Raw genomic sequence first — 140,000 nt, forward strand, 5'->3', positions numbered from 1 at the left:
CAGTGAGGAAAAAATTCTCTGCCGTACGAGAGAGAAAAATTTCTTCCAGATACCCATAATTCTCCTGGATTGTGTTATATTCTTCTGGTGCTCAGATCAGAATATTTTGTTTCCAAACAAAAACAAGCTGCTGTATTTCAAGCTCCTTGTTAGTTGTTGTACCAGTCCAGTCCGCCTTCCAGCTCAGACTGGCTCCTCTGAACTCATGCTGCTTCTTCCATCCTTCCCCATCATCTTGCCACTCTCAAGCCAGGCTTGTTTCTCTCGGGGCAGTTCTCTTCTTGTTCCTTCTGTGATGCCTGGTGTGTGTGTGTCCTCTGCAGCTCCACAGCCGTTTGCTGTTACACTTTGAGGTTTGCCCCATACTCTGCTATTCTGACTATATCTGGACCAAACACAGCTAATCGCTAATGTAATCGGTCGTGTAAAACCGTGTTTACTGCTTTAAAACATGCTTGTATTTACATCTCTGTCACGTGCTACAAGTTTTTTTTTTTTTTTTTTTTTTTAAGAGATCAAAAACTTTTTTTGCTGAACAAGACTTTTTCATTGTCCTTTTTGAATGCACATTGGAAACCAGATGGAAACCCGACTAGCTAGCTAGCTAGCACAGGCTAAAAGGTTAAAGATAAGAATCCTTATTCGAAGCATAAATAAATAACTAAAGTTCATTGCAAGTTCATGCTAATAGACTGTATCCCCTTCTCTGCTTAGCTGTAGTTACAGAGCTGTAGCTTGCTGGCATTATTATTATTATTATTATAATATGTAAAATTACATTAGATGCCACAGTCATAGCAGCCTTAGCAATGCCCAGATAAATACATCCCAGTCACATCAGTTTAAAGAGAACATTACAAATGACAAAAGAAAAGAAAAGAAATCAAGCTTTCCCTTGGTAGCAGGGCTGCAGACTGTATCAGCTTCAGTACATTGTTCAATAGAGAATCCCTCAGCAATAATGGCTTTCAGGCTGCCTTCGAATGAACAATACATACTGCTCTCTGCTGTGTGTTGAACAGGAGCTGACAGACAGTCATTTGGCACAGCTCAAAAGCCAGTTAGAAACTAGGCTAGTTTTTCTTCACACTGGTTTGGCCCCTTTTACTGTTCCCTACAACTCATCGCTTCTGTAGCAAATAGTTGCTCAGCATAAAGTAATTTTAAGGCAAACACTGATTCAACGTACTTGTTACGGCATTGTCTTCAGATATTTAACACATTGTAGTTTGTTCTAGATAATGTGCATGTAAGAGTTGCATAAAATATTACACTAAAGGTGAATATGCTGCTTGTTAGCTTAGTACAGACAGCAGAATACATTAGCATAGCTTTGCCTCGAGTAAACAAAATCTAACTCAATAAATGCATTTAGAAAAAACAATTAACAGTGACATTGTGTCACCTTTAACTAATTAGAGAGAATAGAGTCATATGTTCTTACCATGTATTTGAGGCAGCATCTCCATTCAACTTGGAAGTGAAGAGAGATTTGGCTCTAATATGAGAAAACCTACACAGCTCTAATGTCTGTTTAGAAATATTCACACCCTAACAATTACCTAAAATTGGTGGCTTTTGTCATGTACTGTATGTAGATAAAAACCGATCAAAAGAAATCTCTATGCTAGGCAGAAAGCTGTCATGGTTTGGAGTTTTTTGTGGTCTTTTGTTTTTATTTTCTGTTTTATTTTGTAGTTTTTCCTGTTTAGCTCCCTTGTATGTTGTATCATGTTCTGCTTCCTGTTCATCAGCTCAAAAAACCAGTAACACCTGCAAGCTCAGTGTGAATCTGAACTCATTTAGGTTGAACTGAAATTGACAAAGATCAAATGAATAAAAAGTTGATCAGATGCCCTGACCTCCAAAATTTAAAACAAGAACTATCTGACTTGTAATCAGCAACTGCGTCACATTTGACACGTTGAGACTTTGCATATTCAAAATTCATTGCATTTTTAACACCACAAAAATATTTTTCCAGATCTTGCTTTTTTTAAGAAAAAAATTCAACAGGTTTTATGACTTCATGCATTTGTAGCAGATAAATAAATAAATGTGTAGTAATTTAGACTTTTGTTTGTTGAATTTCCTGTATTGCTGTCATCAAAACTCATTAAATAAAGAAAAATTAAAAGAAAGAAGTCCCACTATTACCACTATCATGGTAATTAAGCCCCAGATTCCCACATGCTGACTACAACTGTTGTTAAAATCAAATTCATAAACAACCTTTTACTTTTCTGAACCTTTTAAACCAGCAAGCACATATACATTGTGATGAACTGAAGTAATATTACTTTCACCTCTAAAATAGAGCATCTCTTGATTTTTACTTCAACAAAAGTTGAGAGACAAGTTAATGATAGTAAATGGAGACTTGTAAATATGTGTGTAATGTGGTGGTGTTGGAAACATAAAAACCTGTGCAATTAGTAAAATTATCCCTGGTAAATGAGGGCTAATGGAGGCCAAGTTCCATCTCATAACCCTCTCATGTGGTCATAAAGATGCTCATATATCGTGCATGATTACACAGAAGCACAATAATACACTCCTACTGTTTTATCTTCAACCTTATAAAGCATTTCACCTTATTATTCACGAACTGCCTCCCACTCTTTGTACCAGGCCACTGAAGCAATTGTAAGTCGGTGCTGATTGTGGTTCATAGGGGAGCTGTGAAACCCAACTAAATGATGAGGAGGCAGATTGTGAGTAAATGAGTCCTGATCATTTCAAAGCAAAAGAAAGACGAGCGTCACAGCCACACTGCCCTGGCTCGCTCCCATCTGCCAACATATGCAAAATTATAAATTCTTATCTGCTTGTACATACACCCACCTACAAGCATGTCCTGACACATGAAACCGCCCACTGGCTGATTCTTCTCCGTCCACTTCGCGTTATTGCAGAGCTAACAGCTATGCAAGTGCATCGAAGCATCTGTCGCTGCTGCGATTGGGTCATCGTCAATCACAATAAATGTTGATTGCTAAGTGCTTACGAGGCTCTGGGACTGACTGTTATGTGCACAAACACACACTTATGCAATGTTACACTCATTGCTTCATCCATCTGCTCACACACTCACATGTAGCACAATCCAAATAAACAAGTGTTGATGCACGTTCTTGCACATAAACACTAAAAGACTTAAATGAAATGTGGACCGCCTCCATTACTTTACTCAGTTATTGATCAGTATTGAAAGGCAGTTGCTGATTAATCAGAAGGCAGAGTAAGACCCATGGAAGTGAACATTTTGCACACAGTACATGTATCCCTCCAGATCTGAGTGTAATTTGTAAAGAAAGAAATGGAAACATACTCAGCTTAGAGTAGTCTGCGCAGACATGGAACCTGAGACGGATGTCTTCACCAGAGCCACAATAAATGTTTCTTGTTTAACTTTGACCAGACTTTTTCAGCCTGGTCATAGATTAGATCAGGCTTGTGGTGCAGTTGCATAATTCTACCTTAAAACTGAAAAAGAGAAATTAACACTGTAGGTGTTAAAGCTTACTCTGAAACTATAACATGCAGTGGTATTTTTGCCAATCAAACACCCCCCAACCAAAAAAAAAACCAACAAAAAACAATGCTCTGTCATTCTGTATCCATACAAAAGGCATATATCTTTTATGCAATAACCTGTTTGCTCTATAAATCATTTATTACTCATGTCCCTCTCATTCACAGACAAAAATAAACACACAGAAAATGAAGGCAGAAACTAAACTACATACACGTGAAAAGCTCTCACTGACTGCCGCTGACTCCACCTGAAATCTGTGTGCATGTGCCTCATGCAGACTTTCACACAGTTCGATACAAGCTGGAGTGTTGCAGGGAGAACAGTCCCAAAGTGCAGATCATCAATTATCTTCTTTTTCTTTTCTCTCTGAGCTGTACTGACCTTTCCCTGTGATTCATAACACTCATCATAACTTCTCTCTCTCTCACACACACACACACACACACACACACACACACACACACATGTACAGCACACAGTTTAGTTCTTATGTTAAAAGAGAAGGAGTGTAATTAAAGGTATCCTTGCAGACACATGGAGTAAATAAAACTTGTAATCGTGTGAAGCAGAGGCTGGATTTGTGAAGAAAAAAAAAAAAAGAAAGAGTAGTTTGGAAAATGTGCATGGTTATATTTTGGCAAATGAGATTCAATTCCTTTCCCTTCTAATGATGTCCATCTATCACCGCCTGTACTTTTGTATTTTATGTAAATTTGCATTGTTATGCTAATGTAGCAGTTAGTCATCTCATTTCTGTAATGCTGACTGGCATCTGGTCAAGCCAGCAGTCGGTGTAAATTTCCATTAGCTTTCAAGAAATTCTTGATGTAATCGTGCTTCGCCTCCTCTTACTTTTTAAAGTTTGAAAACTGAAAGTATTATCGTTGGAGGGGAAAAGGTGGACCCGCTGTGACAGCATGAAGTAAAACTTCAGACCTCATTTGATGGATATTTGATCTCCAAAAAAGAAACTGAAAATAAGAAACTACATATTTTTCCCCCCAAAAATGTACCTTACCTTTAGATCCTTAACTTGTTCCCTTTTTCTGTTATGCACTTTAGATTTTATAACTACCCGTCAAAGTCCAACGAACTGCTTGTTTCTGTCAAACATCATCAATTAAACAGGGGCAATGACGCTATCAGCTAGAAAGAGCCTGATGAACTAGTTCACTCAGCAACCCAGATACAAAGGGGAGGGGAAGAAAGGGGGCCAGAGAGGGAAGTGGAAGTAGAAGTAAAACTGCAAAAAACAAAAAGAAAAAAAAAAGAAGGAAGGGAGTGATGTCTGATGGGGGAGTAATGAGTGAAGAAAAGAGAGAATGACAGACAGAAATGATAAATGGAGGAGAGAAAGGAAAGAAGCAGACACAAACGAGCTAAACGTAATGGATGCACATGGAAGGAAAATGAAAGCTGACAGAATAAAAGAAAAAAGTTCAGGTTTTTGTGGGGCTGTAATGACAGAGGGTGGGATTAGGCAATGAGGAAGATGAATCTACTAAAGCATGTTGATTCATTTGGGCTGAAATTGAATCCTGTTTGTACAGTGTTGTTCCTCTCCATCCAATTTCCGCTTCTCTGTCAAAACAGCTTAACCCTGTGAGGACGATGGGTGATTTACTGCTTCATGTGAAAGATAAAAAAAATCAACTAAATTCATTAAAAGAGCTATTGAAACTGTCATTTACACAAAACTGTGAAAATAAAACCACTTGCCTAAAACAAGCTATTGTTTTATCCTTGTCAGGATGTTGATCCATTTTCAACCCAGATTGGATCTAGACTTGCTAACGACACAAATCTTGCATTGTCCCTTTTGTAAACTGTCAATTGTTATGTCTTGCTGCTCTTAAGGCAGTTTTTCTCAATTCTGGTCCTCAGGACTCCTGCTTTGCATGTTTTATAGGCGACCCTACTTTAACAAACCTGAATGAAATAAAGGGCTTGTTAACAGGCTGCAAAGAACTTGATGAGGAAGTAATTTGACTCAGGTGCTTTGGAGGAGGAACATGTCTAAAATATGCAAGGCAAGCGGTCTGAGGACTGGAATTGAGAAATGTTGTCTTTAAAGAAGGATTTTTGTGTGAGATGCAAGAAGCCTAAAGATTAAATCCTGGACATGTCACCATTAATCTTTAAGACCCTGTTCAGTTGGAAAAGTGAAAAGAAAAAAAAACATTATACCACAGTGAAAGTGGTGAAACTGTTGATTTTTATCAAACAAATTAGTGCCAAATAACTGTAACTGTACTAAGCAGGTATTTTGTGCATTAATTAAAATATTTTTTAAAGAGTTAAATTAGGTTTAATCTATAGATCTATTCTTACACAGCTCAACTGAACCTCAGACTCCAATCAGGGATCTCAAGACTACAACTACAGTGATCATTGAGACAACTGTAGTCACTATACATACATACCACATAATTGCTGTTGAGTTAGTCTATTATGTTTACAGGGTTGTTTAGGAGAACTGTTCCTTATTTACTAATCATGAAGTATTCACATATTCTGCAGGATTACATGCAAGTTGTCGAGTAATATATGCAATCCAGGCAATATCTTTTTCAGATCTATCATTCTTCTTTCACAAAGTGAATGTTTTATTGGATGCTTAGGAGAAACCAATCTCCTTATCAGGCTGTAGTTTCTTCAACATATTCTTTTTTGTTTGTTTTTTGTATGTTTATTTTGCTTCTCCAGGCTTTGACCTGCCATGTCCCCTGTCTACTCTGCTCTCATCATTTGAAAATCCCACCAACTCCTACCGACCGCTTCAGAATATAAAGCAAGCCATACATTTGTTTGGAGATTTGTGTCCATGAACCTTATAAAATCGTGTTTCTGAAGCATACATGTTACGACCCGTTTATGAGGGTTGGCGCAACAAGGTACAGCAGACACCATGGATGCAAAAGGAAGGCATTTTATTTTATACCCCTGGGTAGCCAACACAATGTAGCTAAGCATGTAGCAACATGCTAGTTGGTTGTTGAACAGACAAAAAAAAAAAGGACTGCCAATGCACACTCTAGGTCTGATGAACCCAACCAGGGTAAGACCACAAGAAAACAAACAAAACAGAAGTCTGAATCCCAAATCAATTCACAAGGTTCACACACAGGAATGTCCTGTCATGAAAACCAAAACAATGTTCTTAAAGTTCACCCCAGACATAGGTCTCAAAGGAATCCCATAAAAGTAAACATCACGCAAAATGTCCAACACAAAACCCAAGTTGAGGGGGACAACCACCAGAAACAGACAGCTGCTTCCCCCTCCAGCCGAAGTGCAGCAGTGTCCTTTAATTTCCTGGTTTGCTCCCGGAATGGCACTCTGTGAACCAATAAAAAGAGGGGCCGTCGAAGGTGTGTCCACAGTAACCGCTCCTGGATCGGGGGGGGGGGGGGGGGGGCGGAGCTTGCACTTTCATCCAGAATGGAGATCAGGTGTGGTTCTTTCACAGGTGCTCGTAACAATACACATTGCACATTATGCCTGATAAACCGGGATTTGATTCCAAACTGGGCCACTTATCTGCAAAATAAAAATCTCAAAGTATGAAATGAAATCTAAAAGAAGAAGCTGAGTTGCAACTGAAACAAATTTTGTTCCAGATGGCATTGCAATTTAACAACTTTTGCTTCTTCATATGAACTGGCAAGCAACATTGAAACCTAACAAAATTTTTAAAAAAAAATCATGTCTGTAAAGGGACTGCCATTGGGGCAAAGCTGTATTCAGTCCAACCTGCATAGAGCAGGTCCCAGGAAGGAGAGGTAAGCGTGTGACATGTGCAACATAAAGAAGGTTTTAACAGCTGAATTTCAAATAGACTTTACAAACCAGTCATCCATTTATCCATTTTCTATGGGACCATGCTGCAGAGGAACGGCATGAGCAGAAAGCCTCAGCCCTCTCCCTAGCTATCTATTCACGTTTCTTCAGAGGGTCTCTGAGGTGTTAACAAGCCCGCCAAGAAATACAGTTTGTCCAGAAATTCCTAGGTCTCTCAAAAGGCCTCCTTCTGGTAGGACACATCACAAGCACCTTCCCTAATAGACATCAGAAAGGTGTTCTGCTCATGATGCCAGCACCATCTCCACTGGCTCTTTTCTATGCAGAAAAATAATAACTTTACTGAGAGCCCTTCCCAGATGACTGAGCTGCTGAAACTCTTCTCAGGGTGCACCCTGCCATCTTTCAGATGAAACTTGTTTCCACCACTCTTACTTGTGGCATCACTTTTTCAGAGACTTCCCATAGCTTTGGAAGAGAGGGTTGTAATCCAGACTGACTGGAGAATTTACTCCATGATGACTGGTTGGTACAATGTTCGCATCACTGCAGACACTGCTCGGATCCATCTGTCAGACATTGTGAAAAATAAAAACATGCTTAGGGCTAAAACTCCTCACTTTGAATGAGCAACTCACTCCCATTCTAGTGAGGACAGACCCCCTTTTCCTACAAATGCACAGGTCATGGAATCAAGTTACATGCACCACATCAGGGAGTTGAGAGTCTCATCCTGGAGTTAGGTCTGGTGGAGAGCTTTTTTAGCAGGAGCTTGCGGTTCACATCACCAGAATTATTTTTCACACAATTTAAATCAGTTATTCATCTTTATAGATAATGTAATTTTATTAAGACTGTGGTGAAACAGAAGTTAATGTGTATTTTTTTACTTTTGCAATTACATTTCATTTCACTGTGACAAAATGAGATATAAAGTCTGCCATCAGCAAATAAAACTTGTCAATATACAGTTGTGCTCATATGTATTCATACCCTTTCATTAAAGAAGGAAAAAAACAGCTGCCTGTAAAATAAGCTGAAATTGACTGAAGTAATTGTAAATAAAAAAAATTATGAAAACCATTACATTATTTTCTTATTCTGGTTCAATAGAAATATTTTTTTTAAAGCAAACAAATAAGATAATTTATTACATATTACATCACTCATAAACTAATATTTTGTTGAACAATCCTTTAATGTTTCCGCTACAGTCAGCTGTTTTCTGTTCCTCTCAGTCAGATTTCTGCACCTGTTGGCAGGTATTTTGTCCCACTATTCAACAGAAAAGTGCTTTAATTTGTCCAGGACCAATTTGTTTTTGTTTTTTTTAGTTTTTTTTTCTTTCTTCAACTCAATTAAATGAAAAAACACATTTAATAAGCACAATAACTTGTGCTCATTAAATGGTCTATTATTATGATGGTGAATGGTGAATTATTAACAACCTGTAACTGTGCACATCTATTGTGACATTAAAGATGAAGAATCTGAGAAGCCGGAGCCAATTAAAATGGCCCATTCAGAGTGGAAAGTTACATGTTCATCTTGTATCATTACACAACCTGATGACATGAACAAGCATGCACGTTAAGGATCAGTACACATGTGTCAGACAACAACAATAGCTCTGAGCAAACACACCAGCATCATTTAGAAACAGCCCAGTCAGAAATGATTATAATAAAGGGTTAAAAGAGGGTTAGATATGAGTGTTTAAGGTTTTAACTTTGACAGGATAAAGGATGGAAATAGTGGGAGTGACTGTGTGTGTGTGTGTGTGTGTCTAAGTAGAGGGTAATTACAGAGCTTCTTCTGCCTGTTAACCTTTCTCTTGCTGGGAAACTCAAATGTTTTGAAAGACACTCAGGCTTGTTACAGAAAAACTTCACATTTAATAGCTTGAGTGGTCTGACATTAAGCAAAATTCCTTGTTGAAGGTTTTTGTGTTCGTCTACTGGGCAAGGAGTAGTCCAACTTCATCTTGGTTTGTGTATTATCTCTATCGGCCATGGACCAAAGTCCAAAATTTCATTTGTTGGTTACACTCAAGGTGGCAAAATTTAGTGACAATTTTTGAAAAGGTACACGTCTATAGATTATATTTTGCTATGAAAACCCCAAGTGGTAGCTTTGTCACAGTCATCAGCACGTGAAGTTAACAACCCCATACAAGAAATTGGATTCTAGGCGCTGGTGCATTTTCTAATAAATGCTCATTTTCCATGTTTAGTAATATTTTAAATGGTAGTTCCATAGCTTTATTTAAGCCAGTTTTGCATCTGTCGAATGAATACAGAAGTTGCATGGACTCTTTAAACTGTCAACAACCGTCTCAATTTTTGCTTAAACTGTTGTTTTTGTTAAGGCTTTGTGAGGAGTAGGAACAACACTGACACAAATATCAAAAACCAAAACACTTACAGGACTGGAACAACTTAGAAAATGTATCATTTTCCCATATCATAATATTCTAAGGGAAAATTAATATTTGTTGATAATTTCCATGCAGCTTCTGTATACATTCAACAGATGCAAAATTGGTCTTCACCAGGTATGAAATTAAGTAAATACATCAAGGTTTTTATCACACTGGATTATTCATTTGCTAAAAAATAAGAGTAAATGCAGAAACAGGGTTGGAAAAACTGAGTACTCCTTTACATCAATTAGAAGAAACATAGTAATCATACAAAAATGATTGTTGCTGTCTATTAGTTTGAGAAAAGTTATAAGGCAGTTTGCAAACAACATGTGTCTGTAGCTCTGCAGTAACAAAGACAAAGACAAGTAGAAAAGACTGAAAACAGTTGCTAGTCTTCCTAGAGTGGACTTGCCAGTAAGTCACCCAAAGGTCAGAGAAACTTCAACACCAATCCAAGAGCCTCATCTCCGACTCCACAGGGGTCAGTTTCCATGTTAAAGGTTTAATAACAGTGCACTTTGAAAAAGACTGTCATTTTTTGGAAGGATTACCAGCAGACAACCATGCTTCAGCACAGCTTGAGTCAGGGGTGCCAAAAGTCGGTCCTCGAGGGCCACAATCCTGCATGTTTTCCATGTTTCCATTATTATTATTATTATTATTATTATTATTATTATTATTATTATTATTATTATTATTATTATTATTATTATTATTATTATTATTATTATTATAAGGCTTTATAATTTTTATATTATTATTATTATCATGGCTCCATTAATAGATCCAACAGCCAATGAAGTTCTGCACAATAAGTGATTAGTTTGGGTCAGGCGTGTTGGAGCAGGGATACGTTGATAATAGGGTTGTGACGATATGCTTTCGACCAACTCGATTTGATGTCAATTTTTGGGTGCCATTCGATTTAAATTTCAATTCTCAGGATTCTTCAATATTGCTGATTTTTGTTGGCTACACACTAAAAAACAATGTACAATGTTTGCTAGACATTTATCTTGATTTCAATTAGGAAAAACAACGCAGTAGCCAGACCATCATTATGCTGCTGTAATGCTCAAGAAGACAGGTAAAACAATAAATAAAAACAACAAAAATTACAAAAAACTGATAATGGGTTATTTTAATTTATTTGAAAAAAATTGACCATTGAACAAAATAATCTATTTTAAAATTATAAAGCAAAAATACAAATATTCAAATTTTTTTAAATTTGATTTCCCACCCCTAATTGATGACCTGCAGGATTATGGCCCAGAGCGGAGGACCCCTGACTTAAGTCAGCATAGTTTTATCTGAACAAACCACAAGACTTCTGCAGTAATCATGCTTTTACTGCGACAACAACACATCTGGTGACCACCAAAACATCACATCAGCATAAACAATTTCTATCAACTTTCAAACATGGTGGAGACAAGGAGATTATTTGGGTTTGCTTTGCAGTTGCAGGACCTGGACCCTGCAGTCATTAAATCCACCACGTAATTCTCTGTTGACCAATGCATTCTTGTGTTAAATGAAAGGGCATCTGTCTGACAGCTAAATCTTCCCAGAAACTGGATTATGCATCAGGAAAATGATCCCAAACACATTAGCAAAGCTACAACAGACATCAGGGTGTTGCAAAGACCTAAAGTCCAGCCTGACTTAAAAAATGCAGAGGGACATATAAGACATATGTGCATAAACAAAAGTCCACAAACCAAACAAAGCAACATTGTACAGCAGGGCCGAAATTCTGCTCAAGGTTTTCTTTCTGTTAAAGGGGAGTTTTTTCCTTCCCACTGTCGCCGCATGCATGCTCAGGATGGGAGATTGGATTGAAGTCATGACTCGATGCAATCAGTTGGTTTCTATTATAGGATATGTATGAATTGGCTTGAAATGATGAGTATGTTGATTTGTGTATGTAAAGTGCCCTGTGACAACATTGTTGTGAAGTGTCGCTGTACAAATAACACAGAAGTTGTAATTCCTCCACAGTATGGTGGGAGAGTGATCATAGTAACCCCCCTAATCTGAAGCTCAAACCAGTGACGTCTTTGCTCTGCATTGTTCAAATAATCAAATATCCAGGCTATTCTAGCTGGATACTCAGGAAAAAAGCAACATCAGCAGGACTTCTTACATCCTCACATGTTACTTTTAGAAGAGCCTGGTTAAAAGAGCAGCTAGCTGCATGTGGGTGGGGTGGAATAAATTAGAAAGCTCCCATATGTTAACCTTGTGATCACATAGAGACATAGTTACACAGTGAGGGAGTGGTCCGTATATAATGAGCATGTTCTTAGAGCAGTGATGAAAGAGCTTGAGTGAAATAAACGAGCCACAGAAGTGTATTCACACTGATGTAGGTTAGGTTTGTTCTTTCTGTGTTCCTGAGTCTCTTGCATTGGGTTCTGAGAAATTCTGCTTCTGTATTCAGCTCACTGTCACCTTTGTAGCTCTTCTGTTCTCAGACACATCTCAAATAGTATGGTCTGCCTTCACTTTTGATCCTTTATTTGTTGCTATTTTAGTTCTTTTGTCTGTCTCTCCCTCTCAAGATGTCTGGTACACTCTCACCGGATTTCAGATGTGCTTCTCATCTTTTTCAGGATTGGGAAATCAAGCCACCGTCTCCTCTCCTCTTGTTATTTTATTCTTTTTCATTTTTTTTTTTACCCACTTAAAGAAAATCTAAACTTGCTCGATACCTTCCTGAGCTCTGATCTGGTCTGTAGAGAGGGGGGAATATCTGAGCGAGGAGAGAGTGCAGCTGAGGCGGCAGCAGACAGTCAGTGTCCTGGCATTAAATTGAAAGGAACATTTCAAGAGAAGCTTAAAACCGCTGCTCTCGAGCAGCCACAAACTCATATAAACACGGATGCACTCACATACTGAGTAGTGGTTTGGAGACAGTGTGGGAGTGCATACGCCTCCGTTTCCCAAAATAACCTCCAGATGAGGGGCAGGGAGGCAGGGCGAGGTTGGTACAGAGAGATATAAATGGATGCTAATTGTATGGCTCTCTCAGATTGCCCTTAAATCCGGCGTACTTAAACATAAACACACACTCTGTGTTTCCATGTATGTGCATGAAAGATATCCAGCTCATACAAGAAAGTTTTAACTCGCACATTCATGGACAGCAGCTTTAAAGCAAACAAATGCATGCAGCTTAAAATGGATAATAATTTTATGGTTTTCAAACTGCACCCCAATCCAGCCAAAACTTTCATGTCGTTTCTGTGTAATCCCTCCAAAAATAGAGTTCCAAAAGCAGCAAAGGGAATTGTCATTGTAATGTTTTGCATTTACACAATGCTGCATACTTAAAACAGAGTATGAAAAGCTGACTGTGCAGACTTTGGCTGTTTGTTTACGCTCACAAACTCAAATTAGTTAGGTTTGGATGCAATGTATCAAAGGAAGCTGGATAAAATCACTTTGTATCTCACCACAGTCTCCACAAAAACTGTTTGCTCCTCCTGTTTAAGTACCTATCACCTACTAATTTTGTTTCTAAGCTCCCAAGAGGCCCTTGATGCAAAAGAGAAGAGGAGTGATGTAGAGAAGAAGAGGCAGTTCTAAATATAAACGAATGACGACATGGATGCTTTTCCATTAGCAATGACAGCAAAATGCGAGAGAATAACTAGAGATGTTTGGTGACAATTTAAAAGGCCCTGTATTCCCAATGTGCAGTTTTACTCCTTTGTGTTGATTTCATTGAAGCAATATGAAGGACAGTTAATCATATTTCTGTAATATGAGACGTTCAGAAAATGAGAGATTTCCTATAATTTCCTGTTTTTTTGTTTTTTTGTTTTTTTGGGGTGGGGGGGGGGGGGGGGGGTTGTTTGTTTGTTTTTTGTTTATCTATATGGTTTTAATTTTGCGACACACCCCACACCCTGTGACATGAGGCACAGGATGTGGGGAAATCAAGGCTCAGCTGATAGCTTAACAGCTCAGTTTGTCGTCTTTTGTCTCCACCTGCTGCTAATGCAACAAATGACAAGCACAGTTCAGAGAAATTGTTTGTCTTTTCATTCTTGTGTCCAAGGAAGCAAAAGAAGGAAAATATAAATATAACTTATTCAAACTTACCTGAAGACCTTACTGTAAGCTTACATGGTCATGTTCTGTAAGAGGCGAATAAATCAGAGTCTATTTATCATGAAGGTCTACTTCCTTGTACCACACCCTTGTTTTTATAATACCAATTTCCTGCTGCAAACAAGATTAGCATGACTGTTGTATGGCATGAAGTCTGTCTATTTCCTCTTTTTCAAGGTATCACACACACACACACACACACACACACACACACACACACATATATATATATATGTGTGTGTGTGTGTGTGTGTGTGTGTGTGTGTGTGTGTGTGTGTGTGTGTGTGTGTGTGTATATATATACACTGCAAGCAAAGCTCCTGCAGATAGGAAGAAATTGTCCTTGGGAAAACTGATAGTGACTTAATATGAGCAGGCCATCTAAAGGAGCCACTATAGTCAGTGTATATTAATTTATTTTTGTGTTAATCTTTTTTGTGAAGTGCATTTAAAGTTGATGGATGTCTTTGAACTGCTCAGTAAAAAACATCAATGTGGACATCACATATGTGAAAATTGTGCTTTGCTGTAACATCACTTGTCACCTTCCTGAAGTACTGTGGCTCCTGTCTATTTAAGATCCTCCTACCACTGGCCCAGTTCGCTTTGATTTGTTAGCTTAGGGGTCAGTGGGGATAGCATGTAAGACAGATGTTCTTTTATGTTTGTGCTGTGTCATAAAACTAGACAGGTATTGTGCAAATATGATAATATACTTGAGTAAAGAAAATGAAAGTCAACTCCACATGTGACATTCGAGGTGGCTCAGAGCAGTGTTGTGCAGCCTATAGAGCCCCCTTAGTTACATACATGGACGTGTGTGTGACTGCGGATGAGCGAGATCATGATGAGTGTGTATTAACCTGCTATGTTGTTTACTTTGGTTGCTTTAATTTAACAATAAAAATTGTTTTTATCAAGTAAAGCACTTTGTGTTGCCTTTGGCAGGAAAACCACTTTACAAATAAAGTTTGATTTGAATTTATTTTATACTTTAAGCTACTTCAGCTTAATAAGTTAGATGAACCTCACAATTTCTGCCATCAAAATCCAAAAGAGCTTCTCCTGCATAAAAAGTTATCATAGGCAGAGAAATAAACTGTTCATAAGCATTTTTTTTTAATCAATTTGTGTCACATTAAAAGTCATAGTACTGTCCAACATCTGTCAGTAAACACATCAATGAGGTGTTTTATGTGCAAAATAAATTATAGTCCATTATTGTCAAATGATATTACTAGAATCCAACTAAATACCTTGTGTATCTACCTGTTGTTGTATATATTTAGTTATGAACTGCATCTTCCTGTTTTTATTTCCATTACCTTTTTTTTCCTTCTTTTGCTATCTCATTTTTATACATTTCTTATTTATTTAATGTAGCTGCCTGCTGCAATAATCACATTTCCCTCAGCAGATTATGAAAAGATTGCTTTATGAATCAAACTGCCAAAAAAATCTATATTAGTTTTATGTAGGACTTCATAACTTTGCAGTATTTTTATACACACAAAAAGACATCTAAAAGAAAGTGAAAACTCTTTAAAATGACCCCTTTAAAGACCCCTGCAGATTATGTCATATTACTTTTAGTAATTTATGTGCATGTTGGTGCAGTTAGGTAATTGTTTACTAGCTTTACATAAAGTGAAACCAGCTTAATTTATAAGGGCATTTAAAAACTACATATGTTAACCAAAAAACTACAAATAGGACAGATAAAGTACAAATAAACAGGGATTAAACAACAACAATAATAAAATAAAATATATTTTTAAAAAAATAATAATAAAAAAAAAGTAAAAGCACATGCATGTAACAAATATACAGCAAGAAAATGCCTAAAATCAGTCTGGTTTAAAAGTTTATTATTATTATTAATAATAATAATAATAATAATAATAATAATAATAATAATAATAATAATAATAATAATAATAATAATAAATAATAAAGCTCTTTAAAAGGGTTTTTAAACAGTGCGCGGTAGCTGGGTTCTTCACATAAAGGATGAGGCTGTTCTACGGTTCTGCAACAGAAAAAGCTCTGAAAAAGCCTTCAAAGTCTTACTTTTTATTGAGTAACTGAGTAGTAAAAAGGCTGTGAATCGTATTGCGCATCTGCTCTGCACATTTCGGTAACCTGGTCGACAAACAAGTCCTAGCTCGCAACAGTGACGTAAGCGCGCTGCGAAGGTGCAGTGACGTGTCGCGATTGGGTGAGCGCGGAGCTGAAGTGTTTTGTGCAGTCAAAAAAAAAAAGAAGACACGGATAACAACAACAGCTCCGGTTGCATGGAATTAACTAAATACACATTGACACTTTTCGGACGCACTCTTTAGAGATTTCGGTAAGGAAACGTACTTGTAAGCATTCTTCCAGGCGCAGTTAGCCGGGATTGGCTGTAGCAGCTTCCGCCCTGTACGAAGTTTCTTTTGTCCTCTTCAGTCAACAACAACAACAAGCGAGGCAGTGTGCACACTGTAGTAGAGGGTTTTTTTGGTATGTTTGACAACAGTATCACAGCAAATAACTAATACTATTTAATAGTAACGAGTGTTGGGGGGGAATTAAGTCGGTTATTTAATTTGGTTGTTTGTATGAAATACCTTTGGACCGGTCAATATGAGGCACTATCGAGTTGAACTGATAGCTTGCTGGGTGTGTTACACAGGTGACGGTATAAACAATACGATGGATGATAATGTTTTATGAGTACTGAATGATTAAGTTATTTGTTTTTAAACAGCAAAATAATAGTAAATGAGTTTTGTCACCACTTTGCTTAGCATTCCTTTTTAAACATTCATCTTTCTGCAAATGTTCCTCACTATAATAAACACGCTATTTGTCTGCTTTGTGGTTCATCCTGCAGGTCAAATGCAGGGCAACATAAATATTAACTCAAGTTGATTGTAAACTTTGAATATTGCATAGTATATTCATTATTCAGTTGTATGTAGCATTTATTATATGCATATATAATGGATGGCCACATACCACTTGCATGTCGTTATAGTATTTTAGTTTGTAATGTTTCTTTTTTTTCCCCTATTTCTTCAGATGTCACGATGGCTGCAAATTTCACCATTTCAGACAGTGATTCAGAGCCATCGGAGGAGGTAGGGGAAGAAAACAACCAGCCATCAGAAGGACAAGAGAATGATGTCCGTCAGCGGCACACCCTAACACTACCCGAACTGAGACAAACAGGTAAGCAAGTATTATGGAAGATATGGGGTACACAACATAAGGAGGACTGTTCACTGGTAAAACCTGAAGTAGGACAAATTGCCATATAAGATATATCAGTGTATCAGTATATTATATCTAGCAAATCTTTGGTGGTGATCACAACTACATCATGCTCTAGATGAGAGTCACCATGCTCTACTTTGTTGTTACGGTTGTTACAGCCAGCATGTGTTTATCAAAATTCACTTCAAATGTTTATTCATACTTTTTAAAAAAATCCTAAATTAGGACAGTAAAGAAGAGTCTGTCTGTTAACCAGTTGTTGTTTCCATTAACATGAGTCATTACAATTTACATCCATGAAAGTAACATTTTACAGCTTGCCACAACTGTGATGCTGATATTACTCTTGCACATATTTGGTTTTACTATAATTCATTGCAATACATTAGCATGAAATTGCATTTTTATTCAGTTAAAGTATTAACCGTTTTATTTCACAATCATAAAAACTTAACTAAGAGCAGCAAGAAAATGAAGACATTGATTAAATTCTCTGTTGCCTTATTTACCTGCAGTATAACATCTCAAACCCCTCACACCTTTCCCTTTGCCCATGTAGGTAATGGTCGGATCAGACTGAATTCAGAGTCTCTTGCTTCCACATTGTCCAAAGATGAGGAGCTCTTGGCCAGGGGAGAGGAGGAGGCTGGAACCCCCACTGAGGGATTTCCATTTAGGGGTCGATCTAAGTCAGCTCCCCCTGCCCTTTGGGCTGCCAAGAAGTATGGCCGGCAGCTTCGAAGGATGAGCGATGAGTTTGAAAGCCTGCATGAAAAAGGGGTGAGTATGGGTAGAAAATACAGAAAGGGTCAAAGGGTTTAAGAAAAGACATATCAAGTAGCTATTAGCTCTGAATTAGTTGCAGATGGTAACAGATCTGTTTGTGTTGTGTCAGGATCACACTATGTTGTACTCTGTTGACGATCAAGGACAATTATAAAAGGTTTTCTAAGTATAACTGCTCTGTTAAGCTTTGTGCTTTGCATCTGTTTCATGCAGGACATGAGGAAGGTTAGGAGTGAGGGGACAACCAAACAGATGCACCACTCTAAAAGTTGGTGGAACTACCTCTTTAGTCATCAGGAGATGGAGGGTGAAAACAACCATCATGAAAGCCACACTCAGCGCACTGAGTAGGAAACAAGAGCAGTGCAAGGCTTTTTTGGGATGGAGAAATAAGTTGGAAAGACAGCAGCATGAAAGCCACAAGAACAATGCAACCTGAGATGGAGGAAGTGTTGGTTTGATCAAACATGAAGGTATGGCTCAATGGGACACTACAGCACATGCTCAGTGAGTCCCAACTTGGACATGTAATTTTTATGTCATTGTTAACTACTTTAAAAAAATAAAATAAAATAATGAATTTGTGTTTTGATTGTGATGTAAAAGAAAAGAGGGGAAAAAAAGCTGTTGAACAGCCCAGTGTCTAATAGAAAAAGTCAACGTCGCGTGAAGATAGATGTTGGCTGTTTGCAGTCCACGAAATGGGTAAAATGAGAAATAATCCATTTATTTTTTACATCAGAACAATGCAATACACAGTAGATGGAGAAATAAATATATTGGAATCAAAACACTTAGATATTTGAGGACCCATTGAGTGCTGTTGGGATTTCCTTTATGCCTTCTTCTGCCTGTGTGATAAACAAGGCAGGGTTTCCTCCAAATGTTTGTGTTTAACTTGCACAAGCTTGCGACGATCACTGTAACTGTGTGCCAAAATAATCTGAAGGCAATTTGAAAGACTGGAAAAAAAAAAAAAAAGGTAGGATTTTTAAAGCATTCAACTTCAGTCTTTTATCCATCTTATTCTGTTACTTGCAAGCCAGTAACATCCAAATCTACTGTACTCTACTATGGGTAAATGCTTTATCAGATTAGATTTATTGGAAGAACAATCTCGTACTTGGACAATCTCTGATGCAAAAATATCTTTTGTAAAACTTCAGGGTTAGATTATAGGCGATGACATTAAAAGTACATTTAAAAGCACAAACCAGTCTATCTTTATGAAGCCTTGGACAAGCAAGAAAATAAAAAAAAAAAGGTATTTCTATGTGTAAATATCTTGTGAATATTCTATCAAATGGGAGGGGTGGATGTTGTAAGGAAGGGGATTAAACCAGAATTTTATTTACGAGGTTACCACACTGCTAAGTTTGGCTAACCTAGCAATAGGCTGTGTACAATCCATGGCTGTCGTAAGAAATGTTACGTACATATTAAAGAAGGTTGGGGAGGAAGACTTAACTGCTGTACAGCACGCTAGCCTTCAGCCTCATTTCCTCATAGGATGAATTATTTTGAGTCCAGCCTCTTTTAAACACATTTTAAACATGATTTTTGTATCCAAGCTAGGAAATTTTTTCCGGTCCTGTTGGGCTTATAAAAAAAAAAAAAAACTTGTTTAATTGTGGGGTTTTCACTTTAATCTGTCAGCTGTGGGAATGCTGATCTTTTGCTATTCATGCGTCATATTCAGGCTTTTGAGGACCACTTGGCTCATACTTTAACCTAATAGAGATTATTATTATTATCAGTTAAGATCTGCATTTTTTTTTATACAGCTTGGGAAAATTAATGAGGCCTGTTTTGACTTAACTATCCATATGTGATTATTGAAAATGATAGGTTTGTTCTACGTGTGTCTTATTGTCTTCCTCTCGACTCGTAGGGTTGAGTTGTGAAGTGCTTTGGGTTTGCAGGCTAAAGGGCTGCGTTTGTATTGTCTGTACTAACATTTATTGCCCGGGTTAGGTTTGTTTTGTTTTTTGGTTTTTTTAAATAGTTTTTCCTAAACTTGTTTTTTAATCAGAAATCTCCAGACAGTCTGAATGGTTCTGCCCTTTTTTTTTTCTTCAAGTCAACCAATTTTAATGTTCAAAATGTGTCTGTTGCCCTCTAACTGTTTAGAAGTGAGTGCTACTGTCATAAGATTGCTTAAGTAAGAAATTGTGTTTATTCGGTGTTACTAATAGATGTACTTTTTCGTACAAGTAATACAAAGGTATCAGCTGGTGGAGAATATATGCATTGTATTGAGAGCATGGGGCCAGATTATGAGTTCTACTCCTGGACAAAGTTGAGTTAGAATTTCAGATTATAATCTAATGAATTGCCTTGAATATTCTGTAACCTGTGATATGACATCACACTGCCAGCCTTGTATGATTACAGAATCGCAGCCTTAATCTTTACTGCTCGCTGTCACATATTAACACTCGAGAAAGCACAAAGTTTATTCCTGTCTTTACAGTCATACATGAGAAGACAAACAGTTTCAGAACATGTCACATTTTTGTTTAGACTGTAAACATTGTGAACCATCTTTAGTATTACTTGAATCTGGAGAGGAGTATGGAGGAGATTATATTTAATATTTCTTTATTTGTTGTTGGATTCTTTTAAGGTTTTTTTTTTTAATGACTTTTGTAAACGTATTTTCTCTACTGCTGTGAAAACTCTTGATATACACTGTCCTGAATAAATGATTTTAAGAGTGATTTAAAATGGATTTCTTTCATTCTCTCAATTAAGAATGTGAAGATAAAGCTTGTTCACTGCAAACCTTCTGTAATAAATAGATCATTTAAAACAGGAGTGAGAACAAAATAATGAAAATGTTGTGAAGCGTGTCATTGTAAATATGGTGTCAGATTTATTACAGAAAAAAAGTTTGATAGGGAAAGCTTTCTTTTTTAATGGCACAAAAAAAAAAAATAGAAATGGCAACTTAATAGTTTAAGAAACACACACTATTTAAGGTCTCATTATGATACACTTGAAATTTCATGTTATTTCCCATTTTATCCGCAGTGGTTTCCCACTCAAGGCATCTTGGCTTCAGGCCACTTCTGATGAATCCCAGCAGTACCTGTGCTGACAATCCAAAGCTGAAAGTTTGATCATGTCTGTGTCACTAAGTGTGAAGTCAAAGATTTGAGCATTTTCCTGTATTCTGTCTGGATTTGATGATTTGGGGAGCACTGGGACGCCCTGCTGCACCGCCCACCTCAACAGAACCTGGAAGAAAGCAGAACTCCGGCTCAGTTTTCAGAATTTGCTCATTAAATAAATCAGTGATACATTGAGTACAAGAAGTAGGCCTGCCTGTGCCGGTGTTCGTTTGCAGTTCTTTGCCACCTCTAAAACCACAGGGTCAGTGATGAGTTCTCCTTTTCCTAAAGAGGAGTATGCCTGGAAGCACACTCCATACTCCTCACATACACTCCTCAGATCTGCCTGGCACAGCTGCGGGTGAAACTCTACCTGAAGAAACAAACATCCGCAAATAACCTTTTTCATCTGGCTTTTTATTCAAGATATTTCAGGCTAGATGTTATCGGTCCTCCAGTCACTCTCCTGCATCATACCTGTAGGACTGCAGGTGGGATTCTGCAGCTCTGCATAAGTTCTTTCATGTGCGCTGGTGTGTAGTTGGACACTCCTATGGCTCTCAGCTTCCCCTTGTCATGCAGCTCCTCCAGAGTGGCCCAACTCTGAGCTCGGTTCCCTGGGATCAAATATTAACCAGTCATGTTACGTAACTGCTGTCGCAATCTGATCCATGGTTTCAAGGAACATTCTGACATAATTTGCCTTTTACCTGGGTTGCGCCGGTCAGCCACTGGCAACCCTTGTGTACCAGGCCAGTGGATCAGGTAGAGATCAATATAACCTAAATCAAGCAGAGACAGACTGTGGAGGGCACCTTTCACGGCTCTCTCCCCCTGATCCTTAGGGCCCAACTTACTGCATTGAAATAGAGAAAGGAAGACTGCTGAATTTGTGATCGTCATAACACATGTGCTACTTTAACAGTTTCAAAGAATAATGACTGAATTAAATAAAAAATAACAATAACAAATAAAACAAAATTACCTGGTTATGAACACATCATCCCTGGTTAAACCATACTTAGGCAGAAGCTCCTGCAAGGCCCTGCCCAAATCTGCTTCATTCCGGTAGACAGCTGCACTGTCAAAGGCCCGGTATCCAGCTCCCAGAGCAGCATCCACAGCCTGGTTCACCTGTTCAGAGCCACACAACTTGTAGGTCCCCAAACCCAGGAGGGGCATTGGATGTCCTGTATTCAGGACAACAGAAGAAGAGGAAGAGGAGGGGTCCATCTGACCTAAAAGACTTTCTCTTCTGGTTGAAATGTCAGGTCTGTCCAGCTAGCTGTCAAAAAGAGCATTGAAAGATAAATATTTGGTTATCTTAATAACATTACTTCTGAAAACAAAAACATAAGACAACAGTTCTTAACGCAATATGGGAATCAAAAAGACAATTTCAACGCGTATCATATAAGTTATGAATATTGTTATAATGCTAAACTGTTTAGTGTTAGAGTTTAATTAAATAGTATTGTTGTGGCAGCTGAGAACCAGCAGATTCACAGCATTATTCAGACTAAACGCAACATAGCAAAACGCTATTAAATCAATGTTACCATTTTACATAGATGCTTTCATCTTAGATTTCGGGTGTCCTGTTTAATATAAGAGATAAATAAAATGACAACAAACAATACATGAAAATAATAACACCAGAAAATTAAAACGGATAAAAGTGATAAAGTTACCTTTATTTTCGCTTAGCCGCTCTTGCTACTACGTATGGTCAGCTGACGGTCATGTGACACATACGGTTGGGCGGTTTTTTGCCGTCACCATAGTGACACCTGCTCTTACGCCGCTGATTTGACAAAGGTCCGGCTAATCAAAGCAGCCCAAGAGACCGAAAGGTGGGACTAAAAAGTGGACAGCCAATCCTGAGACGAGTCCAACGTTTGATTGACGGGTCTACTTTTAACTGTTCAAGTCCAGCCGGAGGGAGGGAGGTAACACGAGCGGATGGCAACGAAAATTGATGTCCGCCATTTTCTTCAAGTATTACGGTAATTTTAGAGAAAAGTTATTCTTTCCATGATCAGAGATTTTGATGCTCTATAAACTCATCCGTGCTAGCTAAATATACAAAATAATATATATTTTTGTCATTGGTGTTGCTCTACATGCTCAACAATGTATACATTTGATCTATTGTCTGTCCCAAATTGCTGCAGGTCAGCCATGCCTCTGCAGACCTCTTCCTCTGCTTCTCCAGAAACACGCTTTTTTAAAGCGGGGAGTTTTATCTTTCGCTTCAAAATCCGAGGAGGAATAAGCTACAGGCAAGAAAGAATTAACTTTGCCTACAACTTCCAAAAAGTCATAATAGTTTATGAAAGTACTCTTATTTTTTTCTTTTTTTAATTGAGATTTTATTTATTTAATTTTTTTATTACTCCTTTATTATTATTATTATTATTATTATTATTATTATTATTATATACATATATATATATATATATATATATATATATATATATATATATATATATATATATATATATAATTTTAATTTTATTTTTTTAAATTTATTTATTTATTTTTATTTCATTTTATTTATTTTTTTAAACAAAAGCATAGATGCAGTCCTTGGACATCTAAACATCCTCTTTTCCTTCTTTACATCTCATGATTCTGTCCACGTTCATCACAAATAAACATACAACAGAACAAAACTAGTGAACAGGTCAGTCATCTGTAATTGTTGTATTAACTCCTCCAGCGTTATGTTGCTGTCTTTTTCTGCTAGATTATATTCTTATAAGAGGTATGAAATTTTCCCTAAGTCCCATACACGCATTGCCTCAGGCAGTATATGAAGAGGTGGCATGTTTCTTTTGCATCCATTTAAACTGCCTTCTTTTCAACTCGCTGCCTTAATCTCTTTCATATCCTGAAACATGTTCCTTAAGTTTAAGGATATATATCTTTTCATCTGCAAAGAAAAAAGATCTAAGGTCCCACAGGATGTGTCTGCCTGCTGTTAAAGACGACAGACTAGACTAAAATTGATCTCTATGAAATCCTTTCGTGCCAGTTTTCCTCCCTAGTCTAGGAGGCAGTTTTTTTTCCCCTAAAACATAACATTAGCTCTTAAAGACAAAGCAGCACTTCAGCTATTCACTCATTTCATATGTAAAAATAAAAGGTGTTTAACATATTTTGGAAAATGCATGCAATGACAGATGCACTGTAGAACTGTAAATGCTGGCTATATAAAACAAGAAGATAAAAATGTAATATGAACGATTTGATATATATATTTCATCAGCAGGGAGAAAACTACTGAAGATAATGGTTTCAATCAAGAAATGGAGGTAATTGCCAATGCAGTTTCTGCAATTGGAATTTTTTTTTAAGTGACACATTATCTTTTAAAGGTTAATTGTGTGTGTGTGTGTTTTCCCCTCACTGTCTCTTTTATTTTCAGGATATTGTCAGAACTGTCCTTGGTAATCTGGACAACCTACAGCCCTTCTGTACGAATCATTATATAATTTTTCCATGTATCCTTCATATTAGTTTGTCACTACCTGCTGTATCAGTCAGGAATCAGTCCGTCTTATTTCCTGCTTCTATTACTGACAAACCTAGTTTGTTTTTCCTCTGCGGTATAGTCAAGATTTGTGTTTCATGACTTATTATCAAGCCTTATTAGAAAATTATTGCAATGTCATGTAGTTTATGTTTGTAGCCCTCTGTATTACCACAAAGCATTTAAGTCAATGTAATTTCTTAATACATGTGGCGACCAGATAAGAAGCGCTGGGAAGTCGGTAAAACTAATCTTAAAGTTTACCCTTATACAATAATCCTCTATGTGGAGAAAAACAAAGGTGAGGATAAATGTAGCAACTTGAAGTATTATTTCTGAAAGTAATACATGTATTCAGTCATCCTGCTACAGCATCTAGTTTGATATAGAAATGCATGAATGATATGAAGAGATGATCATATATGAATATATTCATCTGTGTGCAGCACCATGTAAATGTATCAATAGGTGTCGTTAGATTGATGAGAGGTGGACATCACTAATTTGATCCACAAAACTCAGGAAAAAGTCTCATTCTGATTGGTGGAGCTTGTATATAAATACTAGCTTTTACTGTCTTTTCTTTGTTAAATAACAAACAAGGCTATCAGCCGAACTACTCCTGCTAGCTTGCTGTGATAACACACAGATGCTGTTGGTAGTTGATACAGTTGAATTCTGATAACTTTTCACATTACACTGACTTTATTTATTTTGTTTCAGAAAAGTCATCTGAGAAGGTGAGCGTTTCTCTTGTCGTATGTTAAAAAACAAAACATTACACAACACCAACACTGTGTACTGTAATGTAGTAAGAATGAACACAAGCTCACATTTTTAGGATAAAGCTTGTGAGATTGTGTATTTTTCCTTTGCTTGTTTTTTGTGTTCTTTGTGAAAAAAAACTTGCAATATTTGCAACACTTTTACAAAGTAGAGAATTACAACTGACAGTATTGTGAATCTTTCTCGAGAAAAAAGGAAACACAACATGCCTGCTATGTTTCTAATGAGCCTCGGGGAAAGCGCCGTCGGACAGACTCACCACTAGAGGAGGCCATACTCCAGGAGTTAATCAAGGACATGGAAGCGGGACCAAGTGTAACTGTGTGAGCATCTTTTACTTTGACTCATCTGCAACTTTTAGCAACACACATCCCCAAAAACTGCATAAAATAACTTTAAAGCAACCTAGAATCTCCATTCGAGTTTATTATGTGTCACCCTCTGGCTGTCTAGTCAGTTTCTGAGTTGTACAGTGTGGCACTGGTGTCACATTTACTTCAGTACATCCACCACATGTAAAATAAACAGGGTTATATGGAATAATATAGGCAAACCTCAGAAGTAGACCCTCTGCCATCGCTGAGGCAACATTTCTGTGCATGTTAGAGCAGAACAGATGGCATTCAGACTATTTTCTTTATGTTAAAAGAATCTGAAAAGACTTCTACATTTCTTGGCTTCTACAGCAGAAGTGGAAAACTTAATTGTCTTTTTTTTTTTTTTTTTTTTCCAAAGAAAAAAAAGCAAATGCAAGGAACACAGAGATTACGACTGTTGGTATGATACGGAGGGAGGCATTGGTTGACACTGTTTGTCCCCTGATGGCGGTGTGTTCACATCTAGGCAGAATATTGGACATACAGAGATCAGAGGAGAAATGACATGCTGTCATTGCAGAGGAAACTTGATTTTATTCCCAACAAAAAAACACGGTAAATTTTCGTAAACAATTTTTTAGACTCTAAATTATAAGTATCCATGTTGCTGCTCAGCTACACGTCACAATCGGCATCATTTTTATGCTGATTAATGCTAACAGACCACGAGACAACGGGCTCCGCTGGGGCTGAGCGTTAATAACTACAGAGATATTGTAAAATATAAGATTATTTCCGATTATCAGGGCAACATTGTGATGAAGAAAAGGAAAAATTTAGCCAGTAACTCAGACACATACACTTTGTCCTTCAGCCTAAACTAGTTATAACAAAACTACCAAATACGGAAAGAACATAAAATTTACAGCCTTTGCAAAAGTCCAAAACTATTTCAATACCAATGTTTTAAAACTTAATATAATGACATTTGTATTTCAATTGGAGGTTCAATGTTTAACAGCTGTTACTGACAGATGAATTATTGTTTACATTTAGGCACTGATGTCTAACTAATAAAAAGCAGAATAACTTTATTATATACAGATCAGATGTCAAGCTTATCAATAACTGCAGATCCCTGTCTAATGTTGGCGAATCACTATATTCATGCTGCTGTCCACGTCTGAAGATACGAAGTAGGACTTGCCACCTCAGTTATGATGCAAAGCGGCAGCCGGATTAGCCTTTAGTCTTGCATTGTATTTGTGATTCACTTTGTCCTTTAAACCTTTTGAAATTATATATTATAAATACATAAACTAACTTCCCAAACAGGGTAGGTTGATGTGCCACTTTCCATACAACGACATCAGACATTATTCCTGTGACAGCTGCTTGGAAGTATTTGGCTGAATTGTGAGCCGTCTTTCAGAACTATTGTTTCATTTTTAATTAAGTTAAACCAGAGCTATTTACAGGGTTAACATCAACAGGTTTTTCTTGGCTTCATCTATATCAAAATGCGATGTAATGTACTGGCAAAAGCCGGCGTGTATAAATTCATTTGTAAAGCTGCTAATATCTATTTTCTTTATTTCATACCATGTGAACAGGATGTTGTTGAAACAAGAAGATGCTTGTTCACGCTAATCATGTCATACACAATCTCAGGCACCTGCACTCACAATCACTCAAGCAACGTTTGTGTCAACCTCTTTGTTTCTTGCACACACAAACACGCTCCAGCAGTTCTTGCAGTTATGAAACAGACACGAGGCAAATGGGCGCCACCTCAATCACTCTGACAGATCAGTGGGGTGAAAAAGATCATTTCAGATTTGCTCACAACACTGAAACAAGGTCTTGTCATGCATCTAGATCGTATTTAACTTGTGTAAACAGAATGGTGTTGTTTTTTTGTTTTTTTTAACTTGAGCACACACTCAGATGCACAAACTATGTAAACATCCTGCAAACAGCACAGCCTGGAGCATCAGGGCTGTTTCACACTTCTGTTGAGCATTTCTCCTCCTGAACATTAGCTTAAAATGTGCAAATGTAGATGCCACACAAAAAATCTTGGGTTTGACTTCAGACATGAGCTATAGCTCATATACAGCAAAATCACATTTACCGTTTTGAATATATAAAAATATACATACTGGCAGTCAGTGCTGTATTTTCTGAGGCTTTCAACAAACAGCTTCATCACTTGGCATTTATATGTGTGTGTGTGTGTGTGTGTGTGTGTGTGTGTGTGTGTGTGTGTGTGTGTGTGTGTGTGTGTGAGCACATGCATGATGCCCAGAGCGACAGATAGTTTGTTTTTGTGTTAAACTTGCTGTAAAAAAGGGAACTGTAAAGAACGGGCTTCAGAGAACAAGTGTGGACATATTATTGTAAGAAAGAAAAAAAGTTTTTTTGATATTTCTATGCTCATTTATTGCTCTAAACAAAGATATTGATGATCAAGTGAAGATTGGGGCTGAAGTGGACCTTTTAATTATTCTTATCCTTTCTAGATTAGGACGATTAATCTCATTAGACATCCCAGAAAAGTCCTTGTCTGTCATTTATTTACCAAGAACTGGTACCTTTTTTATGGTTAAACCATGTAAACCAAAGTGAATTTAAAGTGTCTTTAATGTTACTGAGGAAATCATAGTTTGTTCTCAAGAACATGAAGTCATAGTACTTTCTTGGAAGATACTTTGACAGTTAATTGTCTTCACACTGATATGAAACTCATTCCTCTTCAAATGGTGAGACACAAGGACTTGAGGGAAATGTATGAAGATGAAGTACCAATGTGCAAATCCAACATTTCACAGACCTTCAGAAAGCCTGGAAAACTATTGATTGACCTTTTCAAAAGATCAGGGTGTCACACTGGAAGTAAAATACAAAGAAGGGACACAAAACTTTTGCACAGTACACCAACTAAAGGGAAGGTAAGAGATGTTTTGCAGGAGAATTTTTTTACTATGTTTCTTAAAATTCTCTTCAAAACTCAACTGCAGCCAGTCAATTAAATGCTATATTACAAAAATAAAAAAAATAAAAAATCAAACAGGTGTGAAATGGACAGGACTGAAAAAACACCATCAAATCACTTAAACTGGCTCGTTCTTAATGAATTAATAGTAAAATGTCTATTAAACTCAACTGCCATTTGTCCCTTACCCCTTTGTGCATTGGATGCACACTCAGAGGCTTGGAGGGCTTGTAAAGGCAACAGAGCTGGAGCTTGGCTAGTTACATTAGCTCCCATATCACAGCAGTTCTCAAATTTTCTGAGCAATGATCACAGTGATAACCTAAGTTGGTGTTTGCTACCCCCCACAACCCCTCCTCCTCGGTACCCACCCGCAACAACTGAGTGATTTCTTGTTATTTATGTGAGATATCAAACGGGTCATCCTCCTCTATATAAAATTATGTTGATTTGTCAGTTTCCTCATAACTAAAGAGGATAGTTACAGTATTTGCGGTGGATAATCTTCACAGTTGCGACGAAGCACCGACATCCTAAAAATCAGCTTCTCTCACCAAGATAAAGCCAAATTTCAGATTTTAATATGACGCAGGTCATAACTTTGTTGTATATGTATTAAAAAACTTAATGTGTTAATTCCACAGATTAATATTTATTGATTACCCCCTCACTGTGGGAATTGGGTCCCCCCAGTTTGGGAAAGACTGGTTTAACGTGACATTTAGTCCTTTCAAACCCCTCCTCCACCCACTAGTGTAGTTGCAGTTATAGAGTGAGTGGACGTGCATGAGTGTGGTTGATGAAAAAACAGAAAAGAACCTCAATAATAAAATTTGAAAATAAAATAATTCAATTATACAATCGATAAGACATTAATTAAGGGAAAAAATGAACAAACCTGATCTTCTAGGGGTGACTTGGGTTGCTGTGGGGGGGTACTGGGATGCCTGAAAGGGAAAAATCACAATGGAATAAAATTGAGCAGAATTGACGTAAATCATATTGTTGTCTTTATAGATGATAACGTTGAATTCAACATTTATACAATGTTTTACAGATTTCAAAACATCAAGACATATGTTGGGTATTCGATTAAGTTAAAAGGATAATTGTGATACGAATTATAAGCCATATCTCCCAGGCCTGGTGTTGTATATTTCCACTGTATCTCTGATCCATAGCATACCTGCAACTTTGTTTTTCACCCCCCCCCCCCGCCCAATTTTTCTGGTTTTTTTTTTTTACCTCCTATCATGTTTCCATTCCATGGAGAACTGGTCACATTTAGGCCAACGTGAACTAAAAACATCTGATTTCTTACCAATGAGGATGAAACACCAAAAAACCTGCAGTGGACAATATTTATTAGACATGAGTTTCACTTCATCACAAAACAGATCTTTACACTTTGTTTTTCACAGTACCAACAGCAGCATTGACACAACTGAGAGCAGCCCACCATCCGGAGCTCAAATAGTTCTACACATTTCAGAAACTACTTTTATGTGGCAGCACAATGCTATAAAAGCTAAGTAGTACAACATGGCATGTCTGGATACTTTAGGCAGCTTTTTAGATCCAATTTAGTTCTTTAGGCAAGAACATCAAACTGACTGTAAAGCACATGGTGGAAATGTCATGGTGTGGACTGCATTGCTTCTCATAGTCCTGGCAGCATGCAGGTATTGACTCAAATGAAGACACAAAGCAGGTTGTTTTTGGCTCCAAAGTGAAGCGTTCTATATCACTACCGTGTAATTAATGGTGTTGCGAGGTCATGCATCACGAGGCAATGTACAAAGAGATTTTCCTGTCATTAGATGCAAGATTGTCATATTATTTTTGAAAATTTCCCATTATACTTATGGTTATTATTATGCAGATAATGTATGTAAAATATGTAGAGTTCATGTCTATTATGGTTTGGTGATTGATGCCTAAACATAGCTTTTCTTTAAAGAAAAAAAAAAGTGTCATGCTTTATTTGAAACTGTTTATAAATCATACGTGTCCAACTTACAGCAAAGTGGACGCAGGCCATCAGTACGGGAAAGCAGAAGACGAGATTGATGAGGAACATGTGGTAGAGGTAAAACTTTTACCTGATATGTCAAACTCTTCTCTGTCAAATAACAAATGCAGTCATTTTATCACACAGTTACTTAGAATTAAGCCGTTTTAAGAATTCGTCTTCCAGTTTCCGTCTAATATCACTCTTTCACTTCCTTTATTACACATGCACACATACACACACACACAAACTTGCAGCATCTCTGTCTTTATTGAAGCCCCGGGCTAACATTAGTGCAGACAGGTAGGATAACAAGGGTGATTATTGTTAATAACAGCATTACATCAGACAGATTGTACAAGTAACTGTGCAATTGCATGTATGTGTGAGTGTGTGTTTGTGTGTGTGTTTTTTAGTGATGAGCTTCAGTTTGATTAGCAACAAAGTCCCCAAATTACCCTCTTTCACTCCCAGTCACGTCCACAGCCTTTAATCTAATATGATCCTGTATTCTTGTCCACTCTTTTTTTTCCACCTTTTCATGCTCTCGTCTTCGTATATTTTTCCTTGACATTCGTATTAAGAAAAAGATATTATTTAAACTCACTAAAAAAGGAATCGCTAATCTGCAAGCTGTAAAAGGAATTATGATGGAACTTCCTGGTCTGTTTAAAGTACGTCCTTCTTGTACACACAAGATTAATAGTTATATTTATTAATTAATTCCAAATTATAGTGAAAGTGAGAGCAGTTTTACCATCTGAGGTAATTATTAGGGATCTTTGATATTGGCTTCATTACCGATATCTGATATCCCTGTTTTGTCTCTTAATATCCCATACAGATTTCAACCGATAGATATAATTCAACCCATGTCCAGAAAAAAATAATTTCAGGAAACCGAGACACTTCAGACACTTAAAATAATTCCAAAACAGGTGGACAAGTCCACTTCCTGGCTCCTAATGCTGCAAGTGACCACGCAATTTGATGATGTCTTTATTGATGGCTTTATTGAAAGTTATGGCAGACAAACATGTCTGGAAAACTATACATGGCATCTCTTAGAATTTGTCATTTTGAGTTCGAGGAGATGTAGCTGAAGAGTTTGGTATATAAAATGTACAAGTTATATGAAGATAGTCGTTTTGAAAAGTAAAAACTAATACCACTCATTCTGATATATTTTTAAGTCGATATCGGCTAATATCAGTATGCTGATAATATCTCCAATAATTATTTTTACAAAGGCCTTTGGTTACAAATATATATATATATTTATCCTTTTTGTTTTTAGTTGACAAACATTAACTTTCTAGCTCCACATAAACTACAGATGCAAAGACCTAAATGTGTATTTTTTTATTATTCAAACTGAGAACACACAGGACACAGGGCAGCTGGAGGTCACCCCGATGTGGCCAGCTTTTCTCAAGAGGATGGCCAGGTTGGTGTGACAGCACAACAAACACACACAAATGCCATAACCAAGTGCCATTTTTACACACATTTCAGAAAAAAAGTTAAAAAAAAAAAAGTGAACATAACAGGGTAACACTCAGACCACAGGTACGTCTTATTTGTAAATTTGATTGACTTTCACACCCTCCGGAGAAGTGAGCTGATTGTATAGTGGATGTGCAAGACAGAAGTTGTCAGAGATTACAGAGTTTTGGGGAAATCCACCTATTATATGTACAGACATTTCAATATTTCTATGACATGCCTGTTGAAGCAGACGCCCGATGTCTTCAGGCACATTAAGGACTGACAGGACTGAGTTTGGCATGAGCATGCCGTTCGCGGTAGTAATGATATACAGTAGCAGCTTTATGGGATGAACCCACTGTGGTGGTAATGATGTCTTGTGATTTTTATTTACTTAAAACAAGTGGAAAAGTCCCCTTTTTTTCTTTCTTCGCAGGCAGTTCTTTCCATCCTTTTTCAAGAAACCTGAAAGTTCAAAATGAGCGGGAAATGGAACCAGCAACAAAGGCAAATATCTTTTCTTATTATTAACGTTTTAATATGTTTCTGCTTAAACAAGTTCACGAAGACAAGAAAGAAATTTATTGACACAGTTTAATCACAAAGTATACAGTGCATTCATTTACTTTTCATTTTACTGACATTTGCAACATTCTTTGGTTTCATCAAAAGATATTATTTACAAAATTTCTTTAAGTTCAGATTCATAAATATAAATTACTTTTGTACATTCTTTGGTCTCGTGTCTGTGATTAGCAGTTATTGCAAAGAATGGATCAACATTTACTTAGAGTTTGACATGTCCAGGAAAAAATGAATTAGCTGGATTGGCTATTATGCATTGTTTTAGTTTATCATCACAATCTGGAAATTATTGGAAATGAGTCTTTGAGCTTAAGTGAAAATACTGCTGAAATTTCTCAACTTACAGCTGAGTCAGTAAGAGTTATTCCAGGTTTTTATGCTAAAAATGTTTTTTCTAACTGCATACAACATGTTTACCAAGCCGGAAAGCAAAACTAAAAAGATTTTTTGTTTTTTTTCTAGAAGATCTCCTTTTCTACAGCCTGCAGAAACAAAGACATAAACTCTGAAGACGCATCTTTACGTAATGAAAATGATTAATTCCTGCTTATGTAAACTGAAACTAGACGTATATCTAAAGCTGACTATTTAATATTTCTGTATATTTTTGCCTGAGTTTAGCTGCAAGTATTTCAGTCGTGTAAACGTTGCTTTTAGTGATTGGTCAGCTTTCAGTTAGGTAAGATAAAGTTCAACAGGCAGAATGTGGGAAGAAAAGGAAAAGTTGTTCTATTTACTAGGAAGTTCTAACTTGGTTCTCGTCCTGTAAACGTTCCACGTCCGGCATTTGGTCATGATGTGTCAGTAGCGGGATTTGCGGCACATGTCGCAGCGGCAAGCCTTCGCCGTCAGAATCTCTATTTCATCATGGTGACGACCCCGAGGGCAGTCCAGGCGAACTTTGACCTGAAAGAGGAAGACAAATTGGAAGACTTAAAGAAAACTGTCATAAGTCATGGAGACATGGAGTTCCCTCCCGCCTCTCACCTTGGCGTCCTTGCTGATGGTGCAACATTGTGAAGCAGAGGTGATGTTGTGGGTGAAGTTGGAGGCCACCAGTACGGAGTATCTGGATGGGAAGGCGCTAGACTCACAGTAACCCACACAAGCGTAGACGAGATGGGTGCCTTTACAAGTGCCGCGGCGGTCGCTGCGGATGGTCACATTGAAGGCTGAAGGAGGAGAGAAAGTGAACTTGAATTTTTAGTTTGCAGAGGCATTTCTACTGGATGACATGTTTTGCTTTCCTGTGTTTTAAAAGTTGCATTTATTGTAGAAAGATGAGATTAAATGCATTTTATAAACATTTCCTCATTAATGCATTCAAGTCTTATTATTCCCTGAATGGAGGACTAATACTTTTTGATGCTAGACTCAAGGTTTGAGGATCTGGGTCGTTGCACTGACCCTCATATTAAACTAGATGGATGTTCAATGCACCCATAGAGGTTTCTAAGAGGCTGGCAAAAAAAAAAAAATCTATCATAATGTAGCAGCCAGCTGTTAAAGTTCAGTGACATCTGGGCGAATGTGTAAAACCCGACTTACTGCAAAAGCAGAAAATTCAACATATCTCAAAGAGATTGCACAACTAAAGGACTTTTTCTGTTTAGTCAGCTGAATAAAATGTACATTTCATCAAGCTTTAAAGATGCAAAGACACCAGAAGCTTGGATGGAACTGCTGTTTAGTCTGACCAACATAAACCAGTATGTCAATACCCTTAAAGGAAGCCGATTATTCCAAGATTTAGCTTTTTGGCTGCTAGTTTTATTGATTGAAGTCTTGGAATATTTGATGCTACCCAAAGTCGATGGGTTTTTTTTATAGGTTGGATTATCCTGAGCCATACCCCTCTCAGAAAGAGATAAAGACTTTTCCTTGTATCCAGATTACACCAGGAACAGTAGAGAGGCTAAACTAACATGGTTGTTATTAGCTATTAGACGACTACATAACAACTATGTACCAGCAAGTTATACTTTGCTGTCTTTTAACGGAAGACATTTATACTCTGACAACTTGAAAGGAAGGAAATTAAGTGCTTATTGCAATGTTGATCAATATTCTGTCGGCACAATCGCTGATTTATGCAAAAGATTGTGGGTTCGTTAAAGGGGTCCTATGATGGTATTTTAAGTTTTTTGAGCTTTCTACAGTGTTACAGTGTTGAATCCTCATCAGACATGTGAACGGCGCTGTTTTTTATCACCTAAATGTGTGTTTGAGTTTGAGTTCCAGCACTCTCTCCGTTCGGTTTCGAAAAATGCGTCGTTTTAGAGAGTTTTTTCTACTTGGAAATCCTTGTGACGTCCCGGGGGATAAGGTTCGGTGATTGGTTACCTTCTACTGGTTAACAAGGGCATGTACAAATACATCAGGCGGGTGGAAAACGTGGGATAAAGTTATTTCCAACGATGGCTGGTGAGTTTACCAAAGAGAGACATCCTGCTGCATTCGTTGCTGTGGGTTGCTGTTTTCCACTTCGTTTTCAGGGTCTGATTCAGGTTCCAACATGTAGGGCTGTATGCTGTGTGTTGACATTGTATTTTATTTTATTTATTTATTTATTTTATTTTTTTTTTAATTGAGTTTATATTAGCCTAATCCTTCTGTTTATGAGATGTTACAATGACGGCGTAAGCAGTTGCGGTGCGCACTCCCGATGTAGCACGGTGGCGGGAGGCGGGGCTTAATGCGGAAGAGTCTCAATCCACTCGTTTTGCCCACAGGCTGATCTGACAGCCTACGGAGAGGGTCGGTCTGAAGTGAATAAAGCGATTTGTGACAATAACTCGATCAATCCCAGCCCTTCTGGTCTCAGAAATAAAAATAAATTAGCCTGAAATGCACATAATAGTTCCACTTTAAGGAACACAGGAACATAAAAGCATCTTTATGATTACTTTTTATTGTCTCTAAAAAATACAAAAGTGAGATTTGATGAGGTTTCCAGAAACCTGGTGATGGGTTATCTCCATTCGACTGCTACGTCAACTGGTTTCAGAACCAGACCTCTCATAGATGTAGCGAAAAAAAGTTCTGATTCTTTTTTTTCTTTTTTTTTTTTTGCTTTTAAATATTTAAAAGTAAAACTCACGATAAAGGTGACATCCTGGGGTGAGGGCCTCATACGTCCAGCCAGTAGGAGAAAAGAAAAGCAGCAGTGAGATCAGTGGTAGAGCCAGCAGGCAGAGGTGTGAGGTCATGCACTGCGACATCTGCAATGAACAAAACTGTAAGAAGTTGCTGGAAGATCTGAGAAATATTGAAAAGGATATTTTATTAAAAAATCTTCAGACAAAAGAGTTGGACTTCTTTGATGTAGAGTAGACCTGATTTGACCTTTAACTGTTTTTAACACATCTATGTTTAGTTTTCTGGATTGAGAAAACCTTCTTTTCTCTCTGCTCCTCTGCTGAACTTTCCCCTCAACTGAAGGGGAAGTTCAGTTTGTGTGAAGAGGAGGGGGGGGCTCCCTCTTCACACAAGGTGATCCCCCCCCCCCCCACCCCCCCCCCCCCCCCCCCCCCGCAAGACTGCTGGTGTGTCACTCATTTTGCTTCCATCCAATGTGACTAAAAACAATCCTGTCTCTATCTTTTCAATCTGCCTCATTTAACAGCTACCTGCAGACACACGCTATATACACAACCTGAACAAGTACACGTGCAAAACGTACACTCAGCTGCATGACAGCACATATTCACCACACACACACTAGCACTGTTAAAACAGGGCTGCAAAATGAAGACATGATAAAGGATCCACTTCAACCCACATCAATATGCACAAGAGCATTTTACTTCATGCACTTGCCCACCACCTCACCCACACACATGTGCAAACAATAAAGTCATCTTTTCCCAGGAGTTTGGTGGTCCTGAACTCTGCCCTGTAATTAAACAGCTCTTTCCAGCTTTGCTTCCTCAGTGTTGGGAACCAGCACTGTGGCGGCAGCAGCAAGACCCCCGGGATGTCGTCAGTGCTGCCGGCATGACCAAAATTAGCAGGTCAGTACTGTGATTGTGGGTGTGTGTGAGTTTCAGTTGTTGAGGAAGAGGGACATGCCTGGCTTTTTCCTCTTATGTGGGGTTTCCATGCCTAATAGTTTGGTTAGCCTTTTAGAGAAAATAGTTTGTAATGTGTAACAGTGCACTGTGGCAGGTGATTACTCAGAAGGTCAGACTGCAGAGGAAATGTAAATGGACATGTTTTCAGTCAGAAATAAGGGGAACATATAAATACTGAGAAAGTGTCACCAGTTTAAGGGTTCATGTGGATACAATAGAAATGCTGTAAAGAACATGCCACATTTCCAGTATACTTCATATTTAACCATCAAATGTGTTGTTTTGAAACTAATATTTTCTGTAAAACCAATCCATCTGTTGTTAAAACAGAATACTAAGATTCTCAAAACAATTGTTATTAAAACTTAACAAAAGGATGAGTTCAAGGTGTAAAAGTGTAAATGAGGCATGGAATTAACTATTAAAATCTCAAATATTAATGACAACACATGCTAGCTTATGTAAACAGAACCAAAACCCTGCACATAGCAGCTATTGATATATTTACTCTTTGCACTATTTTAGCTTGAACTATTTAAATGGTTGTTTTTAAGGAAACAACTGTTGCAAAATACAACTCATAAAATGAACGGGACAGCAAGAAACAAGCCATATAAAACCCCATTTTAAATGTTTGTTTCATGTTTAACAAGGATGAAATAACACAAAAATTATTTTTAAGGTGTAAAATAAGCAAGTTCTTACCTGGAGAGTTGAGACTTCTCAGTTGCAGGTGTGTTGTCTGACAGGTGTGTGTGTGTGTGTGTGAGAGAGAGTGTCTACTGGGAGCCTCATGCAGGGATATAAGTAACAGGTAAGAGCTCTTGACACACCCACAATTAAAGAGATGAGTTTGTGTGATTTTTCTTTTCTATTTTTTTTTTCTACTGGTTCCTCTTTCTCCTTCTCTCTGCAGCTACTCTTTCTACCTGCACAGCCTAACACACGGCATTAAAAGGTATTCATATCATAGTAAACTTCTTTGTGAAAGGTTTCTCTGCTGGAGCGTGTCACCATCCTCAGGTCCCTCCTCCGGTTTCCCCGTTTTAAACCTTCAACGGGACCACTTGCTGCTGTGACACAGAGGAAAAGTAGATAGGTTTTCCATCAACGCACCACCACAACATTGAGATCACACACACACACACACACACACTTTACCTCACAGCATGCATGGAGACACATATGTTTACATTAAAATATACATGTATGCACAAAGAAAATCACAGGAAAAAAAACATTTTAGGCCTTTTCCAGTTGATAAACAGAAGTTTTTCATTCATAAGCTGCACTGAAAGCAGATTACACACACACACACACACACACACACACACACACTCAAAGCAAGGATGGGTTTTCCATTTGTCGTTGGAGCAGGAAGTACAGGGTCAGGTCAGAAGATATTGTGGGTTTGGGTCAGCTGCGCGTGCAGCACATGGTAGGTATATTCTGGGGAAATCTGGATCAGTCTCTCCTCTTTCTTAGTTTGAAAAGAAAGACATCTTAGCAACCACCCTCACCATAATCTGTTTATAGACTCTGAGATTATTAGATGGACTTTGAGCAGCAGTATCTGGATGCTTCACCAGCACAAAAGACACAGACTGCCAAATCAAACCACAGATGACTGTGATTCTTAAAAAAGGGAAGCCAACGACCGCAAAATGGGAGTCCGTTATACTGTTTTGGTGGGTCTCCACTAGAGATGACGTCTCAGGATGAATGAACAAATGCCCTTTTTACTGTGTCTTTCAACAGTTGGCAATGTCAGTGAAATTCTGAATGTCTTATAAATGAATTTATTTAAACAAGTCAATGTTGCTCTGGGTTGTTAGCGCCACAGAGAGGCTGCTGCATAATCCACTAGTATTTAGTACAGTCAAAGCAAATTCTCTACATCTGAACTCTAAAAGAGATTTCAAGGATTTGCTTAATATGTAGATATCTAAAGTTGTGTTAATAGAATAAGTTTAGTTGTATAGTTGACAATAAAAAGAATCCCAGAGCGGCTAAAAATGTTTATGTTTCTCAATGTGAAATTACAAGATGTCATTGTCTATTATTCCAACATAAACTCACTGAGATTTCAGAGAATCCCGAATGAAAAAAATAACAACAAACACAGTTTAATAACATAGACCGTATATGTTAAATACTGCATTCACAAATACAAGATGCAATTTTTTACAAGAAATCATCAAACCACCTTATTCATATCTAAGTTATGTGGATCACAGTAAAGCATCAAACAGTGTCTGTGAGAGCAGGATATCTGCAGCATTTCCATAATTAATCAATTCAAAAGTCAAGAAACTCATTATAAGTAATGAAAAATATGTGTGTACATCTTATTACACTTTAGTTTGGAAACAATCTACCGGTACTTTTTATTATTATTATTCTCCACAAGAAAGGAGCAATACTTTAATAGACAACTACAACTAATTAAAAAAGATTATCTGATATCCTCTCATGAAATGATCTCTTTTGGAAAACACAAAATCCACAGGAGAGTTTTTACTTCACCTCAGTTTACCTTAAATGTAGCCTATAGGGACTGGAAGTAGAACTGTTTGTACAAAAAAAAAAAAGTTCATTCATTTTTAACCTGTATGAGGTAAAATGAAGTCACTGAACCCTTTATCACAGATGTACAACAGACCAAGGACCCATCCTGAAGAAGAAACCTTAAGTAATGCAGAAATGGTGTCTTGCAGATGTTAAGCATTACTTAGCTGTTGTTTAACACCACTTTTCTGTCATTTAAGTTACTTTACATTTCTCTGTGGTTGTTTTGTGGCGACCTAAGCTGCCTTAGCTTCTTATCATTTTCATTGTATTATCCATAATATTTTCTCCTTTTTATTTTGCTCCTCTGAATGTTTCCCTCTTTTATTTCATGTAGTAATTTTAGCATTTATTCAGAATTATTTACATTTAATTTTCAATGTATTATCAGTTTTTCTTTTATGTTAAATTAAAATTGATCAAATCTGTGGAAAATAATGATGCAATGTAACCTAAATCAGATCCAGTATTAAGACATGTGCTAAACAAGCTCTGTTAGGATAAGTAGAAGCAAAGTAGAACATAATAGTATAAACCAGAAAATGCTAAATAAGGCACTAGTTTAACATATAAAATCAACCATAAACAGCTTGAAAATCCTGCAATAAATACACTAGATCATCCACTTAATATGTCATATTTTTCTGTGTCCATCTTTCTGGTTTTCTCGCTCCTCCGTGTGTTGAGTGTTGGCCTTCATACATGTGACCAGACATTTGATAATCCGTGTTTTTACCTTCAAATTAAACCCCTTTTTCTGAAACAAAACAGTTCAACTTCTAGGAACTTGTAATGAACCTATTTTCTCACTGATTCAGGATGCTTTGAGTGCTAACTTATACAAACACCATCGAAAGGAAACACAATTATCATCATGTGGCCCCTTCGAACCAAACATTCCCACTCCAGTTGTGTCAGTGGAAAAACGGAAAGTGTGACATCATCACCTGATAGTCTGTGCCCCCTGCACATGTAAACACACAAAGCTGTTAGTGTGTTAACAGTAAGTTGCATGGATAGGTGCAGCATGTTTCATCTGATGTCATGCAAACCAGAGAGAAAGAGAAGAAGAGAGCGAGAGAAAGAGAGAGAGACTATGGATGAGAATGGGCTGCACCTCATCAGCAGCTGAGACATGAATGAATAAAGTTTAAATGTTCACATTCTTACACACACACATGCAGTAAAACATTACTTCAACGATTCTGCGAGCTCAACAAAGTTTGTATAGCTCAGTGGCGCTGTCGCATTCAGTTGCCATGGCAACCATGGCACCTTGAATAACATTTTTTATGTGCCTGCTTCTACTTTGGCCCTGTTATTGCAATTTGTGTCTGTATGTGTGTGTGTGTGTGTGTGTGTGTGTGTGTGTGTGTGTGTGTGTGTGTGTGTGTGTGTGTGTGTGAAGGTGTGTTGGGTCTCAGGCTTGCATGGCAGAGTGTCATATGGATGTGTGTACGTTTGCATACAATGTGAATGAGCATCATCATGTCTGACATAAAATTATGTACATGTGTTATTTTAGGCACAGTGTAAGGAAAGGATTAAGCAACGTTTTCCGTTTTTTAGCACGCTGTTTCAGTCTGGCTGATCAGTTTGGCCCCATGCAAGAAAACATCTGCAATGTAACAAGATAACACAAGTCTTCACTTTTTATTTCATACTTGATCTTAAACTTGCTGTGTAAGCTGTAAGTTTGCAGATGTGTGTGTTCCTCAAAAGTTGTACAAAAACACTTGAAGCATACAAAAAGTACCTTTTACCAAATGGAATTGACAAGGACACAGTGGAGTTACTACTTACTCACTATAGCTAAGGATATGTATTCTGGTTTTCAGGGAAAAAATAAAATCCAAACCAAAGAAATTGAACTTTTGGGTTAAATAAATCCTCAGATTCAACTTAAATATGACTTTACTGCATTGTAAAGACAAATGGTCAAAAATTAAAACAGCCTATAAAAGAAACTTAGTGCACTAGTCTGACAGCGTGTTAATGTTGGCGTTAAAGAAGACTTTATGCAGAACCCTGTTAATTAATAATGTCTGTTTCAGTTGTGTTTGTATTTCATTATTGATTGTAATAGATACATTTGCATTTATCCACATACTGTGAGCCTCAGTACATACATACAGTGTGAAATACTGAATGCAAACAATGTTAATGTCTCTGTGTTTGGTTGCAAACAAAACTACTGGTTGCTTACATTTCTCTTATTCTTAATAACACCATTAATTGTTTTTATCTACAAGTTCTACATTCCCAGTTATTAAAGTCATAATAAAAGATTGTTATGTCACCTTTCCAAATTTTTCTTTTTAGTCAAATGTTACTGCCTTTATATCTCCTCTGTTCTTCTATATAATTTCATTTATTGCTCCCACAACTCCGCAAGATGACATTCATATCAGAAGACATGTTGGTTTCTTTAAGCAGAGGCCGATCTGTCAGAAGGTCTCACACTCTGTGTCCTGGGTGGAGCAGACGCTACAGTGGCAGTGCAGGGCCATGGGATAGTGGTAGAGAGGGGAGATGTTGGGCTGGCAGCCAGGCAGCCGAGCGGTCATGTGACGGACAAGACTGTACGTGCACACACGATGGTGTCGGTGGATGTAAGGTGGCTCTGGTATGGGCCTCTGGAAGTTCACAAAGACAAGCATTTAATTTACTAAATGAGTACTTGATATTAAGTAGGTGTGTTGCTGGATTATGGCGCATAAACAAAAGTGAAAGTGTGTGCTTCCTAAAAATCTAGAGTTGATATAATTAATTTGTAATCATTGTGTTGAACTCAGTGTTTGATAAAAAATTTTTTAAAAAAACACATTTTAATACGTCAGTTATGACGGTAATGAATTATTACTATTTTTATAACAGATTATAGTGCATTTACAGGCTTTTTTTAAAATGTTCTATTTTAATTGTCATAAAAACATTCACAAAACTCAACGTTTTGTGAATGTTTTTATGATGCATCATGTTTGTAGACAAAGAAGAGAAGAAGAGATCATTCCTATTTGGCAACTTGAGACAGTAAAATGCAGCTGAAAATGTTTAGAAGTCTCACTGTTACAGGGCTGGCTGTGAAAGCATGTAAAAAGAAAAGAAAAAATGTGTGTGTACGTGTGTTTGTATTGTAGGTACCTCCCAGGTGTGACAACGCCCCCAGCAGGCCTCTGTGGTGATGCGCAGACCCTTGCAGCCAGGTTTCTGAGCTACAAAGGAGTACTCGCGCACTGCGCAGCCTCTGAAACCGTGGAGTGGTGTTGTCACGGAGACACACAACACAGTTGCTCCGGCAACCAGGAGACAGAGGGAGAGGGGATGGAGCAGCATGCTGAGTATGGTGGAAATACAGACGGAGGGTTAAAGCTGACTTTTTGGGGAAAATAAACTATAAGTGAAGAAACAGATCTTGTTGAGAACAAGTCAACTTTCATCATGTGTTAGTATTGACCTTTTATTGATTGTTGATTATTAATTACCAATAAAGAAAATGACAACTGAAAAACCCTGAACATTAGATTGCAAACACTTATTGTTGAAGTTTAGGTGATTTATGTCCAAGGTTTTACCAGTAAAAAGGAATCAAACACATTGAGACGTTTAACATGACTCACAACTCCCTCTAGTGTATTGTCTGTCTACTGCAAACACCTTTAATTTACTATACATATTGAAGTATTACACTAACAAAATGTCTGACACTGGAGTAAAAAGAGCCTCTTGTGTTCTCATGCTGTTAAAGCTGCATTTCTCTTCTTGCTTGCTAAGTTTGCTTTATACTCCTGGGGACATTTTACTTCCTAACAAAGATCTTAAAAGAAAGATGGATTAAAAAACAAAAATAGTGAACATCACTGAAAAAAAAAAAAAAATTATTGTTATTTTTAAAATTATTGACATGGTACTTGTATTATTATATGATTAAATGTTTAAAAGAAGATAAAAATATCTCACCTTACAAGCCAGACTTGCAGGATCTTAGCTGCAGGACTCCAATGTCTTTCTGTCCAGACAGTCCAGTGAATGGAACCAATCTGCCCTAGTTGTTTTTAGAAGGCCATTAGGGAGGACGGACACTCTGACATCACAGTAATTACAATAAAATACCATTAGACCCCAAATCAGAAATAATGGAGAGTCCCTGTGCTTGTCTGTGCTTTTATAACCTCAGTCTGCATCTCTCCCTGAGTACATCTTTTTTCCAAGTCGTTTTTTGCTGTGCTCTGATGTGAGGAGAGGCAGCACCAAACCTAAATACATCTTCAAACCATTTAAAGCAGAGTCACATATGGTTTTTTGTTTGTTTTTTATTATATTTACTATTACTAGAAAAGAAATTCCTGATAAATTCAAGGTAAAGGAGTTTAGTGGATGTGTCCTGAAATTGACCATCATTTAATACCAGAGACAACCTATATTTTTTATTGAATCTCAGTTGTATCTACAGAAACTGATTAATTGTACTAACTTTACAATGTTATGTTCAAACCATGTAGGACGTTTTTGGTGTTAGTCCATCCTTCCATCCATCTTCTGCCGCTTATCCAGGATCGAGTTCCGGTGCAGAAGCTTAAGCAGGGAAGCCCAGACTTCCCTCTCCCCAGCCACATTTGCCAACTCTGCGGGGGCGATCCCAAGGTGTTCCCGGGCCAACCGAAAGATATAATCCCTCCAGCGTGTCCTGGTTCTTCCCTGGGGTCTCCTCCCACAGGGACGTGACTGGAGCACCTCACCAGGGAGGCGTCCAGGAGGCATCCTGACCAGATGCCCTACCCACCTCAACTGGCTCCTTTTGATGCGGAGGAACATCAAGAGGAGCTTTCTCTTAAAGAAAGCAAGGCCACCCTGTGGAGGAAACTCATTTCAGCCACCTGCATACAAGATCTCCTTTTTTCTGTAAAGACCCACAGCTCATGACCGTAGGTGAGGATAGGAACGTAGAACGACTGGTAAATCAAGAGCTTTGCCTTCTGGCTCAGCTCTCTCATATTCAAAAGAAACTTTTGGCCTTAGTTTCTTTTGAATATGAGATCTCAATGACTGATAATGAATCTGTCCTCCTTGTACAAGCAGGTAGATGACAAAAATGTACACACAACTTACACAAGTGCAGGGCTGAAGAATTATACATTTCATGAGAAATATGCCTAAAGATTTGCTCAGTGATGACATTTTTAACATCTTTTATGGATGATTATCTTGTTAGTTTAAGCAAAGCAATTTCATCATGTCTTTAGAGTTGTGTGTGCAACCAGACAAATATATACATATATACTGTATATGAAAGAGAGAGGGGAGAAAGCAGCAAATTAAGTGAAATGGTCGCTGTCTGGGCAGTTTATGGCAAAAGACAAATTAACAATGCTGCTGTTCCCTTTAGCTCAACCATAATTCATAATTTGACTTTCTGCTGTCCATTAAGAGTCATCCTGTGAGACAGTCTTGTGTTATTTCTGTCGGGGATGACCAACAGCCTGATGTCCTCCTTGTGTTGTTTAAGTGTTCCCTTTTTTGAGCAGTGTATGAATTAGCTAAAGAATTACCTTAAAATGTCTCCGTGGCTCTTCTTCCATTGTTTATGTCAACATAAGTGATGTGAACAAAGCAAACTTATTAAATTGTTCGACTCCAAGCGACCGCTGTGCAGCTGCCATGTATTTTAGAATTTTTTTTAACATTGAGGTAACCAATCAGAGCAGACGAACCTTTGCAGACAAGTCTTAAAGGAACAGGAAAGGTAATGAAGCATTTCAGCCAGAAGCTGACAAAAAGTGCTGAAGAAATATACAGTCACAAAAATAATTAGATTTTTTTCTTTTACACTGAAGTATATCGACCTGCTCTCCTCTAAACTACAATACAGTTGTAAATATGCATTTTTTTGGGTTCATTCAAATCAGGGGTGTCCAGCTCTGCTCCTTGAGGACCACAATCTCGCAGGTTTTCCATTTATCCAGCTCCAACACACCTGACTCAAAGGAATCAGTCATTGTGCAGAACTTCATTGTCTGCTGGATCCATTTCATGTTAGTCAGCTGTGTTGGAACAGGACATTGAACCCCCGAGGACCGACTGTGGGCCCCCCTGATCGAAATATTGGTTTTTAATTATGTACACCAATAACATGAACTGCAACTGAAGCTCAAGAGACACATGACACAAAAACAGCACAGACGCCAAGAGTGTTTTCTCAAAGTGAAGTTTCATTTTTAGCACATAGTTTTTTTGTTTTTCTTTGTTTTTTTTCTCCATTCTACATCCCTCTGTAATGTTACGTACAGTAGTAAGCCTCTACATTCAAACCCCCCCACCGCTGTGTCGGTCCCCAAAATATACATCTTTTTCTTTTGCAACCTCTTTAGCATCTTCTCTATGGTTATTTCAACACAACAAACACAGACCATTGGGCAGACAGTGCAAATCTAGAAATTCTGTGAAATTGCTACGTAATGCGGTTGTAGGTTTCAGTAACATATTCTCATTTTGTTGCTCTGACTTATTGCCATGCTTTCGTGTCTAACTCTTATTTCCTCCTCCTCTGGTTTTTACGATCTATTTTTTACTGAATACCGTCATATCAGCTCAGTTTTGGCCCAGTGAATGCGGCCATAGAGGAAACATGACAGTCAATAAAAACCAGCATCTGATGGCTGTCTGTGAGGTCATACTAGAGCTCTCTACAAACACTCTCTTCTCTCTCACTTCCCGTTTTGGACCAGATTTCGAATAGATGGAAAAAATTCTAAGATTGAGGAACGACATGTTAATCAAACTCGCGAGCAATAAGACTTGGGGTTTCATTTTTCCTTGAGTCAGTTTGACCAGCTGATAATAACATTTGAAAAAAGTGTAAGTGAGAAAGCCAAAACAAACCAAAAATAAACCAAGTTTTGTGCCAACAAAGTTGAGGTCTTTTGGGGCTCTTTTTGGTTGTGTTCTTGAGTCTTACTTGCCTGAATCAAAACAACGTTTGAAATCCAAACAAAAATGACTTTTTGCGGGTGTGTGTGCACAAGTCCAGCCAGATGACATCAACTAGTAAGGCTGCAAATTGAGTTAATACAAAAATAAAGCATGAAAATAAAAGAAAATGAGCAAAATTAATCCTAAAAGATGCATGTCAGATTAGACAGTGATTCTAAATGGATCCTCAGTTTAGAGTGATTCTACATGGTTGTTTGTTCCTTTGTTTGCTCTGTGATGCATTTATGATGTGTTCAGAGTAAAACTGACTTTTTCTCTTTTAGCACCTAGAAAAACGCTCCAACCGTTGAAGAAGATGGAGCAAGAATAGAAAATAGATGTTCTTCTGCTGGTTTGGATGTTTTAGCTACAGCACCTGATTTCATGTCACAAACTTACTTCTTTCACCTTCTAAAAATCCTACAATCAAAACTGTTGGTCTCTGTTAGGGATGTCACATTTTTTAGGTATGATTACTTATACAGATATCATCACAATTATTCTGCTTCAATTTTCCAACACATTAAAAATGTAAATTCCCACAAACACTCCTTTTAGGTCATGAAGTTTGAATTAGGGCTGACATAATTAATGCAAAGAGATTAATGTGTAGAAATATTGTGTTTCCTTTTCCTTTTGCATTGACTCATACACTTTAAAGCCATTACTCCTGTCATTAAAAATCCAAATTTAGCCTCAGTGGGAGAAGTTGGGTATGTAGGTACTAGAGGCGGCTGCAAGAGGAGGAAGAGCAGTCGTCTTCACCTGAAAAGTTGGGAGATTGATTCCACGCTTCCCCAGACTACATGCCGGAGTGTCCTTGGGCAAGACACTGAACCCCAAGTTGCCCCCCTTCCTCAATAGGCACATCAGGGTATGCAAGTCGCTTTGGATAAAAGCATCTGCTAAATTACTGTATTTATTTATTATTTACTTCATCACAGTAATGAACCAAATCCACCTAAATCCAATATTAAGCCTTGCATTTAGATGATCGCAGCAGGATGACACTTTTGACATATGAAATAACTTTTCCTACTGTGCACAAGTTGTGCTGACATGCCGTTATGGTTCCGACACAATCTTTTATGTAAAGTGATGATATTGAGAAATCTTTACGATTAAGCGCAGGATTAAAGATCGTGACGTCCTTATTCACTGAAGGGATCCTAATCCACACACCCATTTATAATGTTTTCTAGACCCTCACATATTCTGGCATGGTTTTCATTAGTTTATTTCTGTTTTCGATGCAATCAATAGGCCATAAATCCTGTACACTCCATACGAGAATCACGAGAGGCGCAATTAGGAAGCTTTATCAAATGTTGTGCGCAGACATAGCTGTTAAGTAGACCTCATGGTGAGCTTACACCAGTTTTAACAATGGATCATAAGTTTCAGTGTTAACTAAACTCAGTCTGACTGGCTTACTGCGTACACACGAAATGCTGCTATGCATGCTGGAAGCAAAAAATGCTTTAAAGCAGTAACTTCATCTCCATGATGCATGAGCAATTTACAACATGAGGCTATCAGTTGCATCAGAAAAACATGTAAACTCAGAGGGTATAGCTCAGTTTGAAATGATTGATTACTTGATTGAAGTTGAAAGTTTAATATCAAAACTAAAATGATATGGATTTCAAAGCACTGCTGATTCAGGCATGATCTGAGGCGGGTCAAAAAAACGGAAGGATTTTTGAATGTTTGGTTACGAATGAACCGTCAGGAAGTTGTACGTCTAAGCATTGGAAAAATAAAACAAAAAAAACCCAAAGCAATCCATTATGTTTTATGATACATTCGAATTCGAATCGTTTCCTTCAGGAAGGAGAGGAGAGAGAAAAAGAAGCAACGAGATCACCGTTTTCTCTCGTTCTCTGCACAAATCTCCTGCACATCGATTCACTCGCTTGAATGCACGCCAACACTCACACACGCACGCACACACACCCTGACCATCATTTTCAAAGGTTACATTTCCTGATCAAATAGAAAATAAATAGCATCAGAATTGGTTTTCCACAAAATGAACAAGATCATACAAAAACAAAGAAAATAAATAAACATAATTACAAAGCAAAGTCTTTTTTTTTTTTATCAAATGAATTCACACGGAAAAGTACCTTTAAGACAATGTGAACATCAAGGACGCAACAGGAGTAAAAACAAGAGTGGGCGGTAAACATTAGGGTGTGACACCCACTTCCTGTTTAACCCCCTAAAAACACAGATTATCCTGAAAGAATGAAAATATTGCTAAAATAATTTTTTTTTTTGTTGTTTTTCCCCCCTCTCTTCATCCCATCACTCTATCATAATGATTAGACAAGAATAAACAGATTTTGTTGGTTCACAATGAAAAAAGTTGTCATCGCCATGGTTACCATCAAGCAGCATTAAGGTCTGCTGAATCTACAGACGTTCCTGGGTGAGAAATCTAACTGGATTAAGGTGTTTTTCTTTTGGTTTGAAACAGCTGTGGCGTGTGCTTTAAACGCTTGTTTACTTTTTTGTTTACATGGAAAAGGGTTCTAAAGCACAAGTCTATGAGGGAAAACAAAGCAAGTTGCTGAGTTTGATAATTGTAAAATCAAAAAAATAAAAATTAAAGTTCTAAACAAGCAGCAACAATAAAGTTAAAAGTACCCTATGGAGTTTTTGACATGTTTTTATGTTCAGGGATTAGTTGAGGTTTTTTTTTTTAGTATGCTGAGGTGCATTTTTACTGATTAATAGCTGGTGGCAGTTGAGAAAATATCATCTGCAGTGAAAAAGACTACAAGCAAAGGTGGGTTTAAAAACTTTTAAACAAATCTGTGTTACAAATTCAGAAGGAGACACATTCAACACAGTTGCATTGTTTTAAAGCCTTCAGGTTGCAAGCAATGCATTTTAGTGAGTTACATTAGAAACTCTACAGGGCACCTTTAAACAAAGGAAATCTGACCTTTTATTATTAATTATGCGAAGACTTTAGTGGAAGACCCCATCAAAATATACTTGCCACACTCCACATGTCAAGCATTTCAAAGAAAAGAAAAACACCTGCTGTGAATCCAGCTCATTTCTCCCATGTTTTAGGTCTGTTAAAGGGGAGTTCTGCTGAATTTCAGCACTCACAATATGGCCGCATTTGTTGAGCATGTGATGTGAATTCAGTTTTCGAGTCGGCCTTCCCCTTTATGGTTTCTGCTACACTAGTGTTTCTCCCATAATACACTACAGAAATATCCAGAGACGTATGTATATATATATAAAAACATCATCATCAGTAGTACTTAGAGTAGAGTAGTAGTAGTAGAGTAACAAGTAAGAAGAAGGAACATTATTGTACTTTATATCAATGTCATCATCTTCATCAGCTGTAATTTCACTTTAAGGGACTTCAGGCTCATCCTGTGGTGAAACCCAGCAGATTGGGAGAGGAGTTAGCGCCACAACCAGACATGTGTATCTGTGCAAAAATGTGTGTGTTACAGAAATGTCAATCTGTTGCTTGACATTTGTTTGACCTGTATACAGCTTGTCTTCTGATATTTACAGGAAATACCACCACCTCTGTGTGTATTTACTTGTTTTTCCCACATCATGGGGATGAAAATCCAGCTACATGCCTTATAGGGATTTCCTTTGGATGTTGGGGTGGAATTAGTCTCCATTGGTACAAAGTAAATCTTTTATCCAAAGATTTGGATCTGTCTCAAGGACCCCAGTTGGTGACCCCCTGGTTATGCATTCGTTTGTGATGGTTAGGGTTAGGGTGAAGGGTAATATATTGGATCAATGGAGACTCTACAGTCAATTTAAACCTGTGTATTTATACATGTGTGCATAGGATCAATATTTTCTGTGTCTGGTCTGTGCAGCAAGAACTCTGGGACATGTGTGTGAAATTGCTTCTTGTTGTATGAATGCATTGTGCTATCCACATGTTGAATAAGCATCTCAGACCAAAAGATAAATATGAAGACACAGTGCAGACTATGACTAGAACTGTTGCACCAGAAGACATTTGATCTGTTTTGAGGCTGATTTGAAGCAAGCCAGCTACCACTTTTCAAAACAGGTTTTTGTAAAATGAGTCTGCGCCTGTGATGATATTCATCTTCTGATCTGCAATATGATGTGTGTACAGCAAGTTGAACCAGTTTCACACAACTCTGTCAGGAAAAAAGGTACAGTCCTGCATCACAGAAGTTGCAGCTTTTTTTTTTTTTTTTTTTTTTTTTTTTTTTTTTAAACAAAAAGCTGCAACCGCCATGGTCCAAGGTGAAAAAGAACTGTGAGCATTTGTGGTACCTTTTTCTGTCTCCCAATGTTTTCAAATCAACCTCAAGTCCCTGCCTTCTATCACCCATTCCCCCTTTCCTAATGTTATCCTATCTCTGTGGAGTAGCACCTAGGTGGCGCTTTCCCCGGCTCCAGAGGAAGCCCCACTGGGTTTAGGCTCAGGCTGGTCAGAATGAGCCATCTGTGGGGACGAAGGGCTCAGCGGGTCTCCTCTCTCGCCCCGCTCCTGGAGGTTGCGCTGGTTCCTGGCGGCCTCTGTTAGCATCTGCATCCGGCGCTCCTGGTGCTCCTCCAGGCCTCTCCAGAGCTCTGCACGCTCCCTTTCTCGCTTCAGCTCCCTAACAAGGCAGTAGAAAGGAAATGAAGGCAAAGAAGTGAAATGACAGAAAAAAGAAACAAGCTCGGAGGCAGGCTAATGATACACCCCGTGACTTGAAAGCACTTCTTTTGTATATCTTTCCCTTTTCAAGCAGAGGTTAATGTGGTTATAAAGGTACATAAAACCCAAAGCCGAAGACAAAGACATCAGAGAAAGAGATTGCTTAAGGCCAGAACACAGCAGCACCAAACGCTGCATGTCAGAACAGCTGACACTGTCATTTTCTATGATAATCCCGACATTGTTGTTGGATAACCAAGAACTGGCACTCCACAGCAGTGGTTTTAAGCCAGGGTGCCTGACTCTCTATGGGGGGGGGGGGGGGGGGGGGGGGGCAACGAGCACAGGGATCCACAAAGTTTTGACTCCACAGAGCCTGGGTGATAGAATGAAGTTGGGATGAACCTGGTGTTTTAGGGGTCTGGAAACACTTTTTTTTTTTTTCAACCAGACTCCAAAGTAAATAAATGGCAGCTTTTTGGTAGATCCAGGAAGGGGTCCTTAAATAAAACAGGCTGGAGCCACCTCTCTACTGCAGGTTTCTTGTCTTAGTGTCAGTTTAACTGAAAAACAAAAACATTTTAACTTCTATCACTTCCTGCTGGGAATGTACTCAGATAACAAGCTGTATACAGACTAAACACAATGTTTTTTTGCACTAAAGGTAACACATACAGTTTAAATTAAACACTGACAACAAGAGGTTCGACATAGACTCAATGATGGTGTATATATATATATATATATATATATATATATATATATATATATATATATATATATATATATATATATATATATATATATATATATGTATAAATGTTCCTGCGCTGATGGGTCTTTTGCCATTTTTCTAATGGCTCTATAATGTCCAAAGTTAGTTCCATTTAGGGGTGGGGAAATCGGAAATCGGGATTTTTTTCTTCACAATTTTAAAATAAAGTTTTTTACAAAATGATCGATTTTTTTTTTCAAATAAATAAAATAATTCCACTATAAAAAATTTTCTCATTTTTGTTGGTTTTATTGATCTTTTTACTTGTCTTCTGGGACATTATAGCAGCAGAATGATGATCTGGCTACTGTGTTGTTTTTTCCTAACTGAAATCAAGAAAAATTACTAGCAAAAAGAAGTTATATAAAATTTATTCTGTTTTTAATTTACAAAAATCATCAATATTGAAGAATTTTGAGTATCGCAATTTAAATCGAATCGGCACCCAAAAAATCTGCATCAAATCGAATCGGGACAAAAGCATATTGTCACAGCCCTAGTTCCATTCCTCATTTCTTTTATTTCACCTGCAGTATCTCATATTTAGCTTGAAACGCTGAAATATATCAATACTGTCTCATTCCAGTTTACCATATACAGTCATTTAGTCAAGATCTTAGTTCCAAACACACTGGGTACACATTTTCTGTCAACTTGCAACAAAGAAGTGACTGTTTTAAAGCTGCATATTATCATTTATCCTGCCGCAGAGATACAGTAAGTGCACCAGCTTCTTCTACGGGAAACGGGAAGACATCTTTCTATAAGACAGGTGCATCAAAAAGCAAAACACATCACTGAAATTTAATTTTATTTCCAATAAAACAAATCAGTGAAATACCACTTTAGTGAACTTTATGATAATTAACTTCAAAACAAATTTTTGATAATCAAATGTTTTATTCAGGCCCTGCGATGTACTGGCAGGCTGTCCAGGGTGTACCCGACCTTTCGCCCAAAGACTGCTGGGATTCCCTGTGACCCTTAATCGGACTAAGCGATTAGGTTAATGAATGAATGAATGAATGAAATATTTTATTCAGTCCTTCATCCTGAGCGTTCACTTTGAAATGAGTTACCAGTTCAGAAAGCCTTGCATGTCCAGAAATAAAGCTTCGGCGGCAAACTTCTGTCCTCAAAACTGACCAAGTCTCAGTATATGATGAGGTGGATAAGAGCGAGCTGCATGAATAACCGGAGGCATGATGTGATCAACAGATGACCTAAGTGAAGCATACCCAGAACGTGAAATATAATGTAATGGATAATGGAACAAACACCACATCAAACATGACTTAAGATTACTTGTATTTCTTCCTCTTGTTGTTGCTGTTTATCCAGTGACGCAAATACACACACACACACGAAGACGGTGAGTCATACTCACTTCTGTTTCTCCACTTTGTAGGAGGCAGTGAGGTCATCAAACAGTTTGCTGTTCATCTCCATGAAGGTCTTCAGCACATTGTAGATCAGAGACACGATGGTCCTGGATGGAGGGGCACAGTTAGTCTAAGGATGGAGCTGATCTCCTTTTCTGCAGGACACTCAGATCATTGCAGATAAAAGGAGAAGTTTTTAAAGGGTTTTACAGGAAATCTGACAGATTTAGTTACTGGGTATTTTGTAGACTTCATGTGACGAACACATCATGGATTAATTATAAACATTTTTGATAACATCTGTTGTAAAATTATTGCAGTAACTTTAACTGTAATGGTATATCTTGTGTTGTAGTTTGGCTTTTTGTAAAAAAGCAATGACACATCCATCAATGAAAGTATGTATGAACCACAATAAGGAAAGAGTAATGAGACATCCGGGTATTTCAAGGTTTTGGTCAATTATTATTGTGACCAGTCATGAAATTATTAAATGAAATATATAAGAGGATGTAAAAAGCTTCAAATTTTTTAGTTTGTAAGAAGTCTAAAACAGGCATGCCAAGTCTGGTCTTCGAGATCCCCTATCCTACAACGTTAAGATGCAACCCTTCTCCAACACACCTGAATCACATGAATGTCTTGTTACCAGGCTTCAGCAGAACTGGGCAACATGAGGAGGAGGGAATTTAGCCATTTGTTTCCAGTGGTTTGGAGAAGGGATGCATCTAAAAGTTGTAGGCCAGTAGATCTCAAAGACCAGACCTGGGCACCCCTGGTCTAAGGATGCAAGATATACTTTGTAGTTTCTTTGTGTTTTTCATTAAAAAAAAATATTAACATAAATACATTTTCATTGGAAAATAATAATAATCAATAATTGTCAATAATACAATCATCGTGCTTTATTAAAGATATTATTTACTTAAATGGGTATCTGTCTCTAACCCGATTAATGTATGCATTACCTTGAATTTTACTTCCACAGACAATGCAATGACACTTGTTTATTAGTGATATTTTGAGTTTATGTGATTTACTGATTTATTTGAATGTAATCTATATAATATTTATAAAAACAATATATAATAACAATTATGTAAAAAATTTTAAAAATATCGATGTATCATTTTCTTTTCCTATTTTAAGATAGGGAAAGTTGCATTATTACAATATATGGATTTATGTTCAGTTATATCATATATTGATTTATTCTTCAATGTATTGGATGACTCACTAACATCCAATGAAGTGGTTCATTTACAAATAAACCATCCTCATTCATGTGAAAGACAAAAAGCTTGTAAGTAGGTGTCCACTATGGTGACCACTCCACAGGACAGGACTAAAATCAGTCACACACACCTGTAAATGACAGATATTGTGTGTCACAGCAGGGATTCCCTGTACCGTTTTTCAAAAGTGCTGTCGAAGTCCTTTATGCCAAATGTCGCCGGATGGTCACAGTTCTTAGGTTTTTACGCACTCTGCGGTCACGAACTGAGAGCAAACAAGTTTTTTGTTTTTTTCAGTTGCTTTTTTTGTTGGTTTGTTTGTTTTTTTGGTTTCTGGATTTCTTAGATTTTTCTTTTATTCACCTTCTACTGTCTTCATACCATCTTTTTACTTCATTAACTGTTTGCATTGTTTTACCAACAGCATTAACTTCTGCTCCCATATGGCGTTTATTTGTGTGGCAGTCAGATTTATTTGCCTTCTCTCCAAATTCACCATGCTGCAAATCACATCACATGCAAAACCCTCATTTAAATAAGGACTCTGCAACAGACGGACGTTTGCACCTGCTGCCCATTTACACAATCGCTCTTAGTAAATCACCCGCAAACCGTTGCAGCCCAAAGTGCAAAATCCTAGATTGCACACACAAATTACTACTCGCAAACTGGGATCTTAGTAGATTTGATCCTTAGTCTTATATAAGTAGCACTGTGCCGACTTCAAACCACTGCATGCATGTGTTTCATGTCAGAAAAGCTCAAACTACACCTTCCTCACAGACGCTCAGTCTGCAGCCCAGCTGAGGACTGCTTGGATATCACCTCAGCTACTCCAGCTGTTGCTCCTCTAGATGATTTTTAGGCTTTTTTTTTACCATTGATGCTAATGCTGATATCTTTTCTAACAGGCTAAGTCTGAAAAAGGCTAACCATGAAAAAATCAACTTACACAACATCTGGGTTAAAACTAGTGAACTAACATGTCTTTGGTCTAACCACCTTGGAATTTCTAAATTAACTTTACTACAGACAATCAAAAGACATTCTGTGTGACACTGACTGGTTCCAGTGCTCCTTGGAGACTCTGTAGAGGGTGGCGAAAACCAGTGGCAGTATGACTTGACAGTTCTCCTCTATCAGACTCAGGATGTACTCGTTGTTCCAGAAGTAAAGAGCCCGCTCTGCTACCTAAAGCACACACACACACACACACACACACACACACACACACACAGAAGAGCTGAATTGTATTTGTAAAAGTGACAAAACCCTCTTCAATAGTTTGTCTTTGGTATCAAAACATTTTTACAATGTTTAAAACATTGTTTTTCCCATTTCAGTGTTCTCGTATCACCTGGAAGTGAGGGCTTGAGATACAGGCCGCGATCTGTTTAAAGAGCGGCTCCTGAATCCGTATGAACTGAGACGGCTCGATCACGTCCAGAATTTCCTCAATCTCCCCCAGGAACATCACCTAAAATGCACCCACACGCCAAAAGGCACATTTATATGGCATTAAAAACAAGAGAAGGAATCAAAAATTGAAAACGCTGATAAAGGAAAGAAAAATAAAATAGGGGGAAAAAAAGCAGCAAAGAAACATCAGCTGCTTTTTACTTCACCTCTTTCTGCGTGCAGGTTTTTGGCCAGTACTTCAGCAGTCCTCTGATGATCTGCAGAGCAAATGTGAGTGCACATTAACTAAAATAAAGAGTCATTATTATGAGCTTAGCAGGGTAGCTTTCTGTGCCTGCATCTCTGCATTATATCATACTCTTCCCCTGCTTTTGCATTTAGTTTACTTTTTTCTGAATGAAGTAGGAAGTTAGTCTTTAAAGTAATTAAACAGGATTATCATTTAAAGGTTAAAAAGTAAGCGCAGACCATCATTTGTGGGTACAAAGTAGCTGGAACGAATGTAAGATTATCATAAATACTGAACATTTTCCTGCAAGTTGAACAGAAACAGTTTGAAGCTGAAAGTCCAAAACAAGCAAAACAATGAGCCGGAGGTGGCATCCATACAACCGAGGCACATTTTACTCTGCATATTATTGTCTTGAACACCTTGTATATAGCACAGAACAGATATGGAGGCCTTTTCATAAAGAAAAACTCCTTTCATCATCATCACTAATGTTTCATGTAGAGGAATGAAAAATGAGTCTTACATATTCAGTCACGGTAGCATCTTTCTCCATAAACTGCACCACACAGTAGGCCAGCTGTAACAAGACAAAACACACGGTTAAACACACACACCAACTCTCACATACACTCCCTTGTGCTGTCAAAGAGACAAGGGGGGGGGGGGGGGGGGGGGGGGGGGGGCTCTTAGCGCTTATCCCTTGGGATTAAATGCTGCTAAAGTTCGGAGAGACAGGTTTTCCAAATGTGAGTGTGTACGGCTGCATTAGCACGTCTCCTCTCGTATAAGCACCAATCATTTCCTATTATTCACAGTATGTGAGTATGTGTGTGTGTGTCTGCATGAGTATGTTTTGCGGTTGCCCCCTCCACCCAGGCCGGTTGCCGTGGTGAGTGGGCACCGTGGCGACGGAGACTCTGTGTGCGTGTGTTTACTTCGGAAGAAGTGATGTCACGGATACGATGTCCCTCAAGGGCAATGTGAGATAGAGTTTAAACCTCTTGTCTCTTGCCTTTTGTCTCGTGTCTCGGTTATATCAAGTCATTTCATTGAAGATATTCCGCTTTATAATTATTAGAATGAATCTTCTTTAAAGCAGCATTTCAGATTATTCATTCTCTGCCTCCTTTTTGACCCTCAGCTCCAAATCATGTAGAGCTTTCAATTACATTACACGCCGTCAGAGTTGCAGATTTTCTGTCTATCCGTCACTTTGCCTAATTACAGGGCAGTTTATTTTTTTTCTTTGTTTTTCTTTTGCTTTACACTCAACTTCGCTGTCCATCACTCGAAGCACAACATTGTTCCAGCGTAACAGCCATGGAGTGAGCCGAGGCTAAAAGAGGTGCAGTTGAAAGCTGAGATGTTAAGATCGAACATAAAGAAAAGCAGGATAAAGAGAAGGATTAGCATATAGTAAGAGGTCAAACTATTAAAAAGCTTTAGAGAAGCATTAGAGAAATCACTTGGCAAAAATGTGTTAGGTTCGGTTGTCAGGTTGGGTTTTGTGGGCACAGGCCACTGTTTGGTTAAGGCTTGTACACAGTAGTCCCTTTAAAGCCCATGAGGTGAGGATTTTACCTGGATTTTTTTCATCAAGGTGAGAGGTCAAATTATGCTTTGGTTTTTAAGTTGAAGTCATTCTGGAAAGATCTCTTGTCTAGGTTCACTAAGGTTACACTGAAAGTGGAAACTCCTAAACTTACTAGTTACTGTTCTAATATGTGCTCAGTCATTTGCAGCTCCTGTACGTTCTGTGTTGTGATGCATGAATGGCATCATGCAGCACTCCTGTCACATCATCATAAGGTAAAATCACAGCTTCTAAACAAATCAATGTTATTCAATGTTCTTTACAAATGTCTGCAAAAAAAAAAAAACATTTTAAAACTCGGGCCAGCAATTAAAATAACAATGAAAGGAACAAATAAATATTTTATGCAGAGACTAATTTAATACTAGATTTTGCATTACAAACATTAAAATTAAATAAGAAAAAATATTAACTAAAAATACAAAGTAAATAAAAATTGCAAAAACATCTTTATTAATTTTAGAAAATGTATGAAAACTTATTTAAAAATATTTTACAAATAACTATGACAAAATGACCAAAGAATCATGAGCTTTGACATGAAAGCCTGAGTGAATAAATACATTTTTCATTTCTACTTAAAGATATTAATATTTAAAGACTCTTGAATATGTAGGAGATGTGAATAAAGAAGAGGCACATTTATGCATATTCTGTAAGAGTGTAAAACATTCACAATCACAGTTTTAAGTTTAAACAAAATGCTTGAGATAAAGATGGTCCCAAGCCCAGCGATACTGTTTATATGCTTCAGGATTGTGTTCAAAATGCTGGAAGAAAAAAATTTAGAATTCCTCAAACTGAAGCAATAAGTAAAAGTCAACTATAAACAGTTTATTTTTAAAATACTTGGTAAAAAAGAAAAATATTCCCAGAAAATGGGACCTCTTTATCAATATTATTCTGAAAGTTATGTATAAACGATATGAGGTGGCTAATTTTTAGCAAAAATGTGATTAAATATGAGAATATTTATAAATATATGTTACCATAATTACTCTAAGAGCCAGGATGTAACATAATTTCATTTGTACAGTTCTGATTCTGCAACCTTGATGACGTAGCTGAGTCGTGATGATTCTTTATGTATATTGTACCAGTTGTCATCCATTGAAGACTATAAAGATAACAATATTAATGAAAGATAATTTTGTTTAGCTTCTTTCACATTTTAAGGAAGGTTGTTTGAAGCGTGAAGCATGAAAAACTAAAATCTGCAGCCGTACTGTTTTATTGTTCTGCAGCTGAAAGAGAAGACTGCAGAGAGGAAGGGGCCTTCCTGGTTCACACACTGTTAGTATTTCAGAGAGTTTGTCTACAAATAGAAAATGAATAAAAGAACTTTTTAAAATAAGGATGAAAATAGAATTAGTAGAACAAGTGCTGTTATTTTGGCCCGATTCAGCACTTTTGTAGCAGAGGTTTGTATAAATTTTGGCTGATTAACGATAATTTAAACTAAAGCAGACTGAAGTGCATCACGTTAGCATAACCTGCTTGATGTAAAAGCATCCGTTGGTCTCTGTGTTGCTCGGACAGAAATGGTTTAATGAAGACATTTTTTAAAAAATATAAATCTGATTTCATCACATTCTGCACATAAGCCTTGAAATTAAAACATTCCCTTTGCCTTGTGGCTTTGATTCAGTTGTATACTTGTTTTTGGGTTAGTTCCTCCAATTCAGTCTTTAAGTCAACAATTAACCTGATTTTGGCTGCAAGACAGTTTGTGACATTCAGGCTTTTCTGCTAGAAATGCAATTTAAAAAATGAGCCTGTTAGCCCAAGCTAATTAGCAACTGCCAAAAATGTTTTCCCTAAAGTTGCACGGCTGCTTTAATCCATTACAAACCAAAGCTTTTGTTTTAAAAAGCCGCCTAAACCCCGAAGGTTTTCTGGGAAACTCTGATAAAACCTTTTATTTCTAAGTTGCTGAAGTAACTGGAAACAGCATGTGAGAGGTTAAATATTCAGCTTTTTACAGTAAATGAATGACTTTACACACTTTTATAAACTACCCGTAGCATTTCTTTAAATGGCTGGAAAGGTAAAATCGCACATTCCTGTAAAGTTATAACATGTTAAGAAATACAAAAACTAAGTTGGAGCTCTGCAATATCAAGACCATTATTAATGAACATAATGAATTGAATGCAATGAATGAAATTTAGTGGCATAGATTAGATTATTTAGACATAATTTACACTGCCAAGAGAACTCAGGGACTCCATATTTTGATATTTACATGCAGAACTGGGTCACTCCTGCTTTCGTCTCTCCTGTGACCCCGTCAAGCCGAGTTGTGAGTTTTGAGCGTGTGAATAATGCATGTGTGTGAACCATGGGGAGAGACATGGGGGAAAATGTAGGGCAGAGTGATGCTACACAAACGTGCAATTACACACAGTTTGTGAAGAACAAACTGTTCCCTCTGCATAAGCAAATAATGTGCTGCACAAATAAAATGCACAGGCATGCGGACACACAATAAACCGCCTGCCATCTGTGTCATCAAATACTTTAACCGAAACACACACTGAAACACAAAGGTACACACACAAAAGAAACCAAAGCATCCACACAGTCCAACTCAGGAGTGGTTGTTTCTCTCTCTGCAGTTATTCATGGCTCAACTCTGCCTCCTTGTGGTAAGTCTGACACACTGCAGACATCCCAAATTACCACTAACATTACTGCAGACATTCCTGCTATGAAAAATAAAAACCTGACCTGACTCTTCCTCCTTAGATTTCTCTTCGCATTGTCACAGAGGCACTTGCAGAGGCTACTGACTGCAGCATCAGGCTTTTAGCTGGACATTTGAGTGAAGCTGAAGGTTAGAATAATGTAAGAATAAAACACACGGACGGTGTTGTATAGAAGCATGCAGATGAGCTGCAAAGTTGTTTTTTTTGCTTCTGTTTGATAGGAAATTCATGCTTTTTTAGTGGTTTTTGCTACGACTTATATTGGGGGGGGGGGTCTATCGTCAAAACATTGAAATATTGGAAACTGAACAAGAAAAGATTACTGGTGCTTGTCTTCCAAGTTCTTTGATCACCTACTTGACAATATAAAATGTACACTAAAGTCAAAAACATGTTTTCAATCCCAACATCCATCCGTTTTTCTGTCCAATTAAGGGTCGTGGGGAAGCTGGAGCCTATCCCAGCTATCATTGGACGAGAAGGCCTGGACAGGTCACCAGTTCATCACAAGACCAACACAGAGAGACAAACAACCATTCATGTTCACATTCACTCCTAGGAACAATTTAGAGCCAACAATTAACCCAACATGCATGTCTTTGGACGGTGGGAGGAAGCCGGAGTACCGGAGTGCTCGGCTGGTTTGAACCTCCCCCCAGCCGAGACTCAAACCAGTGGCCTTTTTGTTGTGAAGCTAAAGTGATAACCACTCCACCCCCATGAAGTCTCAATCCCAACAGGGTTTTGTAAATCAGTGAGATATAGCCAAGGTACTGGTTTATGCAGGTTTGTCACTGACCTGTGCGTGGAAGATGGAGAGGGACTTGGCTGTGTGCAGCGGGATGAGGACCCGGACCAGGAACTGCTTGTGTTCGGCTTTCAGAGGCAGCGCAAAGCCGTTTATGATGCTGAAAGAGAGGGGATGATGAAATAAATCGTTATCTCTCTGTGATACAAACAACTTTTTCTTCCACCGTCTGCTGTCCTCATTACAAATAACATTCTGCTTTTCTGCTATTAAAATAAAAACCTTACTATTTACATAAAGATCATTAAATTAATTAAAATATCAAAGCTGATCAATGAATCTTGTCTCTAACAAAAAAGTCTTCCAAATTACAAAGCAGCTTGCAAACGGTTTTGTTTTTCAGCGTCTCTACAGGAGAGTTTTCTAAGAAATCAGCAGCTAAACTTTCTGTTAAATGTCACTTAATCTTCTGTACCCAAACGCAGATATCTCCCCCGCTGATGGCGTTATCTTAGACAAGGTTAATACACAGAAATAATTCATCTACCTGGCTAGACATCACTCTCTCATCTTTTTCACATCTTATCAGCCAGCGGCAGCCTGAGGTGAAAACTAAAAGGTTTCTTGTAATGAATGTGCTTCACTTTTCACTCATCCTGTTAGACTGGCCGTTTTTTCTCTGAATGTTTGTTTCAGACATGTTGGTCAATCAGCAAAGTTGCTCTCATGAAACTGGATGTTCATTATCAAACCTTCAGCATGTGTCAAGTTTTGCACATTCACTGCTATATTAGTTAGCTCATGCTTATATAAAAGCATCCTCGGCCCCTTACATGCCTGACAATTACATCTACTACTTACAACACTCATGTTGCTAAATAAATTTCACTTAATTTTCCCTAAAAATATAGTGTTTAATTGGCCTTATCATCTTACTGATATTTCTCAACAGGTTATGTATACCTGTCTTGCTTTATTGTGCATATTAGTAGTTGTTAACAAGTATTGTTATGATTACATGCAAGTATTGGGTGTGCAAATATTTACAAGACCAGCAATCTCCCTTAATTATTTCCCTTTTATTCCCAAGTAATTAATTGAAGTAATCATAGTAATCTGGTGTGTATTTTCTGGAGTCATTTGCAGTAGGTTTCATGATGATAACAAATCATTAACAAGGTCCATTTTTGTAAAGCTGCAAATGAAACATTGTTTGGGATTATGTGCTGAGGAATAGAAACAGATCAAGTTGTGACTTCAGGAGCTGCTGCTTCAGTTTCAGCATAGAAACAATGTCCTAAAGTTAGAATTCAGAGTCTGTGCATACAAAAGAGACGGCCTCAGAGAAAGCCGGGATTCAATACAGGATCCGGATAAGCTGTAACATGACGTCAACTTAACATTCTCCATCTTACCATAAGTACACACAGCTCATGATAAGATCTCTTTTTAATGGATATGAGAAACTGAGACCTTGCGACTTTATTATCTATTCAGAGAAAAAAACATTGTTTTCTCAGAAACTTTCCCTGATGAATGCAAGCATCCATGTTGCTGTGTATTCCTGCGTTGTGACTGGATGAATGTGTGTTTCTGACTGGCACAGCTTCAGGCTGGACAGTATGAGCTGCAAAAGACTGGGACCTGAACTCCAAGGTGTTGCTTTTACTTATCGGAGTTGTTTGTCAGTTTGTCTGAGTCCACCTGTCTGTCTGTCTGCCTGCCCTAGTTTCTAGCTTTGGAGAACATTCCTTCGGTAATATTTCCCCCTACTGCTCCTCTAATCTGTTTTCTGCTTTTCTCAACCTTTTTCTGAATACCTCTCTGTCTTCTTCCTCTCCTTCTCTGTTGTTCTGCATCCTCTCTCACCCCTCCATCCCTCCCCCTCTCCCTGTGTGGGAGGAGCTATAAATACCTCTGTTACCAGCAACATGAATACAAACCTCTCTCTCCTCTGCTGCTCTTCATCCTTCCTCCACCTCTGACTCACTCCTCACTCACTCATCACCCTCTCCATGTATCCATCTACTTATCCTTCTCCTCTCACCTTGGACTCATCCTCTCCCTCATCTTCCTCTTCTCCATAGTAACCTAAGAAGTCACCATGAATTTTTGAGTTAACCTTCTGATCGCTGACAGCTCAAATAGAGGTTGCGGGTTGGAAGAACATTTTTTCGCTCTTCATAAAATCACATCAGTTGTTGGGGAAAACTGCAAAGCTTAAAACTTAACAAGCATTCATACAGCTATTCCCAGCAACTAATAAACCTAAAAGATAAAGGTCTTTTGAGATTTTTATAAGTCTTAACTTGAGTTTTACCTTTCATTTCCACTGGCTTTGCAAGACCACTAATATATATATATATATGGCTCAAAAGTAGCTTTGAATTGCTGCTCAACTAGTAAAAAAATGACTTGCTTTTATATTTTCCTGATGTTTTTAGCTATGACCCGGTTGGAAAATGTCATGATGTTAAGGAAAGATGGTAAGAGTTGGAAAGGACAGAAGTATAGCCACAGTTCTGTGAGAAATCGATCACACTATTGACCTATTTCCACTCATATCTACTCAGTTTAACTCAGCTTGGCTTGACTCGTTTTTAGGCTTTTCTTTTAGGTGGTCGAATCTGGTACCAGGGACTTTTTTTTAACACTTATTCAGCCAAAGTTTCAAGTAAACTGACCTGTCGTAACTAATGTGGCGTCACTGAATGAGTCATAACCTGTCAAACTCTGCTGTACTTTTCCAGAATTTCGTCTTCTCGCCCACAACTTTCCGCAGCTCTTTTACATTTTACCTTGAGTCTGCTGCATAGACTGAGCAGCAGGTACGTCATTGCCTCAATTTTTGTGTCATATTAGAGTTGCATTGCAATGACGGCGCTTTCTCATGATGACCCCATCCACACTGAGGTGGTACTCAGTCGTAATGGAAAACAATCTAAAACAAATGGTCTAGTTAAGTTGAGTAAAGTCTGGTGAAAACAGGCATGACACTAAGCAGAGTGTGTCTGCAGCACTGAAACTACAGATACTCAGTGAAAAGTGCTTCATGTCATTTTTCAACAGCAAATCAGCTCCTGTGCACCAAGAGTTGAACAGTTTGAGTGAAAATGATGTGAATTACACACTAGAGTCTTTGCAGTCACCAGATCCCAACACATTTAAACATGTATGAGAGATTTTGCACTAATGTGCTGAAGAACACAGCCATTAAAACATTAAACATTATAAAAACATCCCCCCCCACACAGCAGAGGCAGAAGGCTGCCTGTCCTTGAGCCGGTTCTGCCGGAGGTTTCCTTCCTGTTAAAAGGGAGTTTTTTCCTTCCCACTGTCGCCAGTGTGTTTGCTCAGGATGGGAGATTGAGTTGGATCCTCCAACTCAATCTGTTGGTTTCCTTATATAGACTATTATGAATTGGCTTTCATCCTGTTTTTGAGTATTAAGTGCTCTTTATAGTCTTAAGGTGCAACACCAAACCAGTGCACTGATTGTTTTATTATTTCTTGCCTGTCTTTAATTTCTTCAGTCACTTCCAGTTTGCTTTGAACTTACTACACCGGTGCACAGTTCTGAGTCATTCGAGCCAACAGAAGCTAGATAATTGCCAACACCAGCATTTCGTTTTGATGTCGCACTTTCATCTGTCTAGTTGTGATAGAAGCTGGGAACAGGTCTGTTAGAAAAGGGGACTACTGGAGCTTCTGTTGTGAGCCACTTCAAGTACTCATTGCTGTTTTTTTAAATAAAAACACAAGCAAATAAAAGACAGAAAAAGACAAAAATCTTTCCAACTTTACGGGACCCTAGAGTAATAATCAAAGCTTAAGAAGTGAAGATATTGAAGTTTATCAAAACCCAGCCCTCCTTTCACGTAGCTTTAAGTTATTTATGCATAAACAAAGACAGTGGAAAATCAACTTCCTTGTGCATTTGAAGTAATGTGCAGAATGCTGCACTTTAATGGCAGCTAAAGAAAAGTAACTTCTTTATTTATACTGATTGATAAAAGAAAGATAAAGACAAATATGACTAAAACTATAAGCACCTAAAAGGTCAGAATGGACTATAGACTGCAAGCATGAGTTCACAAATCAGCTGATAGTTGTGTGTAATTGTTTATTTGCTTTGGTTTGCAGTTCTTTTTAACTACAAGCAGCTGAGGAGCACTGCCAACGCTAGTTCTTCACCTCGATGCAGAGATTTAACTTCACTCCTAACTAATTAAGATGGTTAGAAAAAAAAAGCTAAAAATGATTAAATAAACTGAACAAAAAACATTTTTTTTAGGACAAGCTGAGCGTACCACAAGCCCCACACATAAGAGAGAGATTAGATCTTTTTATATCTCAGTAAAGATATTAAAATGTCGTTTTAATTTTGTCTGCAGACAGAAATGTGGTGAAAAAACACTAAACATGAATGTTTTTATTCTTCACTGTGGCTTCATTTTTTTTCATTTAACCACTGCAATCTCTCCTCATCTTTCCTTCTAATCGATTTGCGTGTGAGGATACACAAGGAAATTTGTTTATTTATCACTTCCCTTCTTGTTCGCACTTAATCTCTGTCTTGCTCCTATTTTTCCTCTGAGACAAAGCAAGGAATTACGCAAACATATGACTCATATTTTGTTCTGGTTTTTAACCCCTCCCCCTTGTTTCTGTCTCTCCCATCTCCATCATATCCCTGCTTTCCCTACATTCATTTTCTCAAGCCAGCTGTCTTGACGTTATAAGGCAGATTAACTGAAATGTGTTATGTACTGAACAGTTCCAGTTGTGCATTTGTGTGTTTGGTAACAGATATTTTAATTGTTTTATTCACCAAGTTACCAGCTGTCTCACAAATGGGAACATCTGGCTGTGAATAGACGGTGTGTTCCTACATTTGTCTCTCCGTTTCACCAGTTTTATGTTGAAAGCATGCGTCAAGCCTTTATGCACCAAAACAGGAAATTAAGGTCAAAACCAGGTGTGCATGTGCATACTAACCTGCCAAGGATTTCCAGCAGCTCTGCCACTCCGTTAAAGTGCTCAGTTTCATAAATGAACCTAAAATGTCAGAAGGAGCAAACACACAATGAAAATGACATCAGCTTCTGCTTTGTTAGACAGGCAGATAGGTTTAACCGCTACGGCTTTTCACCTGCAAAGGAAAACGTAAAAAAAAGCTTTTATTTCCTGGACTGACCACATTACAGCTTTGCTGGCATTCATCGCTGCTGAGAAACAAAATGCTCTTTTCAGTCACTGGTCAGCAGTTTTGTTTTTTTTTTTTAATTACATAACCGTTTTATGTCAATTCAGCTCACTAGAAATCTAAATTCAGATAATAATTGCAAGGATCTCTGTGGTTTCACAAGACAGGAAGTCTAAGGAAAACAACAACAATTTCTGCAGGAACCAAAAGTTCTTGAATCCTTTTTTGCAATCAAATTGTACTGGCAATATAAAGAGTTACAGTTGTGCTCATATGTATTCATCCCCTTTCATTAAAGAAAAGGCTGAATTTACAACAGTCAGTCAAATAAGTCACTCAGTTAAGAAAAGCATAAAAAGAACAATATTAAAGACTTATGAAGAGTTAGAGGCATAATGTGAACCTTGAATAATTACGATGGTGTTACATTTTGAATATCTGTAAATGCTTTCAAAACTATTAAAAAAGAAAGGAATGTAATGGGTAATTAATGCTAATTTTGGAACAACTTGATGTTGTATGTGAATATTGTAAAATGTATAATAAGAACGGACAGAGGATGATTATGAAATTAAGAGGCAGATATAAGATTGCTCTTCTTTCTGCTTTTTTTCTTTCTTTTCATTCAAGCCATATTTAACTGGCAGTCTTATTTTGTATTTATTTTTATGTTGTTTTGAATTAAATAAAAAATAAAATGAAATGATATAAAAGAAAATAACTAGACACTTAAAAAAGGAACAATAACTAAAAATTTGCAAAAATATATTTTAGTAATTTAAGACACTGTTTTTTTCATTTAATTGAGTTGAAGAAAGAAAAAAAAAACAAAAAAACAAATTGGTCCTGGACAAATTAGAGCACTTTTCTGTTGAACAGTGGGACAAAATACCTGTCAACAGGTGCAGAAGTCTGACTGAGAGGAACAGAAAAACACCTGACTGTAGCGGAAACATTAAAGGATTGTTCAACTAAATATTACTTTATGAGTGATTGTTATGGCTGCCTGTTTTCTTGGTCTTCAGCTGCCTACTAATTCTGATAACCTTCACCTGGGATCACTGCTCAAACAAAACTCTGATTGCTGCCTCCTGGCTGGGATTGGTCCTACCCGTCACATGCTCATCTCCTCCCTGCTCATTGGATAATTGGAGCTCCAATCTCAGCTGCTTCCACTAATGGCCGGGACTTAAAAGACACTCAATGGCAACCACTGGCTGAGTAGTGGTCTGCCCTCAGCTTGCGTTGCCGTTGGGACTTTGAACTGTTGTATTTCCAGAGGACTTTGATAGAGCTGCATTTGTTTTCTCTTGTTTAGTTCTTTTTCGTAGTTCCTAAATCTTGTTGTTTGTGGACGTGAAACCGGTAGTGTTACATCTGTATGTTTTTGTTAAGGTTAAACCAGTGCTGTTTTGTTAGGGGAAAATGCCTTATATGCCAGTTTTCCTTTTGGTTTGGTTATTTTGAGGCCATTTCTGGTCTGTTTTTGCCTCGTCTTCCCCATTGGACAATAAATCTATATTGGTCCATGTGAACACCTTGCCACAAGTCCTTCTTTTGTTCGGCTCAGTTGCCCTAGCAGAGTTTGGGTCGCAACAGTGATGTAATATGTAATTAACTTGTTTGCTTTTTAAAACAAATATTTCTATTGAACCAGAATTGGAAAACAATGTAATGATTTTCATAAAATTTTTATTACTTCAGTCAACTTCAGCTTATTTTACAGTCAGCTGTTATTTTTCCTTCTTTAATGAAAGGATATGGATATGAGCACAACTGTAGTTAAATGACGTGCTGAAGACAAGCAGCTGTAAGTCTTAAGTCCATTGGTCTAATTAAAATGAGATTTCTTAGCAGCACAAAAATACTCCAAAAAGTTACATTCTCATCTTGCCAAGGAATGAAACACCCAGATTTTATGTGAAGCTCAATCCTGAAAGTTACAGCATCACTGAGGGTGTTTTTCCTCCTGCTGATGGCCTTCGTTTCCTAGATCATCTTCGATTTATTGATGCCTGAATGCTATAAATAGTTCCTTTAAGCTCTGTGCATTGGCTTGTTTGACTGCAGCCCATACCTGAGGAAGATGTTGTTGATCTGTTTGCGGATGTAAGCTCGAAGGCCCAGTAGTTTTCCATAGACACGGTGCAGGATGGTCTTCAGGTATTCCCTCTCTCGGGGGTCTTCGCTGTCAAACAGCTCCAGGAGCTTTAAACACATATCCCATCATTACAAACGCAGACATGTAGCTGTGCATTTAGGAGTATTTCATGATGACTCAATCCCCAACCTCTTTCCTCCCGTTACCCAGCTCCTCCTTAAACTAAAATGATGTGTTTTCAGCCGATATTTCCTAGGAGTATTCTTTGAAATCACAATTACTTTATAAATTAACTGCTAAACATAGAAAATACAAGTTTTACTGTATTTAAAGGACACACTAAGTTGTGTTATGTATCAGATCTCATGGTTCTGGAAAGGATTAAGAGGAAAGGGAAATTACCTGCAGGACAAACTTTTGGTCGATGTAGCGTTTGGCCATGGAAGGCTGAAAGTCTGGGCTCTCCAGGAAACGCAGAAAGAACTCGTACACCAGCTGAGAGAAGCACAAACAAAGGAATGTTTGACATTTTGGTAAAATATAGAAAGTCAGGTGAAAACCCAGAGAATTACCTTAGTGTAAGATTAAAGACTGCTCCTCAAGAACATGAATGGAAGAGTGAGAAAAAGGAGGAAAAACACAAGAATAGCAATTTTTTACGGGTTTTCCATTGTTACCATGATGGAGTCATCCCGATATTCCCAATGCTTACTTGTGCAATGAAGCACATAATGGGAATCTAACAATGTATTCTTAAGCTCTGTATATGTTTGCAGTGACATATGAGAACACTTTAATGGGACCAAAGCTGAATAAAAGCTAAAATAAAAAACAAACAAACATTTATTTAGATGTGTTTATAAGCTAAAAGTTGCTCTTATACTTAAAGCTGGGGTGGGTAATCTTGCTCAGACATTTTTTTTACTCTGGGTGAACTGGTTCCTCGTCCTGATAGTAGTCTATACATTTTGTAATCATGAACAATAAGAAATATAGTTAGACCCCTCAGTTTACTGTAAATCTGTAAAAACTCTGACCAGTCAAAACGTTCGGGCTGAATTGAAGTTGTTCATTTCTTGTATTTCCTAAGCTTCTTCATGGCTGAGAGAATGCAGGAAGGATTTTCCCAACCCAGTTCGGTTTATCTGCCTCCCCCCGCTAAACAGCAGAGAAAGAGAAAATCGTTGGTGGAAAAAGCTGCGAACTAGAAAAGCACTCGGAAAGCGCAAACCTCCACGATGACCTTTAAAAAATTCCTGGATCCAAACCAGTTCTTCCTTTTCAAGTTTCCAACAACTCCTGATAATTTAATTAAAACCCGTCCAGAACTTTTTGATTTATCTTAAACACAAACAAATAAACGCAGGTAAAAACATAACCTCCTTGGCGGAGGTCAGAAAAAAGCCTTGGATCACGCAAGAAGCAAAACTACAGGGGGAGGAGCCAAGACAGGGCGCTACTTTCACATCTTGCTAGCTCCCCATCATTACCTACCCCAGCTTTAAACAGGTCAGAATTGAATCTGACCACAACAGATTTGATATCTGTCAAAGAAATATTAAAGATACATCTTTAAAAAAATTTAATTGTTTTTTTTTATTATTCGTTTTGAATAAAAGTTGCAGAAAATAACAGCAAATTTCTCTTTTGTTATTGTAAAGGGATTATTGAGAAATTTGATGGGTGATGCTGATTCTCCCACTAGAACTGCAGGCGAGGGATGTACAACGAGACTAAAAGCTCAAAGGAGGGAAACAGTTTGCAGATAAATAAGCATGATGGAAAGCCTGGCTTAGAGAGAGAAGAGTGGAAACGGAGACGTTCAAACAGCTGCTGGCACAGTTATACACTTTTAGATAAGCTTCGCCAACAGCTGTGTGCATTCATATGTCAAATAATTTCTCTTTCTTTTATAAACTAAAGCACAGCAAGAATTCAGATTTGCTTTATAAGAATATTTTTCAGAGCATTTCCAGGTTTGTTCATTTTTGGGGTTTTTTCAACACATATAAAGGAATCGTATAAAAACGCCCCTTTAAATTCCATCTTCTGCAACCTTTAACCCTTTAGACCAGGTTAGCTTTTTCTTCCTGCCTCCATCTTTAATACATAAGTCTGCAGCGTCATACTGACCATACAGTGACATCAACGCACCATTCAAACTCTTAGCAACACAACACACTTGCTGTCATCACTGCAGAGTGATGAGTCTTCAAAATGGCATGAGAGCGCTTTACTTTCTCACTGCATGGCAGGATTTTTTTTTACCACAACACAATCTGGACTTCACACTCCACACACACATTCTGACAAATCTATTCCTGAACAGAAAGAAGTGATGAGACACCAAGCCATAAAAGTCCCCAAACTTTAATCAGACTAGCAGAAGATTTCTTGTGTCAAAGCAGTTTAACTAGCACAAAGCAGGGGCATCCCAGCTCCGGTCCTGGGGGGCCACAATCCTGCAGGTTTTCCATGTATCCCTGCTCCAACAAACCTGACTCAAACTAATTACTTATTGTGCAGAACTTCATTCGCTGTTGGATCCATTTAATAGAAGCCAGAGGTGTTGGAACAGGGATACATGGAAAACCTGCAAGACAGTGGCCCTCGAGGACTGACTTTGGGCACCCCTGGTATACAGGAAGCACTAAACTCTACAAAAGTTTAAAAAAAAAAAAATGCAAAGATTGTCCATGAACTGCATCATGTTTCACATAAACACTGCAAAAACTCAGCCTTAAAAAACAAGAAAAAATTTTACAAAAATTAGGTAAATTTTGCGTAAAATTAGATAAATGATCTGCCAACAGAACAAGAAAAATTTGGCTTGTCAAGACTTCCAAAAACAAGTAAAAAATACTCTTAAAACAAGAGAAATTCTCTGGCATAAAAACTAAGAATTATCTTACCTTTAAAAAAATATGCATGTGTGTACTCAATTTAAGATTTTTAATCTTAGATTTGAGTTTCTGCAGTGAAAACACTGCAGCTTTCCTGGTAGATAAATTGACTTGAACTTTGACAGCTCTCATGATTGAGCTTACAAACAAAACACTGTATGAATTTACACATGAGGTATCTGCGTGTTACCTGCAGATGTGGCCAGGAAGCTTCAAGTGTCGGCTCATCTTCTTCTGGGTCAAACTCTGGATTCTCGCTGGGAGGAAGCGTGCGGAAGATATTTACCGAGATCTGAAAAACCATGAACACGGAGGTGTGAGGGAAGTGGAGAGGGGGGGTTGTGGGGGGAAGGAAATAAGTGAAGATGAGTGTGGAAAAAAAGAGATAAGTGAGGAATAAACAGCTAACTGCAGTCTTGTTGATTGTATATTCTGGACAGTGTTTCATCAGGTGAATTAATCCTTCGTCCAATTTTCACTGCAAGAATCATGAAAATGGATGTTTAAACATTAAGATGCTTAATTATTAATTAAAATATCCATCCATCCATTTCCCATACCCACTCAGTCTAATTCAGGGCCACAGTGGGGTCTGCATCCTTTTCCCTGTAGCTGTCAGGCGAGAGATGGTGCACACCCTGCAAGGCTTGCAGCTCCCTTACAGGGCTTAATTAAAATGAGAATTAATTTAATTTCCAAAGAAATCTAAGGATTGAATCAATCTTTTTTTTTTTCTTTTTTTTTTTTTTATAAAATCAGATCAGTTCATTGTGAGTCAAATATTAAACCTGTGGTTAAAAATATACACAGGGTAAGACTGGAAGTATGTTTTCAGGCTTGGAAGATGGTGAAATCCTGTTTCGTTTTGTTTTTTAAAACAGCCTTAAAAACATCAAAATTCTAAAAGGCCATCGCCTCTAGGTAGAAAGTCTAACTAGTAGATGTTACCATAAAATATCCCTCATGGAAATGTGATATTAAGGGGCAGATTTACTAAACGGTGCAAATGAGCATGTGGTTTAAACCACAAGCCATGCTGATGGATGGGTAATATGCCACAATAAGTATGTTCTTATAATGTTTTTTTTCCATGTAAATTTACATGAATTCAAGAATCTTTAAGTTAACACACACCATCACCTGCTAAGCCTCCTCTTTGCAACAACAAAACAGTCATATCAGATGTAAAATGAATGGGTTGATTTAGCAGTAAAAAGTTGAGGAGATCAGCAGTGAACCATGTTTTGCTCATTTTAGTAAACCACAGTAGATGACTTGTTTGAAAAAGGAAACTCCAATATGTACCCATGCAACAGGGCCAAAAAGAGCTCAGTATTTCACCTTGATAATAAATACTGACTGGATTTTATTACCTCAAAAACAGGCTTCTTTCATATGCAAAGCAATAATAAATATGACTCTGAGACTATTATACCTTTTTAAGTTATGAATTTGAATATGATGTAGGAGTCGCATCTCAATGAATATGTACTAATTCCATTAAATGTCCGACAGACAGAAAAATGTGAGTATTTTAGAGTTTTTTCTTAACTGATAGAAGAATAACTGTAGGGGTGTAAAAGAGGCAGAAATAAAAAGAAGAAGAAAAGACTGAAACCAGACTGATGCATTGAAAAGACTTAATTGTACGAACAGTTTATAACCATAGTCATGAACATCTTAAGGTTCACGCTGAATCATTATTTGAGCCATTTTTACGTTTCTTCCGACTGACATTTAAACACGACGGGCGTCACAATCATTTCGCTAATCATCTGTTGAACCTTTAATTTGAGGAGATATGTGTCATTACGCCGCTTAGCCCTCAGGATAAATGTAGGATGACTAAAACAATATCACTCATCTGTCAAATAACAGTTCTTATATTAGTCAAGCAAATAAATCAGATACAGTAGCTGTGTTTGGTGGGTGTATGCAGTGCTGAAAATGTCCATCAAAAGAGGAGGCTGTTGCATTGTTGGGGAAAAAATCTCTCTATTCAGTCACTGTTTCCAGTTTCCAAGCAACTTCGGCTGCTGATGGCCATATCTTATTCTGTTCACAGTTCTTGTGCTCTAAGAACAACCGATAAGTCATGCAACGACTGCTCACTAAGTCATGATTTATTCAGTAAATGCATCTTCACTGGCCACTTTAATTGCTCATTCTAAGGCGCTGAGTAAAATCTCGCTTGAATACAAAAAGGGTCAAAATCATTTTTTCCAAGTTTTTTTTTTTCTGCGGTTTTTAAATAATGGCTTTCTGGACATTAAAATCTGGTACAGTTAATACACACCGAATCTTCCGTTTTGTTCTCTTCGCTTCTCACCTCGCACACTGTCATGTCTGTTTCTCGCCCTTCAGCCTTTATTTCTTCATATAAGATTTCCCTTTAACCTTTTAAATGTTTACACGTAAATATGCTGACATAACTCGCTGTAAAGGATCCAAAAGTTGCTGATATAAACTCCGACTTTCAGTCCTGTCATGTGCTACAAACGTCATTTCTACATTGCGGACTATTTTTTCAGGTTTGACAGCTTGTAGTAATTCATGTTTCAGATCAAATCAGTGGCCCTACAGCCACAGCTCCAACTTTTCCACATATCAGCTCTTTCTTTTGAAGATATTTTTTAGGCTTATAGCCACACTTTAAAGCATTTGTCTACTTTCCTTGCACCCCATCTTCTGTCCTATCAGCATTTTCACACCTGTGATTATAGTAACTCTATAACGTAAGCTATATATCCGCTGCAGGCCTCCTTTCTCTCTTAATATCCTTCCTTTCACTGCTCCTCTCTGTGTCCTCTGGGATCTTTGATGTCCACGCTCTGCTCCACTTCCACTTTATCTCTGCTTTCCGTCCTTCTCATTATCACTACATGTGAAGCCTTTAGCTTCTTTGCGGCCTTTACCTTCTCCATCCCCCCCCCCTGCCTTTATCAATCCATCCATATCTTCCTTTTGCTTCCTTTATTTATATTCTCTGGTGACTCCACCAACACTCGTCTGCTGGATATCCTCCTTCACTGTTTTTTTTCCCCCCTCAGTTGCCTCATCTATTATCTTGCCATGAGTTGAGCTTCCAGGTGTATCATTTAATTCACAGGTGGGGATGTATTTCAGGCTTTCTATATTTATTCTTCATCCAGTTACTGAGCTGTTTGCTCATCAGTCATGGTCATTGTCTTTATTCATTCATCCATCCAGTTTATTAGTCCAATTCAGGGTCGCAGGGGAACTGGAGCCTATCCCAGCAGTCATTGGGCGAGAGGCAGGGTACACCCTAGACGGGTCGCCGGTCCATCACAGGGCTCTATCCATTCATTAAAAGATTATTTGTTGATTTTTAGATAATAAGTGTATGTATTTTCTTGTATTTTAGTCTCTTCATGAACATGTTTGGATGTTTGACTCTTTAAATCAAGAAAGTACAACTAACTGTCCAATACAGCAGCTTTTGGCATTTTTCTTCAAATATTTGATTTTAATTATTTTTATGGGACTAAAGAGGTCAGAATAAGTTCAAAGGAACAAAAAGAAATGATAGATGTCACACAGATTTGTCTTTGGGATCCATTGTCTTGGTCCACCATTTTTACCCCACTCCCTCTCCCCTCTTACCATCTTTATGGCCTCTGGGTAGAGAGGCTCTATGAGGACTCCTCTGCTCGTGGCCACGCTCTCCACCAGCTCATTGAGCGCAGCCCGTTTGATCTCCTTCCCTTTCAGATCGGCCACACAGTCCAGGAAATCAAACAGCACGCAGCACTGCTGCAGCTTCTTACAGAACAGGTCATGTAACTCTGCCACCGGGGCATCTGCGTGATTGACAGGTAGGACAAGAGACAGAGAAAGAGAAAGTTTAGAGAAGGACGATAAAGGACGAAAAGAAGGTTCTGAGGTCCAGCTAAGTCCATTCCTAAAAGCTGATTTAGAATTTATTTGTTTGATAAATTGGGAAAATTACAAAAGCAGCTCGAGGAAACATTGTTTGGGGAAGTTCTTCCTTGGAAGGTAATAAGGAAACGAGAGCAACACTATGACTCTACAAACACATTTATACAAACACACACACACACACACATACAGAGGGGCCAGCATTTATGCACAAACTTACAACAACCTCCCGGGTGCTGTGTTGTTTCTCAGCCCAAACATCTGTCACATTCATTCCTCAGAGCTGTTTGTTACAATGAAAACGCCTGCGACCAGCCAACACATTCAAATAGTCAAAAACTCCATTTTTCACATAGATGTAAAGAAAGTAGCTGGTGCTCGTGGATTACTGAACATAAACAATGCGTTTTAAGTCGATTCTAGTGGCCTGGAGGTTTTGGAAGTTAGCGGCTCAGCCTGTAAACCATCACACAAAAGCATATAAATGAAGCACAAAGCAAAGCAGAGTTATAGGATCTGACAGTGACCAGACTGGGCTGTTTTTCTTTCTTTTTTTTTTTGCTAAGTTACCAGATGATTGATGATATTAAAAAAAAAAACAGCTAAAGATAGAAATGAAATATCCAAATATCAGATTCTTATATAAGTGAGATATATTTGTGTGATTTGGATGAGATTAGTAAACAATAAAAATCAATCCTCTCTGCAAAGTTTTATGTTAAAAATACTATTTTTGCTTTTTATGCATTTGTGATCTGATGCAGCCAAACTAAACACTTATCAAGAGGCAAATCTGAAGATACTTAAATAGAATTAACACAGCTTTACTCACTAAGCTGCTGCTGCAGAAATCCTGGAGATATTTGGGTATGATATTAACACTGCAGAGTATATTTTATAAATTAGAAAAGCTGGAAGGAAACTGAAGGAAACCTGGAAAGATACGTTGGAGAAACAGGAAATAGAAACAAAAAAAGGTGACTTTAGATCAGAAGGATCAATTTCTGGCTTCTCAAGATGAAATGTTAAGGTAAGAGGTAAGAATAGCTGCATGGATGTCTGTGTGTCATATAATACACGTTGAGCTGTCAAATAGCACTACAGAAGCCATATAGATGCAGTCCATTTATCGTTCAAGATGATCACAAGTGAAGTTCTTGAGCCAGAGGGAGAGCCACAACTCCAGCAATTTATTTAAAGAGACACACCAGAGACAGAGAGAACATGTGAATAAATGGTCTGGTCTCCAAAGACCAAACTGGACAGAACTCCAGGCTGCAAGGGAGCATCAATGCACAAACCAGCCCCCTCAAAGCTGAGACTGAGTCTATATGGAGAAGTAGAAGTGTCATACACAATCAATGCCAAGTGGCTGTTGGACCAAAGAGCAGCTACCGCATAGCTGCTCCCCAGGCAGACGACATCCTCTAACTTCCACTGACAGAAGATGAATGGCTTCATACAGTTTCCAGTCATCCTAGCTGCTGTGTAAGACTAATCTTAATACTAATATCAGCTTCCTTACATACTTACTGCAACAATGTGAACATACCAGAGTGTTAGCATTTTCAGGCTAGCATGTTGCTATGCTCATTAGGACGAATGCTCATTAAAGTAATTACATTGTAGGGGTCGATGTTTGAACCCGGCTGGCTGATCAGTTCGGTGCATGTACGGCCCTCTGTCTTCATGAGCAAATAAAAAAGAAAAGAGTTGAGGAGACAGAACATTTACCAGTAAGCTAAATCCATCCTGACATGCTAAATGAGTGCAATGCTTGCATGTGCACAAGGACGCCATTTGTAGTGACATTCTAGCAGCAAAGCTGCAGATTGCAACTATCAGTTGCAAACTAACCAGTTTGTTTGTGCTCTGCATGGTTGTCAGATTGTCATCTACAGATATCTAGTTAAGTACCGAAAACACATTAGTTGTTTTCTTGTTCATCCTGCACTGACAAAAAATTGATAACTGAATAATTATTCTCTACTGAGGTACCTAAAGTGACTTTTCTAATCTGTGTACTTTATGTCTTCAGCAGATAATCTTGTATGAGAGGAAGACAATACAGCTCACCAGTGACTGGGAACCAGTCTAGACTAACTGTGCAGTTAAAAAGGATAATCCCATTTTATTATCCACACACACACACATAGACAAACACAGCAGGAGTGGATTAAATTTAACCCTTCTTAACCCCCAGGTGTATGGGAGGCTGACTTTAGCCCTTCCAGTCCCGGACCCCTTCATCTCTTATGAGCACACCTCGACCATCTGCTCCTTTTGGCAAAAGCTGCAAAGAGAACATGCAAGAACTCCCCTCATGCTCAAGGTGCGAGAAATGTGTTGCTTTGACAGCACTGAAAGCTGCATTTGTAATTATTAGTGGTGTTTCCTGCCACTTAGGGGTTAAATCCAGTTTAAATTTCAGGCTGTTTTTATATCAAAATGTCTCCACTTCTTATTTCTGGTGCAGTTCCTCATTAACCTTTCCAACATGCTGTGCATTAATCTTCTCTTTGACTTTCATAACCTTGTCGCCTGCTATAAACAACACATTTAGTTTGTTTGGTTTAGATCTATTGTTCACACCCACTGGGCCGCTGAGATGTAGCGAGTGGCCAGTTTGTTCTCGAGTTTACTGCAGTTTCTGTGTGACTGGACATTATAACAGCAAAGTTCACACATTTTTCAGACTCTCTGTGACTAAATGCAAAAGCAAAAGGTTGAACTTTTCTGCTGTCTCTCTGTCCGTGCCTTTGGCCTGGCTTTTTCCTTTCTTTTTTTAGCCCTCTACTTTCCCATTTCTCCTTCTTCCCTGCCCTTTCCCAACTAACCCTCCCTATCCTTCTTTTATGATTTCTCAAACCCTTTTTTTTATCTGTCTTCCCACTCCCTCTTCCCAGCTCCCTCTGCAGTCTGACTGTGAAGGTGAAATCTAATCCATTTTTAATGGAGAGTAATTGTATGAAGATGTGCCGTGCTGGGACTTAGAAAAACAAAATAATAAAGAACACACGGAGGTGAAAAGATGAAGGGAAAGAAAAATGTGCATGTCTGTTGTTTAGGCAGGCAGTGTGATGGGAGGTGAAAGTAAGGGGGATAAGGGGATAAAGCAACTCGGGGGTCATGTTGGAGCAAACGTGGGAAAGAGCAAAGGACAAGAAAATGAAAGAACAAAGACAAAAGGAAAAGACAAAGACAAGACGGAGAAAATAACCTGAGAAGGCAACTAACTTACTCACTAGGCTACATGCTGTGCATGTCCAACATTTGGAAGAAGAAATGAGTCTAAACTGAATGGATTTTACTGAGCGGACAGCTTTTAATATCCCGTCTGTGTTGTAATTATAACATAAACCAAGATTTTAATCACAGCATGCGAGACATTTGCGACAAGCCAAATTGATGCTTCAGTCGTTACCTGAATAACGAGTACGGTCGACTGTGACGAACTCAAAAACGCAGTTTCACAAAGCATGCATTTCAATTTTCTCTTTTCATTTCATATTTAGAAACCCAGATTAAAATGCAACATGGCACGCACTCAACCAAGTTACACAACCAAACACATTATGATGGGGAAAAAAAAAAAAAATGTGTTAAAATAAGGAGTCAGGAACAGCAGGAAGACAAATGTACTTCAGAAAATCAATTAGTCTTTATTTTGGTCTATCATCACCAAAACAAGGGAGATATTTTTTTGTATCAGTATTCTTCTTGTGCTTCTGCAGATGTTTAATTCTCAATAAGAGCAAAAGAATATTGATTTAGTCTTTTAAACCCCTCTAGCCTTTAACTAGTTATACTAGGCAATGCTTTTATACTTGGGATGTTTTATATTATGTGGAATCTGAGTTTTGTTATGTTTTTTGTTCTGTTCATTTGCACAAAAATAACAATACCACAAGATAGACAAAAATAAATAAAACAGTGAGGATACAGGAAGAGGCAAAAAGCCAAACTGTCTTATCTAAAGTTACATGATAGGTGGAGCGTGTTTAAAGATACAAACTGAAATTGTTTGTAGATCATTTCAAGCCCACAATACAAAGTGAAATATTAAATGCTTTAACTGATAATTGTAATTGTTTACTAAAAGATGCCTATATATTCATTTTACAATCAATGCCAGCAACAATTTAAAAAAAAAAAAAGGTGGAGCAGGGGTATCGAGTCTGAAGAAATTGTGCAATGCTGCATAAATAAACCTGATGGAACAAGTCATGTCTAATTACCGACAGGCCTCTTAAATAATTCAGAAGGAGTCCACCACAATCTGGTCAAATGTTAGAAGAATCTTTGTGGTGTCTTTGTGTAAGGTATGATCCAGAAAAGTCTCTGTGCACATACAGGTTAAGATGAACGTGTTTTAGTGTGTGTGAGCAGGAGGCCATCAGACAGGAATGTTGTAAAGTTAGAGACGATTCTGTTACGTCAAAAGCAAAGATCACCCTGCCTCCCTGACGTCTCCTGCACGCTGTTCCTGCTTGACTTCTCCCTCTCTGCTTCCAGCTGTGCGTGACAGGGCTCCACACCTGTCCCTTTTCACCTCATCAAACTCTTCAGATTAAAACCCAGCTGCTGGAATCGTGCATAGTCAGATCATTAGTTAGCAACAACCGGCCTTCTCTGCATGGATTTTACTTTTTTCTTTTGTCAGTAAACCCTTCTCGCCCAGGCCCAGCCTTTGAGTCCTCCATCGAGGACTCATGGCAGAAATTGAGCATTTGGAATTATTCGCAATGAAACAATCGATCTTTTGGAATATTTGGCACACATCACTACAGTGACATCTGGTGGCCAAAAATGTGATTTCATATACCAAACTCATTCATTCATTCATCCATCCATTCATCCATTATCCTAACCGCTTAGTCTGATGAAGGGTCGCGGGGAAGCTGGAGCCTATCCCAGCAGCCTTTGGGGGAAAGGCAGGGTACACCCTGGACAGGTCGCCAGTCCATCGCAGGGCCATATACTGAACTATAAATTATAAAGTTTTCATGCGTTCGGGGTTGCTTTGTCTGCTTTAATTTCTTGTATTGGTTTATAGTGATATTTATGTAGAAAGATAATACATTTTGCCCAGTCAGTATTTATCGAGGGTGTGTCTGCACATTTAAGTATTTTTATCAATAAAAACTATCTGCTAAACTGTACTCTCGTATATTTTGCTGAAAATCTCTCCTGCTTTGAAAATATTGTCTCACAGGAGTAATTGTTAAGGTAAGCACATGATTCATTATTTCTTTCTGGACACAAGATGAAAAGATCTATGCTCATTAAGTTGTGTTTAACTGTATTTTAAATGAAGCGGGGCGGCACAAACGCGGCGTTTCAGAACGACTGGTGATATGAAGGAAAATGATGTGGAAGAGTCACATGACATACGTGTCTCAATTCAGATCATGGAACATGGTTTTGCATTAAACGTTCCACATTTGCCTCCATTGGTCCCAAGTCATGACAAAGATCTGTGACAACAGAGGTGCATTCGAGCAAATAGCAGATAACTTGAATACTTGTGGTTACACCATTAAGGCTTCACTTTATATACAGGTTTTAAATAATGAATTTTACCATTTTTAAGAAAGGTCTTGCTCATTTCAGCAAGGCCATGCTACACTGCATTGAGCACACACACCTGCATGGCTCAACAAGATAGTTTGAAATGATTAAAAACTAAATTTTACTTTAATTTCTTTCCTCATCTGAGGTGTTAAAGCAGAACGCTGTGTTAAATCCACTTACTGACTTCAATAAAATAATGAGAACAAACGATGCTGTACAGAAATTGTTGGATGTGCCCGGCTTAAGTTCACACCAAATGGTAAATGGGGTGCATCCAAAGCGGCAAGGACGAGTGAAAAACACTAAGGACTAAATGTTAACAGAGGAAAAACAGCAGAGAAACCGGCTAGGTAAACAAGCCTGTGAAAAATTTATCCATTTATGAAAAACTAAGAGAAATCTCAAATCCAATTCTTAATTTAACATCTCATCCTTGTATATATATATTTTTTCAAATAAACTTATAAAACTTTAGTTTTTCTTTTATGTTTTCATTAATAATATTTAAAAAAAAAAAAAAAAAGCAACTGCATTTGCACACATCTTTTGTTTTAATTGTGCTCTTTTTAAGATTTGCAGTTTCCTCTAAGTTCATGTTTGTTTACTCGGATTCGGAGCAGCTTCTGTAAACAACGTGGAAGCATATTGTTTTTAGTCTTAAGCATCAGTTGAGCTACATGCAAACAAACAGGTCTGTACACTTACAGGCTTTTACATCAATGAATAAGTTGTTTCAGATTTTCATTTTTCTTTCCTGCACTCTGAAAATGCCATTTTTAATTATCAAATTTCCCTAAACCTTCAAACAGTCGAATACAATGTGGAAGAGGTGCAATATTCTTACAGAATTTATGCTTATGGTGTCCTTTTACCATAATTTATACGTAGCCCCAGCTCATCGTTTCATCCCATTTAAATTAATAATATGATTTCTTCATCTTTCTGACAAGGATGTGCCGAACTGAAAAGGCCTTGCATTGTTTTGAGCAGATTCAACATTGTTTTTAGGGATTTTGGATGTGTGACAGGGAAGTAAAGGTAGGAATGAGACAGAGAAAATGGGAGAAAATGAGGAGGGAGAAGGGGATTTGGTTAAAGGAGCAATGACATGTAAGTCTGAGAATTGCCAACACACTGTAGCATCAAAACACAAACATTGGCATACACAGCTGCACACATCTAAATATAGTTCTGCTGGAGAGAGACAGAGGAGAGGAAAGGAGGGGAGGAAGAATCTGGGGAGGAAGCAGGCGCGAGGAGAGGTATAGGGTTAAAGGATGACATCATCCCCATCTCTCTCCTCCTCCTCCTCTTTCCCATCTCTCCATTGCTAGGCTTGGTTCCTCCATCTTTCCCTTCCTATTCTCCACCCATCATCTCTCTGAGGCTTTTTTTTTTCTTAAATGAGCAAGTACAGCTCAAGTCTTTAAATAACAGTTATTCAGTTTGGGGCTGAGTGTGTGACACATTGAGAGACAGAAAAAAAGGAGGACAGCTTCTTTTTTTTTTTTTCAGCTACCATCCAAACTGCCTCTGCACCTCTGTCACCAAGCGCACACACTCAATGCACAGATAGAGTAATGCATAGAAGATGAGAAAGGAAAGGCACGGGGAAGAGGGACAGAGATGTAGATCTAGAGGAAAAACACGGTTATAAATAGTGAAAGGAAGCTTCAGTGGCTAATAACAGTAGAGACACCATGCAGGGTAAAAGTCAGGGCAGTATAAATATTACCTTAAGGGGTTTATGTGACGCACTTCAAGTCCATCGTTAAACAATCTAATCCTCCTAACACCACAAGTAATGTCCACAGCATTAACCTGCTCATGAACAGCATGATTACAAAGAGGAATGAGGAAGGCTATGATGTACAATCAGTGATAACCCATGTTCAGATTTTCAAGAAGATTGAGGTATAAACAGCAATTTACCTGCCAAGAAAGAACAGGACAAATCATCCTGCTGCTTTAAATTAGAGCAGGAAAAACTTAGATGGCGTCACTTGGTGGTGGTACCAAGAATAGGTAATGAGTCCAGCGGGGTATTAACATATAAGAGTCTGCAGATTGTCCTGGTTACAGAAGTGGAAATATACACACAGCTTTGGATTATGTTTTTGTGCCCGTTGCTGATGTTTTATTGCTCTCAGTGTGCCTCTTGGTCTGTCAGCTGGAGTTTTCACCAAACTACAAGAAGATTTTCATGACACTGGGTGAAAAATTCATTCTGGTTTGCGTAAACATTTTCATCTCAACTAATGAATTTAAGATTCAAAGGCATTCTTGCAGGGTAAGAAATCAATCTCACTCAAAATGGAAATGAAGTAACGGCTTTACTGGATTTAGTGTTAGAAGAGGTCTATCTGGTGGACATTTAGAGACTATTATGCTATTTTTAAGTCAAAACTTCACTATCAAATCTCAAACAGTACATAAAAAGGTATAATTATAATCACAGTCTCTGCTGTTCCTCATACTGAGGACCTTTAAGATGTCTTCCGTCAGAAAAATATAAGGGATTGAAGTGAATCTCATTACCAAACAACAGAGAAAGACAAGTATATATTCTGAAGTCCTTTGCTCAAATGCAGCATTTTTGGGAATTTAAAAAAAAGTCTTAATTCATTGGATGATTAAGACTCTGTGACAAACACTGTGACACAAAGCTATGTTGTGTCAAAAGATTACAGTAAATTGTGCACTAAATCCATCTTTGAACAATCCAAATGCTAATAATAAACATTTCTACCATGCTTGGGCTGAGCGTTTTTGGTTTATTTCATTTATAATATAAGCAAGATGATTTCCATTAGTATTTAGGCCTGCAATCATCAGTTCTGATCAATAAATGATTATCAGTCAATAGTGGCTTTTATCATTATAACTGAATTAAAAGAAATTAGCTGTTTATTTATTTCCAGTATTTCATTCAAGAAACAGAAGTTTATAGTTTAGTTAAAGAAGTTGTTTCTTCTTGAGGTTTTCTACGTTCTTCAACTCTTCTACATATTTCAACTTGTAAAAAAAATGCTCATTTTAAAAGTCCACACTAAAGAGGCCTGATCTCTCTCTGATGGTGCACTTGACCTGCTTGAAATGCCACTTAGTGACATCACCATGAAACGTATTTGCATCATACCTGTCAAGAGGCTAATTTACCACAGTGAGACAAAAGAAAAAAAAACCTGCTAGCACCTGATCATTTTCAGGCAGTCGGCCGACCGATCTGAGAAAATTATTTCAGACTAAAGTTAGTAAAGAAATGCTGTAATAATGTGAACATGTGTGCAAAGTCTTTATCAATAAAATAAATATTATAAGGCTAGAAATTATTATGAAATTTACTTTTTAATAATAACTTATGTTATTAAAAAACAATTTGAGATTCATCAGTGCATTGAAAATAAAAGGAGAATATATGACACAAATACACACTCGTTTGATCATATATTCAAGTGTTTGCTTGAAGGAATAAAGAATTCTCTTTAGACTAACAAACAGCGCAAAGCATTCTCCTTCACGATCACTTTTATTCTAATGAAACTCATTTCAGCCCATTAACATTCGATAAATCTGCCATCTTTGGCAGATTTGTAACCATTTTGACAATCACATGCAAGATAGCTGATTCATTAAAAAGAGTTTCTTTCAGCAGTTTTCTTTCTCATATGATGAGTCTTTGCTGCTGATTTTAGCTTTAAAATGCACTTGTGATAAAAATTAACTTGATCATAAAAAGAAATCCCAGATCAAAAAACAAACAAACATTAGACATCTTTCTGATTATCCTCTACTCTGTCTTATGCATTTTGTCGCTGCTGCGTTGCTCATTCCTACTGTTGCCTTTGTTAAAAATTTAAAGTGATTAATTACTAAGAAAAAGAAAATTGTGCCATTTTCTGTAACTCATCTTGCAAGCTGCATAAGGACGGTGTGACATTGAGTGCTCGTGTGAGTGTTATTCTTACACGTCTGCAAGTATGCAAAAATAGTCTATTGTGGTCTGCACAGTGTAAACATCATCAGAGGACGTATGTGAAGCTCACTTTACCTGCCAGTTTCTTGCAACTGTGCAGAACTGTCTCTAGACTTGATTCACAGTTTCACAGCAGAATATTTAAGAGCTACTGTGGTTCGCAATGCTAACCTGTAAACAGTTATTGCTATAACTGTGATATTACTGCAATGTCTGGGCTTTAATTTGTTTTATATGACTCCATAAACTCTTTAAGAATCATTAGAAAAAATTATATGAAATGGCTGTGCATGTTCAAAACATATAAAATATGGTACCTAAAAGGTTACGAAAGTGTTACATGCCAGCATTTAGCGTCACAGTGGAAGCATGTACAGGCGTTAGCATTATGCAACCATTCAACCCAATTTATCCAGCAACAAACAGCTTTTCAACTGTGGATTCTTAGCTGGTCATGGTTAGGTATAAAGAAAACATCATTAGGTGTATAAATTTAGCTATGAGGAAATATAAAAGACACAGTTAAGCTTTCATGTCAGTAAATACATTGTTACAAATTTGTGTCATGTCAACTGAATGCTCTCCTGTTATTGTGATGCTGCAGCTTTTTTTTTTTCTTGCTCCACTAATGTGCGCAGATAGCTTCTCTCTAAAACACATCTAATTATCCCCCAAGCAAACAGCAAAAAATGATGGATTTTTTGGTACATGCTCTTATCAATGTTGACATTAACAACCAAGTAAAACAATTTCAGTGGCCCTCATCTCAGGACACCCTGCAAAGACCTGACAAAAGACACATTATTTGATAAAATATTGCAAGCTATTGCTATAATCAATCTTAAGTGATACAACCAATTAGTGGTTGAAATTCTAATGCAATAAAAAAAATTTAGAGCTGCAACGCATGTCCTGTCTTCTGTCTTCTGTCTACAAGTCCCAAGTGCCTCTTATTCACCAAATGGATTTTATGAACTGAAGATATTAAAAATCCTCTCTGAAAGCAGTGTTTGCTGTGTGAAATGGAAACAAATTGCAAACCGTTACTGGAAACGGTTCTCCCTGCTGGAGACATATTTGACATGTGATTACCATCTTTGTACACATTGTTACTGCTTTTTTTTCAAAATTAACTAAACGTGATAAATGAAAAAAAAAACTGACATTAAAGTTGAGAGTGATTTTTTTTATTACTTTTTGTAAATGATGTGGTTCTGTTAAACCAAAAATCAACCTCGTCTACAAGTTGTAATCAACTTCTGTAGCTCCGGTATTAGATTTTCTTTATTGCATAGCTTTATGCTGCTGCAGTCCAGCTAGTGCATATTAATGAGTAAACACCCATGAAGGTGAAATTTGTGGTGATTCAATCAGAATGTATGTTTACCGCAGCATCATTGTATTCTTTCAGGAATCAGCCTTTTCTTGTGTGACACAGCAGCAGTTATGGTTATTGCACTGCCGGCCCTTTCATTAGATCCTCTCCCCTGCAATATCCTCTGCCTGTTTTTTTTTTATTCTTTATCTCACTCACTAACCCTCCCACTGTTCCTCCTCCACCTGTCAACTTAATGTTCAGTCATTTCCTCTTTCCTTGTCCACTCCATTTCTTTCATCACCACCCCTCCTCCCCTCACTTTCTCCCATACTCTTCTCTCTTAATTGATCTGAGATAGTCAGAGAGCAAAAACTACTCCATGCCTTCTGCAACCCAATACCAGACCCATCCAGCTGGCCCTATCAAACACATACACACACACACACACACACACACACACACACACACACATATATATATATATATATATATATATATATATATATATATATATATATATATATATATATATATATATATATATATATATATATATATATATATATATAGTCATTCAATCGCCCACATTCAATCTGTGTGAGAAGGTGAATGCATTACAGTAAACACCACATTTAAAACAGAGCTTTCTGCACATTTATTATTAAAACATGAATAAACACACCTGGCTAATAAGAATGACAACACACAGGTTACGACACATTTGTGTGGTGTTTGATACATTAGATATTCTGATGAATATTAAACCACAGTGCTCCAAAGACAAGCAGTGCAACTGTTGCCTTCACCGCCCAGGCTTTCTCCAGCTCTTTATTGAGCTCTTGGTATTTCTCCAGTGTGTCGCGTTCCTTCCTGATATTACCATCTTTCTGATGGCTACATAAATCACATCAACTTTCCTTTGCTTCTTGTCCATGATCACCATGTCCGGTTGGTTGGCCACTACTATTTTGTCTGTCTTTATCAGGAAGTCAAAAAGAAGACCTGGCCAGCACTTGGTCCAGACATGATTCACACCTAGTAAAGCAGCTGACTTCGCTCCATGAGCACCTAGCAGCACAGATGAACCAACTGCTGAGTGATAGGACCCACCCTGAATGACTGACCAAGGAAAAAACAGACCTGATCTTGAAAAGTCCCCAGAAGGACATAGTCTGTCAGACTATGTAAGTCTGGCATCATAGCAGATAAAATAAATGGGTACATGAATCAATGCAGGACGGAAGCACTGAAAAGCATTGTTAAACACACAAGATTAGCCAAATGCTTGTGTCCAGTTGACAGAATTGTCTCCCCAGACAACAAAACCAGATAATTCCTGCCTCCAAATCATGGTTGTCTTCAGTAAAAATGCAGCATTACAGCAAAATGGAGCAACGAAGCCAGCATACTTCATTATTATTGAAGCCTTTAGGCAATAAAGGTTAGCATTGCTAAAGCGTGTTGTTGTTTAGAGACGCCTGTTATGTCAGCTTTTCTTGTCATCTGTGAACTAAATATGACATGAAATTAAATTGCATTGTACAACAGATGCTACCAACATGTTCCTCATGTTATAGGGAACTATAATTTATAATAAATCATTCATAAGAATTCTTTGTAATACTGGCCATCCCCTTGTTTCAGGAGACAATAATCAGCATGGAAGTGGGGCCACGCTATCTGAAAATGATCAAATAAATTTTAGTAAACATTTTATTAGACAGTGGTGCGCTACTACTCACAACAGGATAATCTGAAGCTGATCATTCTGTCGTGCTGCAACATGCCTCACACACATCAAACTTAATTTGCAGACTTAGAAAAGCTTGACATCAAACTCCGTACAAGTCTGCTAATTATCTATTGATTTGAGTCAGGTGTGTTGCAGCAGGGAAACTACTAACACATGGAGGACTGAAGCCCTCAAGGACCAAAGTTGCCCACCCCTGATCTGAAGTAACCTCCTCAACAACCTGTTAACTGGTTGTCATTATTAGCAACTGTGCTAACCAACATCAACAGGTTTGCTAATATCTAATTAGCAAACTTGCTGCAACTCAAGAAAAAAATGTTTCTCAAATTAAAAGAAGAAATTTTATTTAGAGACACCTTGCATGATATCTTTGATGTGACATTCAAACCATAAAAAATGTATTTTAATAGAAAAAACATTTTAAAATTTGAGGGTTTTTTTTTCAGTTAGCCACAACAGGGTTGGTAACTGGCTAATCGGTTAGCACAGTCAGTTGCTAGCACAGAAAACAAATCAATTACTTGTTCAGGATGGTCACTTAGATAAAATCCTGCTTTCAAATCATGGCTGTCTTGAATAGCAAAGAAGTTTTAAAATGAAATTGTGTCACCTAGCTAACATGCTACATGCTCATAAAGACAGTTTGTCATTTCACACAGATACCTGGCAAGTCAGCTTTTTCATTAAAAGATTAAAACATGCATTCATAAAGAATCTCTAAGACTGGTGATCTGAGAGTGTGTACCCTGCCTCTCTTGTAATAGCAACTGGGATAATTTCCCCCCACAACACCGCAATGGAATAAGCTGGTACAAACAATGAACAAATTAATCTTTAAATACAAAGAAAATGTTTATTTGCTTATGCAGTCACATGGAAAAGGAGTTGTGAGATGTAACTGTATTATATTGTCTTCTTGCTTTTCTCTTAGTTAAAAAAAAAACTAGGTTTTTCTTACTTCTTCATTTTTTTGTTATTTAAATAACTTACTGAACATTGTTTTTTTAGTATTAGATAAAGATATTTTTCCTTTACTAGATTTTATGAGGTGTTATCTGGGTTTCAGTGTGCATGTTTTCCTACTAATCCCTTCATTGTTAGCTGTGAAACTGGCCCATTTTTGAGCATATTATGAAACACAAGCAGCAGTGTATTTTTGTACATTTGCAGACAACAGTGGGAGTGTTTGAAATGCATTTCCTATCAGAAACAGAAGGCTTGCAAAACCATACTTTGACCTGTTAAACAGCATTCAGCAGGCTGGTAGCATAATCTGGCAAATGTTTGAATGAAACACAGCTGGAAAGGCTACTGTGGCTGTAAACAAGTCTGATTACCTGCAGGTCTTCAATGCAGATGTTTATTTCTTGTGAAAAATGTAGCTATACTTTACTAAATAATTTTACCCAAAAACATTACACAAATCTAATTCTTTCTGACCCACTTAGCTTCAGCTAACCATCTGCTACTCTGTGCAATAAAGCCTGATTCATTTACATTGTCTGTAGAGCTTGTATCTGCAGGCGGTTTCAAGGCTTTTAGAGACACTTAAACACTACCACCAGCCAGCAGGATGAGTTTTGTGCAGGTGCAGGAGATTTAACACTCTCCAAGTTAACATAACATGCTTTAGGGTCTGACAGAGCTGTTTGAAGCCACTCAGTAAGCCTTTTAAAAGCAGACAATGATGCAACTATCCAGGACAGAGAATATTATGTGTGCCTTTTATCCAAATATTTCTTTCGAACAGATAAAATATTAACAGAAATTCTACCACTAGTTTGTCTATTAAAGGATTTTTGCATAATCTTATGATAATAGAAACTACTTGATAAGAGTGTTGTCTTAATAAAGTTGTTTTGTTTTTTTTTAACTAAACTGGTTTAAGGATTCAGTACCCAATGGTATGACAGTTAAGCAGGTTTTCTAGATTGATTTAGGCCTGCTGACATTCTGCAGGTTTGCCCATTTTATAAAGGTTTCAGAGATGAAAAAAACATGTATTCATTCATTCTGAGAGATCCAAAATCATAGCAGACTTGATGAAACAGCAGTGGTAATCTTGGTTTATTCTTGGCTTCATCTCCTGCCCTTTGACCACGTCCAAATGTATTTTTCTTCTTTAACTAGGATGACAAAACTAAAGCCTCTGGTGACACACAGTTTACTGGAATAGTTTTCATATGAACATCTTGTGACTTCCAAATACAGATACATATTTGTTAATGGCCTAATTCTAAAGTAGAAAACTAGGCATTCTGTGGATCGTCTTTTTCATATGACCAGCAAGCCTTTACTGGCTTAATATCAGGGGAATTGTTAAATGCCATCTCATGTCTATACCTTTTACTGCAGTCAGAAATGTAAATAGAGCTGTTAAAAATGTTGAGCAGCAAATGCCGCTGGGTTGGGACGAGCAGAGAGTTTGCTTTGTACGCTTTCTCTTTGAGCTTGTGCTGAGGTAGCTGCTGGCGGCAACAATGTTTTCCAAGATCTCAAGATAGATCTGCAAGCATCCCATGATCACTCTGCACAAACACACACAAACTCATACTCAGGCCTTAATAAATATTTGACTACAACATTTTTATTTCATCCTCAGTTCAGAATACTATTCCTGACCCGCTGAATATTAAACCTGTCCCCAATTTTCAGCCTAATCATGATTAATTTGCTCCATGGAACACATTTCCACGGACAATTATAACTTTTCTACCAGCAGTTTTATCTATAATGGTGATTCTTCTTCTAAAATCAGAGATATAATTGATTTTGCCTACTCTGATTCTGTTTCTAGATTGTGCTAATAAAATCTTCACATTGCAATGATGCTTTTAATATTATGTTTCTACCCTTGCTGATGATGTGTTTTAACCTTCAAACACTTGTTCCACAATTATATAAATGACTTATACTCCTACTCAGATCTAAATATAATAGTGGTCTCAAACATCTGATCACACTCTGTTTGCAGAGTGTGGTGAATGCATCATGTACCAGATAAGGTGTGTATCTATTTTAAAATCCAGTGCAGGCCTCACTAAAAGACAGTAGGATGAGGAGGAAAAGTCTACAAATTGGCTACAGAGGGAATAAAGACCAAGTCTTTCTCAAGGTCAGAAGTGAACCATTCTCTGCTGCCTTGCTGAAATCGAGTTCTGAAACCCGTTAAAATAGATAGATCAGAAATCCCCCAAAATCCTCCTGGAGCGACATTTGTGCAAAGTCTGTGTGAACAGGCCACAAGTCTTGATCGCAAGTGGTGTTCTGCTGCTGACTGGATGCTGGGCAAGAATTTGACCTTAAGTCTGGTTAGCCTGCCAGCAACAGCACAACACCCGTGACCAGGAAGCTGAGCTGGTGTCTGGGGCCTCAGGGGAGCGCATCGCAGCTGGGGAGAGGCACCGAGCAACGAGCCTGTTTTCTGGTTCGACAGGGAGCTGCAATGTAACTGAAGACCGAGCACAGCGACCAGGAGAAAGCAGAGTACGTACACAGCAATAAGTTCTGACAAATCTGTAAAAAAGAAATCGATTTACAAAAAAATATAACCTCTTCTGAACAGTCCAGACATTGCAGGCTTAGAAAACCAATTCAACGCTACTTAGATAATAATAATAAAAAAACAAAAAACTTGCAGGTCTGTCAATTGGTATAAATTGATTAATTAAAGATGAATTTTATAAACAAAAAAGCCTAAACTTTTAAATAAATATTAACATCTCCTTTTTTCTGAGTGTGCCATTGAACAGATAGATTTGTTTGGTTTTTTTTTAACCAGACAGGCCACAGAAAGAGGATGACCACCATGATGATAGATAAGGTTAGCAATGACAGCCTCAGTGATAAGTCAACAGCAAGGCGATCCACATAGCTAATCCATACGAGCCTCATATAATCCTCAGTGAACTAATGGTTGAGGTTAGATGCTATCCATCATGTTTATCAATGTTGGGTTTACAGTCAATGAAAATAAATCATTATTATTATTATTGGAGCTGCAGAGAAGGACTTTGTCAAGAATAGACTCAGTCTAATTTCTATTGTCAGAAATGTACCTTTGTAAGTAATACAGCCTGAAGAACATTAAATGGTCTGTCTCTTTTCCTAAACAGCGGTGAAGGGAAAGCTTGCTGAAAGCTGCACAAACCACATCAATGCCAGAAAATGTCAGATTATTTAAACCAGATTGGTGAGATAATTAAAGCACTGCTCTATTTTGGTAGGCTCACACCACAGCTTACTGTAATAATAGGCTATCAATATACTGTTGTAGCATACTGTATATTGTGTATACTACATTTATTTATGTACTTCAGATTTTAGGGAACTTAAATTCACATTATGTTTTACTTTCTTACATTTTTGTCATTACATTTAAATAGACATCCATTTTCCATGCCTATTTTTTACCAGTGCAAGGTTGCAGGAGAGTTCATATAAAGTGTAACACAAGGAAAAAAATCTGGTCTTTAAATAAGGGTATACATTTAATATGCTTTACTTCTTTCCAGAATAAATAAGTCATAGCATCATCATTACTGGAAACCACATTCAAGATCCTCTGCAAGAAAAAGACCCGAGGCAGAAGTATGTTTTCAGTGTTGCTGAACTACCAGCAGGCTAAGACTTCATAAAATCCAGAGGAGAGGTTGGTACAGAACAAAAGTAAGGAGTACTTGTTGAAATGTTGGTGAGTATCTGTATCAAGAAATGACTGTGCTTCCTTCTGTGCACGTCCAGATACTTAGCATGACGATTTAAGCGCAGAGACAGAAAACAAAGCAAAGTGGTGGCTCTGCAACTGCATGACAAGTGACATTAAATATCTGAATTTGCCTGGTTCCCAGTGAAACGCACCACTGAGCCCTGGTTCCTTGCTGTGGCTTAATTTTCATCTCATTTGGGACACCTTCTGAATATTTCAGCTGTACTCACACCGAAGCACAAGCGGAAAAAACTGAAACTAAATGAAGCCTGTGCTAACGGGGATAAATGCAGCAATCAGGGCTCAGAATAACCCATAATAAGCTGTATTTATGAACATCAGCATCTCAATTTTTTTTTTTTTTTTTTACGTAAAACATACTTTAATGGAATATTTTGCCTTAAGTTTAATATTTCAAACAAGCATATCCAATTACAGACACATAAGTTGTCCACTGCAGAACATGGCAACTACTTTGAAGCCCAGAACTGGTCCAAGAGCACATTGTCCAGGGAGGGGTGAAATCTCTATGTGTGTGTGCATGCACACGCACTGCAGGCCAGTGGCCAAACTGGAGTATTCTGTAAAAGGGATTATATGAACCCGGTATCCTTCACCCTCCATCTATTGATTAATTGGCTGCTGGACCATCCCTGCAGCTCTTTTATCGGCCAGTTCAGCGTTCCAGATCAGTTCTCTGTTTACTGGAGACTCACAAGGATAGTATCTCACTGCAAGATCACATTATCCGCCTATTATCTATACTCCTGAGGGAGTCAGGGTCTATACCAGCTGACATTGGGAAAGAGTCAGGGTAGACCCTTGCTATATCAGCACTCCATCACAGGGTTAACTCAGACAGACACTCGGATCTTTCAGCCAATTTAAACTCACCAGCTAATTTAATATTTGGTGGAAGCAAGAGACGCTAAAGGAAATTCATGCAAACCCTTAAAAACCAGAACTCCATGCAAACCAGAAGTCCTCACATTATCTGTGTTTCCTTAAAATGTTTAAAACATCTTGTGTGCAGAGAAATGCAAATAAAAGTCACTGATGTTCATGTTGGGGAAACATGCAAAGGTCTGGCTCAGGATCAGATCAGCTCTGAAACAGGAGTCACGGGGCGACACAAAAGTCCAAAGCAGATGTTTGCTTACATACACTTTACAGCAAGCAGGTCACAAATAATGAAGCTGAAGGATTGCATGCTTCTTCACAAATTCATGAAAAGAAAAAATGTGTTTTAGTTCAAACAATGCTGAGGATTAACTGCTACTTATTTATCACTTTGACTCATTGACCTTTAATGTGCCACACTTTGTGCTCCTGCTGCCTTCGTGTTCCCTCAACTCAGTTGTAAAAATGCTCTTTGAAAGGCAGACACTGCATAGTACATGCCTTACACATACAAAGAAGCAGAATGAGCTACATTTCACAGGCATCATGCACAGAGTACCGCGTGGCTTTTGCACAGAGCTGCTGCAGAAGGAATCATCTTTTCACAGGCCTGTTCTTTGATCAGACACGTAAATGTTTCAAATGCAACACAGTTTTTAATCATTTTTACAAGTGTTACTCTTTATTGATGGGAAGGAATCACTTTAACATCTGAACTTGGAATAGGTCATTGCATTTCTTTGACTTTTTAGCCTTTTCTTGAAAGATTTGCTGCTTTGTTTTGGATCATTGTCCTGTCGCATAACCCAGTTTCACAGAAGCTTTACCAGTCACACAGACAACCTGGCTTTGGACTTTTATCAGTACTTTGGTATAAAGAGAAGTTCATTTCTAACTCAATAGCTTTAAAGTGTCCAGTGGCTGTATAACAAGTCCAAATCCTCACCCCTCCACCACAGTGATTGACCTTTGGTATGAGGAGGCTTTGGTGATCTGCTGTTTTTGGTTTCACCAGTAACCGTGCGCTACAACCAAACATCTCCACTTATGTCTTGTCCGTCCAACAAGCAGTGCTCCAGAAGTCCTAGGAGCAATGGTTTGTGGTTTATTCACACGCAACTATTTAAACCTGAGCTGTGCTGCCATGATTTTCTGCTAAACCTTCCAATGAAGCCATACATGCTCAGTCTTTTTCTAACTGCTGTCACAAACCACATTGTCACAAATTCAACATGCTAACTAAAGTCTGCAGAGTCTGAGATGTGTCTTTAAGGGTACATTCACGTCTGCCTTTTTTATTCAAATCCTAGCCTGTTTGCTCAGAAAGTCCACTTTGTTTGGGGAAATGTAAATGCACCAAAGAAGTGGACTTGGTCCACCTACAAATGCAGGTCTCGATCCATTTCAAGCGGACAAAATACAGGAAGCAGACTACAAAGCCACAGAAAAAAGTCACTTCCGGCATTTGGCATTGTATTGCATTGTGGGTAAATACCTAGCAATCGCGTTAAGAGTCTGCTGCCTAGTCTGTTGTTTATACTGCGTCCATTGTTGCAGTGTATTTCTGCAGTATACTTGCATAAGACAAAATAAAATAAAAAAAAATACAAAACAGTGATAGTTTTGTGCTCCATGGTTAGCTGGCAAGTGGAGGAAACAAAAATTCTGGACGAATTTCTTCTTCACTCGAGTCTTTCCCTCTCTTTTCCTAATTGTAGTGCAGCGCCACCTTTGGTGAGAAAGAGAATTTATTATTCTAATGATTTGGCTTGTTTGACCAAAGTGCAGTGTGAATGTGAGCTCGGTCCGCTTGGACACACCCCCCCTACAACTGAGCCGAGTCCCCAGTTGGACTGAGTCTAGCAGACTATGCTGAGATGAATGCACCCTTGTTTGCAGCTTCTCCAAACGTTGCCCAGTCTGATCCCATCTTGGGTGAACTTGCAGAATCGTTCACTCCAGAAAAGACGGACAACTGTTTTGGATGCTTTCCAGTTTGTGAATAATCCTTCTGTAAAATAATGGACTCCAAATTACTTAATAATGAAAATAACCTAATAAGCTTTCTCAGATTATGCATCATGGTTTCATTTTTGTTCAATGCACAGTGCATTATGCCACATATGTAAAATCTTACAGTACAAAAGGTGTACTTTCTTTATTACAAGACTAAAATAAACAGTTTCTCTATTAAACGTCTAGCCAACATTGACAACATTGTTGTAAAGTGGCGCTATACAAATAAAACTGAATTGAATTGAATTGAATAGTCATAACTTCTGCATTCTTAAATGCTGCTTAACCATACTGTGATTATTAGGTGACATTTTGCCTGCAACTCCAGCAGGAATGACTCTTCACACTGCTGCTAAGCTGTACTGCTGCTAACAGGATGAGTAGTTCAAACTAGAAGAGCCAACGTGGTTCCCTGGAGGGAAAAACACCCACAGGTCTGTCTACACTTGGCCCACATACTGCCCGTTAGAAACTTCCCCACAGCAGACGCTGCTCTTGCACCAGTGCTGCAGGATCTTACTATGAGTTCCTCCTGGGGATCTAGAAGCAGTGCCGCAGCAGTGCAGCAACCATGTAAAAACTGGGACTTCTACCTACTGTATGATGGCTGCAGCATATATACAAAGATGGGGTCTAAACTCAAGGTGAAGTTTAGATGCTATAAAAACCTTCCATTGCTCTCCTGCTCTTACAAGTGAAGTTTAAACCAACATAAGAAGACACATATATCTACTTCTAAAAGCAGAAATGTCTTCTATCTTTTCAGGGTTAATATAGGAAGAGATTTCAGTCTGGATGAAAGAGAGCGTGACCTTAGAAATAGGGTCAGAGGCAAATATGAAGATGTACAACAATAGAGAGGACGCACAAGGTACAGCTGCAGATAGACTGTATAAAAATGGAAGGAACATGATGGGATGCGGCTTGTTGACTGGGTGACTCAAAAGAAAAGGTACAAAAATATTGATTTACCGGACATGTGCTCACTAACTGAACACAGAGTGTAGCAAGGAAATATAATCTGTCAAAGCAACTGCGCAGTAAATACATACTGTAAAGTCAGTGCCCTCCTGTTACAGAAGTTTGTGAGCATGCAAGAGATATTCAAAATCCTCACATTGGAGAAATGTTCTCAAATCATTCAGTCATAAAATGTGTTTATTTTCCACTGCAAGTTCAAAACTTTACAAGCCAACTAATCCACTTTTCTCCTCATATGCCTTCTATTCCACAGCTGTTTTAACCCTAAACTTCACCACAATGTTCGGCAGTTTCATACAGTCTAACAACAAGGGCCTTCAGGCATCATGTACTGCAGCCTCATGTCATCAATTGATCATAGTGTGTATCAACAGAAGCTCTGCGACTGAAGCTATGGCAACAACAGACCTGCAGATAATGCAGCTCTGACTGTCATTATGATGAATGGTGAACCACACAGAATCCTGAGATCTTCACACAGACACATTCAGAACATGTTGTTTTTTTGTTTGTTTGTTTTGTATTTCTTGTTTGAGGTTTGGACAACAAGGCATATAATATGTATTTTATTCACACCCGAACTGGTGTTGCATGTCATCGTGATTTAATGAAAAGTTGTAAATGTAAAGAATATGTTCTAGTATTTAGATTTTATTTCATTTAAATGTTAAATTAATAGACTAAAAAGGTATTTGCTTTTCCCTTTTTTTAAAAAACAAAACAAAACATGTGACTGACTGCTAATGGAACGTTTTAGCTTTCGAGATGTGCACCAAAATGCCCAATGGATGAATTTACAGCAGTTAATTTAGTACACTAACCTTTTATTGTGTTACACTGTACTATAGGATATTTGAATTTACATTTTTTTATTTAAAAATGTAAAGAAAAATAATCTGAAGTATAAAGTATAATCTAAAAAAATTGGTTGACTGTGCAACAACAAGCCAGTCCAAAAGTGGACTGGTTGTTCAATAGGTCAATACCATTACTACAGTCAGACAGGACAATGACAGGGAGTATAGTATATATTAGTGGGTATTTTAATATAAAATACAATAAATACAAAGTGCATAATGTGAAGTCAGCCAAGTGTTAAACAGTGAGAAGTGTGCAAACAATGCAAACCGCAAATCGAGCAGACTATGTATAAATATAAACACACACAGTCTCTCACCTTTGAGCAGGGGCAGCGGGGTGAGCTCCACCTGGGAGCTCTGGTAGCGGAACTGGGACGAGCTGTGGGACCTCCTCTGCCGGGCTCTGCGCATGGACCTCCGCGGGAAGCCATCCACCTTCTCCGCAGACGGCACTGAGAAGCTGGTGGTGGGGGAGGACGGGCTGGACGGAGGCAGCTTGGTCGTCTCCATGATGGCTGTAGATGGCGGTGGCGCGTGCGTGCCTGTGTGCGTGCGTGCCTTTGCAAGACCGAGTGCGTAAAAGAGGCGTTTTTAAGAGGATGTGCGGGTGAATGGAGGAGGAGTGGGTGGCTTTCTGAATCACAGTTGGATGATCAATTGATCAGAATGAAAACGGCCTCGCTGGGTGGTATAGTGGAGGAGAAAGGGAGGAGGAGAGGGGGTGAGAAATAAAGGGGGAAGAAAGGTGCAGAGGCGGAGGAGAGGTGAGGAGAGATAGATTTTCTGGACGTCCAGTCCGTGGTGTGCGAGTCTCTGTCAATCAGAGCTGGACTGGAACTGGCAGCATCATCCTGGAAATGTGTCTGTGTTGTTTGTTTGTTTTTTTACGCACAGATGGAAATTGGCTTGTGTATCATCCCCAGGAGTAGCAGGAGTAGCCGGTGCAGCTACCAGATGATGCTCAGACAGGCGTCTTCTCAGACGCACACACACACACACACACCTCTGTTGCTGTACTGGCGTCACACTCAGACTAAGTCATCGGCCTAAACCTGGATATCTCTATGTTATCACACAGTAAAGCTCATGAATTTATAAAAACCACTGCAATCAGGCGCCTTATCAAGCCAATTAACCTCCGATTATCCAGGTCAAAACAAGCAAAAGGACTCCGGCTTAGTTTATAGTTTTTTCTCCTCGATTATTCTCCTTATCAATAGAACCAGTGACCGGTCCTGGCGGTGAATGATGATATCATAAAATCATCAATCTGGGCCCACCTCGGCTGCCGCATCACTGTTGTCCTTCTTGCTGTTATCGGATCCTCTTGTAAGCTCCGCTTATGATGAACATTTATTTTTCTAAGAGCTGTGATTATTGCGTTGTTCTTTGTCGCGCTTTACTCCACACAGCCACCTCCTCCTGCGGTACTCCGACCGTATCAGGGCGGAGAAACAAACGGTCCGTCACCGCGCCGACATGTGCAGGTCCTCCGCCAGCGGCCGATGCAGCGCCGAGCCCCGCAGCCCCGCTCCGTCTCCACCTCCCAACAGAGGACGGCGAATACAAGGAGAGGATAAATGAGCCGCTGGAGGAAAATGGAAGGCTTCTGGTACACAAAAGCACCCCGTCTGTGTTTGCAAGGCTGATGCGTTTTGCTCCTGTCCCCCTTCGCGGTTCCCGTTATCCGGTTGTCTTACAGCGCCTCAGAGAACTGCGTCAATACGCATGCAGCAAGTCAGGAAGACAGGAAATGGTTTTCAAAACAAAACCAAAAAAAAGCGTAGTAATGAGCCTTATTGGTTCACAAAACTGTTGTTTTATTTATTACAAAAGTAGCTGTTACTTTGTGGAAAATTATAGAAAACCAGTGGACCCTCCTGAGCCAACCATTACCATTACTGTCCAGCAAATTCCTGAAAGGTTCACACTGAATAATCTCTGGATCATTCCATCATTCTGAAATTAGTTATCTGAACTATTCCCATCTATTCTATTCTATTGTATTCTACAGTCATTTAGCAGAAGCTTTTATCCAAAGCGACTTACATATGAGTGAGAACAACACAAGCACAAAATCAAACAGTAGAGAACATCGAAGGAAGGAGATAGTGGACTGTCCAGATGGACGCAGATCCTTCCATGAAGTGCTACAGGCTTTTTTTTTTTTTCTTCTCCTCCATAAACCCAGAGTTGTGGCTCAGGATTATGACAATAAGACCACAAGCATCAAACTTGAGGATCACATCCCAGTTCAGAGATGAGAATCTGTTTTTTTTTAAACAAAAGAAGAAGTAAGAAGTAAATGAATAAACCGAAAGAAGTGATTTAAAGCATTAGGAACTAGCTCTGCTAAATTAATATACATTGCATGGATTTAATAATCTTAGGTTTCTGTTTAAATCAGGCATTTAAATGGTGACTTTTGCTTCTTTAAGATTACAGTTATTTTGTGTTTATTTCTAGTGTGTCTAAATAAATTGACATTAACTGAAAATAAACTGAGTAAGACTTTGGACTGTGCTTGTTAAATACCCAGCTGAAAGATGTTGAAAGACTTGCCTGTAATCAAATGCTTCTCATTGGAAATACAATATTTAGTAAGTCGTGACTGTGCGTCTGTTTTTTTACCTCTTTTATTCGTCATTATGTACAAAACAAGACTTTTTTCACTGCCGCTATCTCTTTACAAAGAAAATGTCCTTCATATTACTAAATAACCTTAAAAAGTATCAGAAATCAGTGATTTTTTTTTTAAAGAAAAGATATAGGTTTTTGTAGCACAGTCCTGCAAAGTTTTACGTTACAAGATAACATGATCATAACTTTTCCAGGGATGAAATCCCAGCAGAGTGAAGGCAGAGCCACACCTGCAACTCGGCACGCTGTATGTTTTATTTTGAAATCAGAAACCGAAAGTTTCATTGTCTCGATCTCTCCATCTTGTCATTTGTTACTCAGCCTAAAGGTGGTGCAAGGAGAGGGAGGACTGAGGCTCCTCACTGCGGATGACGCTATGGCTTGGATTTATTTATTTATTTGCTTTTATTTATTTGGCCTGACTGGCTTGTCTTTTGTAAAGAAAAAAAAAAAAAAAAAAAAAAGGTTTATTTTAAACAGATGCGTCATGAGCACCTCGTGCTCCTGTCTGCTCTCACCTCTGTGAAGCCGTCGGCTGCTGTTTCATCTCGTTATTAAATATTACCTCCTGGCCGCCAATAGCGCGAAGCTTTGACGTTCATCCGCCTCCCCCTCTGCCGCCTTCCTCCCCCCCAGTCTTCCTCCCATCCTGTGTGAGGTGGCTCTGTGTGTTTCTGACTTGGCGTTGAGGATCAAGCCTTATTGTTCTTCACGCTGAGACGCACGCGCACTCAGAAATGCAGTTTATCCGCGCACCTCCTCCTCTTCACACCTCTGATGCCATAAACAAACTCCAGCTTTATAATAAAGGGCTCGAGCGGCGTTGAGGCGGGGATCATTTATTCAAACTTAGGCTGTCTTGGGTGTAAATGTCTGTCCAGTGGATGGCGCAAGAGGAAAGGTTAGAGCTTCACTTGGTCAATCCTAGTCCCCCAAATGTACTACAGTAATGAATGTCCATTGGTTACTGATGAAATAATGTGCTCAGATTACATCATGATGCCGCTATTGAGGGAATACACGCCACATTAAGATGAATACAGGATTAGCTGTTCATCCAGTGCTGGTTTAATCTATTATTGTGCACCAAAGTGGACAGCTGAACAACAAATGCTGTTTCAGATTGATGCTGAAACCCTAGCCTATTTGCATTTGTCAAGGTTGGATCCAAGGAATCTTTGAATGGGTGGGTTGGTGGGCACGCATTTAATAGCCTGTATGACAAAAGAGCTCATCTAAGCAAAATATGAGCAAAAGAGATATATTTTATACATATCCTGCACTGTATGGTTTGTTGAGTTCAACTTTTTGCAGAAACATACTAGCCAACAAATTAATCTGTTGACTGGTTCAAAAACTATTCAATTCAATTCAACTTTATTTATATAGCATCAAATCATGGCAATGTCATCTCAAGATGCTTTACAGACAGGAAAAAAAAAACATGATGAAAGCCAATTTATAATAGCCTATATGAGGAAACCAAAAGATTGAGTTGGAAGCTCCAACTTAATCTCCCATCCTGAGCATCTCACACTACCTCACTATCTCCCTCACAAAACTCTGTCTGTGTCTTAGTTAACATAGCAAAATCTGCATGGTTGTTTTAACACCATGAGACTCAAATTAAACACTTTTTGTTTATTTGAGTCCATGCCACAAAATGTGAAAACACTTAACTCTGTGATGGAGTTGTTTTTCACTTTCAGAATTTAACACAGTAAGTGTAAAATGGTGCTGTAATAATGCTGCATTGCATTTGGTTTTGTTGATTGTGATGTTGACTTATAAAGTCTAATAAAACAACATATAAAAGTACATTTGTAATCTGATGTTTACTGAAGCAAAGCTTAGTCTAAACTGAATATTTGTCAGTATTTAAATTTGTTTAAGTTTGGGGGTAGATTCTCAGGGTGTCCCATGCCTCTCCAGGTCACTCCCAGGACCTGCTCATGGTATTCATTTCTTCAATATTGTATTTTATTGTATGACTGTATATATATTATCTTGTATATATGAATTACTGCAACTCCTTATCTGGATGTTTCATGAATTGATCTGAAAGTCTGCAGCTGAATCAAATTATCACAGTGGGAATTCTGAGAAATTAGCGGAAGAGTGCATATTTCTCCTAATCTAACTTGTCTTCACTGTCTGTTAAATAAAATTGGATTTTTTTTGTGTGTCTGTGTGTTTGCTTAAGCATCTGGCTTTTCATTTCAACCATCAACCAACTGAGGTAGAGGAGTCTTTCTTAGTGGGGTTCAAATGAAGTTCTTCTTTTAAAAGGGAATTGGGCTTATAGGGCAACATGCTGACCAATGCATGGTCCAGATGAGAGACTAAATAAATGAGACCATGTATTGTGATCAGGGCTCTTTTTTTTTGTAGACACAGTGCAACTTGTTTAGAGCTGCAAATGTCTCATAACTTATCATTTTTGGTAAATATCTACAATAGAAAATTAGCTACTTTCAAGAACCACAATGTTATTTCTGTTTAGTTTTTCTAAAAACAAAACAAAAGAAAACTTTTGCAAAAACATTGTATGGGATGTATATATTTAAAACAAACAGGAAAAATATTTTTAATTTTTTTTTTTTTTTAAAAAGCTTCTAAAAACCTGCATCTATTGTATCTGTATCTAAAAACATTTAATGGTTTTCTTTTTTTTTTTTCCACGCAAATGTTAGAGGCATCGTGGAAGGTCCAAAGAGCCACTTGCAGCCCTGGAGACGCAGGTTGCAGACGCCTGACCAAGTGAATCTCTCAGTAACCTACATGCAACACTTTCTACAGGATGCCTAAAACCTTTTAGTGAAACATCCAAATGACATTCATGGAATCAAATAAATATTTTATACAAATTGATTGTTTAGAGATAGATTAGAAATGAATTCAAATTCTGTGTCCTGAAGGTTGTTATGTGAGACCAAAATGTGGCCTTAAAGGAACAGTTATTAACTGGCCATGCTGGGTTGATCAGAGGAACTTTCAGGGAACATTTCATGAGTATTCCCAAAGTATTTGTTTCTAGTCATGGCAGCTCCTTTAGGGAAATTACTCTGAATTTTTCTGTGAATTACCTTCAATCCCCATTGCAGCTGCAGGCTGATCCCAATTTAATCAATTGCTTTGATTGTGTTATGATCCCTCAATGAATTAAAGGCTCAAATAAAGTCAAACATAATGTATGTGACAAAAATCAAGCAAAAATGTTTTTAAAAAAAAACAAAAAAAACAGATCTAACCAAATAAAAGGGACAAACAAAGTGCCCTGGTCAATAGAAACAAATAGGAGCAGACCAAGAGCCAGCCTTGCAACAGAAGGTCGGATCATAACTGTTCCTTTTATCGAAAATCCAAATAAAACCTGAGAAACCAATCAAAATGAGACCACCAACTCTCAACACAACCAAGAATCAATTAAAACAAATTAAGTTGCAGTGGTGGTGAGAACAATGCCCCCTCTTGGCTTCATAACCCCAGATGAGTTCCTCCAGCCAATCATAGTGAAGAAAGAACAGGTGAACCAAAGTCAACCAGAGAGAATACCCACGCTGACAGAAGCCCACACAACAGCATGTATAACACTGTAATCCTGAAGTAAAGATGCTGTGACATGTAACTTTCCCTTTTTTCCAAAGAAATGTCTCTGGAAAGAATGAGTCGGCATGTCTATATTCCCTTGAACAAACGCAATCCGGCATCTGGGGGAAATGACTAAAGAGACTGCTCTTATTTCACTATTATTGTGCTTCAGTTACAGTTGATTTGCTTATTTATACTGTTTTTATCTGATGCTTAGACGCTAATCATAGGATCATCTCCTTTTAGTTTTGTTTTGTCCCTTTTTATCTTTATTTCATTCTTTATACACCCATTTAACACGCTCACTAAAGAAAACAAGAGAAGAAAACCATTGGATACCAGTTCTGCACATGTTCAGTCTAACCAATGACTTGTTTTGGCAAGACTTGAAGGACCCAAAGGGAAAATTCCATGAATCTATTAGCCTATAATATCTAAAATAAAACTCCGCCTTCTTGGACTTTAAAGTTTTTCATTTCCAGACATTAAATATAATAAAAATAAGTTGGGGGTTTTTTTCAGGTCTTAAAACTAAGCATTACAGCCTTGAGTGCATAGTAAAGAATGAAATATTACACATCTGCTATTCATTAAACTTACAAAAAAAGAAAAAATACAGAAAAGGTGTATAAAGTCCAGTAAGTCCTCTTTCTATGCTTTTAGCAGGAATGAAGTATCAGCCACATCTCAGTCACGTCTCAGCCATGTCTCAGCCACGTCTCTGTCATTCTGCGTCAGGGCAGCTGTAGCAACACGTGTGGCTTCCCAACACCAACTTTCAATGAGGAGTGGATCAATATTAGATACAATGTGAAGCACTTTGAGTGCGTTGAAAAGTACTACATCTGATCTCTTATTATTATTAGCTGCTAGTCAAATGGACTAGAGTAACTGATCATTATCAGTATGAGCGCCTCTATTAAAGCTGATGATGTGGCAGATTTTTGATTTTGACTTCACTGACACAATGTCAAAGATGACAAATATCAGAAGAGAAGCAAGTGATGCTGCTCATTAAAGTGGGAAAAGTTTTATCATTCCCCAAAAAATTGGAATCCATCAAACAGAAAGATTATCATTAGAAAAGTGGACTATAGTCAAAGCAGTTGCTAGTCTACTGAGAACTAAACATTATGCCAAGCTAACCCCAAAGTCCCTCTGCAAAGCTCCAAAATCTATAAAAACCCTATATATATATATATATATATATATAGAGAGAGAGAGAGAGAGAGAGAGAGAGAGAGAGAGAGAGCGATAGATAGATAGATAGATAGATAGATAGATAGATAGATAGATAGATAGATAGATAGATAGATAGATAGATAGATAGATAGATAGATAGATAGATAGATAGATTTATCTCAGACTAGGCATGTTAAATACTCAATTTACTGACGATCCAGTTAAAAAAAAACTGTTTGTACAGATAAAATCCAGGTTTTGTTAGGTCAGCACTACATTTAGAGAAAACCACAACATCTAGCAAGCATCAGGCACAGCAGGGGATTGGACTTGTTTTGCAGCCACGGGCTCAGAACGCTGAAGTTATTAACTATCGTCCATGGATGGATGGATGGACTTTATTCATCCCAAGTTGAGGAAAATTAGTTGTTGCAGCATCAGTGTGCATCAAGGCTTATAAAACAAACACCAGAACAGAATAAAATAAAAAAATCATCTTCAAAATACTTAAATGAGGGGTATATAAATATGTACAATACAACCATGAACTCCGAATACCAGATCCAGATCATATATATGACATCGTCTGTCTGACAACTATAATTTGGCTTAAATTGGGTTTACAGGAAGACAATACGACTTTCGGTTGCTACTCAGTACTGATAATCGGGACCTTATGTCTGGTCTAAGAACATACAGCTTCTGATGAATAATAAAAGGTGACACACATGTAAACCAGGTTATGGTCTGGACTTTGGGTTACTGCAACACTTTGTGTCGTTTGCTCTTCATTGTGGATTTGTTGCTGTGTATCTCCATACATGAAACCTGAAGACCGAAAGCAGGCTACTTCTTTTTTTTTCACTGTAGGTGAGAAAAAAAATAAATAAATAACCAAATGATAAACTTAAAAACAAACACACAAGTCTTTTATAATTGATTTCATTGTTTTATTTTAAATTGTGGTAGAGCATGAGTAATTCACACTTTCCCCCTTCAAACCTCACTATGAAATATAAGCTATGAAATGGAAATGTTGCCTCTCACTAGTTCTTATATACATATCAAACTAAATAATTTATAGAAATCTTCGCCTGGAAATTCAAGGTTGTCATTTAAAACAAAAATATTCATCTTAAAGCAAATCATTTCCTTAAAGCAAAAAATGATCTAACAGGTTTTTTCTCTTTAGTTTCATGCTCAGCTCTCTTAAAATGAGTATAGTAAAGAATTAAATTAATACATTCTTTATTAAATTTTGACTCCCAGGATATTAGCATGGATATCAGCAGGCCATCGGATTTGAAGCTGACCTCTTCAACCTGAATGAAGTTGTCCATGACAACCTCATCATGTCAGACGGCAGCTCTCGGCTAATTTACACCACATGGAAAAACAACCCAGACTGAGCATTTAAACCACATTTTACAATAATACTACAAGCTATTCCAGTTACCACAACCCCCTTTTCACACATTTGGTTGGTTTTGATCACATTGAAGTTGTGTTTATGAACTGTAATCAATTAAATTACCACAAACACACAGAGGTGCATTCAGTATGGGAGCTTTGCAGGTTCTGTAGGTTTGACAATGAATAAATGGAATGCAATTAAATATAAATTATAGGAGTGTGAATAAATTAAGCACAAATGAAGTAGGTTCACCTTCTGACCAAAAAGCAACTCTCAGGAAGTGAGCCTGGAAGAGACATGTTAGGGTCTTCTTTTTCAAACTCATAATGAATACGCTGCCAGGTAATACTTTTACTTTCCCTTTGATCCATTTGAAGTGGGTTTACATGATGCATTGATCATTCCTTATCAAATGAGAGGACAAAAACACACCCCCTGCTATAGATCCTTCAACACAACCAGAACATGCTTACCACCACCTCTAGCTACCTCCTGCACTAGCTATAAATAAACACCGGTAACAGCAGAATATATGGGATTGTGTGGTTGGTAGCGTACATAAAAAAAACCCCATTTCATCATGTTAAAACACAGCATGCAGCTACAGCAGGCTATGAAGTTCACGTTGGCACAGTCATGTTCTCACATTGCAGCTCCGCATGGAAATTTCTCCTAATTACATTTCCATGAAGTTGCAAGGAAGGAGGCTCCACGTCATGGCAAAGCTGTTGCATGTTGAGTCAGTCTTTGCACTCTTATTAAAAAAAAATTTAAAAAAAGGCACAACTTTAACCAAGAAAAAGATGGCACTTTTCTGGTAATCTTAAAGAAAACGCTATTAGTGTGCACGCTAGATTTTACTGGGGAATTGGTTTATATTCCAATAAGTTGTGAATACTCACTCACAATAAACTTGATTACTTGATGGAGCTTTTGGTGTCTGTCAAAGTAAAAGACACAGAGGAGTAATGGTTTCTCACAAACTGTTATATAAAGACCTGTTTAGGGTAACAGATGTACATCATCTATGATACTGAAAGACCCCTTGGAGTTGGAGAAAACCCTGAAAAAGTCATAGTAACCACTTCATATAATCCTAAATCCATAACATAAGGTCTTTGGTCAATCCAAAATATTAAACTTGTCAGATATAGTTACTTAATAGGCAGAACAGTGATTGGTTGCACAATGATGAGGGGTCAGCAGGTATTTTTACACAATAAAGAAACAAATATATATTTCACGCACATATTTCCCAGCCCTAATATAATTACTAAAAATAAAAACTTGGCTGTCTTTACCACATCTTAAAGAATGTAAAGAATAACATTAAACTTTCCATAAATAAAACTACTATTGTGTAGTGCTACTCGTCATTAATCCCACTCAGGATCCAATCATTGCTTTCCAGGAACTCGGACAGAGAAAGGTCTCTGAATGGATCCTGCTGTGTTGCTGATGGGAGCAATGATGGAAGAGGCTGGGCTACAGGCTCATCCACACAGCTGGAGGTAGACTGAGTGACATTAAGTTGGCTGGGTGTGGTAAGCAAGGAGAGGATTGATGCTGAATTGGTTGAAACCTGTTGATCGTGGCTCGGCCTCAAGGAAAAAGCCAATGGGTGGGGCGGCTCTAAACACACATGGGGTGAGGTGAAGAGAACCTGAGGAGCAGGATCTGGAAGAGGTAATGGGAAAAGTGCATCAGAAGGCCTTGAATTGTTGAGGTTTCCATTGAGCTGATACGGGTAAAGCTGTAGCGGATTCATTAGACGACATTCTTCTGGTACTCTTACATTTTTTTCTTCTACAGGTGAGAGAGAGGCCTGCTGGTTCGGTGAAGCAGGTGGAAATACATTCTTTGGGAAATAAAGACTTTGAGAGACTGAGGAAGTTTTATTTAGGAGGCTTTTGCCTGGCGGGAGCGAAGCAGCGGCGGAGGGAGCAGGCTTTGATACAAGGCTGGCACAGGAGGGTGTGACATGTGTTGACCTTGATGTAGGAAGAGGTAGTTGACTGAACAAAGAGTGAGGAGCTGCCTGTGAGGAGAAAGAGACTGAGTAAGGGAAAGTCGATGAGCTGGAGGATAAGGAGGAGGAGGAAGCCAAAAGTCTGGCTAATGAGGCAGGAGATGAGGCTTCTTCTTTGGTCGTCAGAGCACAAGTTGAAGGCGAGATATTAGAATCTTTGGTGCAGTTAAGACTTTGAGGACCAACGCTGGGGGTTGCAGATTTAGCTTGTGAAGCGGACGTGGCGTTTGAGGCCTGGGGAGGGCTGGTGCTGGCTTCGTGTTGGGCTGAGGAGGACACCGAGGGGCATGCAGAGGATCTGAGGCGGCAGCGAGGTGTGTGCCGTTCCAAAGCTGTCTCGTAGAGCCGTTGGGTTTTTTGTAATTCAGCAATCTCTTTCCGCAAAGCCGAGTTCGATTGCTCCAGACGCTGGAGCTCCTGAGGAACCAAAAGTGAGAAGTTAAGGCGTATAAAAATAGATAAACAAAGGAGGAACAGCTCACGGTGAGTGAGTTAGTTATATCTTTATAATACCAAAGAGAGGGACTCACTAGCCATAAAACTGATTAAAGATATACATCAAAAGACAGAGAATAACAGAACATCCCACCCACATAACATCACACAAGCCCTGACCTGTATTAAAACAACACACACAAGTAATAACAACACCTTTCTTCCAAAGTGCCACAATTGAGAGCACAAGATCCCCAATGGAGGTCTGAGATATTGCTTTTAATTACACTGCAAGATCAGCATGAAATAAGTGAGTGGGTAGGTGGTGTGGCGTGCAAACAAAAAGGTGACTCCCTACTGATCGGTAAGCAAACAAAGAGTTTAATTTGACAAGATCTTTTTCTTTTTTTTAATTGCCCCAAAAGTGAAAAACATACGTTAGTAACGGATACCGATTTAAATAAAATCCTCGCTTAATTTGATTATTTTTAAGAACACAAAGTTCAGCAAGTCACAAGTAAAGCAGAAGTGTCGTGTAGTTCTGAATCACGTGTACAGATCCACTAAACCACGACCTGCTGACATAAACCAGGAGATACAGAGTGAAAGAAAAAGTCAGGATACACATCATTGCATAGCTGTAGTATGTGGGCAACAAAACTATAAGTTTTGTTTTCATGTCATAAAGACAGAGGTGTGTGTGTCAGCAGGGTGTGTATCCATTTGTAACCTTACAGTGACAAATCACACGTGTTTTAGTTTCCATCACCATTTTAACGTTGGTTTTGTTCAATTTAATGTCCACTGAAGATGCAGAAATATGGGAAATGTTTGTTTTGTTTTATTTTAAATAAGGTTTTTGCAGCTTTTATTTCACACGATATGAAATAAAAAACTATTTTCAAGACAAAACTCTCAGCTTTTATGGTAAATTTTCAGCTTTGCCCTCGTTTTATTTGTGGGTTTTGAAATAGATGAGACGTGTGTGTCGCTCTGGGCTTTAAAGACAAAATAGTACATATGTCACTTTAGGCTATCATGGGTTTAACACCATACAGTTGTGCTTATATGTGATGTTGCAAACAATATAAAAAAGAATCTGGCGTTTCTGGTGAACTGGTGATTTGTTCTTCCAAATAACTGGTCCTGTCAGACTAGTCTGATGTGCAAAACATTGGAAAATGACTAAGTAACTCCTGGTAAAGATTTCTCACAGGCTGCCATGTTTAAAAGTGGAGAAGCTCAGTCTTTCTGACCAGTATGTATCCAAACACGCTTGTATTTCTACAAATGTTTTCCCTTAATCATATCACCTCAATCTGGCTTGATTTGACTTAATATTCCTTTAAAAGACTTGTTCCACCAAGACGGGAAAACGTTGCAAAATAATGACAGACTTTAAGCGATATTTGGCCCTTCAATTTAGTTATTTGCCTCTGAAATAATCATACAAGTCTCTTCTTGGTAGATCAGTATCATTTTTTGCTAGAGTGCTTCACACAAAATAATCTAATATTTGAAATATAATTGGTGTAAATCAGCATCCATACCAGCATGTATTTGCATGACTTTGTGGGAACAGTCTGAGCCAAAACCCTTTAAAGCCTAGACTAAGAACACATCTTAAGTCATTATTTGGACCTTTAACAAAATTTGAAATATAATTCATTTTATTTATTATTTGTATTTTTTTACCATTTGTCACCACGTGATAGGTCAAAATTATTTTAGTGTAATCCTTTGCTTCATTGTATCGATCACGAGGCAGGAGACAAATATCAGACTGTCTACAACATGATTTTAAACAAAGTCTTTACCATAAAATGATGCTAAAAGGTCACAGAAACTGTATCAAATATGAGATGTTTGGCTTTATGGGGTTAAAAAGTGTCATATTGTTAAATATGAAAGTAAAGGCTGGACGGTTTTAACGGGATCCTAAAGGGCTGTTCGTATATTAAAAATGGTTCCAATATGATCTGCTCCATTGTTCGAGTGGCTGAACACTTTTCAAGATACACAACTGAATCCACAGCTAATGTAGAAGTGATGAATAAGCTTTGACACCATCGATGTAACATCTTGAGGTTTTCTTCCAGTGAATTTGCTTAGAAGAGGCACATTATCTGTCGCTTTTTTTTCATGCTGTTTTTTTCTGATGTGTCACTGCTTTGTCTGTGTGAGGATAGAAACGGTATATTTACTGGTGCACAGTGGGTTTCTGGGCCAGGACATGATTCATTTTATCTACTACGAATTAGAGATTTGACTCAGAGCCTCAGCTGGTCTGTAATGTGTGTTAGTGGTCCAGGTATTATACAACTAAATCCGTTTATGCAGTTGGAGAAACAAAGTACAGTCATGGAAAAAAATACATTAGACCACCTTTATTTACCTAAATTTCATGTTCACTTTTAATGCCTGGTTCAACTAAAGGTGCATCTGTTTGGAAAACAAGAAAAGTCTAATATTTTTTCCTTGAGTTTAAGGTGAGGGACGTGTTTAAAGGTGAGAATTTAGAAAGAATAGGAGATAACTATAGTGAGAAATTATAAAGAGGTCAATCTTACATGTATGGATCCACATTCTTGGGGGGAAAAAATCCAGTTATGGACGGAAACCAGACAGGAATGTGCATGTGCGTGTGTCGGTGTGTGTGTTTGTGTAGGGCTGAGTAGAGAGAGAACACAGTGAGGGTAAAGTGAAAGTCCTTCTCCTAAAGCAGGGCATTTACAAGAAACCACTCCAATTAGCCGGATTACACAACACACATACTTGTCCCACAGAAAGTGGGTGCGATAGAGAGAGAGAGAAAGAGAGAGAGTGACTAAGATGATGAGGATGGGACACAGCAGGGAAGAAATCTTGTAAGTCACAAGGAGTGAATGTATCGGACCTGATGAAGCTCATCTGCTCTTTCTGTTTGTTTTTTGCGGCTCTTTCTTGCTGCATCTCTGTTCTTCTCCCTCCTTTTTGTCACTTTGGGTCCCATCTGTCGCTCCTCTCCTTCCCTCTCCTGCTAAAATGAGTGCATCAAACATTAAGTGCAATCATCTAGCGTGAATTAATATTAATATTTTGTATGTACATGAAACTTTTTAGTATTCTATGAATGCATCTCCTGCATCTTGTTTTTTTTTTTTCTTTTATCACAGATGAATAACTTTTTAATATTGCAACATGTTTTGAGAAGCGTTACGCTTCAATTAGGTCATGAGACAACTCTATCACATGGTACGCGTCATAATAAAAGAGGTTAATAAATATGTAAACAAACCAGTATTTGGAGATGTAGGAACTCATGAAGCAAAGCATCAAGTGAAACAAAGTCAAAGTTTATGATGTCTACTTTATAATGTCCTTATAATAAAAGAGGTCAATAAACATGTAAACAAACCAGCATTTTGAGAGGTTTCTAAATCTGTCTTTAAGAAAATACTCAATTACTGTGAATGTAATAATAATAATTTTTTTTTAAAAAAGGAATTAATTTTTAGCCTGTAGCATTGCAAAGTGTTGGCAGTTTGGGGAGCGGAAGAGAAGCATGAGGTAAGCCCCACGTGAATGAGCGTGACATGTCACATACTTTAAACTTTCCTGGAAAAATTCCTCCTGGGAAAACAGCATTCATGTTGTAGGGAACACATGCAGCTGTAAAAGGTATGAATACCGAAAGCAGGGACTCTTAATCCTGGTCCTCGAGGGCTGGTGTCCTGCAGGTTTTCCAAGTGTTCCTGCTGAAACACACCTGACTTTGACTCAGACAAGCTCTGCACATGTCTGCTAAATACACATTGATTTATGTTGCAGCAGGGACTCTCGGAAAGCCTGCAAGAGACCAGCCCTTGATGACCAGGATTGATGATCCTTTAAGTATCTACTGGATTATAAGTTTAAAAAAAAAAAATTAAAAAATTAAAAAAAAACATAGAAACTTCCTTACACTAAATTCTGTCATAAAATCAATTTGTCTGACTAACCAGAGCTAAAACTATAAGACTGACACGATGTGCATCTTCATACATTACAGACTAACAACTCAGCCAAGTGTGGAGTATGAAAAATGAAAAAAACATTGATTACATCTTTTGTAGTTCTGTTTTCAGAATGTAAAGTGAAAATAATGTAAGAAATTAGTGGGTTGCTTGATATTGGTGTAAACTGAAAATAAAAGCCTAATATGATTGGACGACTGACAGAAAAAAGGTAGACTCACCAGTCCAGAGGTGTTGCTGGAGCATTCCTCGGCTGACAGAGAATCTTGGCATTGGGCCTCGCAACTATTGTCCATAAATAAGAGTGGCATCTCTACTTTTCCTGTGGCAGATTAGTTGTCCGCCTTTCCACCGACGGGACGACCCCTCACCCAGTCCAGATCATCTTGTGAAACAGCCATTCAAACTCTGGCTTTCATCTAATCTGCAGTGTGCATCAAGCTGCAGATGGTCCAGTTTTGAGAAATTGCTGCTCCTTGTAAGTAGGTCTGTATCCTCTGTGATGCAGCTGACAGTGTGACAGTTGCTTGGTGACTTGATGGGGTGTGGAGCACAGAGTGAGGAGTTAAACCGGGAGGTCTTTCGGCTTTTGAGCACAGGAAGTTTGGCACATTATATACGGTGATGCAACACTAGGCTGAGATTCTTTCGGTTTCTCTTTATTTTAAACAGTCCCGTTGCATTGTAAAACCAAGCCGTACTGATGCTTCCACGTGTAGTACGTTGGTTTCACTTCGCTAAAATGCTCACGCAAGTTGCTCGGGCTAACAACATTTTCATGTGACTTGAAAGTCCTTATCCGCGGCAACAGCAGTATATTAAACCAGCCAGCTCCTGATGAGCTGCATCTTTCTCAAAACCTCAGCATTTTCAAGTTGAAACGTGTAGTGTGTTGCTAAACGTGCAGCTAAAATTTCCGACAGCACATGAACGCATCTTCAAAAACCTTTTTAACGGCCTCTGACCGGAAACGCCCCGAGCTGTTGACCATATTATGAAGAGGCTCGGCAAACGGGAATTTTTTCTGGAGCGTTTTTGTCGGGAAACGAAAAGCTGAGACCCCCAAACCACTGCCAACGCATTTCTCATCAGGAAGTGACATAACTGTGGATGGAAAAGAGCTACTATTTAATCTGTAATCTAATATATATATATATATATATATATATATATATATATATATATATATATATATATATATATATATATATATATATATATATATATACATACAACTATACATTGTTTCTTCTTGTTGTAACAAAAACATTTCATGTTATTATGACATATATATCACATTATATATAAAAAATGTTTACTTTTTCACTGCAATGGTTTATATAATTTCATAAAGTTAAGAAATATTGTTCCAACATGAAACATTTCACGACATAATGGCATAATTGCTGCTAGAATTAAACATATCTATCTATCTATCTATCTATCTATCTATCTATCTATCTATCTATCTATCTATCTATCTATCTATCTATCTATCTATCTATCTATCTATCTGTCTGTCTGTCTGTCTATCTATTATATGGAGGAGGCTGCTGTAAGATTTTTTTATTATTATTATTATTATCTTGAAACTGAATTAGGATTAACTGATCAGGATCAAAATTGAGCTACAAGTTTTTTTTTCCTGGATAACTGACTATTTCTCAAACAGACCTCAGTTTGTTAGGATATGATGTAACAAAGTCACAAATTTTCAGATGACACAGCCACATAGTTTCTTGTGTCAGGGAAGATGAAGAAGGGGAATTCAGGAAACTGGTGGTGAGTGACTACACAGAATGATTTGGGACTGAGGAATCAGCTGTGACTCAACACGTCAAGTGAAGGGAAACAGGCCAGCAAACAGCCCTCTTCTCCAGAAACGTTCATATTGGGTAGTGGTAAGTTTTATATGCAGTCTATGGTATTTAGGAGTCATCCTGGACAACTGGACAGACTTCAAACACTGAATCGAAATGAACCAATAAGCAAGGCCATACTCCTTGCACCGGCTATACTTCTCGCCAAGGCGGGATTACCCAGTGGGCATTACAGGCACAGGCACAGGGGCCCACACCCATTGGGGGCCTGTGTTGGGCCCACGTAGGGCAAACACCAGTAGTTTGGACATAAAACAAAATGTATATAAAAGCCAGATAGTTACACCACAGTGTCTTGTGTATTGCTACTGGTACCACTGGCTGAGATGTTAGAAATGTTGTTTCACAGTGTATCATTCACAATTTTTGCAATGTTATGGTGTGGAATGGGGCCCCTTGAACACTCTGGGCCTAGGGGCCTGTGCATTCTTAATCCGGCCCTGCTTCTCGCCCACCTCTTTGAGAGCCCACTCTTCCTACATTACTATACCTGAATTTGTTCTGTATATTAGGCTGCGTTTGTCAGAAAGCCCCAAATTGTATCACTATTTGCAACAATGGACTATTTGAGCCACTTCCTTCTGGCAGAAGGTTACGGTCCATTCAGACCAGAACCTCTCGCCATAAAAGCAGCTTCTTCCTCTCTGCCGTCAGACTCATGAACACTTACAAGACTCATAAACATTCATAATACCTAAGCTGGACACTTTATAACTCCAGTCACTTGAATAAGTCATATCGCATCACTTCATCTACTGCACTGCTAATTTGCACGGTTGTTCGGATGCTACTGTTCATACTGTACATATCTGCATGTCTACATACAAAATTACTTTTACCTTTGTTATATATTTTTAACAAAAAAATCAATAAATAAAAAATGTATGTATATATGTTCATTTCTCTACATGCTTTTTCCTTACCTTATTTGTAAAATAGTTGTAAAATAGCTGTATTTCTACTTTTATATTATTATTCAGTGTTTTTATTTATTTATTTATTTTTTTTATTATTCAGCACCTTATCACCGAAATAAGTTCCTAGTCTGTGAATCGTTCACAGAAAATGGCAATAAAAGTCTTTCTGACTCTGAACAACAGACACACGGTGGCGTAAAAGCCCACGCATGTCCAACTTCCACTCCACACTTTGGCCACACCTATAGCTATCCTTCACCAATCAGGAGATTATCTCCAATAACCAATCAACGTTGCCTCTGTGACAAACGAACCAATCACAGCCTACATGGGGCGGGATTTGTAGTACGTTTGTTCCTGGATCACAATGCAGCTTCATGGGAGCTAATCATCTTTTACATCAAAATTTACATCTTTAAGTTTATATTTTTTGTGGGTTGTAGTTGAGCTGAAAAGTGCCACAATGGGGTTGCTGACCATTTTGAAGAAGATGAAGCAGAAGGAGCGCGAGATGAGGCTGCTCATGTTGTATCCTTTCTGTAATGGTTTAGCCTAGTTAGCAGCTACACAGCTTTCAGGTACTTCTCGGCTTAAAACTTCACCTGAGAGATTAAAAAGTGAGCGATCCTATTTATGTTTTGATTGGTATGAAGGAATAAGCGCTATAAGATTGTAAGGTTAATGCTGAGGTGACTTCATACGTAATTAAATTTACTGTCTCATAGTAACAAAGGTGCCGCTTAGATGAACTGTCACGTGTGAAAATTCTTTGACCCGGCGCGTGCAGGGGTTTGGACAACGCGGGGAAGACGACCATCCTGAAGAAGTTCAACGGGGAGGACGTCAGTACCATCTCTCCTACACTGGGCTTCAACATCAAAACACTGGAGCACAGAGGGTAGGGCACGCGCTCCTCCCATATCTCCTATAGCTCAGAATTGAGATCTACATTAATGTCTGCCATGGTAAACTTACAGGTTTAAGTAGTTAAATGAACAGCTTTACTGTTATTTAGCTGCTGAACTTTAGAGTCCTAGGTTTTAGAAGGTGTTCAGGATTGGATTCCCCCCTTTGTCTCCCTCCTTCCATCTTTTTCTTTCCTAACAGAGATGCAAGTGGTGTAAATAAGGATGAGGCTGAGGAGATATAAGACAAGCAAGCTTATATATCTTCATCTCACATACACTGCATTAAAGTAAAAACTTACTAGTCTAATTTTTATACATTGACATGATAATTCAAATGAGATGAAGAGCCACCAAAGTAACAAATACTGCAATGTTGGGGTGCTTGTTTCCATTCCTCTGCAAATGCGCCTGGGGATGATCCTCACATTGCCCTAATCTGCATGTTTCTCCCTCTTCAGACAAATTAGTGATTTTTGGGCAAATAAAGATGTAACAAATGATCTGTATGAAATAATTGACATGAAATTTTAAGATTACTTAAGAGAGAAAAACTACATAGTCTTTGTATTACTGATATTCTAGGTAATTTTGTGGATTGTACAGGACAGGAAAACTAAGCTTTGGCTTCAGCTTCCTCCTTTTTCAGTTACAGAGCCTGTTTAAAAAAAGTTTGGTGCAAACATATAGAATTTTTTTATTAGTTGTTTGCATATAGGTTTGGTGCTGTAAAGTGTGGCTGAAATAAACCATTCATTCATTCATTTTTGAACCAGATGCTGGGGCAAGAAAATATAAACAAGCAAGGTATAGGCCAGGACTAGAAAAGATAAAAATGTATTTTGAGCCGTTTGAGTGAAATGGATCCAATACCTAATAAATTATCTAATGCATAGTATTTCAATATGGTTAAAAGAAACCCAGAATAAAATCTAAAAATATCAAGCTGTCATTGCATCTATTTGATCACATTTATGTATTTTCCCCTCTGCCTAAGTGCTATTATTGAAACATTTCTGTACTAATCCCTCTCCTCTTTTATTTTTTATGAATTTTGTAGATTCAAATTAAATATGTGGGATGTAGGTGGTCAGAAATCACTGCGTTCATACTGGAGAAACTACTTTGAGAGCACAGATGGGCTGGTGTGGGTGGTCGACAGTGCAGACAGACTCAGACTGGAGGACTGCAAGCAGGAGCTCAGTGCACTACTGCTGGAGGAGGTGAACAAAAACTTTTAACCACCTATTTGTTATGCAACTTCACCTATCTGTCTCATTTACTCAGTAAATGGGAAACGTGCATGAACTCAGATCACATCTGATTATTACTACACGAGGTGTTCCTTATTCCTTTGCAGAGGTTAGCAGGTGCGACACTGCTGGTGTTTGCCAACAAGCAGGACTTACCAGGAGCTTTGTCCCCAGAAGCAATAAGAGAGGTAAGCTGTGTTCTCACTGAGCAGCGAGTCTTTACTAACCTGCTGCTCCTGGACGTACCAAGGTCCAAACAGAAACTCAGGGGGGATAGAGCTATTTCTGTTGCTGGTCCAAAATTGTGGAATGAGCTTCCCCTTCACATTAGACAAGCCTCCTCCCTGTCCATTTTTAAAACTCATCTTTTGTCCATTTTTAAAACTCATCTTAAAACCCATTTTTATACGTTGGCCTTTAAACCAATGTAAGACAGTTTCCGGTCAGTGTGCCTTAGTTTATTTTTATGTTTGGTTTTTACTTACTATTTATTCAGTTATGTTTTAATTCCATATTCCTTGTATGACCTCTTGTTTTATTGTTAATTATTTGCATTTGAACTGTTTTATTCTGTTTATATTTTGGCCGATTGTGTACAGCACTTTGTTTCAACTATGGTTGTTTTAAAGGGCTTTATAAATAAAGTTGAGTTGAGTTTACTGCAGTGAAGTTATAAATATTTTGTGTTCTTGTTCTTCCTTTGTCTTGTCATGCAGGCTTTGTCACTGGATAGTATCAAAAGTCATCACTGGTGTATCATTGGTTGCAGCGCAGTAACGGGAGAAAACCTGTTAACTGGAGTGGACTGGATTGTAGATGACATCGCTGCACGGATCTTCACCACAGACTGAGTTTGGCTTCGGTCAACAGCAGTCTGACATGAACTCTGGTCTAGAAATTTCAGCAGCTGTTTGTAGTTGATTTTTCTGTTGTATGTGCCTTACAGGCTTTTTTTTTTTTTTTTTTACAAATACTTAATAAACTGTTAACATCTGGAGTTTCAGGGTGCATTCACATCAGGATAGTCCGCTAGACTCGGTCCGATTGGGGACACAGCTCAGCTGTAGGGGGGTGTTTGTATCCATGTAGACCAAAATTGTGTTCACGCTGCACTTTGGTCAAACAAGCCAAACCATTAAAACAATTTATTCCCATTCTTACCAAAGGTGAGGCTGCACTAAAAAAGGATGAGACCTGGTACGTGAAGAAAAGAACTCACTTTTAAACATGAAGTACAAAACTATGTTTTTTTATTTTGTCATTTGAAAGTAAACTGCAGAAATGCACTGCAACCATGACCCCAGTATGAACAGACAAGGCAGATCCTACGTATTTACCCACAATGCAATGCAATATCAAATGCAGAAAGTGCCTTTTTTAGTCCCTTCCTATATTTGGTCCACTTGAAATTAACTGAGACCTGCGTTTGTAGGCGTGCCGAGTCCGCTTCTTTGGTCCGAATAAGAATTAGTTTCATTCATTCGCAGCCCCCAAATAAAGCGGACTGAGTAAACAGACTAGGATTAAGACTAGGAATTAAAAAAAAAAACCTGATGTGAATGTGCCCTTAAATTGTCTTTGATTTCACACTTTGATATGAATTACCTCCAAAAAGCAAGGAGTGGTGATAGGATCCATCAAATTGCACGGAGTATAAGTTCACCCAAACTAATAGTTGAGTATAAAATTAAACAATGCATAATGATCTTTCTTGTGCAGTGGATTTTCATGGTCCTGATGTCTGGTCACTGAAGGTTTTCGGCCAATTGAATATCTTTTAACTTTACAAATCTTACAGCTCAACAGTTCTAGTCGATATTAAATGTAATCATGCTCTTCAAGCCAGTGATATTCAGCTTGATGTCAGACTCATCCAGAACTTTAGTTCAGGAGACAGTGGGAGTTTAGTGTGTAAAGTAATGTCATTTTTCAAACTACAATATTAAAATTCTGAAAACAGGACAGGTGTTTTGAGCATTAAGGCTCAGCTGTTGGGTTAAAATCACCCCATAAAATGTGATTGTAGCATGGTGATTCAATCATGTTAATGTCTCAGTAACTTTTCAAGCATTTGGTTCCCGAGGCAAAAACTCGGGCATGGGAGGAGTTCGGCGAGGCCATGGAGAAAGACTTCCGGACGGCTTCGAGGAGATTCTGGTCCACCATCCGGCGGCTCAGGAGGGGGAAGCAGTGCTCCGTCAATACTGTGTACAGTGGAGATGGGGAGCTGCTGACCTCAACTCGGGACGTAGTGGGTCGGTGGAAGGAATACTTCGAAGACCTCCTCAATCCTACCAACACGTCTTCCGATGAGGAAGCAGAGCTGGCGGACTCAGGGGTGGACTTTCCTATCTCTGGGGCTGAAGTCGCTGAGGTGGTCAAAAAAACTCCTTGGCGGCAGGGCCCCGGGGGTGGATGAGATCCGCCCGGAGTTCCTTAAGGCTCTGGATGCTGTGGGGCTGTCCTGGCTGACACGCCTCTGCAGCATTGCGTGGACATCAGGGGCAGTACCGCTGGATTGGCAGACTGGGGTGGTGGTCCCCCTTTTTAAGAAGGGGGACCGGAGGGTGTGTTCCAATTACAGGGGAATCACACTCCTCAGCCTCCCTGGTAAGGTTTATTCAGGGGTCCTGGAGAGGAGGGTCCGACGGATAGTTGAATCCCGGATTGAGGAGGAGCAGTGTGGTTTTCGTCCTGGTCGTGGAACAGTGGACCAGCTCTATACCCTCTTTGGGGTCCTGGGGGGGGCATGGGAGTTTGCCCAACCAGTCTACATGTGCTTTGTGGACCTGGAGAAGGCATTCGACCGTGTCCCCCGGGGGCTCCTGTGGGGGTTACTCCGGGAGTATGGGGTACCGGACCCCCTTGTAAGGGCTGTCCGGTCCCTGTACGACAGGTGACAGAGCTTGGTCCGCATTGCCGGTAGTAAGTCGGATTCGTTTCCGGTGAGGGTTGGACTCCGCCAAGGCTGCCCTTTATCACAGATTCTGTTCATAACTTATATGGACAGAATTTCTAGGCGCAGCCGAGGTGTTGAGGGGATCCGACTTGGTGGCCTCAGGATTGGGTCCCTGCTTTTTGCAGATGACGTGGTCCTGTCGGCTTCATCCGGTCGTGATCTCCAGCTCTCGCTTAAGCGATTCGCGGCAGAGTGTGAAGCGGCTGGGATGAGAATCGGCGCCTCCAAATCTGAGACCATGGTCCTCAGCCGGAATAGGGTGGATTGCCCTCTTCGGGTCGGGAGTGAGGTCCTGCCTCAAGTGGAGGAGTTTAAATATCTCGGCGTCTTGTTCACGAGTGAGGGAAAGATGGAGCGCGAGATCGACAGACGGATCGGTGCGGCGTCTGCAGTAATGAGTCTGTCGTGGTGAAGAAGGAGCTGAGCCAGAAGGTGAAGCTCTCGATTTACCAGTCGATCTACGTTCCTACCCTCACCTATGGTCATGAGCTGTGGGTCGTGACAGAAAGAACGAGATCTCGTATACAGGCGGCTGAAATGAGTTTCCTCCGCAGGGTGGCCGGGCTCACCTTTAGAGATAGGGTGAGGAGCTCGGTCATCCGGGAGGGGCTGAGTAGAGCCGCTGCTCCTCCGCATCGAGAGGAACCAGTTGAGGTGGCTCGGGCATCTGGTCAGGATGCCTCCTGGACGCCTCCCTGGTGAGGTGTTCCAGGCACGTCCCTCTGGGAGGAGACCCCGGGGAAGACCCAGGACACGCTGGAGGGATTATATCTCTCGGCTGGCCTGGGAACGCCTCGGGATCCCCCCCCGCAGAGTTGGCAAATGTGGCTGGGGAGAGGGATGTCTGGGCTTCCCTGCTTAGACTGCTGCCCCCGCGACCCGACTCCGGATAAGCGGCAGAAGATGGATGGATGGTTTCATTCTTTGTTAAATGATTGAGCCAAAACACGGTGCGATTGATTGTAAATTTAACCTGATTCAGGTGTGTTGGAAGAATACGTAGAAAACCTGCTCAACTGCAGACCATAGGACAGTTGCCTACAACCACACCCCAGCAGCTAACTCCAGGGAGATGATACCAACTTTACTCTCAAACAAAAACAAACTAAAACAAGAAAAATCTCCAATGATCCATGATCAGAACCGAAGCTCATTCCTTCCCGTTACACATACACCTGCACTTGACCTTTTACAGATTAAAAGAAAAAAAACAAAAAAAAACTTCAGTTTGTTTTTATTAACCATGTCAGCAAACAAAGTGTTCAGCCCACAAAACATCGGTATTTTGATAAAATTTCAAGATGCAAACAATGATAGACACACAAATAATGCCAGTTTTCTGAAGAACAGGCTTTTAGACACTGGAGCTGCAGCAAGGCTTGACGATGACTCAGAAGATCTGACCAGTCTGAAAAGTTAAACATGTTAAGTCAGCAGAATATTAAAACATTTCGTTTTAAGTGATTTCTCAAACAACAGATCAGAATATACCAATCAGTCATGAATCTTCAGACTGGGGCGGTAACAAACAACTCATCACTTCTAGTCATTTAAGCAGATAATTATCCCACTCAAGACTAGTGTTACTGAAGTACTCACCAGTATAAACTGAGCACGGACGCCAGTGACTTCAGGCTGTAAAAAGGGAAAACAAAAGTTTACTGGTGCACGAGTGTAGTGTTCATATGAAAATGTGCTCTGCTTAGCACATTGACGCAAATTAACCATTTTAACTAGACTAGCACCACATGCTTTCAAAAATGTTCAGACTACAGTGTCATTTGTTTAGCTGGAGGAGATGTCTTCAGACCGTTTTTTCAGTCAGACCCACAGTTAGGCCCACTCCATCAGAACTTAGCAGGTCACCTTACACCTTGTCTGGGTTCTCAGTGCCATACAGAGTCAACAAGAGGGGATTCAAACCGGGAATGGACACGGCTGTGTGCATCCATTGACTGTCCACAATTGCCTTCATCATTACCACCACCTCCTCTTTATGTGAAAGCGCGGTTATGTCACCGCTCTTTCACATAACCAGTTAATTTACCTTTTGGTTCAGATGTCAAGTCCATGTGCTTATTATCTACCTGAAATAAAAAACAATATATTAGTGATCCAGTCAGACAATGGCAGTAAATTAAACACATGATCAGATGAGAACTAGTAATAGTTATTCTGGACACACTGATGCTGAACTTATGTGATCTTTCTGTACAAATGAGGAAAACAACAGACTTTCTAGCACATCATGCCCTTGTCAATCAGTAACGAGTTATTTTGTTACCAGGATGTGATCAGAATAAATTTTGTCATATCCTCAGCTAGATCTCCCTTCTCCATCAGAACTCCAGCAGGTCACCTTACACCTGGTATGGCAGTAGTCAGGGTCCTCGGTGCCATGCTAGGTCAACAGGAGGGGATGCCAACTGAGGAAAGGCATTGAATGGCCGCAGCTGTCCATCTTTCATCATTTCCACAATCCTGGTATCCTCATTATACTAATTTCCTCACCTGCAGAGCAGTCCCAGGCCCTGAGGGACAACAGACTCCACTGGACATCATGATGGATCCTGCAACCAGGGAAAAATTATAAGTACCACCATCTGGACTGAACATTAGACTGGTAAATGTAAAATAGAGGGATCAGAGGGGATACCAATCAGTCATGAATTCTCAGACTGGGGCGGTATAAATAAAACTCATCACTTCTGCTTATGACTGCAGTGTTACAGCTCTGACTAAACACAAACCTCAAAAGCAGTCCTGCTCCATTTGCTTTACTCTTATCCAACCATTCCACATACTGGTCGGACAGCCGCCCATCACCTAAAGAGCAGAAGCAGGAAGACAGTTGATCAATACATGCCAGACATTACACACATCTGTCAAACAGAACAAAATTTCTGATCACATCTGGCACAGACATTTCCACATCCATGTTCCCATTCAGACTGTTGGTAACCCCAACAGGTCGTCCCCTTATTGCCATGGCAACACCAGTGGGTTCACCTTTTCAGGTCTGGCATTAACACAAGGCGTAAGACATGTGCAGGTGTCATCATGAAGGAAACTGGGAGTGGTGCATCTGTGTCAATCTGAATACATGCAGTCTGCAACTGAAGAGGGATCCACTCACCAGGGCGACGGCAGCTTTGAGACCAAACGGAGGGACCTGCCACAGAAAATACCGGTCAGTGAGGGTTCACAGGCTTGATGAGCATAACCAAACACTGACCTCTACTGATGTCAGATATTTAGTTTCTCAACAGGAGTTCAGACGAACGAGATTCCAAAGATATCTCATCATTTCCAGCAGGTCTGGGAGCTCAGATTCATTCAACGCATCAAAAACTCACCTTTAACCAGAAGACATCCACGTCACTGAAGCGGTTGCAGGATCTGGAAAACAATTATTCTTTTTTAAATAAATAACATATTTGCATTTCAAGTTTCTCAAGCATTTTGCAGCACTGGAAAAACTCAAACCAAAAAGACAAAACAATGCAGTTGCTCAGATGTTCGTGTCGTTTCACAAAGGATCAAAGTGAGCTAAGTTTAATCATCATCGACACTGCATTAGATGGGTTGGATGTTATCTGTAAACAAAATATTCTTACCATGATTCTTTGGGGTAATCACTTTTTGTTTAACCAGAGGCACTGCAGTAAAGGGGGGGGGGGGGGGGGGGGGGGGGGGGGGGGGGGAGTTTATTTATAAGCAAGAATAAAACTGACAGACATTTTATTCGTCATATGTTTGATCAGGGCTTTGGTGACAAACTGCCATGTGACATTAGTCGTCCAGGTATTTAATGGGCGCTAACCCATTTCATCCTTTCAAACTGTACAACACCTCTCACTTCACATCATAGAAAACAGTTAAATTGATATTTTACCAGTAATATAGTTTAAAAAAAAAATTTTAAAAAAAAGATGTGAGAAAAGGCATTTTGATACCAAACATTCAGAAACAATAAGGACACTTACATGAGGAATTGCCAGTCGGATAAGTGATGCAGAAACTCCACCTAATTTATAAACACCAGTATGTAAGTGAACTCCATACACCTATCATTTTTAGGGTCATATTGAGGTAATCAGATTAAAAGGTTGACATCACTTTAATCAGGCATATGCTTGTCAATTTTGTAAGAGTCATCATTTTTGTACCCAATAATTAAAATGTGAAAAATACATATTTAAGAGCATCTCTGTACCTTTCCAGATGCATGGATGAGAACTGTAGACAGGGTGATGGTCATCCTGCAAGGGACATATGTATTTAGCCCTGAATTCAAAGTAAAGCACGAGTTTCTGCATTTTAAAATGGGCTGATCAGATTAATAAATTGTCATCACAAGACTCAGGCATATGCTTGTCTATTATTAATTATTCATCACTTCAGGCACCATCTGAAATAGTTTATGTCCAATAAAATACAATAAATAGAAATACAAAAAGTTGATCACCTGCACATGTTCCTGTGTCTCAAACAGGCGGTTTGGAGAACTGTTGAGAGAAAATTTAGGTTGAATGAATCCACAAAGCAGGAAAAAGTTTACACCTAATGACCTTTGGAGCCAGCATGCTTCTCAGAATCTGGTAAAGTAGTATCTTCAAAGGTCAACTCAGGAAGAAAGAGTTCACAAAGTCATCACTGCAACATACTGAGCTCCTCCTATGATGCAGAAGCAATCACAGGCATATCTCCTCTTTTGATGCAAAGCTAATCAACTAAAGATATTCAGAGACTGTAGGTTAAGAAAAACAGATCTGATCACATTTACCTCAGGTAGGATGCATTATAATCCTCCCACCTGAAAAAAATACAAGAATAGCTTTAAATGATTATCGGAGAAATTAATTAATGAATGAACAATCAGCTTTATGCTACTCAGAATATTTAAGTATGTTATCTTCAATGGGTTTATTCAGTGAGAGAGTTCAAGTGAAACATCATTGTAGCAAAGTTCTTTTAAGATACTTGGACTATAAACATGTAATAAGCCTATTATGAAAAAAAAACATAATGCAGCAATACCTTCAATGCTAATGGTCATTGAGTCGGTCGCCATCTGCAAAAAAGACCAAAAACTGCATTAGCTGGAAGCTAGCTTTGCCACCACGTGATCGATCCCATGCAACGTGCTCAGACTGGCACGAGTATGGAAAACTATATTTAAAAACTGCGGGAAAACGTCTCACATCAGAATAATAAAATTGCAATCACAGTCATTCAGTACAGGTCTGTGAAATTTTTCATCATTGAGACGAAGAACCGCACCAACCCTGCAGTGGCCATCTCTGCACAAATAACATGTATTTTCCAAGACTGCCATAATACTAGTAGCAATATTTGCACAAAGTGTTTCCCTTTACAATAACTGAGATATTTGGGTGTTTTAGGAAGAATTTTCAGGTGGATGGTTGAGGATTAGTTTCGGCTCCGTTACACTCTAATGCGGGCCAGAAGCTGCTAGCCTGAAACAGCGCTGGAGTACGTACAGAGGTCATTAGACGCCATTAGACTGCACGTCGACTACACTATGCTTTCTACATGACCATTCACTGAGTATGGACACTTTAAGGGTAATGGAAAACTAAAGATTGTTATTCCAGACTTACCACATGCAGATGTCAGAAGGAAGTGGAAGAAGACGGCGATGCGTTTGGTTTTTATGTCCGCCATCAAGACTCCTCCCACCAGAAACTTTGACCGGGAAAACTAACTTTCCTGTCGGCGGCTTTCAGCTTTGAATTACATTACTTTGAATAACATAGTTGAGGACTAGGAGGATTGAAAAACACAGAATTATACTATACACTCTAAAATGTGCATTTTTGCAATACTTGTTGATTGAATGTTTTTATTTGGTTGCTTGTGTTTTTTTTTCATGTGAAAAACTACGTCAGTGCGTCATGTCCGTTTTCCTCCACTAGGGAGCGTAAGAGCTACTGAAACAACCTCGCTTTTTACAGTTGTGCTCATATGTATTCATCCCCTTTCTGTAAAGAAAAGGCTGAATTTACAACAGTCAATCAAATAACTGGAGACTTAAAAAAGGAACAATAACTAAAAATTTGCAAAAATATAATTTAGTAATATAAGACACTGTTTTTTTCATTTAATTGAGTTGAAGAAAAAAAAAAAAAACAATTTGGTCCTGGACAAATTACAGCACTTTTCTATTGAACAGTGGGACAAAATACCTGTTAACAGATGCAGAAGTCTGACTTAGAGGAACAGAAAACACCTGACTGTCGCGGAAACATTAAAGGATTGTTCAACAAAATATCAGTTTATGAGTGATGTAATATGTTATAAATTATCTTATTTGTTTGCTTTTTTAAAAGAAAATACTTCTATTGAACCAGAATTAGAAAATAATGTAATGATAATATGTGATGTAATGACTGATAAAAATTTTTATTCATTTTTACTTTAGTCAAGTTCAACTTATTTTACAGGCAGCTGTTTTTTTTTTCCTTCTTCAATGAAAGGGTACGAATAAATATGAGCACACGTGAACCTGCTGAGGTCACCTTTACTAAAAGTTGCAAAAATTGCAAGTAAATTTGGAGCGTAGTTCCATCTAACTTTGTATGAAAAGGTTGATTTGATGAATTAATGAACTGGTGTACAATATTAGTTATCTAGAGGACAACTTTGAATGCACAAAAGATTTAAATTGGTTTCTTTTAGAATTTAACAAAAGATTTTCTCTGTGTCAGATAGAAAAAGTAAGATAAAGAAACCTAGTGGACATTTATGTACTGGTCAGAGAAGACAATAGAGGTCAAATAAAGGAGGAGATTAAATGAAGGAGTTATGGGAGGAGTATAATGGAGTTAGATGAAAGTAACACGTTCATATACTGTATTTACTGATGAAGAGGAGAAAATAGGAGTTTGGCCTGCACCGAAGGAGGTGAAACCTGCAGGAGACAGCAGCTAGTGATGTCTTCAGGGATCAGAGTGATGCTGGAGGCAGCTGGAGGGATTGCTGACCGGGCTTAAAAAAAAAAAAAAATAGAGCAACACAGTGAACGGGGATGTTGTCTGTGTGTGTGTGTGTGTTTGTGTGTGTGTTGAGATAGGACCTGCCCTTATTTTTGAGTGTGAAGAGTGCCTTAGTCTTAGTGCTTCTTCTGGCAGCAACAGGATAGCTGTGGTTGGACCAGACATTAGTGTTGACACCAGAGCATTCCTAAATACGGTGAGAAAAATTGAGCTGCAAACGAAGGGGATCTGTGTGACACAAACGTAAGAACAGGAAGCAACAAGGCATACATGTTAAAAATGGCAAATCACAAAATTAATCTTTTCAGATTGGAAGGATTTTTATAAACCATATACAATACAATAGTAACTCACAGAGTTTCCATGACACCAATGAAAAAAGGAAGTGGATGTTGACTAGTGCACAAATGGAACTGCATTTAGTCGCTTTTATTGCTACCCTATGCAAATGTGATCTTCTTAACTCACCATCTAATGTGTTTGGCCATTTGCTTACTGTTCTTTTTATTACTATAGCCACAGTGACTGTTTGATGCAACTTCCTACTATGATTTAAATATTTGCTTTCAGGGATATAAAAGGTCAAACATGGTGTTTCATGTGTGTTTTAAGAGTGAAAGACACACTGAAGTTTGCTTTATTAATAGGCAGATTGTGAGAGAAATGGGGGGAGGACCAGGTGCATGACAGTGGAGGTGGGCAGTCGGGGATTTGGTATTCATTCCCTGAGCAGGGCCTGTGGCACATTGGGCATAACAGGTGCCAACAGAAGAAGAGCTACAGACAACAACTTAGAGGCAGCAAAGAGAGCCTCCAGATGGCTCTGGTTGAGGAGGGGAAAGCAGTGGGGGTAGTGGAATGCCACTTGGACACAGGCCGGGGTTTGATCAGCCCTGGTCGGGTCACCTGGTGGACAGTGTCTATTGTAAGACCTGAAACACCCAGTGATGCCAGAATACAACACTGATGATGTGTCCAAGGTGCGCATCAGTAGATGTTTTCTTAAATGAGTATTATTGACACGAGAAACTGAACTTTGACCTCATCTAATGTGGTAAAGCGATATTTGCACATTTTAACGGCAAAGCCAATGTTGCTAATAGTATTATTACTACTGATTTGATTTAAATGGAATAGTTTAATGTCCCATTTGTGAAAATCCGTTAAGACACAGCATTAAAGCATTTCTCATCATTAGGTGTAACAGGCTACATATAGTTATATTTTATGTATGTATATATATATATATATATATATATATATATATATATATATATATAGATAGATAGATAGATAGATAGATAGATAGATAGATAGATAGATAGATAGATAGATAGATAGATATGTTGAAAGTCTTTGAATAAATCTGAACATCTTGCTGCACTTAAACAAAGGGAAAGTGAAAGGTTTTTGTCATTTATAGGTCAGGTCATTAATCTTGATACAACCACCCTTGTTGGTTGTGCTGTTGCACTATTACAGTTGCTATGACGGCTCTGATGTGATGTAGTTGTTTGGATTTGACTCCTATGATGTTTAATCAAGAAATTGCAGTGAAGTTTACCCTAAAAGCTAGTCTCCTGTCAGTAAAGCCTTACTAAGGAACTGATTTAGCAGTTTAATCTAATACATTTGTAAAAATGGTCGGTTTTCTGTCCTCATCGCTTCGATACACAAAGTAAATAAACTGTAAAAAAAAAATAAAATAAAATAACTGGATGACCAAAAATCACAGGATTAAGTAAAACTTTTTTTATTTCTACAAAAGTCAATAATTTATTTCTAATTCAGGTTTTAGTACATTTTGCAGAAAAAAAAAAATCCTAGTAATTTTCTTAATCCTAGTAATGTCTTTGTCAAAGACACACTCATGCACACAGCGTCATGTCCAACCCCTTCTGGATGAGTAACACACACAAGGAACTCATGAACAAACTGAACTTGTCCGTGACAACTCCTGCATTTCTGTGTATTTGCTCAAGTGAATGTGAGGGGGGAAAAAAGTTCACAAAAACAGGTTAAAAACATCAATTTGCAATTTTAGATCAATATTACTTATATATCTGTGCAAGCTATGACGACTATAAGAACAATAATTTCTAAATAATGTCTGTACGGGCGGGGTTATGACCACATGCCTACATCTTTACCTTCAACTGATTCCCAATAAGCTACAGGACAGATAACCAGTAATCAGTCTCACAGATAAACAGAAAGATTAAGATTTCCATTCAAAAATATTCCACTGATCAGTCATAGCTCTTCAGAAATCCTCTATTTCTTTTGGTGACATATCAACACTTCAGCTGTTTCATACTGCCAACCAAAAAGAAGAGATGCATAGAGATGCACAACATGCTCTTGACAGTGGATCAGACATAAGGAGATTTAAAGAAATCTGAGAGAAGGAAGGAGCCAGGAGCTCGGTCACTAACTGCAAAGACTGCTTCTCAAGCATTTCCTACAGACTTCATTGCAAAATCCACAGCTGGGCTCCACCAGTTTGTAAATACCGTCCCGTGCAGACTAAAGTGCACCAAAAACATAAATGCAATATTGCATAATTAAGACTTTGTAACTAATATAAATAATTATATATAATCTGCGACCTTTTATCACACACACACCTCATGTGTGAAGGCACTGAAAATGTCACACATGGATTGTCCATCGTCATTCAGCAGTAGGAAAAACAATATTTAATCCTGTTTTCATCACATTAGATATTAAAAAAGAATATGAATTGTCCATGTGGCGATCCAGTTTTACTGCAACTCAGCTAGCACTGTGCTATGCTGATGCCTCTTCTTCAGCGAAGGCGAGGATGAAGGTGGTGATGAGGATGTCACAGGTGTGAGGGTGACGCTGTAGAGGTTGGAGATGAAGGCCTCCCAGCCGCGACGAAGCGCTCGGTCAAAAGCCTGCAGAAGAAGAGGAGTGTGAAGGTTATCACGGCTGCAGAACTGAAACTACTTCTTGTTTAACCTGGTCCCTCAAATGGTTTGAAAGACTTCTGGCCATGCTGTTTCACTTGTTGCAGCTTCTGTTGAAATGTGGCAAGTTGGTCATTTTTGCTTCCTCTTGATGCTGACTGTGTCAGGCTGTGTGGGTTTTCTTTTTGCATACTCACGTCTCTGTTTGTGGACTGACTGAGAGCTTCAGGTTACTGCGGGATTTCACTGGAAACAAGCTGACTATTGTCTATGCAGGTGATGGAGAGTTACACAGCCATTTCCAAGAAAATTCCCTGCCCATAATTACAGAAAAAAAACGTGAAGTTCCTGCTTGAGTGCGTTTATAAGCTACTTCTCGGTGAGAAAAGGAAATTGTTTAATAGGTTGTGATTGGGGGCATCCAACTTAAGCCTGTTGCTATAGTAACAGTTGACTTTGAGCCATTTGGGAATACTCATTCAGCACTTGTTTGGCAGGGGGGGGGGGGGGGGGGGGGGGGGGGGGGGGAGTGGAAAAAGACACAAAAACTACTTCTACAGTGTGCTCACGTTATCTTCTGATCCCACTTCTCTGAGGTCTACAGGCAGCACTGATTTTCAGCAGAGGAATGTTTTTATGCTGTTGGTTTAGTGGGAAAGTCAGGACTGCCACATTTCAGCCAACTGTTCAAAGAACATGATATAGGATCTGCAGGAATGCCACCTCCGGGTGAGTGGGTTCTGTTGGAGCAGAAAATCTTTACGACGCGTAGGACAGATGAAGGTACATGTAGTCCTGCTAACTATGAACCCTGCTCCAGATTAATTTTTCATGTAATTAAAAGTGACGTAAAGGAAAATCCTGTCAGAGGTCACTTAATGTGTTGGTGACATGCACTGGTGGCTGCTGGACTTTGACCCTGCTGCAGGGCTTTTATTAGGGTGATATGATAAGTTTCCATGGTGATTAATAACCCCGTGTGTGCAATGTGGAGGATGATTAGGCAGAACTTTGCCCTCTGTTCCGCATACCCTGAGCGCTTAGTTATGTAACCCTGAGGGTCTGAAGGTTTAACCATTTGGAGCGAACCCGAATGTGGAATTTATGCAAATATGAGACAGAAAACAGGTGTAAGCTTGTTTTAACACACAGGCAGCGTCTCACCTTGCGATAATGCTTCACAGTGTTCTTTTTCACCATCTTCATCCCTTCTTCTCGCTCCCTTTCCATCGTCCTCTCCTCTTCGCTCATTTCTTCTCTTCCTCTCTTCTTATCTCTGATCAAGACTTGGTCATCCGCCTCCTCGCGAACTGGGAAATGGACAAGAGCAGGCTCCTTCTTCACGCCAGCTTTCTCGTCCTCTTCCTCCATCTTCTTCAGCTCGACCTCAAGTTTCGTCCTGGCGTCCTCCAGGACATGGGAGTCATCTTGGGCTTGCTCCTCTTCAGCTTTCTCCTCCTTCTGCTTTCTCCTGGAGCTCCTTCTCCACCTGCTGCTGCGGCGGCTGGGCTTCCTGCCAAGGAGAGTCTCTCCATCATCCTCCATCATCCCATTGGTGAAGTCACACACTTCTTCATCTGCACCCAAGTCGTGTGTAACATTAAAAGGCGAGCTGCTCATGAGTCCCCCTTCTCTGCTCCTGTCATCTACCCTAGTTTCCTCTTCATCCCCTCGCACCTCCACCCCCCCTCTGGCCGCCTCAGGTTCATCGAGGCGACCATAGAAACCGCTGGATTTGTCCAGGAACTTTGGGGTCCGGATGGAGCTTCGGACTGAGCTTTTCCTGGAGTTCTTGCCAATCGTCATCTTGTCTTTTGTGCTGTTCTTTCACTATATGTGACTCCTCAGTGCCCTGTTGCGCTGTCCCGTCTCCTGAACTTTTCTCCTTTTTTGTCACTCCTAAAGGAAAGAAGCAAGAAAGATTAGAGATTAATGCTGTTACATAACACCTCCCTCATCCTCACTCGTAAGGTCTTTTTCTTCCACATACACACAGCTTAACCATTTCAGAGTCACTCTTGGTAGGAAAGGAAAGTTAGCAAAACAGAGATAGAAGTGGAGACAAAATACCACTAAAGATCGCAGATGGATAATTCCCCTGCAAACACCAGCGTGATGGGTGCAGTATGCATGAAAATCTGCGGATTATCAGTGTCGATCTGCTGTTCTGGATGGTATGTACCTTACAGTAAATCTGCCATGCAAGCACTACAAGGGCTTGACTGTGTATGACTGGGTGTAGAGGTCAGAGCTGATGTTATCATGGTTGTGATAATAACTGGATGTCAGAACTAAAGACATTGTGTTCCTGCAATTAAAAGCAAACAGACGTGCACAGACAGAGTCAGACTTTGATACTGACCAGCAGCCAAAATCAATGACTTCACATTGGACGGCCCATTGTCAAAGTCAAAGACCTCATCCTCAAAACTGCCATAAAAACATCACAGATTTATATTTTTTTCCACATTTATTTACATTCAAATCACTTAATCAACTTTAGTACTAATAGAAAATACCAAACATATAATTATTGAAGTTATTCTGTCCCTAGAAATGCCAATGTAACCACACAGTTACACAGTTTTTATAGAAAAAAAATGTAAATATATCAATGTAAATATATCAAATCCAGTGTGTTTTGATTTATTAAGTTTGTTCAATTATCAGAATAAATGTTTTAACATTTTAGTAAAAAAAAAAACAAAAAAAAAAAACACATCTCCTAAACATCTGTTTTTTATTTGGTGTTTTTCTCTTATAATGACCAGAAAAGGTAATAAATTTGTTCTTGGTGGACTTTAGAGAAAAGCTGATGTTGGAATTTTAAAGTCACTGAAGAGAAACATTTTCTATAAGAATAAAAACAGATAATAACCGAAATGGTGGGTGAAAACTGAGGAAAAAAATTCACCCAAAAAGACAGGAATGCCCCTAATAAACTCCAAGGGTTTTAAAGGACAAGACACGAATGGTTTGTTTCTACAAATATGAGATGAAGCAAAGATCCTACAACAGTGATGTCACATGGACAAAACACCTGCTGTTGGCATCACTGACTGGACCGTCGCCAGAGGTGACACAGACTTTCAGAAGCCAGCGAGACTCTTAGAACTTTTCATCCGAAGTTACATAAGAGGAAAAGAAAATCAACAAGAACAATATTAAAAACACTGATTTATGGTTTTTTTTTTTTTATTTCTTTTGGCTCCTTAACTTTATCCTATTGTTTATATTTTATGCAAATAACAGTTTTTAAATGAAAATAAAATGAGTTTTAATTTAATTTGTATTCGGTATGGCCTCAACAAGAGGAATCAGTAAATCTGTACACGTAGCAACAGGTTCTTTTCTAACTTAAAACAGAAAAACTTTCAGTCTTACCTTTCGTCCCGTTGGCTCTTTCTCCTCTGCGTGTTAGTGAATGACTGAGAGCTTGGCAGCTCTGCAACCTCCCCTAACAAACAACGTCACACTCCAGCCCTGCCCAAACCTGCACATCCCTCGTCATCAATACAAATGCACACACACACAATCACACACAGACACAAGCAGCAAAGCACCTCCCGCTATCAAGGACACTTTGTCTCCTTCTGCTCGCAATCAGACCCCTCCCCTTTACATACTTCAGCACACTCAGAGATAACTTTTGGCTTTAAAATCTGTAAATTAGATGTACAATGCTTCTGCACAGGTGTGTGCTTGGCCAATAACAAAAAAAATGTAATCAGGGAAACATCTTCCCCACCAGCAGCAAACAGTCTGTTATCAGCGGCTTACAGCCATTAACAGTGAACCTCCTCCTCAGCTGACTGGGTGGTGAAGCTACAGGGCTCAACTTTGACCTGAAAAACACACAAACCATCATCCCAGACTAATAATAAAAGAAGGAAATGACACAAACTCACACAAGTGTTCAAAAACACATGACACTGATGCAACTAAACACTTGAGGTTTGATCTTGTGTTTTGCTCACTGGAAACTGGAGGTTGTAGAAATCAGAGATGATTTAAATACAGATAATGAATAGAAATATAATACTTTGACTAAAAGCACTGATTGAAGACATTGTCAATCAAGTAAATCTGTTGGAAACCCATTTTAACACACAAATACACTCAAAACACTCAACTTGAATTTAGAAAACACAGGTACATGTAAATCATTCTTAATGACAAAATGATTTACAATGCGAACACGTAACTACTACTGGTCAACGTACAATCATGCTGCTGATAAACTGAGTGACATTTATTTAGATTGACTGGAGACAGATATGTCTGAGGTCAATGAGAAAAACTGCGACTGTTTTATCAACAAATAAACACTGATGAAGTTTTTACAGTATTAAATTTGCTGTGATAAAAAAAGTACATCTTTAAATTGTGTATAACAATCATTTAGTATATACTTAAAAGAACTTGAGATTTGGTTTTAGAAATTATGTTGTTTCATTTTAACAGTGAGTAAATATGTGGCGCAAATGATATGAGTTAATAGATATTAACTGATGTTTCTACAAAACCTTAAATATAATTTAGATATTGGAAGAGAAATCCTCAATCCTGGTCCTCAAGGACCGCTGTCCTGCAGGGTTTCCAAGTTTCCCTGCTGCAACACACCTGACTTAGTCTCAGACTAGAGTGTCTGCTAAATACAAGTAAATACACTATGTGTCTGCTAAATACACATAGATTTGAATCAGGTGTGGTGCAGCGGGGACACTATGAAAACCTGCAGGACACCGGCCCACTGAGGATCCCTGTCTTGGAGGCACTATTTTCAACTAGCTTACATTTCACTTTACAAAACAGAACTTTGTTGTTTTCTGTTTGTAACTTTGGAGTCCCACATAGATTTATTCTTGGTCCCCTGAATCTCTGTGTGTTTCAATGGAGGTCTGTCATTACCTAATTTTATACCCAAACCTCAGTTATGGTCAAAATGTACATTTAATGTGCCAATTTTGTTTTTCTTTCATTTTTCAAACATTTTTTATGTCATATTGCGTTTTTTCTTTGGTTTTAAATTCATGTTATTTCTGGTATTTTTGATTTTACACAAACTGAGTTCACACCTTATAAAATATAATCTACTTCACACCCTATAAAATGAACCTAAAATGTATTTATTCAAGTTCTAATAAACAAAGTATACAAAAATCTGCCACTAAATGTTGTCTCATGTGTGATGGAAATCTGTAAGTAGCAAGCGAAGCTACAAGGAGACCTCAAGTCCGATGCGTCTAACAAAAGCAGAAGGGACAAGCATGACGTGTTGTAACCTCGACGTGTGCATGATCCACATTCTGAATGTCTTCCTGTCACATGGGACATTTTCATAGATCGCCACCCTTCAGAAAAAAGGAACATTTTTTAGACATAACTGAGGAATTTCTCCGGCCTTGGCTGTGTGGTAGATGAATTACCAGCTTAGGCTTTAGGAAAAATTCCTCCACATTGCTGTTTGGACAGTAAACACTGGGTGGGACAGGGAGTGGGAGCTGTTTCTCTGTTTGCATTAAGTAATTATCTCAGTGGCTGTTTTTCTCAATCTGGTACGCACAGGATTTACACACCTCATTGTGCATGCAAGCACAGGTGTACTGTGATGACACACCAACGCCAAGAAGCCACAAAAACAAACATGCCATCAAAAACAGCATGATGTCCTCTTCAAGACTGAAATCCCGACACTGCTTTTGCTCGTCACATGTAGTCTGGTCTGAAGGACTTTAATGTGCTCCTGAATGTCTGAGATGAAGTGCATCTAATTCTATGACATCATCTTGTCTTATTCACCCCTCAGTGCACTTTCATCTCCAAGTCCAAGTGTCTCACAGGCTTTATATGGTCATCAATGGGGACTTTTCTGCAGGGAGGGTGTAACAGCTGTCAGTCATACAGGTCTGTACAAACCTCCCTGCAGTGATGACGCCACCGGATGCTGGGAGCAGGTTGCCAAGGTCACCATCAGGCACTGACAAGTTGGGGTGATTAAGAAGGTGAATCTGCAGAAAACAGTAAACAAAACTATCAAAATGTCGAACTTCAGAGAAGCAGATGGATCAGACAAGAGGAATAAAAAATCACAGACTAAAAAGCTAACAGTGTTAAGTCACCGCTTTGCCTCAGGCGAACTTAATGTATCATTTGATGCAGTCAGAAAAAACAGATGTGCTGTTGGCTGCGTTTCAAGTGAAAGGAATTATCAAAGTGCCACCACAGCGTGAAAATGACTGCTTGGATTTCATTTCTCCTGCGAGGAAGAGCTTGTAGAAAGGGGAAACATTTCTGTAGAATATCAAAACTTTTCATCTTCCATGTGAAGGAAATGTTTGAACAGGTGTGTGTAACATTGTTAGGAGTTTTTCTATTTGTAAATTTACTTCTTGTTGCCAGGAAATGTTGAGATTGTCATCCATTTTTCGCTAGAAAACTGTGTCAACATAAATAAAAAGGGGGCTGTGTATATTTTGACAAAATCTTGAGTTTTTGCCTCTTGTGGAAGCAGGTTGTGGGGTTTGAGGCGTATTATTTTACTTCCTTTTTAGATGACATTTCCAAATTTGCTAAAATTTGCTGATATACAATTAAATCACACTAATCACATGATGATATACAGTTGAAGAGGAATTTTTCTAACTCGACCATAAAACCTGTTTCTAATACACAGCAGTGTTTTGATTTTAATGTTGATTTTAAAGATAATGTAAGATTATGTAGGTTATTTAACTTTCCTTATAGGGATCCTCCATGCTGGGGGCCCTGCAGGTCTGGGGGCTGTTGCCATGGTGACTGCTCCTCTTTGGGGTGGCACGGGGTCCAACACTGGAGCTCAACGGCTGCAGGGTGGGCCTTTGGCTGCCTGGGAGTTGGGCGGTTGCTATGGCGATGGCCCCTATGCGCATGCGGGGACTGGCTCCTGGTGTGGATGGATCCCTAGATATCATTCCTCACATCAGTATCAAGTCAGACGTTTGTCACTTAATTTCATGTTCTACCCGTTTTATTAATTATACCTGTGTTTAGTCAGAGACAGTATTGAGGGAATGATGTTATTTGTGTGTGTATGTAAGGAGGAGGGGGGTGGTTTCTGTCTGTCCTTGTGTGTGTATGAGTGTGTGTAGAGAACTTGCAACTTTATTGTTCTTAAATGTCTTGTTGTCAACTGTTTGCTTTAATCTTTATGACTTTTGCCTTGTAAAGCACTTTGTGTTGGCTGTGGCATGAAAAGTGCTGAAGAAATAAAGTGTGATTTGATTTAAACCTTCTGATAACTAATTTTGGGATAAGGGTGTGTATGAACCTGACTGGCTATCCTAAAGGTAGTTCCCCCTGAAAGCTATTATCAATCTCTTTTTTAAAAGCTACATTATTAAATCAAATCAAACTGTATTTAAAAATAGCTTTCACATACTACAATGTAACTAAAGTGCTGTACAGGTAAATAAAATATATAAACACTAATATCATTGTTGGGGTTCAGCAGTCAATGGCATGACATGGACGACAACACAGATCTCCACAGTTGACTTTTAGAGCTCTGAATCCTGGTTTACTTTGCAGGTTTTTCTTTTTAAGGACTGCTCACCAAAGGCAGGGTGGATAACAGCAGGCCTCCCAGCAGACGAACTTCACAGAATCTCAAACCCCACATGCATCTTTCTTCCCCCACTTCTCCCAGTCACACAGTCTTTCTATAAGTTACATATGTTGGTAAATCATTGTACAAAACTTGTGTTCTCAGACATTATAGATTACACATAAACCACTATTTACAACCCAATTCCCCAAAAAGTATTTACATACCTACATACATACATTGCGACTTACTAAACTAACACATAACAAAACACATAACATGCATCCAAAGATAACAAACTAATGAAAAAGCCCAGTCACGCCCACTTCTCTTGACTCTGCCTCCCTTGTTCAGCCCAACCAGGTAATCATTAAACCCTTCCCTACAGGTTGGGTCCTAAGGCTGCCTGCATGTGTGCACTTCATAAAGCCACACCCAGCCAGACCTCAGAGAGAGACACTAGTGATCTTTGTCCAAAACAAAATCACAAAAACAAAACAGCAAAAACAACAAACAATGTAGGAAACATGTTCACCTTCGTGAGGGGGGCGTTGCCCCAACCCTCACAAGCACAAAACAGACAATACAAGACAAACAAACATCACTAAGTGAAAACCAGACAACCAGGAAACACTTTACTTTCTTTTAATCTCTTTTAAGATCTTCAGAATCAATATTTGTTGCATCAGCATCATGTGATGTTATAAAGCAGCACCAGCTGGTTTTAGTCAGAAAAGTTGATCAAACGTATCTGAGAACTGAAATCTATTAATAATAGTGATAGCTACATTTTATATGTGAGCCCTTTTACACCTTACAATTAAAACCAGCGATTGGTGAAAAGAAACTAGCAATTAAACATGATTTAAAATAAAAACGTGACAAAATATGAGAAATTAAATGAGGTAGGTCGGCTTAGAGAGAGAAATTAAAGGTAGAAAAGGACAGTGGTACGGTTTGATGGTGGAAGAGAGTTCCAGTGACAAAAAGCTCTTGTCAAGTGCACACTTGGGCTTTACGCTCTTTTTCTTATTTTCCACACTGAAATGGTAGAAAACAGAAAGCGTACACAGATAAAGAGCTTTCAGTTCAGACACATAAACTTCTCAAACTTTTGTGCTTCTTAGAAATCAGCTGTATTGAGCTACCTGGAAGGAATAATATAAAATATTCTTAAAGGCTGTGAAAACAAACACTTTGTAAAGGTTACAATTCATCTGCCTAGGAGGGGGGGAAAAAAAATAAATTTAACTTTAATGTGTCTCCAACACACATTTCTAACAAAAAAACTGAGTTTTGTTCACACAAGTTACATTTGACACATTTAACTTATCTACCCATTCAGTCAGTGACCTTTATCTTTTAGAGCGATAGGAACCAACACCATCTGAGCGTATCATCATGTTTGAGTTGAAGGTAAACTTGATGTCTGAACAAAGCAGCACAATGCTTTCATCACCAGATATAAACCTTGAAGTAAGACAGAAAGGAATGACAGTAATACACACTGATTAAGTAGCTGAATTATAATTTTGTCTTAAACAGGAAGCCAGAGTAAAAACGCCACTGACCAAACATGTTTAAGATAATGTAGGTTTATTTTCAAGGCCAGGAACAGACATTATCACACTGTACAACGTAAAGAACAACATTACAGTCATAAACACATGAACACCAGCAGAGAACAGGCACTAATTACACGTAAGCAGGCACTGTTTGTACAGCTCCGTAAAAAGCAGCTTCTATGATACTCTCATCGTCACTCCTCTGACTTCAGAGGATTTTTGTGGAAGATAGTCGAGCACAGCTTCAGTAGTTCAGCTTAGATTTGACTTTTTTTTTTTCTAACAGCGACTTTAAAATGCTGCTGATGTGAAAGTACAGATTTTCCTGCTTGTTTAAGATAAGTCCGAGTGTTTTTCTGCTCAC

At 38.5% G+C, this 140,000-nt stretch overlaps 7 protein-coding genes across 7 annotated transcripts; 3 read left to right on the forward strand and 4 right to left on the reverse strand.

The window, feature by feature from the left end:
• The first annotated feature begins 16,101 nt into the window (after window positions 1-16,101).
• On the forward strand, window positions 16,102-18,412 carry badb (BCL2 associated agonist of cell death b). Its single transcript, XM_079258068.1, has 4 exons — window positions 16,102-16,236; window positions 16,950-17,099; window positions 17,704-17,924; window positions 18,144-18,412. The coding sequence occupies exons 2-4, from the start codon at window positions 16,958-16,960 to the stop codon at window positions 18,279-18,281; spliced, it is 501 nt and encodes a 166-aa protein (XP_079114194.1). The 5' UTR covers window positions 16,102-16,236; window positions 16,950-16,957; the 3' UTR covers window positions 18,282-18,412.
• Window positions 18,413-20,631: 2,219 nt separating this feature from the next.
• On the reverse strand, window positions 20,632-22,837 carry LOC306768894 (glyoxal reductase). The gene is made up of 6 exons (XM_079257363.1): window positions 22,735-22,837; window positions 22,029-22,328; window positions 21,754-21,899; window positions 21,521-21,660; window positions 21,258-21,416; window positions 20,632-21,170 (listed from the first exon to the last, which is right to left on the reverse strand). The coding sequence occupies exons 2-6, from the start codon at window positions 22,274-22,276 to the stop codon at window positions 20,991-20,993; spliced, it is 873 nt and encodes a 290-aa protein (XP_079113489.1). The 5' UTR covers window positions 22,277-22,328; window positions 22,735-22,837; the 3' UTR covers window positions 20,632-20,990.
• A 387-nt stretch (window positions 22,838-23,224) lies between these two features.
• On the forward strand, window positions 23,225-33,118 carry majin (membrane anchored junction protein; the record flags this gene model as incomplete). The annotated part of the gene is made up of 8 exons (XM_079257804.1): window positions 23,225-23,325; window positions 24,318-24,360; window positions 24,474-24,549; window positions 24,799-24,879; window positions 25,302-25,318; window positions 25,560-25,687; window positions 30,699-30,765; window positions 33,107-33,118. The coding sequence occupies 8 exons, from the start codon at window positions 23,225-23,227 to the stop codon at window positions 33,116-33,118; spliced, it is 525 nt and encodes a 174-aa protein (XP_079113930.1).
• A 443-nt stretch (window positions 33,119-33,561) lies between these two features.
• On the reverse strand, window positions 33,562-35,981 carry gpha2 (glycoprotein hormone subunit alpha 2; the record flags this gene model as incomplete). The annotated part of the gene is made up of 3 exons (XM_079257452.1): window positions 33,562-33,666; window positions 33,748-33,932; window positions 35,861-35,981. The coding sequence occupies 3 exons, from the start codon at window positions 35,979-35,981 to the stop codon at window positions 33,562-33,564; spliced, it is 411 nt and encodes a 136-aa protein (XP_079113578.1).
• Window positions 35,982-41,848: 5,867 nt separating this feature from the next.
• On the reverse strand, window positions 41,849-42,737 carry LOC306769482 (glycoprotein hormone beta-5-like; the record flags this gene model as incomplete). Its single annotated transcript, XM_079258098.1, has 2 exons — window positions 41,849-42,037; window positions 42,546-42,737. 2 exons carry the CDS (start codon window positions 42,735-42,737, stop codon window positions 41,849-41,851), a joined length of 381 nt encoding a protein of 126 aa, XP_079114224.1.
• An 8,038-nt stretch (window positions 42,738-50,775) lies between these two features.
• Window positions 50,776-97,844, reverse strand: ppp2r5b (protein phosphatase 2, regulatory subunit B', beta; the record flags this gene model as incomplete). Its single annotated transcript, XM_079257713.1, has 13 exons — window positions 50,776-51,004; window positions 53,208-53,309; window positions 55,501-55,628; window positions 55,795-55,914; window positions 56,063-56,113; window positions 56,612-56,665; window positions 61,190-61,298; window positions 66,137-66,196; window positions 68,422-68,552; window positions 68,848-68,940; window positions 71,539-71,640; window positions 74,973-75,169; window positions 97,652-97,844. 13 exons carry the CDS (start codon window positions 97,842-97,844, stop codon window positions 50,776-50,778), a joined length of 1,569 nt encoding a protein of 522 aa, XP_079113839.1.
• A 17,938-nt stretch (window positions 97,845-115,782) lies between these two features.
• Window positions 115,783-119,274, forward strand: arl2 (ADP-ribosylation factor-like 2). The gene is made up of 5 exons (XM_079258061.1): window positions 115,783-115,945; window positions 116,205-116,315; window positions 117,383-117,545; window positions 117,683-117,763; window positions 118,292-119,274. The coding sequence occupies exons 1-5, from the start codon at window positions 115,881-115,883 to the stop codon at window positions 118,424-118,426; spliced, it is 555 nt and encodes a 184-aa protein (XP_079114187.1). The 5' UTR covers window positions 115,783-115,880; the 3' UTR covers window positions 118,427-119,274.
• Window positions 119,275-140,000: the final 20,726 nt, after the last annotated feature.

This window comes from Telmatherina bonti, assembly GCF_933228915.1.
Source record: "Telmatherina bonti genome assembly, chromosome: 18".
Taxonomy (NCBI): Eukaryota; Metazoa; Chordata; class Actinopteri; order Atheriniformes; family Telmatherinidae; genus Telmatherina; species Telmatherina bonti.

Bases quoted from the DNA above. Each gene is read 5' to 3' on its own strand.
- badb (XM_079258068.1), top strand. From the start codon at position 16,958: ATGGCTGCAAATTTCACCATTTCAGACAGTGATTCAGAGCCATCGGAG. The intron at 17,100-17,703 runs GTAAGCAAGTAT...TTGCCCATGTAG, and splicing joins ACCCGAACTGAGACAAACAG to GTAATGGTCGGATCAGACTG. The intron at 17,925-18,143 runs GTGAGTATGGGT...TGTTTCATGCAG, and splicing joins AAAGCCTGCATGAAAAAGGG to GACATGAGGAAGGTTAGGAG.
- LOC306768894 (XM_079257363.1), bottom strand. From the start codon at position 22,276: ATGGACCCCTCCTCTTCCTCTTCTTCTGTTGTCCTGAATACAGGACAT. The intron at 21,900-22,028 runs GTAATTTTGTTT...ATTTCAATGCAG, and splicing joins GATGATGTGTTCATAACCAG to TAAGTTGGGCCCTAAGGATC. The intron at 21,417-21,520 runs GTATGATGCAGG...TTGTTTCTTCAG, and splicing joins TCCCACCTGCAGTCCTACAG to GTAGAGTTTCACCCGCAGCT.
- arl2 (XM_079258061.1), top strand. From the start codon at position 115,881: ATGGGGTTGCTGACCATTTTGAAGAAGATGAAGCAGAAGGAGCGCGAG. The intron at 115,946-116,204 runs GTATCCTTTCTG...CGGCGCGTGCAG, and splicing joins GAGATGAGGCTGCTCATGTT to GGGTTTGGACAACGCGGGGA. The intron at 117,764-118,291 runs GTAAGCTGTGTT...CTTGTCATGCAG, and splicing joins CCCCAGAAGCAATAAGAGAG to GCTTTGTCACTGGATAGTAT.